The 121,896-nt window shown below is 38.4% G+C and overlaps 1 protein-coding gene across 1 annotated transcript; it reads right to left on the bottom strand.

The window, feature by feature from the left end:
- Window positions 1-4,473: 4,473 nt before the first annotated feature.
- TMEM131 (transmembrane protein 131) lies at window positions 4,474-98,166 on the bottom strand. Its single transcript, XM_054271685.1, is given in 42 exon segments — window positions 4,474-5,212; window positions 5,214-5,486; window positions 8,831-8,994; window positions 10,219-10,316; window positions 11,405-11,501; window positions 11,608-11,729; window positions 12,370-12,544; window positions 13,216-13,374; window positions 13,520-13,644; window positions 14,875-15,002; window positions 16,189-16,364; window positions 19,471-20,066; window positions 20,654-20,812; window positions 22,782-22,967; window positions 24,062-24,248; window positions 25,332-25,474; window positions 26,743-26,894; window positions 27,820-27,886; window positions 28,266-28,375; window positions 28,466-28,604; window positions 30,099-30,216; window positions 30,319-30,394; window positions 30,548-30,700; window positions 33,799-33,885; window positions 35,161-35,265; window positions 35,684-35,818; window positions 35,905-36,015; window positions 36,288-36,458; window positions 36,560-36,713; window positions 37,453-37,561; window positions 39,392-39,500; window positions 44,520-44,581; window positions 45,494-45,550; window positions 45,688-45,838; window positions 48,438-48,518; window positions 49,182-49,304; window positions 50,180-50,296; window positions 51,197-51,320; window positions 60,987-61,055; window positions 67,563-67,603; window positions 78,745-78,806; window positions 98,089-98,166. Coding segments are annotated over 41 exon segments (5,523 nt in total). The 5' UTR covers window positions 78,778-78,806; window positions 98,089-98,166; the 3' UTR covers window positions 4,474-5,131.
- Window positions 98,167-121,896: the final 23,730 nt, after the last annotated feature.

Raw genomic sequence — 121,896 nt, 5'->3', positions numbered from 1 at the left:
TTAAAAATGAATATTCCTTAAAATTACTGTTGTCCCAGAAGATTTCCAGCACATCAGGAATTCTCCTGTGAGCTGTAAGCTGAGTCATACCCACTAAATGAAGAATGTTGCCTAGTTTTAGTGACCTGCTTCATTCTTTGTTGTCAGACTCTTCAGCATTGGCAGGATTTAGCTGCTAATGAAATGACTGATAAGGACAGGCAGGTGATGGAAATCCCTCCGCCTTCCAGGAAGCCAACAAAAGCCACTGAAGGAGCATTTCAGCCTCTCCTCTGATTCCACTTTCTGCATATTTCCCTCTTGACAGGCAGTGGGCCCTCCTCACTGGCTTCTCTTGTGTCCTGCATTGCCATAGAGCAGGTTAATGTCCTCTCTCTGGTGAGCAGTCTCTTCCCTGGCAGTAACTCCAGAGTGGCCAGGAATTGATGCTGGATGAGGCAGAAGCTGCTCCAGGTGCTGCTTTCCTGGTACACTTGTTTCCCAGCAAGATTCTTATAACTAAGCTGAAACACAAGTGATTTCATCCTGCCATGGACTCATACTTAAAAACACTTAGGAAACTTTCCAGAATAGCTAATTTGTTTTGGGGTTGTCTTTGCGGGGTTTTTTTCTTTTCTTTTCTTTTGGGAATATTTTATTAGTCCTTTAACTATAAAATGATCAGCCTGTATCTATTTAATTCTGTCTTCACCCACCCCCACCCCCTTGGTGCCCTCCCCAGCCAATTCCTTTTTTCTCTCTTTAGGATGCTACACTCCAGATGCTCTGGCTTGTTCAGGGCAAGTAATTGAGCTGTGATTTTTCACAGCTTGCAAGAGAGTCCCATGTGAAGCTTGTTACTGCAGTGTGAGAACATCCCACTCACTTCCTGCTGCCACTCAAGGACTACTTGAGTGTTATCTGGTAAAAACTTCAGCAGAGTGAGTGCACCTCCTGGAGATCCCACTTCATCCAGTGCTAATGACATTCTGACTCATTTGCTTCACAATAGGCAAATAGAGAGTGAATTTTCATATTTTAAATTTTCATATACAGGGTCCTTCCTGGAGGACTACTGTTTGAGATCCCAGCTTGACAGAAACACCTCAAAGGCATTTTCTTAGAAAGTGGACATAAAATCTGTATTGGCACTTCCTTCTTTCTGCATTCCTCTTGGTACAATGTAATCTGCTGCTTAAGATCAACTGATCCAACTGATATCCTTGGATCTGAGCAGCTGCCTTTACACAGTTCTGCTCAAAATTAAAAAAAAAAAGAGGTTTGTTCAGGACTGTCCTCATGTTCCATATATATATATAAAAATATATATAAAAGGTAATGCCCTGCTTGCTGCTGGATTACACAGCATGGAGCAGCACACCAGGAGCAGCAAGCATGGTTAGAAGTTGTGTTCAGAGGGCTGCTGAAGAGCCTGCTGATCCAGTCATCTTGAAGGCTGCTTTAGTTTATATGTGACAAGCACCAGCTGAACATGAAGTCCATCAGTGAGAGGCATTAGACAAAAACAGGTATTGGGCAAAAGACTCAGTTTTGAAGCAGAACCCGTTTAACACAAGGTGACTGAATGTTGCACAGCCAAACAGTAGAAGCTGGATTATTTTCAATCCCTCTTCTAACAAACTGACTCACTGAGAGCTGCAGTTGTCCATTGTTTCATAAGGCCAAAACACTGGAGCTCAGAAAACTTGCTCATAACTAAAGGCTGGGAAAACAGACAAAGCCCAGTTAAAGCTGTACTTAGTGCTAAAATACCTGGGTGAAATAGTGTCAGTGGAAGAGCTCCATACTTTGTGTATTCATTTTACTCTCATTCAGTCAGGCACTGCTCATTATCATCAGCTGAAGTGCAGAGCACAACTTCTGCACGATTTCACACTGTGCTCCAGTGTTGGGAACCTGCTGTTCACTCACATCCCTCATCCCTCCTTGCCTGGAGGTAGGAACCCCCCAGTTCTGTGTTTCCCTCCCAGGCCAGGGCTGGCTCAGTGTCTCCACCTGTGAAATAACCACTCGCTGTCCCTGGAACAGCACATCCTGTCCTGGTACAGCCTTACACTTTAATAAAGTATCTAATGCCTTTCAAGGGTTTTTGGAAATAGAGCTCATGATAATTAAACTGATTTCACATGTTAGGGCCATACTTCCTACCTCAGACTTTCTGATTTCGGTAACAGATCAGGAACCTTTTAGGCTTTTAGTCTATTTCTTAGCATTGGCAGAACAGAGCTGCCCTTTAGGAGCACCAAACTAATTGCCAAAATTAACAGTAATTGTTCCTCTTGTTTCTTTTCCTTGCTGGGAACTTTGCACTCCTGGTAGTTTCCAGATCTGGAAGGGCAGAGCTGACTCAGGGCAGCTTGGCCCTGATTCTACTCCAAAGAAATCTTTTAAATTATCCAAAGGGCTGTGAGCTCCATGGTTTCCAGGACAGCCTGTCTTCTGAGCACTTTAAGATGTTTTTTCCTCTGGTCTTTTTCCTCCAGACAGAACTTCCCTTGTGTCTGAGCTTCAGTCTTTTCCATGCTGCCTTTGCAAACAGTCACCCTTGCTGCCCAGCTTTTGCCCTTACATTTCCCCACACTCAGTTTGTCCTCCCAGCATGCTGCAATGTTTTCAACCCCATCCAGACTTTTATGCAAGACTGCCCGTGCTTTGTCAGAATCTCATTCCTTCTTATTTTTACCTCATCATAAGATCATAAGAGGTCTGTCCTCTCCACAATTCTGTGATGGTGGATGCTTCTGTCTCATTACCACCTCGCCCTCTGCTTAAGAGATTTTTCAGGGCATGCCAAGAGTGGCTGTACCACAGAAGCTGCAGAGTAGGTACCTCAAGAAGAGGCAGCAAAACCCATCTTGTGCATGTACTTACCATACACAGAGGTTTCTTTAGTTATACCAAACTTTTGCCTAGATTTTATTTCACCCAAATTCCTGTCAATTGCAATTATGGCTTCTCTTTAAGGCAGCTCTTTTGCTTTAAGAAGGCAAAACAAAGTGAAGGTGCTCTCCAAAATACCCTGGAGCAGAAAGATAGGACACTCAGGGAGTGTTTAGGCTTTGGATATTTCCCTTGGGAGAAAGACATGATTTTTCCCCTCTTAGCAAACCGAAAACTGTGCCAAAGATCTTCATAGTTCAGGTGGTTTCACTGGAACTGGTGCTCAAGGGGAAGCTCTTCCAAAACAAGAACTAAGAATATTTTAATAGTGGCCAAGGTTATTTGCATTATCACAAGGGAATGGCTCACACATTTGGGGGGAAGCGGGGCTGGGTCAGGGAATGGCATCTAAATTACTTGTGTTTTGCCTTGTCTTGTTCAAAAGGAAATGTTCTTAAACCAGAATTTTTTATTCCTACCCTCACTGATTAAACCACTGCAGACTATTATCATCTCAGAATTAATTTCTCCTTCTTTCTTCCATGGAATCAATTCCAATGTAAACAGTTGCTGGGTAAAAGAGGTGGCATATGACCTTAAGCAGCTCCCTTCACCTTGAAGTTACTGCTGGTTATCTTCCCAAGCTCCATTTGCAGAGAAGCATGCCCTGGCATGTCAGGAGCTTAACTGCTTATTCTTTATTTTCATGCAGTAAGAGACTTGTTTGCTCAGTTACTCAGAGGGAAATTGCACACAAATCCAAGTTGAACATTTCATGGCCTGGCGTGGCTCTAGAAGTACTCAAAATTTTAAGAACAAAGGAGTTACAGCAGGTTCCAATTCAGGAGATCTGTATCTCTGAGCTTCTGCTGCTGGCACCAGGAAGGCAGCAGCCTGACACCTGGAGGGTTTGTTCACTTAAAGCAAGCTGGAAAAGGCCTCCCTTGGTTAAATAAATGGGAGATATATTATGTTGCATACATAACCTTTATGCTAGAAGGAATTTTAAGTAAAATATACAGTTCTTACTCTTTTTCTGGATGGATTCTGATAAACACCTGCTGCTGTAAATTGGTAGCAGTGCCACTGAGATTTACCGTGCTAATGTCTGTTAATGGTTTCTGGCAATGGAAGGGTTCATTTTTACTTGGCTTCAGCTCAGATGAATATTTGTAGTCACTGGGGCTTGCCTTACTGCTAATGAATGGAAACAGGCACCTTACAGGGACAGATAAATCATATCTAAGAATAGTAACATTCTTGTTGAGACCCATGCAAGAACAGTGTTACAAAGGGATGGGTGGAGCATAAACAGCAGCTGCTCTGATACCTGGAAACTCAAGAATGTAGACATTTTTCCAACTTTTTGCTATCCAGTGAATTTTCAAGTGGGTGGCACTACACAACCCTGAAAACAGTTTCTATTCTCTGCTGCAATACAAACCCTGCTGAGAAGCCAGGTTTCATCTGCAGTGAAGTTTCTGGTAACACAGGCTCTGTGTGCAGTAGATTTTGGCACAAAGACTGTGCCAAGTGGAGTCATGAACACAGAAGTGCAGAAAATACAAGGGGAACAGAACTACAGCAGACACATCTTGAAAAAAGCGTATTTATTTTAAAGTACAACCCAAAGTTGTATCTGTAAGAAATGCACATGGTATCTTGTTTCTTGCACAAGTCTTGGCTGTGTGCATTTCACTTCAACTTAAAAATGCATTCAGGTTTACAAATGTACAAACAGCATAAAGTGTATTACAGTCTCAACAGAATGCTCTTACATTCAGCCACTTTGCTCTTAAGGTTTTGTGTTGGTTTTGTTGGTATTTTTGTTGATTTTTTTTCCTTTTTTACATTCTTACAACCTGTGTTAACAAAGACAGCCTTATTTTAAAAAAATACTCTGCATTTTAGCACAAAGTGCCTTTTGATTTTAAATTAGAACTTGGAGGATAACACTGGAAAAAATTTAAAAACCCAAACTTTTCATGAAAGTATTGCATGCCAGGATCATTTTAGAGTTCAAATTGTCTCCTAAATAAAGATGGCAGATGGTAAAATATGAAACCAGTGAAACTGTTCATATTTACAGGCTATAGCTGTAGTTGGGATTTGTGACCACACCCAGACATTTCCAAGCTTATCTGCAATCTCACACTACCATACTGCAGGACAGACTTCGAAAAGGAGCAAGTGATGAAAGCATGACTGATGGGGAGTGGGGCTGGGGAAGCAACGGCCTGAAAACGACGTTTCAAAAATTTGCATTCAGAATTGAGTCATGACCTGGGTAAGAGTTCTTTCTTTTTGCTTTAGTTTTCATGAGGATAGTGTGAATTTGACCAAGGATCTGAACTTCTTCTTCCAATCGTTGGGCTCCAAATTCTCCAAGGGTTGTAGGTCTGTCCCATGTCTTCAGCAGGATTGGCAACGGCGGCAGCAGCGGGCGGCGGCGGAGCAGCGGCGGCGTTCTCACTGCCCATGAGATCAATGCCTGACAAGGCGTTTGTTGGAGTGGTGAAGGGAAGGCCACTGTTGAGATTACTTGACCAAATGGAACTGCTGAATGGAGTGGTGGACCACAGGCCACTGGGGTTGCCCAGGATTGACTGCAGTAAAGACAGAGCAAGGAAAGTGGTGGTTTGGTAAGCCTCAGTTTCCACCTTCCAGCCCCCCAAAAGAAAAGTATCTGAGCAGCAGCACCAAGAAGCCTGCTCTGGAACCCCTTCTATCCTCACTGCAACACAGAGCTCTGAGCTGCCTTTACTAGAGCTTGCCCAGAGGAGCCACACTGCTGCTGCAGCTGAGTGCTCTGGGAGCTGCACAGGCTGCAGGGCGCAGTCACAGTGCAGCTGTCGAGCTGTTCTCATTGCAGTGAGACATCCCCATACCAGGGCTAATTTAAGCACTAGGAGTGTTCAACACACAAGGGCCAGAACACTTATGCTTAAACAAACTAGTTAAAATGAGGTAGATAAACATGGTTCAAGACCCAAAAAATTTTAAAAAAATCAAGTTGCAATGAAAGATAACAGCAAAGTCCTTTTTTCATCTTTTCTGCTGTTTGCAGATTTATCCCCTTTAGTCAGACCTTGTCTGTTTTGGATGAATCTACTCGTGTTCAGTCCCACTGTACCTACTCCATATTCTCAGTATGTGCTTTTTCCCCACCCAGAATTTCTCCAGATGAAGGGAGAGGGGACAGGAGAAGTGGCCAATTATCACTGAATTCCATAAACTCTGTCCTGGCTCCAAGACACTTGGAAGTCTCTGACAAATGGTCATGGTGCAGATGCAAAGTTCCAGCACATCACAAATGCATCTGAGATATACAGGACAGGTACAGCAAGCCTAGAGAATATATGCAGGAACACAGGCCCAGGTTCTCTCAACTGTATTTTACTAAAGCCCAAACAGTAGCAAACAGCAAGCAGAGGAACCTGACCTGTGGTGGTGTGGTGGAAAGTGATACCAGGAAGCAGCCAAAGATGGAGATGAGAAAGGTTAGCATAACTTACTGCTAATATTAGCACAGAACCTGCTACATGTAGGCTTCTGGCACTACATAACCCAGTGTCAACAGATTTAATGTACATAAGCTGTAAATTCAATTTGCAAATACACTGGAAACTTGATACACCCAAAAGGCAGCAGACTTGTGGAGTAAGTGCTGTTAGGTACAAGCATCCTTATGTTTGGATTTAGTGGCTGGAGATAGGGTATCCCTTCCCAAGATCTCTGCCCTTGGATAACACACACTAAAGGTTAATCAGTATCAGTGTACCCTGAATCTGAAGATTTAAACAAAAATCCCTTTAGGAAGGAAAACAAGGTAGAATCTGAAAATTTCTCCCTTTTAGGTTTTTATTCTCTGCTCTGGAATGAAGAAGACAGGCTCAGTCTAATCATACCTGAAGCTGGCTGGATGCTAACACACCACAAAATGTGCTACCAAGAGCTAGACAGGAGTTCTGAGCATTTCTTGGAGGCTAACCAGGCCAATGACACCAGAACTCTACGATGCCACTGAGAAACTGAGCCAAACCAGGGTCACAGTGTATTACTGTCACATAAATAAATGGTTATATTTAAGCTATGCCAGCATTTAGACTACTAAGCCTACAGCATGATGCACTTGCTCTGCTGCTCAGAATCTCCCTTAGCACACTAAAAGTCCACCCTATTTCCTGCTGCAGGCAAGAGGCAGGAACTATTTGCTCCTACTTGTCCCAAAAGTGTTTGGGAGATCATGATAGAAAGGTTTACTCATAAATCAGAAGCAACCAGGAAAGGAGCAGCAGAGAAAAGCACCTGCTATGCCCTTTCAAGGCTGGTGGAAGGAGGTACAAAGTGGCTGGCAGGCAGAACTACACACAGAGAAACACAGGAATGGGGAGTAGGAGAATGTGGTTGGAAAGAAACCTGGGGAGGAGTACCAGCAAGGCAGCCAGCCTGAGGGGAAAAGCACAGAAGCAGAGTTGTGCATACAAGGAGAAAGCAAGAGGAATAAGGAAGGAGAATAACCAAAATCAACTCTCCAGAAACCTTCCTAGAAAAAGGGTAACACAGGAGCCACTGCCTAAGTGCTGTTTGCAACAATGGCTTTGGCTCTTGTCCCAGAACAGAGGAAGGGGCAGGGCCCTGGCCTGGTACCTGCTCTCTTATCAGGCACCTAGAGCAAGGAGGCTCAGTAACAGGAAAAGCCAAGCTTTCCTGTTCTGGCTTGCCATATCTACTTGAAAATACTCCTGTAATTTATAACAGCCTTGAGTATTTCAGCCAGTTTGCTGCTTGATTATTGTTTATTATGTGATCATCTTCTTGAGTAAACTCCTAAAATATCTCCTCCCAAATCAAAGTACTTAAATGGAGTACCTGACACTTCTTCTATATCATTTGTCAGGCTTCCTTCTTGATGCTTCTTGAAGCACACTTCTAAATATTTTTCAGAAGCAGCTGGGAAATACGAGTTGAGAGCTAGAGAGCTTGTTCTGGTTGTCCTCAAGCTCTCCCTCTACCAAATGCTGAGAAACCTGCCCTCCATGTGACCAAAATCCAAACATCTTTCCTTACATAGTTTCAGTGAGGTTCCAGCTCTGCCTGTAACCACGTGACAAGGATGGGATCTGCAAGCCTGTGTCCATAAGAAGCTGTGTGACCTTCTTTGGCTTCCCCTGTCCCTGCCTTCCCCCACTCCATCTGAACTGCTCCCAGGTGAAGTAAACATTGCCTCTTACTCACTACAAAAACATTTTCAGAAGTCAACATGAAGAAGGATTTCAGCTGGCAGTGAAGACAGCTGTTGCAGCATAAGTTCTAGTCTGACACAAGGATGACAGTGCAGCACTACAATCAGTAAAGTTGGGGTTTTTCTCCTTTTGCTATACTCAAAATCTTCATCAAAATAAGTAGTCAGTTTAAAGACTTCACTTTGTCTTCAGTCCTTTAGTGTTTTTTCCTAAACTGAAAAGAATATATTTAAGGTCTTTTAGATAGTTTTTTCTAGGACCTTTTGTTAATTGACAAACAGGTGCAATACTGCATTCAGAAAGCAGAATCAAAGAGTGGAAGTTATCATATTGCCTATTTTGCAACTGTCCATCAAACCTGAAGTAACATATGCAGTGTCCAGCCATGGCACAGGAGCAAACCTGAAGGATGTGGGAGCAGAATACACTTTTGAAAGTGCTGCAAGGTGCTCTTGTGACAGATATTTTTATGGGAAGCAGTGTCCATGGATTCATCATTTGCAAGTGAGAAGACTAATAACTCTTATGTCCAACAGCCATATCAACTTAAATACACCAAGATGAATATATGTAAATTCCTTCTTCTTTTATTCTTCAATTAATTTCTTTTAATCCCCAATTCCTCCAAATTAAATTATATGTCACATACAGAACAGGCTGGTAACAGTAATAAACCATTGTATTTGGATGGACTGAGTACTTACTGCAGTTGTTTGAGTTGGGGAACTTGAGCTTGTTGGCCAGGAGGGTACAGAATCTGTAGCTGAAGGATCCCAGATGGATGATGGAACATTATTGAATTCATTCCAGTTTCTCTGAACATCCTGCCCATAAGCAGATCGAGCTAAACCAAGCTTGCTAAAAACCTCTAAAAATAAAATGAAGTTAAAATGAGTACATTACTCTCCCTCTTCTTCAAAGAACAATACTTTTCACCATTATTTCCCATATTTTTCTAGCAGGTCCTGCTGCAGTGATATTAGAATGCAATACAAATATCATCTCATGTGACCAGCATCAGACAGGGACACAAAATTTGTCATTGCTATAGTGGGAAAAGAGCTGAACCCTTGCTGTGAGTAATTCAGTGCAGCCTAAGCTCAGCAGCAGCACTCAGAGTCCTGACAGTTCTCTGTGACTGCAGTGCTGCTTTGCCTGGCAGCACTCCCTCCCCAGGTGACTCCTGGGAAGAGGCAGCACTGCGAGTGCCCCAGCCCTGACTCCATCTCCGCTATGAGAAGGAAAAGGGAGCACCAGCAGTCATGGCTTGCCTGCTTCTCACACACAGAACTGATCCCAGGCCTTTTACTGGTGCCCTCAGAGCCACAGGTGCCAAGTGTTGCTGATGAAGAAGAAAGAGCCCCACAGCAGCAGCAGCTGCCACTGTTTGCATTCCCAGCAGACAACGAACTGCGGCAGTAAACAGCATTTTATCAGTAGACACCGATGCCACATCCAAAGTTTACTTTGCTTATCATCTTTTCAGTCACCTCAAAACACAGCACACATGCCCAAGTACACAGAGCAACCACACCCTGCAATCTCAATGCCTGGCCACCTCCATTACACTTATGGAAATGTACCCAAATACTTAAGTACATTAATTAATTAATTGCTGGGTTTAGTTCATTGTGCAGCTATACAAAAATACTGCAGGAAAATGCAAGAGAAAAGCAATATGAGGGCTGGGCCACTGCCTCACTTAACAGAGCCATGGTTTTAAGCATATGTTTATGCTCAGGAAACCACAGGCCTATTGGCACATTTGTGGGACCTACAGTAAAGTTTTGGCGGAGGGATGGAGAGGAAGAAGACTAAGGAAATAACCCCCAAAACCCAGAAATTTCACTGCAGCAGAGAAACTCCAAACAAACCCAAGCATTCTCAGTCCATCAAACACTCTGTGAGATTTCACAAACTTTCTCTGAAGTGAAACTCAGAACATAACACCAAATTTTTAAGAAATGTTCCTACATAGTCTTCCCTTTTAGGAGTGAGGATGGAAACACTGTATTTAGACCGGTGGAATGAAGGCACAACATTTCTCTACCTGTATTTGAATATAGAAAAATATTTGAACAGGAAAACTCACCTCCAGTTAAGTTAAAAGAGTGTCCAAATGCAGAGAAGGAGTTGAGAGGTGTGAAATCAGGACTGCTGGGATTGCTGATAGGACTCCACAAACCCGAACTACATTTTATGGAGGAACAGGAAGGCAATACACAGCTTATTAACACAGTACTATTGACAATATGAACTTACTGATCTATATACAAAAGTATGTGTGTACATATATTTAACTATTATATTTATATATATCTATATAAAAATATATAGTTAAACATACTAAATAAATATTTAATGGTGATCAAGAGTTAGGAAATCGGTTTAGTTTTGTTTTAACAATAGATTTTGGTGATATACATTTTCCTGTGTATACACCCATCTTGGAGTAACACAATAATACAGACAGTGCTCTTTAATCTGTAGAATGAGTATCAAACAAACATGAGAGTAGCTCTTTTGATCAGTTGTTCAGAAAACTCATGGAGCCCAAGGTTTTTTTCTCAAGCAGATAAAATTTACAGTGACTTGGAAGGGATAGAAATACACCCATGAACAAGCTTCTTAAAAGCAACAGCTGAGTTAACTGGAACCAGTGCTAAACATCCACCAAAACAAACAAAACTCCAATGCACAAACCACACTCAAAGTAATTCCTTTACATATGGAAACTTGAATTCAAATCTCTTTCCTACTCCAGAAAGGTTAAAGGTTACTGCTTTTCACAACTAACTGCCAAAATGTCAGAAGAGACATGTGCCTCAGAGAATGTGACTGAGTGCAGCTCTGCCCTGCTCCTCCTGAAAGCACAAAGCTCACTGACAGTTCTGGTCTCTGTGTTAAAGCAGAAGTGAAAGGCTTTGCTGTACAGCAAGGTACTCTGCCTGTCACCCTTCAAATGACCTTGGTACACACTCCTCAGCACTGAGAGAGTCAAGCTGATTTCTCATTGTGTGGATGCCCAGGAACAGAATGTTGAGTTATTTGGAATGAGGAGGAAAAAGCTCCCATCACATCCAGAACATCTTTCTACTTTTAAGTCACTTGCAACTCCTAAACTTTTCTGCAAGGTGAGAGATGATGTGTCTAGACTTTAAAAATAGTTTAAAAAAAGCCTAACCAGAATGAATTATGTCAGTCCCTTCAAAATACCATTAATACTCAATCTTCTTTTCTAGTGGTCCAGGTATTTGCCTAGAGAATACAAAAATTACCTGTCAGAGCCATCACTGTCAACAACTGTGTGGGAAATGCTGATATTGCTGGAAACATCTGTCTTGCTTGGAGAAACCTTTGGTAAACCACTGCCACCTGTGAGAATATATATGTAAAAAATGAGTAAAATAAACCTCAGCAAAACAACAGATTATTCAGGAAATATTTGGAATGATTAAGAACTTCAAACTGGTTCTAGTACCTGGACTTTTGTCGTAACCTGCAGCTACCGCAGCAAAAGTGGGGTTTCCATTCCTGCCTGGAAGAGAAGCTGCCTTTGCCAGCTTATGTTTGGTACCATTAGGCTGCTTGGTTTTTGTTTCACTAAAATGAGAAAGAAACAAACAAAAAAGAGGGTATAAAAGAGTAAGGTTTTGGACTTCAGCAGTTTGATTTAAAAAGCAGCAATTTAAGCTAGCATTCAAGAAAATGTTTATAACAGCTGAAAAGTTTCATGTAATTCAGGGGAATTGCAGTGGAATCATATTGTTAATCCTGAGGTGGTTAGGAGAGCAGCAGCTGCTCCTAGGATGGGTCAGGGGCCAGGGTCTACTATGTGGTAAGAATGTGCTTGGTGTGCCATTGAGAGTTAGATGTTTTCTTGTAGGTAGAGGCGCAGCAGGAGCACAAAGACATAGGTTTGGATTATCGCTACTGCTACCTCTAGGATGGTTAGTAAGAAGAGAACTAGTAGAGTTAGGAGTGAAACTGCTGGTATTGTGGAAAATAGGGCTGTTGTGGCTGTAGAGATGAGTTGGATCATAAACTAGAGAACAAATTTTTCCAATTTACAATGTTTCTTACAATGTTTCACAGCAAGGCAAGATATGCACAGTGGTGTATCTGCAGAAAAGCAGTTTCCATGGGAAGAGGAAATGGGGAATAGGGAGATGCCCTCTGTGAAGCACAGCTCCACAAGCGCTCAGTGCCTGGGAAATCAGTAGAAGGCAGGATCTGGACTCACTTGCTGCAGCTGCTGTTGACAATGCTGCTGTAAGTGCCTCCCCGTGGCCCGAAAGCAAAGGGTGTGGCAGGAGGAGGAGGGGATGGAGAGGCGGGCGTTGGAGAGGGCTGCCGCTGCTTCAGGAAGGCGTCTGCGTTCAGGGTTTGCAGAGACAGCTTGTACAGGTTGTCTGTGGCTATAAAGAGAAACACAAAACATCTTCCTGTAGGATTTACACTACAGCAAAGGCTTCTCAAACTTCTGCTACCCCTTCTGGTCAAATGGAGGAATCATGAGAAAGGCTGTTTGCTCCCAGTGATGGAAGCAGCAGCTCCTTCTCTGTGTTCACCTATGGTTATTTAAGTCTGCTGTTTATTTTCAGAGAGACTGATTTGTAACACAAACAGCCAGGAGGAGGTGAGTTGGTTCCTACACAAGGGATTTACAATGCAACCACAAAAATTGTAAGTGTCCCAATAACCATTGCATTAAGGTGTTTTGAGTGTTCCCTCTCAAGGAAAAATAATCTAATTAGTTCCAAATTTGGCTGGAGCAGATCTGACCAAGCAAAACCCCATCTACTGTAGAAAATACTTTTTTTGAGCAGTAATTATAATTTTCTCAATTTCTCCAGCAGCTTCTGAATCCTGTTCATCACTGGAGAGCTGTAGAATGACCTACGTTCTGCCCACGCCATTTTCAAACCTCCCAAATCATAACAGATGCTACCAATATGGGGCCTACAGCAGAAAAATGGAGCTCAGCTACGCAGTGAAAAGGAGACAGGAAGATCTATAAACAGATCAAGGCTATCTACAGTTATTAATTGCAGAACACTCATTCTGCCATTGTCTGGTGATTACTTACAGCTGCCAGCTTTGTGGAGAGGCACAGAGTCCCACTCTGGTGGTGGAGAATCCTTTTCCCCTTCTGAGCTGCTGGTGTTTCCTAGCTCCTGTGCAGAACCACTGGGGAGAAATTTTGCTAATACTGATGGCCTGTTCTCCATTAACTTACTGCTTGGACCTATTAAAACAAAAGAAAACAAGTGTGTGGATAATAAACTGGGTAGCTTTCTTCTCACACCAGATTTAGCATTAAGCACTCAAGAGGGGTTACAGATAATGATATAAAACTCTTGAGGTATTTACAAAAATCAGCTTCACATTACCTCTTGTTTTGGGGAGGTTTCTTGATTTAGAGCTACTTGACAAAAGGTGTGGTGTGGAGATCTTGGATGGAAAGGTTTTGCGCTGCTTGTTTTCCAGTGGGGGAGTATAAGACAATTCCAAGGGACTAAAAGAAAACAGAAATTATTTTATTTCAAAGCTCTGAAGTACTGAAAAGCACTTTTATATACACACACACACACATATATATGACCCACACTGCTCCACACACTGTATTAGGCTCACTCACGCTCCAGAAGCAGCTTTCACCCTGGAGCTCCAGGATCACAAAACCCATTTGATTGTACAGAGGCAAGAAGAAATGGCAGTTGCCCAGTTTCTACTCTATCCCTACACACCCCTGTCAGATCCCATGCTCCTAATACACTATTAACCTAAATACACAGGATTGGTTTTTTAATCAATAATATAAATCTACTTAAATGTACCACCAAATTCAATTGGCTGTATATTGCTCCTTTTCTCCATGTATTTGATTCTGTCTCTCAAACCTTCTAGGGAGGAACTATTTTCCCTGTTTCTTGCAGAAGAATTCCAAGCCAGCTGTCATTGTGGCCTTTGAAAACTGTCACACATAATGAACTTGTGAGTTATAAAATAAAGCAAAGTACATAATAGTAAGAATAAATAAGGAGTAGACTTTGCCAGGTAATGTTTTCAGAAATATTTTGAAGAACATTAATTTCTTCTAACTGTAAACTCAGTCTACTATTAATTACAGCAGGAAAAACACAGTTGATATACCATACCCTCATTTGGTAAAGTTTACTCTGGTGGCACTTGGATACCAATCTGATTTCACAACACTAGTTTGGAATGAACTAGCTATAGTAAGACTAAGATTCTTCATGTTTCCCCCTATCTGTGCTCTGCAATCAACCACATGCCAGTAAGGGACTGGCAGTGGCAGCAGCCTCCTTTAAGAAAGCATCCAAGACTGACCTTACTCTATGACATGAAAAAGGAAACTGAGGTGCAGTTTCCCAAGGGTAGCTAAAGGCACTCATCTTAATGCTGGCTCAGTGTGCTGCCCCTAGAATCATTAATCTCACTTTTTGTATGCAATACCTGTTATAAAAACCTTAACATTGCTTTGCCTGCCTTTCATTGCTGGATTTAGCTCTCACTTATGTGCTGTGTTTCCATTAAGTAATTTATTATTTACAAGCTTCAGATGCTCCCTGACATCAGGAAGGAAGAGGAAGCTGTTTAAAGGTACCTGTTGTTGGCATTTGCCAAACTGGCAGCTACAACAGTCAAATACAGATATTTTTATCAACCCATCTTCCCTTTATACACGATACTTTCCCTACTAGACAGCCTTCATTATGCTTACCTGGTTTTCACATCTACAGGGATTTCTTTCTTGATACTTGTAAGCACTTTTTTGGTTTTCTGTTTTACTGGGACTATTTCATTTTCAGGTTTTTCTGCTGTAACTTTTCCCTTTTGTTTCTCAGGTTCCTACAAAAGATAAAATGATACATTAATAATCACGAAAAGCAAAGTCCCTCTTGCATCATAACAAAGAGGGCAGAGGAAAGAATGCTGCTGGAAAACATGAGAATTTTTGGAGTATTAAAAGTATTTTTTCATAACTTAATGAGTTTGCCTATAAAATATAGTTTCTATTTTTTCTATTTAGAGAAGCAGAAATAGAAATAACAAATTAATGAGCTTCAAGGAGATCTGATGTTTGCAAATACACAGCTCCCCTGGCCTCGGCCTACGGGTCTGTTTAATAGGATGCTAGCTCTGTACTGAGACCTTTACTGCATCTCCTGCATGCAGTCCAGGCCACCTAAAACACACTCTTCAACAAAGCAAATAATATGAGAAACTTCACCATTACATTTATTATTTTCTTTAATCACACTTCTAAGACTGCCTAAATACAAGTATAGTCTCAAATAGCCATCCTGAAAATATCAACAGTAACTTTCAAGTGACAACTTACTAAACTGTAACCTTTAAAATATATCCCATGGATTTCTTTCTTCCCCACAGCTATAATCCTTGTCTTTGACAAAGTTCAAATTTAAGATATTAAAATTTAGGATTGGTTTTCTTCCCTTTGGCATTGCCTCTTCTTTGTCAGAGTTTCCTTTAGGACAAAATATCTATGACAATCCAACCACTACACAAACTGTAGACATTAGTTTATTACCTTGGAGCATGTGAGCTGCATAAGTTAAGCAAAGCTAGGGGTATTGTATAAGGTAATTAAGTTAACTATGTGCTGACAAGTTACCACCATTGATCTGAGCCTTTCTAACTGGCAAAAGGCATGATTTAGCATGCACCTTAATTGCTGAATAAAATTAGCATCCACACTTTGGCATTTTATTCTGCAAATAGAAGAGGCCAGGAGATAATCACCACAATGCTGCTGACAGCTGCTGGCTAATTCATGCCACAGTCACCTGGGCGTTTTTAGTCCTGAGACTACAGGACTCAAGCATGTTCTCTGCACTCAGAGGGGCAGATTTGATACAGTGAAGGCAAGAATAGGGAAATGTTCTTTTTAATTAGCATTCTTCCTTTATTAGGTATTATATGAGGATGGTGTGAGGGAGAGAGACCGTGTTCCTACTCCAATGGGTGACACACAGGGCCATACAAGGGCCTCCTTTTCTCAGCAGTGCCATACCTCTTTGAGAAGTGGCTCTGTATCTGGGTTGGAGGTTTCTGTTGTGGTTGAAGAACTGTCATCATCTGCCAAGGAATCCTTCAGCTCATCCTCCTGTTGCTTTCCTTTCCCTCTTCTGTCCTTTTCTTCCCGCTTCTTCTGTGGCTTAGCCTTGCGCTGAATCGTTTTCCCTTTTCCTAGAAAGATAAGGATGCTTCAGATGCTCAGCAGCAGCGCTCAGAGACAGGAGAGTTCCCTTCATCTCAGAGGCTGCCCCACATGATTAAGCCTCTGAAGTTTGTTGCCTGTTATGACACACCAACCACTTTTGCTCCTGTGCACCAAATGTGAGCAAGAGAAGAAGCCTAATGACCACCACATTTATGCTCCTGAGCTGTGTCCCCATTGTCTCTCCATGGATGTGGGCAGGTGGTTGCCTGTAATTCCTTTCTGCTCTGTTCCTGGCATTCCTTTTAAACACCATAGAATCCAATTTGACAGTTTAACCACATAACATTAGATTTAAGCATAAATTTCTGAGGATGGCAAAAGCTCTATCATCCAAACAAATGAAGAACAGAAATGATCAGCATGCTTGTCAGTTGGAAAAAAACAAACCAACAAAACACAAAGCAACTTGAAATAAGACTAGTGTGGAGAAAAATCACTAACAGTATTTGTCTAGCAAAGAGGTAAAAAACCCAAATGACCAAAACCTGAAAATCTCACACCCAAGTATAGTTTCTCCTCCTAACATATTTTATTCCTTCAGAGTGGACTATTTTCAATACAAAGCAACTGTGCATGTGTGTGCAGTCTTCATGAGCTTACCACTGCCTGCTGCTGTACTCTCACAGGATTTGAGCTTTCACAACAGTCTTACCAGCTGTAGTATGTGCCTTTACTCATAGGATCTTCTTGAGATACTGCTCTTCAAAATAAGCACTCTCATTTATGAGCCACACAGTGCCTGCATACAGCCTCCTGGATGGATTTAACTGTTCACTTGGATAAAGACTCAAGGAACCTGTGATCAATAGCTGGATTCTGCCCCTTCTGGAATTTATAGTAGCTCAAGCTAGAACTGAGACTGGAAGCACCCTGACAGCTGTTATATTTCATTTGGCAAAATGGTTAAATTTGTACCAAACCAGAAATTTGCCTTCAATATTTTGGCAAATACCAGATACATATCCTTCAAACTTTGTTAAGACATAAATATCAGTGTTTCCAGTATCTAGGACAACAAAAATATTAGAGATAAAAATATTCTTTTTAGCTTGAATGCAAATAGATATGTAAATACAAGGAGATCTTCCTAGGAACATTTTTTCAAGGTTGGCTTCCAGCATATCGGGGGCATTTTGGCTGGGCCTCAGAAGGCCTCATTCCAAAATTTGCTTGAAATGTAGCCTACATTTAGCATTGCTAAACAGTTTAATGTTCATAATTAGAAAATCTATGTAAAATGCTATCGTGACATTAAAATGTAACATAAAGCAGCTGTATCACAAAAATATAACACAGCCTCCACTGCAGTCTGCTAGGATCCAAGTTTTAGGAAGCTGAAACAGAAGACTGTGTAAGACAGCAATTCTGCACAGGGTCTTATGACAGACAGTTTTAGTCCAGAAGCTGCTGCTTCTGCAAAAGTTTGTGATTAGCTCTAAATATTTATCTAAAGACAAATACCCATGTGTGTATGTAGGTGCAGATACATTACGGAACTCCCCCTATGGTTTTATGTTTTTACATTTTAAAGAGGACAAATGGGAATAGACACACTACATTGTCTGGAGTGGGAATATGCTTATGAATTCAAACTTGGTGATCTCCACATACTGCATGCAGCTGCATCACAAAAAGCTCTCAAGAGCAAGAGCTGCTTCCTTCTTAGGGGGAGCTAGAAATGGAAGATGCACTCCAAAGTGCTTTCAGGCATTCAGTACATGGACTGGACCAGTCCACTGCACACCCATGTTGTATCTTCATATGTAACCCTTGAGAATGTTGCATCCTCACTACCAGACACTTTGCTTTCCAGAGCTCCTACATTACACTGTTTGCCATTATGGACACCATCCATGAAACCTCCCTAACATCACATCACCTCCTGGAGTCCTATTTAGTCTTTATGGAATGAATATCTGACAAACTGATGGCAGTTCTCTTAATTCTCCCAACCATCTATCACTGAAAACTAAAAACATAACAGCCCAGAAACAGAGTAGTATAGAGTGTGACACCAAAACCTCTCACCATTTCAGTCTCCACTTTGAAAGTCCAAATACATCCTAACATCCACTCTGAACTAATTAAGAACTTTTACTCATTACCAGCCAACAGAGTGAAGCCTTTGTCTTTGGTGAGGCACAATCTTACAGATGTTGCAGTATTTATATGCTTTCTCATGACTAATTTTCTTAACTTTATCTCTAATAAGCAACACAGTGCCATTTCTGTACAAGTGTTGGTAGCAAAAAATGAAAAATTGTTTAGAAATAAACACATTAACACTAAATGATCACAACTCTGGGATGCAATTGAAATTGCTAATGCAAAAATCATAATTAGAAATCCTATTTCAAGAAGTGTTCATAAGAAGGCAATAACTGACATAATCTCAAAAGTCTAAACATTTCTAATGTATGAAATTCAATTCATTATTTTAAGTACTACACAACTGGAAACATGGATAAACAAGTCCAACTCAACTCTAGCCTCATCCAAAAATGAATGTAATGTATAGACACAGGTGCCTTATATTAATTTGCTGACCACCTGACATCAAGGATTTTCTACAACTACAAGTCTGGGCATGAAGAATTCCATTCCCAAACAATATCACAGGGGCTATTTACCCATCTCTCCCTCTCTTCCCCTCCTCCCTTTCTCCCTGCCTCACTTTTCATAATACACTAGGACAACTTCCTTTTCCCTTCCTCAACCCTGAGCTCCAAGCCTACATGATGGAGGTAGGAGGGACAGATGCCAACCCAAAGGTAAAAGAGTAGCACCAAAAAGCATTTTTCTTTTTCAGAGAATCAGGTGTCTAGATATTCACACCTGCTTTCATCAAAACATGCCACCATTTTCACAGGAAGAATGACAAGCCAGCACTGCACAGTGAACTTCATTGCCATAAGGTAACAGAAGTGTTCAAGACACAGGCACACAGCACAGGCAGGGAACCACAGAGAAGCACTCCCTTCCCACACCAGGAAAACATGACCTTTACAATTGTTTAAATCTTGTCCTGTAGTTTACACAGGGAGTCATCCCATTAAAACAGAATTGTATTACCTTTGTTTTTTGCTAGTGGAGATGGGGGCTGTTCTGTAAACACATCAGGGGAAGGGGATTCTGGGTGGTCAAAGTCTTTTTCCATAGTTTCTATGAGCCCAGTGAGATCTGAATCCTCCGAGCTGTGCCTCCTGCTGCTGGCACACTCGCCCTGAGGCGCGCTGAGGAGCGGGAGCTGTGGCAAAGCACTTTCAGTCTGCTGCTCTTGCTGCTGGGGCCCGGCTGCTGGGGGCTGCTGGAGGGGCTGCTCTGCCAAGGCTGGTGCCTGCTGCTGCATCAGCTGCTGGTTCTGCCTCGTCCCCTTGGCTCTTTTGCCCGCGGCATGAGTCTGAGCTGTGGCACCTGAATCCAAGGTAAAGGGGCCCGTTCTGTTTACTGACTGCATGGAAGATGCTTGTGCTGAAGTCCTGTTAGGTATACTTGAATTGGTTTTGGATTTGATGTTTTCAACATCAGGTGCATTTCTATTGCTGTGAAGGTGTGCTGTTGCATTGCATTGCTTATGATTCCCTGCACCGGATCGCGAAGACGAACTGCCTGCTCCATAAATTCCTCTGGACGAACTGTGATTAGAATCCGATCCAAGTGTATTCAAGCTGGAAGAGTAACACATGTTTAAACATACTTTGCGGTGTTTCCATTCTTCACCAAGAAAAGAGAATCACTATATCCAAAAGAAGCCTTGAACTAGTACTATTCTTGGCATATAACCAGCAAAAATGCCTAAAACTGGTTTGGCCCAGTCAGTTGGCTTTACCATTTTCCATCCCCTCGCCTGCTGTACACAGTAAAATGAATGTTGATATATATGATGGAGGGAACACTGAAAGGAGATGATCTTTACATAACTTACGACACCTAAGATAGAAACTTTTGGCCTGCAATTCTTTTTTTTGCAGTCTATACATTTCATTTTTGAGAGTATTAACAGGAAACTTGGCAGGGTTTGGTTTTTGTTGGATTTATTTTTTTCTTCCCTTTTTTTCGCCCCAAAAGAAGAATATTCCTCACAATCACAAAGTTCATCTTTTCATCCAAGCCATCTTTTTACAAGCGACTGTGGGGATATCTTTATTCATTCACCTGTTCTACAGAGCAGTATTACTTTCTAACTGACCTGGTAATGAAAGAAGCAAAGAAATAAATGGTAAAAGCACCATAAGAAGCCCAAACATTTACTTACTTTCCATCAGATGAAATTCCAACTATTCTCCTGAGATCAAGTGGCCTTCCCATATCAAAGGGAGGATTTGAGGCCTCAAAGGACAAGCGTCTTCTAAATGGCTCCCAAATTCCTTGAGCTTCTAGATAGGCTGTTCCAATTACCAAGAGAAAGAGTACACTGCAGAGAAGAAAGGTATTTAAGGATTTGTTTCTTCGTTTTGAGCATTTCAAAACTAATGACTAATCACACAGGACAAAAAGTTTGTATCCTGTACTGAAAATACTCAAAAATTTATCCAAACCACAATTTTTTCTGATAGAAACATAATATACACAAGACTGGCATGATAAGCAAATCACCAGCACTGAGAATGGGAGCTAGATGCAAGCCTGACATGCAGTTGCCATGTGTATTAATCCAAAAGAAAAAAAGTTAGACTTCAAAACCTGGAGCCACAAGCATGTAACAATTCAAAGTAACAGTGATTTAGGGAAGGCAAAAATAAACATCACCTTATTAAATTAAAAAACATGGACTGTATAAACTCCTAGTGTTCACTGCTAGAAATTAAGGACAGCTTTGCAGTGACATGGAAGAGTTATTTTAGTGGCAACTAGCAAACACATACACGATGGCATCCTAAAAGTTAAAGGCAGTTTATGCACAGGAATCTTAGAATATTATAAAATATATTAGGACTCTTGTCTAGTTTGCTGCTAAGAAGGATTTTTGTATTTTTAGGAAAAAGACATAGCAAGGAAGGGATTAGTATTCTCTCTTCTTTGTAAAGTCTAATTAACAAATACAGCACATTTAATATTATCCAAGCAAACTACACTTATTAGCTGACAACATTACTCTGTCAAAGTATTAAAACCAAACTAAAATTAAATTAAAACCAAATTCAGCCTATACAATTCCAGCACATATACAGAAGAAAACCACATAAGTACTCACTCAGCACTTCTAAGTAATGCAGTGTTAGTGATGACACAAAATTTCCTAAGTAACAGAAATTTTCCTCTTACTTTGGAAAACGCAGTTTCCTCACTAAACACTGCATTACTTAGGAAAGTGCTGAAGAGTCAAAAAAGAAAATGAAGTGGGTTGTAACTTTATCTTCTCTATTTTTTTTGTCAATCCCTATAATGAAAGACAGCCTAAGTGAACATTCACAAAATGGAAGAGCCAGTGACTTACTGTGGGGAAAAAAAAGGAATATGACATGTATGTGATAATGCTTTGGATTTGCAGCGTACAGAAAGACCACTTTTTCTTCACAGGCATCTACACCACCAATACATTTCACACTAAGATATAAGCTTAACACTAAGAAAATAGCATTTGTTGCTTTTGATAAGTAAAAACTCCTACTGATAAGTTTCCATGCTAGGGTTTTCTCTGCACAAAAGCAGTGGGGTAAAGTGTTTCACATCCAAGAGCTGAGCAGGGAGACAAGGTTTATAACTCTTGATTTCAAATAACGATAGGTACAGGTTAGACTGTGAAAATGATGGCATTTTCAACTCATATTTCAACAAAGTATAATTAGCACATGTCTGTTTGCTGAGGAAAAACGTGCATTAATATCCTACTATGTAACCTGTGAGTGTGCAGTGTTGCAAACAATGTCCTTCAGGTTCTCAGAAATCCCATTATTAGTATCACCAGTTGTCTGTCACATTACAAGTGGCAGCAACGTTAAATTCATCCAAGGCATCTGCTAAGCTTATTACAGTCACTGCCTTATATCTCTCTAAAGCACAATATCCCAGAGAAGGATGCTTACATTTCTACAGGAATTCACTGCTATCAGTGCTTTAATACCTAAATATGGCTCAAGTTTGGGTTATTTATCAAAACCCCTACAGATTATCAGGGCTAAGAGGAGTACGTATCTCACCCAAGGAAACAGGTTCAAGCAAGAAGTGTATTATTTTGTCCTTGGTTTGAAAGTCAGTACTCCTTTGCCTTAAACAGTTCTCAGTCAATCTATAGGAGTGTTTATCAATTTGATCTCCTTTTACCCTATTTTAGTGTACCACAATGAGAGCACGTGCTGAATACCCATGTGTTTCTGTGTAACCCATACTGGAGCAGTGGCAGCTCGTGCCCATACAGCAGTAAGAACAAACACACACACAACCTCATTATTCCTGAGATGATTATGTACAGTGCCAGTTCCCAGTTGGGCCTGGGCAGTGCTTCAGCACATGTTGCCAACATGTGATATGGAAGCGATGCATTCAAGATAAATACAAATTCAGAGCCTCCCGCAGTGATGAATTTTAATTCACGTATAACTCTGGAAGCAGTGAAATCTGGTGTAAACCTGGAAACAACATAAAGCACATCAGAACTTGTCATAGGAACAGCAAAAAAGTTTGAGGCAATTTTTATAAGTCATAAATTATAAACTAAAAAACCTGTAATTCAACTCCATTGATTAGCCTAAAAATACTTGTGTACCTTTCAAATACCTCAAGATGTGTTTGATTATGTTCATTAACACCTATGCTTAACACATCTGATTCTAGATTACTCCTGAGGTGCCATATGAAGTTATAATACCTGACAATAAGGTTTTACCACACTTGTTAATAAAAGCTATGAATGCAGTAAAAATGTAATAGCAGGTCTTAGTAAGTAATGGAGCCAACTACTGTGTGAGCTATAAATTTTTTAAATTTTAGCTATACATTTTTCAAATTTGTGACTTCACCTTTGAGTCACAAATCTGACTTTTCAAAAAGACTATATCACCACTATATCACAGTCTCATCACAAACTAAGATTGTGCAGAAATACTAGTGAAATACTATTCCACTGCAGCAATATTTCATACATCTGCTTGCAGACCAGAAGAAACTTCTCAACTTTTTAGATATCATTTTATGAATAATTAACTTTACAACAAAGCATTGTTAAAAGATCAGTGTTTGGTGCAGACTTTTTACAATTGAAAATGACAGAACTACCCAATCATTGTCATTAAGGCAAGAGAAGAAATATTCAAGACTAAAATGCTGTGCATTACAATTAAAATCCTTGGACTGAAGGCTCCCTTCTACATACTGCAATGCACCAAATCCATATGTAGGTCTAGGTCCCATGTGGATTCACAAGTTAAATGAGGGAAATTTATATAACCTCAAATAGTAACATTATTCCAACACAGCAAGTTATACTTACTGGACAGTAAAAGAAGTAATACTAGTCAGTCACAAAACCATGGTGAAATGAAAAATCAAATAGTGTTTGCAAGAAGAGAAAAAAAAGTCGTAGTTGTATAACACTGCACAAAACTCACATACACTCAAAACTTCAGAAAAAAGCCCTCAGAATTTAACCAAGAGAGTTTTCCTCTGAAACAAAATTAAAATTCCAAATGTAACGCTCCATTTAGATGTAAGAAAAACCACTTACAATATGACAATGTCTTTAGAGGCATTGGCACTTAGTGCAAATTCCTGACAGTTAACTACTTTAAATCCATATCCTTCACATGTGTAGCCACTGATTTCCATCGTTTTCACATTAATCTGCAGCTGCCCTGTATTTTCCACTTTAAACGTTCTTCTGAGTGTGAAATTCGGTTCTTTATATTTCATTTCTAGAAACAAAAAGCAGCGGTTAGTGTTATGCTAAGCAGATATCCTTCAGTATATTCCTGTTTTACAGCAGAAGAGAGACTAGCAAGGTCCATGGAAATTAACTTGTAGGAACATATCTCTGCAGCCAGATTCCCATCACTGTCAAGGTAGGGCACTTATACAATTCCAGAGCCCTCTAACTCATCACAGAAAAAACACAAACCCCCTAACCTCTGACAGCACTGCTGCCCCACAAAGAAATCACCCCAGCTGCAAAGCTCTTTGATGTTCTGCCTAATGTTGTGGTATTCTGTGAACAGTGCCAGCAAGAGAAGAATTAAAATGGGTTTTTTTGTTTCTTTTTGGTGTGTCTTAAAAAAAAATACATGGCTTAACTACATATATCTTATTAGCAAAAAAAAATCCCTAACCACAACAGGCAAAGAGCAATGACTAAGCTTTACTTCAGGTTTTCATACTCATGCCTCACAAAAAGCAGAATAATCTCAGATAATAAACATGGCACTTAGAAATGTCTGGAAAACTGCAAAGTAGCAAAGCAGATTTTAATACCAGATATAACTGAAACTCTTTTACCAGTTTCTTAAGTAATATAGGTACTCTTAGCTCTCCTCTCAGAAGCAAGCCTGAGGCTACAGAGCAGAAACCTCTCTCTGATCTCAGAGTAGAATCTGGCTGTGATTTAATTTTCATCAAGGAACATGCCCAACCATTTTTTCCCAATGGTTATATGTTAAAGATTATGAAGGTATGAAGAAAAGAAGTACACAAGAAGTAACTCCCATGATCCAATTTGTATTGAATTTAGAGATTTTGCTAGTAAATACTCAAAGATCTTTACCTCCTCTGTCTTGAATTTAAGTGGACAAACAGCTTCTGTTTTATTTCCTAGTTCTCATGTTAAAACAAAAACCATAATATATTTTGTATTCTGCTTAAATGAAGTAGTAATTTTAATGTATTTAAATGAGTTAAATTTCTAGGTCACTAGAAGAGGGAAAAAATATTTCTACACATGTCAAGTTTTACAAATAAAATACGACTTCTTTTCTGTTCAGCATATTAGCTCAAGAAGTACTCACTTTCTGAACAGTCTTTTAATAATGCTTCTGTGATTTTAAAGCGTAAAGAACTTCCTGGACCAGGAGGTTTGCCTGCAACCTTCAAGCTCTCAGTTGTTCCTTGTCCTTGTACCATTATGGCATCTACTACAGTCAAATTATTTCTGTGGAAAAAGAAAATGGGTGAGGGGAAACATTCATAAAAGCTTCTCCATAGACTATGAGTCTATATCCCAAATCTAGAGAACAAATATCCTATTCAAATAGCTGCTCCACAGCTAATTCCCCACATTATGGAAGTAAACAGCAGGGGTCTCAAATGTAGTGTTTGCAAGAAAAAACCCTATGAAATTACAACATATCATACAAATACAAACCCCAGTGAAATACTAGTTAAAATCTGTATCTCTTAGAAAGGCATTATATCTGACACAAAAGTGAAGTCAATGCTCTTTACTAGAAAGACTGAACTTGCACTGTAGCTTTATCTTGCAAAGGGCATCTCTAACTAGAGACCCTTCTTTGAAGACAGTGTAGAATGTATTTCAGAAATGAAGTATCCATGTGTTGGTGTGTGAGAGGCTGAACATGACCCAGCAATGAGCATTCACAGCCCAGGAAGCCAATCACACCCTGGGCTGCATCCAAAGCAGCATGGGCAGCAGGATAAGAAAGGGGATTCTGCTCCTCTGCTCTGCTCTGGTGAGACCCCACCAGGGGTGCTGTGTCCAGCTCTGGGGTCCCAGCACAGGAAGGACATGGACCTGTTGGAACAAGTCAAGACAAGAGGCACCAGGATGATCAGAGGGATGGAGCACTTCTGCTATGAGGAGAGGCTGAGAGAACTGGGATTATTCAGCCTGGAGAAGAGAAAGTTTTCTGGTGACCACACAGGAACTCCTGTACTTAAAGGGAGCCTGTGAGAAAGATGGGGACAACCTTTTTAATAGGCCATGTAGTGACAAGAAAAGGAGTGATGGTTTTAAAACTAAAACAGGGTAGATTCAGATTAGATATAGGGGGAAAAACTTTTTACAGTGAGGGTACTGAAACACTGGAACAGATTGCGCAGAGAGGTTGTAGATGTCCCATCTCTGGAAACATTCAAGATCAGACAGACCTTTGAGAGACCTGAAGATGTCCCTGGTATTGCAGGGGGGATTGGGATAATGACTTTTAAAGGTCCCTTCCAAACCAAGCCCTTATATGATTCTGTGGTAAGTATAACAGTGGCTTATATATTTACATCACTGAATATATATGAATACAGGTAAAATACTCTAAGACATGTCACAACTACATTCAACCTCTCTGCAGATACATAGGATTCTACAATTATTCTTCTAAAAGCAATAGTTTCTTGTCAGCTGATTGCAAGTATGATACATAGAAAAACAGAGAAAAACACACTTATTTCTGAACTATCTCTTACCTGATAACAATCAATGATGAAACAGTTTTATTAAGAGCTGGAGTGAACTTTACTTTGACAGACTTTCTCTCACCAGGTTTTAATATTAGACTTAAAATGGAATGACGAGCCAAGCCCTTTGTAAGTCCCACAGTGGTCTGTAGTGGTTGGACCTTAAGGGGGGGGGGCAAACAAAGCAAGGCTTTAAAAAATAGGACATTTTTACATGTATTTGATAGAAATGGTATTATTTTAGCTAGAAAATTGATCTTGTTCTAAAAAAGGATACTACTCAATGACATAGTCTGTTTTTTTTAACCAGAAACTCTGATAGCACAAGAATTTCTCTACTTATCAGTAAACTGCTTGCATTAATGGAGAAGCAAAACAATACAACAAAACAGAACTGAGCTAAACTTCACCCATGTAGGTTCATAAAGTTCTAGTGGAAGAAAAAGATCAGAAGTTCTTACAATATATATTTTGAACACTAAATTAGTATCAAACCATTATGGAATATTTTTTCTCCTCAGAATTTTCAATTGTTAAGCAAACAAAATAGAAGAACTACCCAAAGAAGTCTATTTTGGAGAAGTCTGCCATTTGTCTTGAGACACTGAATAAGCATCAAATAGTAATCTAAAACAAACTGCAAATGGAGGGGAAAAGTCAGATAAAAAAGGTAGTGCTTAGGATGTGGGTGGCATGCTCTATATGAAAATGCACACACTTAAAAGTAGACCACAATACTCAAATCACTTAAAAGAATCAACAAAGCAATGGAATAATCAATTCTTTGCTCATTGCTCATTTTAGAGCTAGTAATCACTATGCTGAAGAAAATAATCCTGCCAGAAAGAAAATGCAGTTTTCCTGTAACTTCCACAGTTGTATTATAATGTAAGCATATAGAAAAAGTGACACTTTATTATTTACATTTGAAGGAATATTTCTTTTCCAGATTTCCTGATATCCAACAGATATTATATTTATATTAGATTTTCCACACTAATACCAGAAGACATGTCTGACTGAACTCTTATTAAAACAATAACAAACCTGAATTTAAAATTACCAAGAATATATTGAAATACTTACACAATTTCTGAAGACCTGGAACTCTAGAGTCCTCTGATTGAAATTAGCTGGCTTACTCAAATTAAACCTGAAATGAAATTGCAATTTTTTCTTTCTCACAGATCAGGGAAGGTAATGACATACTTGCATTTATGGATTTTAGCACAAATCAAGTATCTATGGTAGCCCAACATGCATCTGAAAGCATCACTTGATTTTATTTTTTCTTATTTCCCCCCTGTTGTACATCAAGTTAAGGAAGAAATGTAAACACATTTCAGCTCAGTAAAAAATACAGATGTGTGTTCAATGGCAATAGATTCAGCTCTCAACTGGTGTAATGATTCAAATTCTAGAGTGGCCAATATGAATTACCAACACAACTGCCATATCATGCATTCATTCCTTGTAAAATGCATTTTCTCTGCCCAGTGAGTACACCCCAAGGGTTGCACAACAACACTTACCTTTCCAACAGCTTATCAACAAAAGTGGATGGGTTAGAATACAGAGCTACTGGAAGAAACTGAACATACACAGGAGCATCAGCTGGATTTTCTAGAAAAATTTCTTCTTCCTATTCAGAAAGAATTTTAAATAAGTTTACATTACCATTAATGCAATTAGAAATAGCTGTTTAAATGATACTATCACTAAAATAACTTACTGATGAGCTGTTTGTGTTGGTAAGAGGGAAGTTTAGATGGCGTGGTGAAGTAAGGATGGAGGGCCAGGACATTTCTGCTGTAATTTTCAACCTAACATTCTTCTGAAGATCTGTGTCCACTTCAAATACAGCATTCAGTCTGGAGAAACAGTTATAAAACTCACTTTTATGTTTTGCAGAAACAAATATCACTGAGATTCACATCAGTAAGATAAATAGCCCAAAAAATCTATTTGATGATTTGCAAAGGTACAAACAGTAGAAAGGAAAAGCTCCAATATAGCATCTACAATCCAGAAAATTAATTTTGCCTGCATAGGTACAGTAAATCAGTACCATCTACTCTAAATGCAATGGATGCACAGACTGTGTGCCTGCACCTCTGTCTAATAAAAATAAAGCAAATCTGAACAAGTCATATTTGGTGCTAGCTGTTACTTCCATCAGTGAATGAAGTTCTTTGCTATTAAACAACCTCCACAATAGACTTGGGTCCCCTTCTCCCACAAGTTCTCCAGCATGAATTGAAACTAAACTAAAAGTACTGAGCTCTCCAGTCAGCAAAAGAAACAAAATACTAGGCTTCAAACCCAGAGAAATATTTTGGAGAAATTCCAAATGTCCAAGTCACAATACCTCTCTTTTCAGTTATCTTTCCTTTCCCTGAATGTTCCTTTGCACAGCTGGGTAACTTTAAATCTCTTTAAAAGTATTAAATACTTTAAAATATAATAAATAATATTAAATCATTGTATATTCAAGTTAGAACTACTCCTTGTTCAGAACTAATCTTTAGCATTCTCCTTTACTGTTCTCTTCCTGTAGGGAATAGAACATTCTTGGAAGTTATTGGTGCAGCTAAATAGAGGATTCTGTTTAGATCAGATTTTCTCAGGAGTTAATAATATATCACCATTATAACACAGAAGTGATAAGGGAGGAATGCTTTTGTTATACTATTTAGTTGCATACAGACATTTTGGTTCTTCACATGCCTTTTTTGAAAGGGTAATCTGGATGCTATCAACACAAAACACATACACACTCTTGCTGTTTATGTTAACTCCTGTCCCTTTGACATTAAATCAACTTTATGTATGAGAAGGCAGATATTTAAAAGATATGTAGCAATCTACAGAGTTAAACTTTTCTAAATATTAAGTAGCAACCATTAATCTTTCTCAAGGTAAAATAGCAGAAAATTTTGTAATTCACTGAAATGCAAAACTCCTGGTATGGTAATGACAGAAAACCTTATGAAATCTTAAAAGGGATATTGAGGATATTATTTTAAAACTGTTTAAGCAGGGATACTGAACAACCAGCACAATCTGGTTTTGGAAATTTTTGCAGAGTAGAAACTGCCTTGCTGTTACAATCTTGTAAAGAACTCCAGCAACTCAGTGAATAGTAACTGTCAATGTCTTCTTGAATTTGGGGAAAATTATTACTGTTTTCTCACTTTTAAAATTCTCTCTTTAAAGATTTTCCAGAGAAGGCCAAGCAATTCCTTTTTGGCCCCTTCTCAAAGAGCACAGCAATATTAAGAAGCCTTTTATTCTATAAGAGCACACATATCACAGAATTAGTACTGACTTAAGGCCTGAGCAAGCAACAGGAATATAACACTTACCTATGGCTTGAGTTCTCTTTTATTTCTGTCCATTCTTTGAATAAATTCTCATGCAAATCCCAGTCAGAATCCCATGCATCTTCTTGCATTGCTATGCTGTGCTGAACTTTAGATTCCGCTGTAGGAAATAACATGGTTTTATAAATCTTCAAGTAAAATCATTACTTAAGGAGAAAACTTATTTGAAATTATTTTCATTATAAAGTTGAACTTTACTTACATTTAGATAAAAAAGGCAATCCTACATAACAATGATCTCCACACTGTAAACCAGGATCAAAATAAATATTTGCAATCTGCAAAACATGTAAGAGCTGATCAATTAAACAGAACAGTAAATCTAACGACCAAAGAAAAAAGAGGGAAGATTTCTGTTGAACACAGAAACTTAACATATGCTATATAGAAAAGAGAGCTTATAAATGTTTAGAAATAAGACATAAACAAACCTTTGATTTTTTTCCTGGCTCTAAATCTTCTTTATTACTTCTTAGTCTCTTATAATAAAACCTTACATCTTCTGAGAGGGACCGTATGTGTTGTATTTTCACTTTCTGAGAAAAGGAGTTCATAATGTTCAGGCTCTGGTGAACTACTTTCCCCTAAGGAAAATAAAAGGAAAAAAGTCTGTAGGATATGCATTTTTCCCTAGCATATGTATCTATTTATGCAGGCTGGCAAAGACCACAGCACTGCTGAAATGTTAAACTACAATTTTAACTACACTACCTTAAAGAAATGCCATTTGCAACACTTCAAGATAGTAAGTTTCTATGAAGTTGTATTTTTTACTCCATCTGCTTCCAAGCACAGTTCACCCTTCTTTGAAAATTAAGAACACCTGAAGTATCTTGGAAGGGCACAGACAACAGCTCTCTTTAATCAAATCACGATAAAAAATATCAGAAGAGGAAAGGCAAGAGAAAACTTCAGTTTGCTGAGCCTCCTATTACTAAAGGGAAACAGGCTTTTTGTAAAAGATCACTGCTGGCAATTAGAAATAGTAATTAGTCATTAAGAATTAAAAATAATCTGAAAGGAAGAGTAAAGGGAAGCTACAATTACAAAAACTACAGGTGACAGAGAGCTTTTAAAACCCTCTTCCTGCTCCCAAATGCAATTAAGACACAACACACCAAAACTACATTTAAGAAAAAAACCAGGAAGTTTTTTCCCCACACCTTTACAGCCTGCCTGCTTTTCCGAGTCAAACATTATTTCACCTTTTAAGCACAGAAAATTTAGTTTAATTGTTATTATCAAAATCCTTACAATGCTCAAGCTCTACCCTGCCTCAGTTGTAAATCAATGATTCCATGGTCATATTTTACACCTTAACTCAACACTCAACCCTGGTATGTAGAGCGGAAACAAATACTAGAAACAAAAGCAGATAGAAGTGCAACTCAGGACTACTGGGGAGACTCCAGATTTATGTTAAAAAAAAATCAGTTTGAGCAAATAGAAATACTCAAGGCTATCTTTTAATGAACATGTTTTTCTTGTTCCCCTTAAATCAATACTTCAAACTTTAAAAAAAAATAAATCTAAGTTTAAGTAGAGACATGGGAGAGGTCTTTTGAAGGTTCAAAATTTGCCTGTGGCCTCAGGAAACAGTCACATATTGCAACAGTCTCAACAGAAGTAATTGCAGAGGGAAAGAAAGTACAAGAATAAATCCTTAACAGTACAGTCCTGTTAAACTGAATTAGGAGGTATATCTGAGCTTCATCTGTGAATTCCTATGAGTAACAAACTGTCATCAATGGGACAAGATACAGGTTTGTTAAAGTGTCTAGAACAAATAAATAGTATTTTACTAAGACTTTTACACAGCATTTAGACATGAAACAACAGACAAGGGAAAACAATTGTTCAGCAGTAATAAGAAAAACAGAACAATGCCATTTAGCATAGAGGTCCTCAAAGATGAGCTTTGATCAGGGGAGAGTTGAGAGGTGGCACTGTGAGGCAAAGATGACTCTATGAAGCAGAAGTCAACAGAGCTAAGATTGGTTTAAATCAAGACACTGACCTTTACAAGACCTGTACACACTGTCAGTGTATTGCTGACAACCTTCAACAGAATACCAGAAATCACACTTAGGTACAAATACACTAAAACTATAAACAGACAGACAGCTCTGGGAACCAGGCAGCTGCAGGGGAATTACATCCTAAGTATGAACTGAAAAGCATGTGTTACTAAAATAGTAGCACCTAGTTATTCCTGGCTGGTGTAGCTGTCAAGTTTCTCCACCAAACACTGAAACAAAAAGACCTGATGCTATTTTAGGCTTATTTTCATAAGTAATAGAGGCATTACAGAAGAACTAAATGTTAGAGTAGCATGAAGTAAGCGAGCATAAGTTTAATTTGAATTATTCCAAGAAAAGTAAAAGTAAAACTAAGCATTTTATGTTCTCAAATATAAAGAGCTAAGTGATCAACTAATGGAAGTAGAATGTGAAGCTGACTGCTGTGAAAAGCTTAGGGCTTGAACACATTCAACAGTATATAATCTTGTCAAAAGTGATAATTATATCCAAATCTATACTCCCAAACAAAATGCAGGAGGCCAAAGATCCCCTGAAAGAATAATTGTCTGAAAACGTTACTAGAAAAGAAGTATAAAGACAATAAAAATCACAGTAATCTAGGGAAGAGAAAGAATAATGACAGCAACAAAGCTATGTCTGAGAAACACAGGTGCTATAAGAAGTATTATCTGCCAAAAGAAAATAAAGCAAAAGGAAATAAACAAAACAAACAAAATTCCCCCAAATAAAAACAAAGAACCCTCCCCCCAAAAAAATTGCAAGGCCAAAGCAAAAAAGCTCACAAACAATAATCAAACAAAAAAAAGGGGCCCCTCCCAAAAATCAAGCTGACAAGACTGTGGGCATATTACTATGAAATACTGAGAAGCTCTTCAGCCATTTCAGCTAGAACAAACTCAAAGGAGACTAAAAAAGTATTACTTCTTTATGGTCCAACATAGAACAAAGTATTTTTATGTGGCACTCAAAAGGGATTTTGTTCACATGAATTCTTCTTCATAATCATAACAATCATTTCAAGTAATTCTAGAAGATTCATATAGAGAATATAGAAACAGCTTTATGTCCAATGAATGACAGGGAACTGAATCTTTAAGCAATTTTAACTTATCAAAAGCTTATGAAGTAGGTAAAAATGAAGTTTTAGATGTGGCACTCAGTGTAATAAGTACCCATATAATGGTGAGTCTATATAGTAAAAAAACCAAAATAGATCTTAAAGATAAAAAACAACTAGTGATCTTTGCAACTGTAGGCATGACTGTTTGACCTCAAGAGTAGCAAAAGACTTCAGAAGAATTTGTGACACAGGAGATCAGAAGAAGATGGAATATGTGGCAATTGCAGCAAATATTCAGTCCTGAAGTCCTGCTGACTGACCTATCTTCCTCTGATGAGATCTATCCCATTACATGAGTATTCCAAGATCCCATTCAAGTGGGCTGTTGAGGAGAACTCACGCTTGGAACACATAGCAGAAAAACCCCAAACAACCCCCAAAATAATGACAAACTGATCCTAACAGTTCAGTAGCACAATCTCCCCAGCAATTTGACATAGAATTCAGGACAGTGGTCTCCCTTGAAAAGGGCATATAAAGACAAACACAGAAGGTAAAAATTTAATCCTAACTCTCTTACCGGAAAAGAAGGTGGAAGAAAAACATGTTTTGGGGAGCAGGTCAATGAGCCTACAGCAATCACAGCCTTCACTGGTATAGTTAAAATCTGGACAAAAAAAAACCCAAGAAAAATTTAGAAAAAAACTCTTTACATTTCCAGCCTTTAAATGCCTCTTCCACTTTTAAATTGCATAGAATAACAAAACCCTGAAATTCTACAATTAATGTAGTCTAGGATTATACAGACATTTAAAACATGAAGACATGAATTAAGATTTCAACCCATCATCATATTCTGAACAGTCACTGCATAGTGTCAGGAAGCACTCCTCACTTCCCTTCTACATGGAACAGAAAAGCATACTGAAAACATAAGCTCCCCAATGGGATATTATACAGGCCTCATTTGAATGAGGCTTACTTTGCTGGAAAACAGGAGAGTAACATCTTCAAAGCAACTGAGGGAAGAAAATACACCCAGCTTCTCAAAACATGGTGTTATTGTAATACCTTGAGACCACATTGAAAAAGTAGCTGGAAGGGATGGCAATGAGATTCAAGTACCAATACAAGTAGAATAACTTGTAACAAGCAAGAAAATAAAATGCTTCAGAATCTGTAGCTGAAAGGTCACATACATGCGTGGATATAATACAAGAAAGCTTAAAATCTCCAATAACTGGCAGAATTTGGGAATTTCTCATTTTCTGTAGCACCATCAGAACTACACAATCAGTGATATAATTTCCTGACCTCATAAGCACAGAGTCACATTTGGGGTTCTTTTCCATATATCACAAAAATATATTAAATACAGATTGCATTATTCATTAGACTCTGTCTCCTGCAAAAACAAGGCACATGAAGTTGAGGCAACCAGTTGTTCTCTTCCATAATAATCAGTGCAAGGATTCTGTTTTATCAACTGCCAGCAAACTGTGGCAAGCTGCAGTACGGTCTAGTGGGCATGGGGGTATCCAGTCTTTTTAAACCTTAATGATTCTATGACTCTCCAAAACAGTTTTCACATTGCATTTTGACAAAAATGGTTGATATTACAGCTTTGTTTCAGTAACTGATAATGTGGAGAAGCACATTGTCAGTGCATGACATGTCCCAAGATCCATGCACTGATGCTTTGAGGATGTGTCATGTCACTGAAGAACCCAAACCGCAAAGCATTAGGTCAGATTTAAATGGATATTTCTGAAAGCCAGACAAAAATCATAATAAAAGCATAAGTAACCCTTCTGTTGTATGATGCAGGGTTAACTTGCAAAGATAACCTGACATTTGGAGTTCCCTTCCAACCTCAACTCATGCTACTTAAAGACTAAACAGATCTTTTGGGCAATACCCATTTATTATACAGTAAATATACCTCATAATCTGTTGAGATTTGTACAGCTCCATCATGAATTCCTTCCAGTTCCTTCGCTATTAGATTTACTCTGAACACTGCATAATAGCCTGATGCGAGTATCACCTGTAAATGGTAGAAAAAGTCACCAATGTATTCCATTAAACAAAAAGAAATTTCACTAAAACCAGACTCAAAATCCATTTAAAACTACTGTCAGTGATAAACAATGAGTTCATATACATAAGTTACTAACACAAAAATTATCTATTCCCTTCTGGTGATAAATTTCCACTTATCCCAGATTAACAACAAGCATCATGAGGGTATTGAGATTGATTAGGTTTGGAAAGGGTAAATATAATGCTGCTCCTTAAAATAAATTTAGGAAGCCTACATGCTTTATCATACTCAAGTTCAGACAAAAATTAAGAATTCTTATCTCTCCTCTGCTAAAATGAAACTGAAGGAACTTGCAGAAGTTTGTCTCTTTTCTCCCCTCCTATATCTAGCTTTAAAGCAATGGATTCAAAGGTTTACTTACTGAAGACTGATCAGATGCAGTAGCATTTTGTAGTTCGTGGTGGTTTGCAATTATTGTTGTTCTGTTTCCCTTTTCAGTTGTTAGAAGTTCTACGGCCAAACCATCCCCTATAATATGCCAACTTTTTATAGCCAGCTTAAAAAGAACAAAAGGTATTGTTTTCAGTAGCAACACTGATGTAAATTTTTTAAAAGATAAACTAAAAATAAATGCATCCTCACCTCTATTGGATTGCTGTTGATGACTGCAAATAAGATGCTGGTAGCTTCTGTTGCACTCAATATGCCAAAATCTATAAATCGCTCCTCACTTTTTGGTGACAGTACAAAGTACTAGAAAGATTGATAAAAGTATTTTAGCATAAGTGAAATATAAAGTGTGCTCAAACTGCAAGCTCATTAAAAATCACATTAATAATTTTAATACAACACTATCATGACAATCTCAAAATTCTAAATGAATAAACTCCCTATGTAAAACTAAAGACTTTAAGGGAACAAAAACGAATTTTTCAGCAGACACTGAAGTAGAATAAAGAATTAAAGAGTCTATGAAGTCTGCCTCTAATTACACAGAAGTTGCCAAAAAAAGGGAAAATACTTACATCAAGAAATCCTGTGTATGCTCGGACAGGTAGGTGAAATTTAGAAGCATTGGTGATAAGTAGGATATTATTATCAACGTGAACAGATGATGTGGAAGGCATAAAATGAAGTGTAAAAATATATCTTGATTCATTGGGTGGAATTAAGACTGGTTTACTGAAGTTCTGGACCTAGATCAGTGAACAATGAAGACCAAGGTTACAACTGAACAAAGTGTATCACATTTAAGCATTTACTAATAGGTAAAAGCATTCACTGAAATGGGACTTACTTTAAACATTGGTTTTGCTTCTTCTGGTAACACAACATCATGTATAAGGACTGCAAAACTGAATGTGTTTGTTAAATAGATCAGTCTTTCCACAGAATCAGCAGGACTGTCACGGATGTGAAAGAGTGTGGCAGCATGATCAAATCCTAAATAACTACCAAAAGAAAACAGAGTAAAGAAAATAAAGATTTTCCTCAAAGCGTTTTCCTTACACAAAGAAAAGAATTCATTATTTCAAACAGCTAAAAAGATACATACCCCACTGCATGGTGAAACTATATTATCACTAGCACTATATTAGCACTACAGGGACATCAATAACTAAGTAATTCAAATAAGATAAGAAAACATGTAACTGAGAATAATAGAGGGACTAAAAGGAAGTGTTGAAGTATTAAGAAAATTTGCAGATCATGTGTATTTTTTATTAGCCAAATCATGTGTCTGCAGCACAAAGTTGTGACAAGGTAAGGTTTAGTTTGTTGGCCGTTAAAATAGTCTGCCAGTTCTGTTGATAAAATAGCACCTCACTTAAAATGTTTTTAAAGTCAACTTAGTCATACTGAGTAAATAAGTAACAAAACCCAAGGAAACACAGCATTCTTCCAAAATTTTGCTTAAAATCAAAAGCACCTTCTCAACCTTTACTTCATATGGCAATAGAACAGTGAATGTAAAAGCAGAAATGTTTTCAATACTGCATTTTTAAAATGTCTCATCTGCAGTCTTCAGCTGCTCTGAAAAACAAGTCACTAAGATCAATTCTAACTCAAGCCTTGAAACCAACTTACTAATGGCTAAGACTACTTCATCCATTTGTTTACAAACAGGAATAATCCCCTCTAATTTAGAGCATTTAGTTTTTGAACTATGTTCAGTTACTGGAAGCTTACCCATCCAACACTTCTGCTTGATACGGTATTTCAAGTTTGGAATAGCTCTTCTCTTTTGCTTTAACAGTTATTTTCCCAGAAGACTGTGATGCTCTTTTTGCTTTTGATGCTGCACACACAAGAACGTAAGTTTTTTAAAGCTGACAAAAATTGATCCATTAAGTTATACTAGAATGAGTGGAAGAATAAAACCACAGAGCTAGCCCAGAAATTAATTATCGTGGAAGGAAAAAAGTGGAGCTTAAGGGAATTTCAATAACCAAACTGACATGGTGTAAAGTATGAAACAAGAGATCCCAATTCTGAAATCTTCCTATTTAACACCAGTTAGATGACCTGCCCAATTTACTAAGCTTTTATACAATAGGGAAGCCTGATTGTTGCTGTCATATAAATAACCTGAACATGTCCAGAGGATCATTTGTATCCAGATGAATTGAAGTCTCCACTAAGAATATGGAATAAAACTATCCCTGTCCTAACAGGACAGAAGCTTGAGACTGCTGGGCCCCTCAATTAGAATTAGCAGTAGAGAGGATCTTAATAATGAAGAAATGAAAGACAAACTAAATGTTGCAAAAAGATAAGTAATGTAAAAACTTAAACTACACAAGCACCAAGAGTGACGCTCACAGATCTGCTCCAAGATCACAGAACAAGCAATGGCAGCCTGGTAGAGGTAGTGCAAAAAAAAAAAAAATAAATCAAGGTATTCAAATACTAATTAAGAGAAGCCACCAAGCCCCTAAAGCCCCTGCATGTAATTAGGACAGTTGAAATTGCATACATTTAGGGGTGGCTGCTTCACTGATAAGAATTCATCAAGTCAATTCCTTAAACACATTAAGCAGCTTAACTGGGTATTTTTCCCAGGAACCACCATTCCTTCTAAGACGTACCATATGTTAGCCAGTAGGTCCTCATATAACAATTCCCACCAGTCTCAAAATCTGCATGTATTATCACCTTAGGTTGACAGAATTCATCTCTTTCAGAAGTTATAAGCTAAAATGTACTTCACTTATTTTAGAAACCATGAGCTATTAAATTTCTAAAGTGCTAATCCATAAATGGTAATAAAAATCAATTCTTTCCTCTTTTTTTTATGCAACTTCTAAAATTATGTCTACCACAACTATTTCATGTGTAAGATTCCATTTTTAAGCAATCCAGGCAGAAAGACTTACAGCACCAACTAGTATCTTAAAGCAGTAACATCTGAGTAGTCACCACCATTTTAACAGTTGATTAAAATCTCTATAAAAACAGAGGTGCCTTTCTACAAAGTGTCAGCATAGTATTTAAAGTCACACTATGTAGGAGAAAAATCATAGAATACCAGGTTGAAGGAGACCTCAAGGACCCCTTGGTCCAACCTTTCCTGGCAGAAGTACAGTTTAAACAGGATGTCTCAGCACCCTGGCCAGATTGATTATAAGTGCCCAACACTGCAGAATCCACCCCATCTTGGGGAGATTATTTCATTGTGAAATAATGATTGTTTTCAATCATTGAAACTGATTGTTTCCATTGTGAAAAATTTTCTTCTTGTGTCTAATTGAAATTTCCCCAGGAGTAACTTGTACTTGTTACCTTGTTTGTTAGGATTTCTCAAAAACAAATGTCTGCTTAAAACAAAAATACATTTAAATAACCAGGGCCTTAACATAAGAATACAGTTATGTTTATTAGAAAAATTAAGAATATCTTCTCATCTGTATTTACCAGTCTAAGACACTTGTTCATCATAAACAAAGACAATCCTTTCAGAAATAACTGAAGTTCAGAAGAATTGTAAGCCTTTTCCAGGTAGGAAAATTCCATTTTCTTCTCAAAATTATGAATGGTTTTTTGTTTAGATAGTGAAAATAATCGATGAAACTTCAGTAAGTTTTCAGAAGCACTTGACAAGTTCTAAGAAGAGAGGAGCAGTACTTACCATCAAAGCTAATGCTTGCAACTTTGGTATATTTACTTTCAGAGGCTTTTAACGTAACGGGCTTGAAATATACTGTTATTGCTTCGTTCTGTGGTGTAGGTCTAACACTCTGCAAACAAAATATGAAGCATCTGTAAATGTATCATTGCTAACATGCTGTGAAACCTTTCACAGTGATAAAACTGCAACTACTTTTGGTCAAGCTCTTGCAGGTCTGTCTTTCCTGTAAGAAAGCAGCATTACAAGTGGTTTTAGAATTTTTTTCAGGTCCTACAAATTACTCAGTCAATATACAGGAAAGTAGGAAACAGTGAGGGCTCCTTGGGGATGTTGAATTAAGTGGCAGTATGGCCAGAAACATATTAATAAAACAGAAACCAAACCTTATTTAAATTAGGATTTAATTTTTGTTCTTAATGCTGCAGGGCTACAATAGCTACAATACTTGTTTCTGGTGCACTCACTAACAAAGCTGTTAAATGACTTGTGCAACTACCAGAGAGGATACAGACATCTCCCTTGTCTCTAATGCCATGCTAAGTCTGCAGAGAAAAAAAATAACTAACTGTATAGAGAAACATTTTGTAGATCTGTGATGACACTTGTTCTACACTAACACCTTACAAGGTCACCCTTTATATCTGAGGATTTACTGTTTTAAACTAAAGGGAAAAGGTAAATGGCCATCACTGGAAGAGCTATTGTGTCAGTCAACAGCCAGAGCTGATTTGTAGAGGTACTCATTGCTGTGCAGCAGGATAAGGGATTCCATGTCATCTGAAGACTCTACAGAGATTGCCAGCAAACCATCTAGATTCCATGGAGAAGGGGGGCATGAAGCATTTAAATGCTCTTATTCTTGTTTTGCTTAAAATTAGGATGGCTGCCATGATTCTTCCTCCCCAGCTGTCTCCTCCTGCTTTAAGAACAGATCAGCTGCTCACATAGCAGCTGTTAAGCCACAGCAAATCACAGGATGCTGCATTAAGAAAACTGAAATGAGTGCTGCCTTACCTTCTGCTGCAGAGGTTTAGCACCTGTCTAATAAGCAGCTGAGCCTTTCTTGGTCAGGGAGGAAGGCAGACAGCTAGTGGCACAAACCAATTACAGTTCTTCCAAGCCAAGCTGTCCTTGATTGTAAATTAAAGCCATAAAAGTGTGCATAAATAACTTAGTTCTGCAGACCACATGATCTTTAGTGGGAGCAAGCAGCACTACTCCTGCAGCTAATGAATAATCTCTGTTAACTCAAGCAGAGGTTTTGTATTTTAGATTTATAGCACTGACCTTTGTCCACCACCATATCTGCATACATGGGGTGCAGACATTTGGTATTTCTTTTCATAAGTCAATTAATAATTATCTCAATTTTTTTCTAATGAGATCCACACTACAAAACTAAAATCTTGGCAGATCTTTAAAAAAAAAACCCTCCTAAGGTAGATGAAATCAAAGCTGTGATAAAGTTCACAACTTCTGGATGACAGAGACAATAAATAGTTTCAGAAGCTCTTTTCATGCAAAATGCTTTCTTTAATAACTGGTTTGAAATAATGCTGATTTTCATCTAGTAAATCAAACTGGAAGTATTCAAAAGGACAGCCTGTTACAAAAAAAAAAGGCAGGTTTCAGAGGTGCATCTCTCAAACTACAAGTGAAACAAACCTACATGTATTTACTCAGAATGTCTACAGCTGGTGAATTTAGTTAAGGAAGGAATTTACACTGTTTTGTTGAAAATTTCTGAACTACATAATGCACATTTCCCATTTGTTGCTTGATTAAATGTTATAAAAAGAAATACAAAATTAAGACAACTAGGGAAAAACAAACATCCTTTAGGCCTTTAGGTATCCTTTCAAATTTCCTCAAATTTCAACCTATTTCAAATAAAGCTCAAGTAGAGTCTGTCCTGAAATATGCATTAAAAACCATCATCAAAACAAGTTCCATCAAGAATGTAATACCACCAATTTTCTCAGAAAAATTCCTAACAGCAACTTTTGTAGGGAAGAATAATTTTAAATAGACATACTTCAGTAACACATGGCTCTCCCACAGAATGACCCACTCAAGACTCCTGACCCTGCTCTGTGAAGACACATTCAATATTTAGCATAACTGCAGAAAATTAAGATCTTAAATGTGCTAAAGGACACAAAGAGGGGCTAAAACTTTCTGCTTTTGCAGGAGTTCTTGAGAAAGACTTTGAAGGTTTAAGGACACTTGGGCTACATGTATTCTAATAAACTGAAGAGTATGGGCTGGAAGACTGGCTCATGTTCATCTATAATGTTTACCAGTCAGAAGGCTCCTAAGCCTAGTTTTGTCTTGCCCACCTAGCATGGACAAAAAAGCCCTGTGGCTACAGGTAGCAGATTAAGGCTGGTTCCATTAGTGTCAGAACCATGTCTGAACTGTTTTATTCTCTTTTACAGACACAACTGTCAGAAATTTCTTGGCCTTGAGAAACACCTAACTAATTAAAGTTCACCTACTCCATAAAGAATCAACCAGTACATGGAATAAGCTACTGTATTCCTTGATAATTTTGAGATGCATACACCTAAATGTGAAAACACAACACAGAAGCAAACTACTTCTTGCAGATTGCTAAGAGAAATTAACCCCTATTCTTAAGTTGGGACAGAACATAATACTTTCTTACACAAACACTTTTGTTTTCAAACTGATACAATTCAGCTTCTCTAAGGCTGTCCTGAAGTTCCTGGATCTCAGGCATCAAATATGATCAGGACCTCAAATTTTGAAGTATCCCTTTGCTTTCAGCAGTCAAACAGGCTTAAAGCGCCATAAGGAAACACCAAATTTACATTATAGAGAAGGGATAAAACAAGTGTTCAACAACATTTACCAGATTTTTGACAGAATGGCTTAATTGTTGCAGCATGACTAGTTTATCCAGTCATGAAATAAGCATTATTATCCTTAATAATGGAACAAACCCTACAAAATGAGGGAGATATTATAAGTAGTTTTAAAACTTGAAAATTATTTGCTTGCTCTTATCATCCTCAACCAGTTTGCTGGACCACAGCATGATTAAGTGCTTGAAGGCAGAACAACCCCAAGTCTGGCAACAGTACTAGCAGTCTCTCACACACTGATGACCTGAAGATATTTAGCTCCTCCAGCACCCAGCTTAAACATATGCTAAATATAGCCCTGGCCTTTTCTTCTGACATTAAGATGAAATTTGTCACACAGTCTGTCTCACTACTTTTAAACTAGCTCTAAAGGGTCAGAAGTCTATTTGTCAAGCTTTCCTAGAAGTAAGTTATTCACCAAGCCCCTTCTTGGTGAAATTCTTTATTCTTGCTTTCCACTTTGAAATTCATTGATTGGCACAGCAGTAGAAATTCACCAAGTGTTTCAAAAGCTAGAAAGTTTACAAACTTCCCAACAAAGCTGTCCCTTAATGAAAAGAACAACTGACTTGTGATTGTCAGTTGATGTGTTTTTCAGTGTGCCATGTGATACACTGAAAAACACATCATGTCTGGACCTGTGTGGTAGCTTTCTCCTTGCAAAAGCGAGTCCCAAAGGCTTTAAAAATACCAAATCAACTGCTTTGACACACAGTAAAAAAATTATTTCTCTGGAAAAGTTTTGTCATTATATGTATAAAGGTTATCAAGTAATAGCCTTCCATTAGATTGGTATTTATGGTTTACAGCCCATAGTCCAAAGACACTAGCTTAAAAAAAAATGGATGGGCTTGGGTCTTTTTTTAAATGAAGGAGTATGAATTGGGCACTACACAACCAGGTAGGTATTAGAAGTGATATTGATGGTCTGAAAATGTGGTTATTTGCATTGTACACCGCAAGCATATTACACGCTTTAAAAAAAATAATAAAAAACCCCAACCAACAAGTAAACTGTCAAATCTAAAACAAACTTGCAAATACAGCTGGAAAAATAATTTATTGACCAACCCTCTCAATGCAAAAATCATATACCTACACAGGTCTTTTTGGTGTTTAAGAGTCTCTATGGAAGTTGTGCCATAGCATACAAAGCCATGATTCTTATAAGATCACCTGACCTCATTGTTGTAATAAGCATCAGGACCTCAACAAAAAAGGATCTTTTTGCAGTATACTGTAAGAGTCTCTTGTCTTGAAAATTATTAGTGAATAACAGCTTAGCAAGCACTGCAATGGTCTATTGTCACTGTGAAAACTTATCTTCCAGTATCCTAAGATTTTGCTAGAACTCTACTATTAAAACACTCTTCCTCATAGTTGCAGCTTCAAGCTTTATAAACACAGAGATGCTCTCCAAAATCTCAGTAAGGAACCTTTGCCAATCCTTCAGTCATTCTTTTGGCTTCTCTGGTTCCTTTTCAACACTTCAACACTTTTTGAAGTGCACTGGGACAAGGTATAGCTAGCTACACAACTAAATCTGGAAAGGAAGGAAGACAGGAAGGGAAGAAGGAGGAAGTGAGAAAAATAGTGGGCAAATGAGAAAAATCACACAGGAAGAAGGTATGAATGAACAAAGGCGGACTACCAGACTAGTGCTGAATTTCTGAAGTAAAAACAGAAAGTAGAAAATCCACATTTCTACAATTCTGAAGCTGGCTGCACTTCACTTTCAGCTCCAGTGGTCTTACTGTACAGGGCCCTAGAGTCTCTGCGTTCTTTTGTTATTTCAAGCAACAAAGCAGATAAGCTCAAGAAAAAAAGGGTAATTTTACAGGCAGCTCCTGAAAGCTACTCTTGGCTTATCTTAAAAAATTATGTTGGGGAACCACTTTATATACTGATGTGTAAATGTGATGAGGACAAAGAATCTTACAGAGACTGTATTAATCTCACGCACTGAACATGAATTATTGTTCTAAAGCATAAGTTGCCAAAGGTTCAGATATTGCAGGTACAGTCTAAAACTGCTGTTCAGAGCATTCAAAGGAGACTATGATGCAAATTAATTTTAACATGTATAAAAATTATCTGCTCTGCTATTAAGTTACATTTTCAGTCACACATCACCTAGCTTCTAATTCTGACCACTATATGGTAAACCTGTGAATCATCAATTTTTATGAGAAAAAGTAAATCCACGTAGAAAGTTTCAAATTGAAAGAAATCAAACTTACTGTAATTGGCACATCTTTTGTTCCTGAATTTAATAAATGCAGATTTAAAATTTTTGGCAGATCTGTTAAAGAACAAAAAACACACCTGTCTATTAGGCTATTTTAACATGTGAATCTTATATAAAGTCATTTACACTAGCTGGTTTCTTATTTACCTCCATTGTTCAGTGTTAAAAAGTTATACTAACATGACAGAATAGCCAGTCAAAATCGCTAGTCCCAACAAAACTGCCTTTTTGTGCATTAGCAGGCATTACATACTTCAGCTTACCACTCATATTTCTAACACATTAAGAAATGAGCAGGCTAAAAATACTATAATCAATGGCTTTTTCAGATGCACCATGTTCAGAAGAAATTACTCTTACTGGAAAATCTTTACACGTTTAGGAAGTAGCATGGAAAAGTTCTTCAGAAGCTTTTTTTAATTGAACAGAAGATAAATACTGCTTTTTGTCAGCAATAAATCCCTCTTACAGTTTCAAAAAATATCTCTAGTTTTACTACTTTCTGATCACTAGAACTTTTACTACTTTTTTAACACTAAACAACATTAATGTTAAATGTTAAGCCCAAATGCGTTACAGACAATTAAAAACAAGATCCTATCGTAAAACATTTGATCAAGTTTGCCCACCCTCACTTCTCCCCTGTCTGAAAATTATTAAGACTTAGAAGTGAAGCAATTTTCACAAGTTCACAAACTAATTGAACTGAAATGCTTTTCAGACTAACCCATGTGCAACTGTGTAACATTAACCTTACTACTGGACTTACAACCTGGTGTGCAAACTACTGCTTGCTTGTACACACCCCAAATACTCTTGCATCTGTGCACTATTGTGACCCACTGTTGTAATCTGTCTTTTTAAAAGCATCATTCCACAAGCAACCCTGAACAGTACAAAGGTACTGCGCTTTCCCCTCCCCACCCTATTCCTGATCAATACTTTGAGAACTGAAGACTGGTTTACCTTGTGTTCGTAGTGTACCAAAATCTAGCATTTCTGTTGATGAATAGATTCCTGGTGCTTAAAAGAAAAGAATAAAATTACAATTTTTTTATTATACTAAGAGTTAATTAATTTGAATAATTGAAAAAAAACCCCAACCAAAACGCAAAACAAACCCAAAAAATCAACCAAACCCCAACCACTCTTTCACAAACCTGTTGTAACTTCTACTTCAACAGGCAGAATAATAACTTCTGTGTTGTCTGAGGCATTTGTTTTTATTCTAATGAAGGCTGTATGATTATCTGCTTCTCGTGAAGAAAAGCTGGCTCTCATCACTCCTTTTGTTTCATAGGGAGGTATTTCCTGATAAATAACCAAAGCACATCTATGAGAGTGCAGTAATTACAAAAAAAGCTGTCACACCAAATAATTACAATAGAAGCATTGAATATAATTGTGTTAAGAGAAAAAGCTACAATAGCAGGAAGAGATAGGCTTCATATAACTAAAATTCCCATTAAATTTATAAAGGATAGTTGTAATCATCTAATAGGACACTGATTAAAACTAGGTATATGCAAGAGAACTTTCATGTCCCATTTGATTAAGTTAACAATTCTAGGATTCTAAGTTTTATGTATTCAAATTGTGGTTAAAAAGACAGTAGACTACATTAGCAGAATCTGACAATAAACAAAAGATAGTCAGAAAAAATGTTGACAGTTATATCAAATATTGAATTTGCATACTGTTTTTTCTCCAAAGCAGACACAGGCCATACAGTTTCAGTGCTAAACACAAACTAAACCAGTGCACAACTCCATTCAGCTAGAAGCTTGTGGAGCTCCACGTTTATTAGTCACCATGTAATTTACAAGAGAAAGTAAAAAAGTAATTTCAGTTGCTGTACCATGCCTATTCTGTCGGTTCTAATCTGCATTCATGGTTTGAAAGACATCTCTTTCTGTATTTTCTGAACACATCTGCAGCACAAGACTAACTTCAGCACTACAGCTGAAATACTAACATCAGATTGTCTTCCTCATCACATTACAGAAGGTCTGAGGATTGGATTTTTCGTCGGTTGCTTGGTGTTTGTTTTTAAATAGAAGATGAAAACCTTGACTGGAAATTTTCTAAGGCACAATGACTGCAGATGTATATTTTGAAAGCTGTTGAATATCAAAGTAAGAAGATTACAAGTTCTGTTTTCACAGACCCAACATAATGCAGCCATTCATTAATGTATGAAAGGATGTGATCTGACTCTTCCATATGTGTAACTAGGGATCCAAAGCTGGCCAGATCAAAAAATACTCCTGCATGTGCAGACTGCTCCATCCAATCATTCAAACATTTGGCATCAAAACAATTTTATACAATTATGTATATCCATATGTCAAAGTATCATCACCATATCTCAAGTAAATTCTGCTGCTTTGAAGCTTTTCTAACAGCAGTACTGCTCTTCATATAACCAATACAATGATGTATCTGTGTATTTCCTCCTACTGGTTTGATTTCTTAAAGCTGCCTTACTGTTTTGAAATACCAATGGTTATATGAAAATGCATACCAATGGGTATGAAAATGGATGGATAGAGGAAACAAGAGGATCAGTCCTTGCCAGACACTGGAAGCTTTCACATGCGAGTCATTATTGCTTTAACTGGCAACCTGGCCAAGGGAAGCCAAAAAGCTTCATGCCCTGAAAAACATCCCCCCTGAGTTCTCCTGACAACCAGGAAGGGGCTATCTTTAGAAGCAATGCAATTTGACCAAAGCAGTGTAAAAACATTAGGACAATAATGTTTTAAAATCCATTTACATGTGAACATCTAACCCTCGGTATCTGTTTCCACTGCCTTTTTTAAAATGTTGTGATCTGTGTTAATACTTATTTCCTTGCAATTTTTGTACCTAAAATACTGCTATTCTAATGGACTTTCTCCAGAAAATATAAGAATTAAGAATTGTGATTGTCCTTTGTAACTGACTTGGAAATACTCTCCTAAAACAAATATAACTGTCACATTACGGTTTGAACAAAATACAAACTTAGGAGCCCAATGGCTCTGAAGTCTCTTCTAGACCAGAAACCAGTCATCAAAAAATCAAGTAATTCTAACTGAAAAGGAAAATAGGTTTTGTATCTAGCTGGACATTACCAATGTTGTGACATACAGCATTCAGCCAAGAACTATACCTTCAGGATGCTTCTAAATTTTATTTCACTTAAAGATATCATTATGTGTTACTTCAAACCAGATTTAATGAGCCAGACCACAAGTCCATCCAATCCACCATCTTCTCTCTAGCAGCAGACATGATGAGTAGGGAGTAGCTGCAGGGTATGCATGTAGGAGTATTTCCCAGAACAGTTTCCAGCCACTCTCAACACATGATCTAGGGATTTACTTCATCTACATACACTGCTGTTTTATTTAGTAGTCCATAATAGATTTTTCTTCCCTAAGTTTGTTTAGCTTCATTTTCGACCCATGTGTGCATTCATAGTAATTTGCAGGAAGGACTTTCTAAATTGAAAAATCCCAGCACCACCAAAAAAGCCAAGACAAACTTAAAAAAAAAACCTAACCAACAAACCAAACAGAAAAAGCTGTATATTATTTTTCTGTGGGTTAGATCCAGCTCACAGGTCTCCAGGACTGAAAGCACAGGTAGGTGTAATTCATTCTAATGGGAATAATTTTATTCTTCACATTTCAAAACAGTACATCTCAATGCATATGGCTTACCTTAATTAAACCTTTCATTCAACTCCTACTACCATAATATTAACAGACCCTGTTACTGTTTCCATTTTTATGGGGTATTTTAAATGATTATATGACAAGACACAACATTAGTAAAAAAAAAACCAAAACCCAAAGTCTAAGCTCATATCAAAATAAAACCTCCTTAACAAATACAATGAGTGCTGCAAGACATGACTACTCACCCACAGCTTTCTTGTACCTCCCTGCTGACCTGTTGGAAGCTCTAAATGGAGATCACCTCCACTGGAATACATTTCTACCACCTGAGGTAGACAACAGGAAAATGTCAGCACTCAACCTTAAAGGGATCCTGTTTACTTATCAGGTATTATCATGGGCGATGGCATAGGTTAGTGACTACTTGATCACTGGAATACCTTACAAATTCACTTTAATGCTGATATAGCCACTTGCTAGTGATACACTTTATGTGATTTCTAGAGCATTTTACTGTTTGTGAATCACTTAACAGAATCAGAATTTGGTTAGCTAAAGATATCAATCCTGCTCATATATCAGAATAGTTTCCAAGATTACATACTGGGGTATACTGAAACAACACTGTATGCTGTGCAACCCAGACAGAATAAAGCTAAGAGGTGTCACTGGATTAAAAGATCTGTTGCTTCAGTATTTCTCCTAATTACTAGTGAAGTTTAAATCTTTATTTTTCAGTAATAACAAGCCTTTTAAAAACTGAAATTTCTCTGGAAAATCTTAATTTAGGAAATTAAGAGATCAGCAACTATAATCTAAAATGTCTAGAACTGATTTGCATTTGAGCAGAAAAAAAAAATCTTGTAATATGAAATATATGACCTCAAATAGCTCTAAAGTTCAAACAGAATTTTAAGTACTACGAAAATAAACAAAATTTCAATTTAATACCATAAACAAGCATTTAATGATTTTTCTCTTATGCTCACCTGCAAAGGTTCACTGTGAGGGTTATGGATATTTATTATAGGAGAGAAACTGCTATTTACAGGAACTCGTGCCCCAATAAATGGGCGCAATCGATAGGGGTTCGGAACTCCAATGCCAAACACCTGGTTCAGAAAAAGAAACACAAACTTAAGTAGCTGTATGTAATTGTTACAGAGCCTAACATGCCCACCCATTTCAGCAATCCACCACAAAGTCTTTTTGATTATAGAATACTTATCATTAATTCTTTAAAACCAGTATCATACTAAAGCTCTGAAATAAAGAAACTGGTTTAGTTTGCAGCTAAAGGCTATTTCTCATTTCTACTAATTACTACTATATACACATTCACTGAAAAACAATCAAAAAGCTATCTTTTTTTCTGACCCTCTAGAATAGAGTGCCATAGATAGATACCAGATAAAGGCTAAAGAAATAGGAAATGTGCCTTTTATCATATCATTATGAAACTATCTATACTGGGAAGCATTTTTGTTGGTTTTGCTTGCAAAACATTGTCATGGTAAGAGCTATATTCTTTCAACAAAAGGATTTCTCTCATTTTTCACTTATTGGTCTCTCTCTCCTGTCTGAATTATCTTTCTGAATCTCCAGTGAGTAATTTTTTACCAGCTTAATGAATAACATTGTCTTGCCACCGGATCAGATAAGTAAAGGGCTAAAAGATGAGCTAGATCCCTACAATGAGCCACTAAAACAACACATGTAATAAAGGTATTGGGAGGATTTTAAATCCTATGTAATTTCATTGATCTGGCTTACAGTACTGCCCTACTGATCCTTACCATGGTGTATCTGCATTACAACAAACAACAGGGATGGAAACTTCTTCAACTGGGTTGATGGAAAAAAAAATCTCAAAACCAACAACCCACTGCTACTATGCAAGTATCCTTGGATGGCTATGCATCTCATAATAGACACGGCTTTGCCTGATTCACACTTCACTTTTCTGAAAAGTGTGCAATTCTCTTACCTGATAAGTAAATACCCCATGATTAGAAGTGTTAATAAATAAAGTGTTCTCTACATTTCCCACTACTCTTGCGAGGAAAACTACATCGAAGGACGTATTTCCTCCTGGAAGAATTTTCTGGAAAATATAAAAGCAAGCAAGCAGAGGGATAAGCAAAACTGTTTACTGAATAAACTACATCATGCAGATGAACAATAGTTTTTGTGATGCAGAAATCCTCATGTTATCCTTTGAGGAATACTGACGTTAGCAAGTCAACAGCAGATATGGAAAGAAAAAAGTAGAACTTCCAAATAAATGAAACGCATAATAAACTAATAAAAATAGCAATAATTTCAAACTATTATCTATTGCAGGATCATATTTAATTGAATTTTTGCACTGAATTCTGAATTTAGAGTTCGGCTTATCGAAAAAATATTTCAGACTGACAGTTCAAAGGTTACTGGAGAAATGCAACTGCTACAAGACTTCCATAAATGCAACCGGTTGCTTATCACAGACAGGTTCTCTGAATTCTTTCACATTTACATGGCTTTTGCTAAGCCACAGGTCCTGCAAACAAAACTGAAACTAGAGGACTCTATCTGACAGCAGTGTGGTTAGCAGTTAACCCTGCTGACAACATGCTTTTGAACGTGCAAGTTCCTGTATCACAATTACTTACAGCTCTAAGTACACTGGAGTAACTACTGCACACTAACACTACTTCACATGACTCAGAATATCCAGAAAATTTATAGGAACAGTCTGTTTCTGTAAGTGATCTGAGGAAATGTACTCACTTCAGCAACAAAGGAGACCTGCTGTTAAACCATCAATTATATATTTCCAACATAGTCAGGACTCCTTGCGTTTCTGTGCTCAGTTCAAATTTGCTCTAATATGAGATGAAGAACTGCAGTATTTAATACTTCTAGATATGTAATTATTGCAGTAAGTCACTCTTTTAGAGAAGTTTCCATTCAGATTTGAGAGAAAGAAGAAAAGCTAATTTTGAGAAAGTAAAAAACTTACCCTATTTTGGAAAAATGATGCATGAAAATGTGATGTTGTAGCAGATATTGATACTAATGTAATTGTTTCTTCTGAGCTAGGGTTATGTAGGTAAACTTTTTCCATTTTTGGCATTCCAACTGGCCTGTCAAAAAAAGAGAGAGAAAATATTTACAACGTGTCAGAAATCCAGACAATAAAGCATTGGACTTTTTTTGCATTACACCAGATAGGAGAATAAAAGTGATGAGCACTGACAACAGAGCTTTGCATTTAATGCTTTTCTCAAGTAACATACGTATATTGGACTTGTAAGAATTACTTAGTTAACGTACTTTCCATTATTTTCTTGCTTACTTTTCCTGAAGGTTAACCTAATATTGTATCATGCTCATGAAATTCTATTGTCAGATTTTTACTTCAGAATGAAAAGAAGCAGAGTTTTCTATTCCTATGCTAGAACTTCTAAATAACTATCTTAAGACAGGGTGCACACAGCAACTGAAAATAAACAGAACACACATTAGCCAAAAGTCTAAATGCAAATTTTTTTTTGATGATAGATTATAAGTTGTCTTACCCAGAACTTTTCTGGTATTATATTTTATAATACATTCTACAGAATTAAGTATGCAGACATGTACAGCAACCGGTATTTTATTTCTATATTTATTTGAATTAATACCTTAAGTAAAAAAAAAAAAAAAAAGGCTTAAGAAAAATTCTAGAATTTAGGAACCCTGAAAGATCAAAGTCCACAGTCAACCACCCAAGTTTTCAGTAACAAGACATGCTAACAAATTCATTTGACACAAGCTTTTGGCTAGTTTCGTTTTGCTTACAACAGCTGAGGTGACAATAGATGTTCCTGTTTCAGCAATTATTTTTCAGACTTTACTGTCTCTTCAGATTTTTTTTCATGCCTTTTAACCCATACATCCAAAGTATCAGCACCAAAGCACTAATAAAGCATGCAGTTTACAGATTAAAACTGCTGCATTTTGAATTCTGGAATTCAAAATAGCTAACTCTTAACTTTCAGGCTACATGTAGTCCCTGTAGCACTCTCTCCCCTGTCACTTGCTCCAAACACTGCAAGGACACCCAAACTACTGATAAGAATTACTACCTGTAGTAGCTGCAGTGATGATGACCAGAAACAGGCAGCTGTTCAGCCATCCTCAATTAACCTTAACAGACCAAATTAATATGTGCTACTGCAGTTTTTCAGCTTAGTGTGGGGTGTAGAATATATCTCAACAGATAAAGCAATGTAACTTTATTGTAAATTAAAGACTCTATTGAATGGAGAATTTAGTGACAATAAACACACTATGCCACAATTTATGAAGTGATTGTGGTTACAGAATCTCCTACGCATGAAGCAGATGCTAAAGACCATGTTATTAATTCAAAGACACAATTATTAACCATCAATAAATGACATCATCACTAACAAAAATATATCTACAGTCTGCCACTCTAAAACTCTTTGCTTGCTGAGTTCACCTAATTTCATATCTCTGTCAGCAAACCCTTCTTTCACTCAAAACATCACATTTTGACTTTTCTAACTTTACTAGTGACAGAGACCACAATTCCTCTCACCTTTCAAAACCTGTACAAAACCAAATGCCCAGGTTAAGCCCTAACAGAAAATACTTTCATCTCTTGCTAGCATACATGGGGACATCAGAAAAGGAAATAGTTTATCAGCTCTGACCTTTTGCATTAACTACTGTAACTGCTATACTGTTGATCAATGGAATTAAACAGTAAACCTATGCACCTGTTTTTTTGCTAGGAAAAAGCTTCCCAGATCAGAGGAATGCAAATGAGAGCCAGCCCTCCAAATTCCCTCATCTCTACCCTCACTTCCACCAAAAATCCCACCATAAAAACAAACATGCAAATCCACAACCAAGGAAAGTGTCTGCTGATAGGGAGTTACCCAGCACTCCCTGAATTACAAACACACTGCTTCAAACACTCTTTCAGTGACATCACTACAGATAGCCTTGAGTATTTTATCTGTTGGGTAACTAAGAAAAGCAGAAGCTTCTATACCAGTCAACATTTTTGCAGCAAATTCCTTGTTTAGACAAAGTGGTCAAGCCTTAAAGCACTACCCAGATTCTACCAACACCAACATTTTTTAAAAATACAGAAGAAATAAAACAGTCAATCTCCTCCAACACTGAAGAAAGCTCTTGTAGCCTGAAGATTAGCTGTCTGTTCTGTAGTTCTCACTACAATTTTTCACTCTCCTTAGTGGAAGACATGCTCCCAGTGCCTTAGTGCAACTCCTTTGCTTGCCACCGTGCAGTTGTTGGGTACTTCTCCCCACAACACGATTAGCAGCTCGTCAAGAAGGGGAAATAATCTTCCTACTCTGTAACAAAGCACTCACTCTTCATATGAGGACTTGACACCAAAAACGAGACTTAAACTGAACAGTTCCTTCCAATCACAACAGGAAGAAGAAAGAGATGAGTAGATTTTAATCAGTATATTACATATGAGTAAATGATGCGACTATTGTATCATCTGTGGTCTCTAAAGAGAAACAGCTATGTACTGAAAACTGAACATCAGAGTTGCTTCAGTGACACTTATGATGCACACTTAAGTGTGTGAAACATCACAAAGCCAAGAAAATGATCTTGAATGAAGTCACAACAGCAAACCACCAGTCTGCTTACATCAGAAAGGCAGTTTGCAAATAAAACTCGTTAGCCAGGAAATTGTTCCAATATTAACAATCTTTAAGTCCTTCATGTTTTTCCAGTTGTGAAAAGAAGGGACTATACATCTGTTTGAGAGGCTCAAATCTATAAAAACAAACTGGTTGGGCAACAGCCATGACCACCACCATAGCTCACTAATTTCATATTCCAAACTCAACTACCACAGTATAATTATAGGTAATAAAGGCAGAAGGCACTAAAAAGGAATTCTGATGTTAGGACTTTGTTTTACTTTACTCTTTTGCTGATAACTCCGATTTTGAAACAGTGAGTCCGGTATTACATTTGGTTGAGATACAGCTTTCCTTATATTCTTTAAGTGTGATGTTACACAAATATAAAGAAATAGGACCTCATAAACCTCACCTGTTTTTTCTGCAATTAGACATGGTAAAATCCAGGTAGGGCAATGCGCACCAGACACCTCTAATGAGCCTGCATACCAAGCAATAATCTCATAAGGGATGCTCTCCAAGCTGCAGATTATCAAACCACAATGATCAGCACAAGTGTGGTTGTAGCTGATGCCAAATTTTAGAGCAGAATTTCCCAGAGCAGTCACAGCTAGCATTTTTCATTGTGAGAAGCCGGTATAGACACCAACCTTCAGGCAAACATGAACTATCAAAGCATGTAAGATTTTGCTCCTGATTCTTTGTCCCTGCATAAAAAGGTTAATCTACACTGATAAAAAAAAAATCTGATACCGTAACCTAGACAAGAAGATGCTAATTAACAAGGGTGAGGCACCTGGTCAGATGGGTAAAGAAGCCTGTGTTAATGTTTTTACTGCTGCAACTCAACTCTTTTCAACGTCTGAGTTAGCACCTGCAGTGTACTGTAAGCATGTCCTTGTAATGGAATTCACTGCTCTTCCAGTGATCAAAGGTTATTTTAACAACGGAAGTAAGCTCCTGCAAATTTGGGGGAGATGAGTCCTTGAGTTACTGGCCCAAAACTGACTGGCAAAAATATGTAGCTACTCATTGTGAAGCAAATACAAATTTTATAAATGGCCTTTTAAAAGAGCAAATAATTTTTTTTCTTACTGCACATAGCTTAAGCTCACTTGATTTATGAAAACGGATACAGATCTATTACTGAAAAGAAAAATATATGAATACAGCAGATATATTCTTCCTCTTTCATCCCTTACTCTTTCTAATGAGACTGGAGAGAGAGATGAAGTCAATCAAAAGCTTCCTAGATACATTTTTAAATGCTGGGAATATAGGTAAATATACTCAATAGTCAATTCTGGTTAATTCCTCATACACTTGAGAATTTGACATGTTTTCCTCCATGTATGTTTTTCATTTAGCATCTTTGGCAAGTGCAGAGACAATTGTAAAACTTGTTGTCACACAACATATCAGAAGTGTCACAAGGGTTCAATCAGTATCCTGTCACACAGTATCCTATCAGACAGGGGTGAATAACAGATGCGTAGAAGGCAGAAGAGTAATGTGGAAAGCACAAAGTCATGTGCCCTGGACACTCTCCTAGGCTCTGGAACTTCCTGAACCAATGAAGGTGGTTCTCCAGCCAAAAGATCAGACTGAGCAAGCTCCAACAATAAGAACTTGGGTGTTGACTTTGTAACGTATCCAACTACTTTTAATTAAAAGAAACAAACGAGCTGGTCTTACAAGGTTACCTCCAGAGACTGAAAGAGAATGCCTTTTGTCCCTCATGCTGAAGAAAATGCTAGTTTCCTTACAGAAAGGAAGCCTGCATCACGTACAAAACCAGAGAAATAGTGAGTACAGCATTCTTCCTGCTACACACAAAACCGGTTGAGTGACACAGGCAAGTGGCTTCTTTACCTGAAGTTAAGAGCAGCTGAAGCACATACATTTGCATTCTCAAGCATGTCTCCAACTCAGAAAAGCAGAAAAAAACAGAAGGGTTTTGGTTTTGTATACCTACTAACCTATACATTGTTTGTTTCTTAGTTTCCAGATTTCACTGACTTTTAACAGAGAAAGTTCTTTGACATTAAGACTTGACAAGAAGTTGGTGTCAATGTAACATACTAAATAGAGCAAGCGCTCCATTTTAAGTTAGGAATCTAATGTAGATTCCATGCAACAAAATCACGCCTTTTCCAAACAGTTATCAAAACCACATATACAAGTAGTACAGTTTATCCAACCATATCACCAAATGTGATTGGAATGAATCTAGGAGTGTAATGAACTTTCAGCAGCATTGTGCAGTCTAGCATGATATGTGAACAAAACCTGAGGCAGATCTGGATGAAATGTCAATTTACTGTCAACAATTTCTCACATTCAGCAAATTCCAAGGGAAATGAAGTTTCCTTTAGCAACATTTCTTTAAAATTTCAACAATCTCAAACTCAGAAATTATAAGTGTATCAAATGTACTGTGTAAACATTTGGATGTACATTGTAGGCAACTTACTTAAAATGTAGGAAAAATAGTCATCTGAGTAAATTCTCTACTTGCTAAAATTCTTCACTATTTTTTATACAAGGGATTAGAGTTCATGAAGAAAACAGACCATTTTGCTAAACTTATATCAATCCTATGATACCTCAAGTAACTCCCGTGGCTTTAAGGATGTAAATATCTACTGTATATCTAGCAGATGCAAACATTTCATCTATAGCCCAGGAAAATTTCCAATAGCTAAATTGTTAACAATATAATTTCTCCATTCCCATGCTAGTCCTCCCCTAATTTTTACACCAATCAAGCCTTACAAGGATATAAATCCATTTACACTGCAGTACAGCATTCATGTTCACTTCACTTTCTAAATGCCCCCTTTTAATTTGTCTTCTTGTTCTTAGTTCATGTAATTAGAAGAATAACTGTAGGCAGTGCAATCTAGATTTAAAGGGAGGTATATTAAGATAGGTTTAAGACAGGCTATATTGCCCAGATTTTTACCCATTCTGACACTACCCTGTCCTTAAAGGAAAGCATGTCCCTTATGTTTCTTAGAGAAACATAAGGTCTCCACACCTGCAAGGTCTCAGTATTTGAACATTGCCAAGCAATTGCTTTCAAGCCCAGCTTAAGCCTTCACAGAATATCCTGCCAAATACTAGAGTTCACAAACAAGAAATATGAAAACATTACAAAAATCCCCTAACCAAAATACTTCAAAGGAAATTCAAAATGAGATAATCCTATAAAACTGAAATAAAGAACTTCAGAATAATGCCCTACCAATGAGAAAATTTTGTCTGAGAATGGGACCTCGCTCAAATTGAGTGAAGCAAGAACCTCCATTCACCACAGAAGAATATGTTAATCAAGGATTAAAATATTACTGTAACCAGAAGTATAATCTCATACATTACCTATCATTTCTATGAAACAGGGGCAGGATATCAACTTCTTCTAAAATATCTCCAGATTTAAAAAAAAATTTGATAAGTTTTACCTTGTATTGTGGTAGAATTCTAAAATACTCAATACACAAGTGCTCCAGTATAATAAGGTACCTCTATAAAAAAAATTAGTTAAAGAACTTAAACTTCACTTATGATACTGTCAGAGCTGAATTAACAAAGATGAAGGCAATGTATTGAGATCTGTGAAGATCCACATACTCCCACAAATGTGTGCAAGAACTGAATGGAAACTGCCCTGTAAAAGTATTCTTGAGCCTTCACCCCAGGTGGCAATCTATAAGATCTCTAATATGAAGGCCTGTTTTAAACAGAGAATGTCATATAGATAATTACTGTTCTGTCAAAATAACTTCTGAGCAAGCAACTCCCAAAGCTACAGAGAACAACATGATGATTCCTGTTTGTAGAACACCTCAGTTATTCCCGTTTAACAACAGGGGAGAGTAACAGTTTAAAAGAGAATACAAGGAACAGAATGCTGGTAAAAAAAGCCAGCTAGTTGTGGAGCTGCCTTTAGGTGTAAGGTTTTTTTCCTGTTTTCTTTAAAGCTCTAAATCTCCGATACTGAAAATGTTGCAGAATTTGTTTCAGAAAAATATTGGTGTTGCTTCAGAAACACAAGAAAGAGACTTACACATTAAATACCCAAATGAGTATTCCACACTTAGATCAAGTAGTCCCCTGGCACAGTGATATGGGAGAACCTGCCTCAGTTCTATCCCATTCCCAGAGGCTTAATTAAGAGAACATTTGGGATCTCTTCAAGTGAGCTAAAGATTTGCATATCCTAACATACAGCATGCATTTATTTTGATAAATGTGAGATTACCTGGACTACCTTCAAAGTGATAGAATATTGTCTGCTTTATATTAAAACAGCATTAAAAAAACTCCAACTGTTATAAACCAGAAGTAGAAGGCCATTATTGTAATCTCATCTCCAGGTGGAATACAGGAAGTGTGTCTACAACACATATTTATCAACTTAATGCTGGTTTTGATTTTCTGAGATCATTAGATAAAGTAACTTTTATTAACTATTCTTCCTGCTTAAGTTGACATGTTTTTGAAACAACTGATTAAACCCACATACTTGTAGCACACCAAAAATGCCACAGGAAGAATGGTTTGACTTACAACTGAAAATAAATATTAGATCTTTCTTTAGCCTGGGTATGATACATGTTGACAGCTCAGCATAAACATGAACTTGGAACAAGTTTGCTCTACTATATGCTACATGCTACTTATTAACAAAACACCTCTTGGGTATAGTACTTATTCAGAAACTAAACACACATTTTATGCCTTTTCTAAAATGCATTAATAACAAAGACAGAAAAAACAGAATTTGAATGTGAAAACCCTGTCTGATTTAAAAGGCAAAAACTCAAAAGCTTAAATCTGCATTATTTGACTTCGAGGTGCTTGGCACCTGCAGCTTGTTCCCACCATAAGGCTGGGTTACTCAGCATTTCTCAGAGTTGGTTCACAGATTTTAAACTTAACTTTGGGGCTCCATATCTAAACGTTTTTGAAAATTGCTTTTGGCAACTCACTTAAGTTTTAAAAAATCACAAGAGGATTGCTGCCTGAGACTAGAACCTAAATGACAAAAGATTAATTAATGATATACAGCTACCAAAAAAACTCACCCAAACCAATGAAGGAACACGCAATGAATCAAGATCTAACACACAGGTTCCTTATTTTAACTGACAGAATGCAGCAATCCCTCAGTGCAGTTTGCATGTATCATACAGAGCCATTCCCAAGTAAGAGATCTGTGCTGCTTTTAACACTGTATTAGATTTATACCATTTCTTTAGTACCTTTAGCTTTGACCAGAACAGCTTATGTAAAAGGCCAAAATATGATATAGAAGGACTTAAAGTATTTATGGTACTGTCTTGGATCTACTTGTAGTAAGGGAGAAAAAAATCATCTTTGGAAGTCCACAAAACAAAAAAGCACATGTAGCTTTCTTCAAAGCATAAGCATGCAAATGCTAGATAACCTTTAAATAACCTTTAGATAACCTCAGAGAACATCAAATTTATTCATAGAAAAAGGTGTATAAAATACATTCCCAAAACCAAAGTCTAGAATTACTATGAACTGAAAATTTCTACAGTTTTTAAAATAAACTAACCTAAACTCAAATCAATTGGTGAGTTTACAATAGCTCTAACAAAAAGCACACTGCTCTGTAAGTTTGAATCCATACTGCACTCACAAAAATAATTTATTAACTATAGCCTACTTTTCTTGTAGCAGAGAAGAAGCAGAGTAGGGCTTACCATGAGATATTTTGCTATTCAGTTCAGAAACTGAATATTCTCCTACCTAGGACTGGTTACTGACATCAGGAAGAAAAACAACAGAATCACACATCAAAAGCTAAAAGAAATTTTGAAGGAAAATGAGGGGGCAGAGCGACTTGCTCTGTCTTTAATCGGAAGTAAAGCCACAATTTTGTTAGACTGAGTACAAGTAAGTTCTGTAAAATGAGGCATTTTCATACAGCTTTGTTATTTAGTGACATTTACACTGGGGTTTTTTTGTATAGAGGTGATTTCTGGAAAGCTACTCTGCGCAACCAGAACACAGTTATGGCTTCTCCTCTTTCAGATAGACACAAGTATGCACCATGTCAGTACACAGGAGCTTCCTTGCACAACTCCACAGTCACACTGCACAGCAGTCTTTCCAAAAGAAAGAGGTACTACATTTTTATTAATAATCTGTGGCTTATCTGTAAATGAAACAGCCTTTCATCCAGCAGCAGCACACTGGCTGAGGATGGAGGAGGGAATGCTGTGCTAAGGCACACCTGGGCTGTTTTCATTCTTCCAGGCTGAACTGGTAACAAATGTTTGAAATGCCTTCACTACAGTTTGCATTGCTCTAAGTATCAATTATGCACAGAAGCCCCATGAACATCTACTCCAGAACCACTTTTGACTGTTGGGAAGAAAAGGGATTGGAGCTACTATAACCAGTAACCAGTTCATGGTAAGAAAAGTTAAGACTGAAGTAGTTCTCAGAACTAACAGGTACATCAGCAAAACATTTGGTTTCCTTCCTTCTTTTGTTTAATGGAAACAGCAATCAGTTGCAAGGTAGAGAACACAGAGCTAAGTTCCTGGAGGCTATTTGCTCTGCTTGAGGCTGTGTTTTCACAACTCAACATTACTGTTCTAATAATTGCAGATCCACAGCCAGTTTTTTTGCCACCAAGCCATAGTAAAACTGATGTGCTAGAGCACATGCTCCCTGACACAGGTTATATTCAAGCAGAGGGGTAATCACACCTCAGAACATTACATTCAAGACTTAAAACTGTCCACTCTGCAGAGCAGCTGTACAAGTACCTAAATCATCAAAACCACAGCAGCTGACAGGTCACTTAATACTACAAGGCAATGAGTAAAGCAGCCCTGTGTAGGTCAATTACCCCTACAATCTAATAATGCAATCTACATATACAACCTTTTCTACCAGCTTTAGATGCTGTTCCTATTCATTTTCTGGGTTTTTGTTTGTTATTTGTTGTTTGCTTTTTGCAGTGGATGGAGGGGTTTTTGGGTTTGTTTTGGGGTTTTTTTGTTTGGTTGGTTTTTTATTTTGTTTTGATTTGCATAACCAAATAGATCAAAAGACTTTTCAACTTACTGTTCATGGAAGTCCAGCATTGGTGGCTCAAACCGGAGAGGTCGGCAATTTCCCCGATACAGGGATACACTGCAAGAAAAATTGAAATGCTGTAAAAGATATTATTAAATGACATTTTTGCTCCCTTCCCATCTCAAATAGCCCTCTCTTTGCAAAATTCTAATAAAGCAATTAATTCAAAAGAAGAAACAAACAAAAACTTGTCCAGTCAAAATATCGCAATTTTACAACATGATTATGCAGTGTCTCCAAGAAAGATTATGTAAGAGTACATATCTTGAAAATGGACATAATTGAAATGTAAACCTCTCCTTTATATAATGATGGCTGAGTGAAACAACACACTAAAAAGGTTTACATCATCTTTCATAGCAATGTCCAAACATTGCAATGAAAGATGTTTTGGATATTGTCCAATGTGTAACAGTAATTTACATACACATCCTGAGTTTCTCCAGCTACTTCTACCCTAGTACATAAACAATCTTGAATGTACTTGAAGTTACTGAGGCCATATGTGAGAAAACACCCAATACAGTTCAAAACTTGCAATATCCAGAAGACAATGACTCTGCTCTGGAAATATTCCTTAGCTTTGCTTCCACTGACCTCGCCCTGGATATTCTTTAGGAGAATTCTAGTAGATGAAGGCCAAAACTTAAACAGCACTCAAACAATCCAGAAGTGAAGTCAACAGCATACCTGGAAGCATTCTCTACTACTGCTTATTTTATCAGTATAGTTATATAGAGCACAATAGTTAACCCACAACAAAAAATAGAAGTAAAATATACAAAGTGGTTTCATTGACCTAACCAATTTTTTATTATTCAGAACAATGTGACTGTGACCACAGTTAGGCATCTCTGTAACTGTAATTGAGCTGAGTAAAACCCTATTCATACAAAAACCAAAACAAGGAGACAACAAAATTAAAAAAAAAAAGGGGGAAGACTAAAGAATAATATGAAGATCAATGGCTCCTGAATGGCAAGACCAACAGCTCCTTTTTTTTTTAAAAGCATTTTTCTGTTATTAAAATAGCCTTATTGGTTTAGATCCTTGTTTTCTGACTTTGTATCAATCCTAGATATCCAAAGACAGAGCTGCAGCCACTTGTCCTGGGTAAGGAAAGCTACTTCACAAACCCAGTTCTACCCAGAACTATGCAGCTCTGCCCCAGCATGGAGGAGCAGCCAGGAAATGGGGCACACACATGTGGCTTGTCTTATGAAAGCTGGGGCCTTGAGCAAAGATCAATCCAATTCCATCCAGTGCAATTCCAGGAAAGCTAATTATTGATCAAATTCCAATGCCTTACCATACTTCAGAACCACTTCAACAAGGAAGCTATTTACACGAGTAAAAGTTTAAGAATAGGCTAGGAAATCTTAATTGTATCTTTTAATCAAAATCAAATCAAAAGCATTTAAATTAAAATTACATTGTCTCAATGACTCACTTAAACTCAGACTGAATCTTCACACTCCAAGTATAATACACAGCATGCCAATCAATTTCCAGTGCTCTATGTTTGGATGTCAAAGCATGTCCAATGCTACAGAGCCTAGTCACTAAAAACAGCTTTGTCCACATAAAAATAATAAAACACTACCAGGACAGGAGTGGGCTTAGTACATCCAATCAGCCTTAGTATATACTTAAATATGCATGTGTGCACATATGCCATGTGTTTGCAGATGACAGTACAACAGAAGTGAAAATACAAGAAGACACAAATAGGAAAAACTGTATTCAGGTCTACAAAAAAAACAAATAAAATTCTTGCTACTATTAAGTGTGGCTGTGAGACATTATAGTTGTCAAATAAGAGAGCATTTGGGTACACCTTATCAGGCTAAAGTCAAATCTCAAACTGAAGAACAAATACTCAACAGAATGAGGTTTACAGAGACATTGGATGTAGGAGAATACAACTGGAAAACTAGACTAGCAGTTAGGTTTCATAAGGATAAAACAAGTGACTAGTATGTCTTCAGAGTTTACAGTCTAATTTTAAAAACAATTTAGAGGACATTTCTAAATGAAAAAGGTCAAAAGGCTCCTGTACCTCCATTGTCAAGGTAATGCTAAACAGAAACCACTCATCTTAGAGTGATCTTAAAAATAATTCTGTCCATTTCTTCCAAAACTAAAACTTTGAACAGTTAGACAGCACCTCTTTGTGTTGGTAATAATTGGCAGAATAACATATCAATTCCTTTTATGGAAAAGTATTAAAAATATTTACAATGGTGATAATTAATATCGTTATTTCAAATGCATTGAAAACGTTGTCAAGTGTTGTAACTTGGCCTAACTTGAACAATAATTAATTCTTGTCCAGAATTAATTATTTAATTATTACATACTTAATTCTCCACATACACGTAAGAGTTCAGGCAACATTTTCTCAGGACACAGCTATATTATCCTGGAAAGCCAGTTGGCCAACACAGATTTTTAAAATTTGTTACATTTGGTTAAAGTTTGGTAAAGGCAGCAACATCATAATGAATGCCAACTATTATAATAAAAGTAAGAACTGTAATAAGATTCAAACAGGACCCAGCAATATAGGGATCCACAAACTTTGCCTTCTGAAGGGCCCAACATGAGTCAACTTGCAGCAGACAACGAAATGATGATAATGTCTCTGCTCTGCTGGGCACTTGCTCACCGAAGGCTGGATACACCCATGGGTAGGGCAACTTTACAGCATAATGACATGAAGTTAATTACTGCTGTATGCATGCAGAAATATGGCTCCCGGTCCTATACCACAATTTAAACATTTTTCCTTCCCTACGCCTCCAAGCTTTCTAACTTTTAAAGACAAGAAGAACAACATGAAAAAGAAAAGATGCATCTGGAAGAGAGGACTGCAGATAACTGCCAGCAGATGAAGAACTGGCCAGGAATCATATGGACCCATAATTTAAATGTTCTCAACATCTTTTTCCTTCGGCAAGAATTTTGATTTTAAAACTGAGACTTGAGAGTGAGCTACACATAGTCCCCAGCAGGATCATTATCCTCCCTGTTCCATCCACGCTGTATCTGAGTGGATATTTACCTCAACTACTAAGATGCTGCTGCTACCCACATGCAACTCACTGAAGTGCATCTTCATGTCTCAATAGTATTTGTCACACATGCTGTCACAAACATGGTCAAAATAGCAATGCCTGCAAACACTGAAGCTGATATGGGCGTCCATCTGTGCTGAGCCACAATATTCTTCTAGCTTAAGGACATTCTTCAGCAATTCCATAATGCTTTGCTGTTTATCAGAGTATTAGGCACTCAATTGGTAGATAATCAATGCACATCTTTGCATTTGGAGATGAAGAAAAAGCTTGTCACATATAGTATTTAAAGATTTCTGCAAAATTGGGCAGCAACTGTGTCTCTGTATCCTCACTTTACCTTTCTAGCTGTTCTGGGATTTCTGTAGGAGTTCTGTGCTCTGTGGAATCTTATCTGTAGCATCTTTAATTGCTTCTGCAGAAAATTCAAATCTAAGCATACTCCACATGTAATTTTTCCCACATTACTTCAGCAGTTGTTTAAAGGGTTTTAGTTCCTCTCTTGTGCCATAAATTGTAAAGAAATAAAGACAGCAGAATTAAGCTGTGAAACAATTTATTTTCATTATTTTATTTAGCAACAAGAACTCTTAGAAAGCTGCTACTTTATTTCCATTACCACAAAATCAAATAAAAACATCTCTAAAAATAACTCTGTGGACCTTAAAATGACAAATTGGCAAATGCTTCACAGTGGGTACTTTTTGTGCCAGAATCCTCGAAAGAGCCATTGCAGACTTCTTGAGCTAATAATGTTCTGTAAGTAACCTGAGTGCATCCACAACTTGTTAATATTTAAAAATAAGGCTGAGCTGCATATATCAGAAAAGATATTTCAATTTTTAAAACTAGATTTTTTTTAGAAATATGGGTATTAATCACAGGTTCAGTGAGAAAGTGAGCTCCCACAAAACAATTGACCACTTCAGTATCTGGCAGAAGCTGCTGTTAAAAATGCAGATGAATAAAGAGACTTGCAAAAATTTTTTTTATAAACTACCCAGATAGTAGCTGGCTTAGATATGACAATATTAACCTTATATAAGGAAAACACACTCGTAACAGGCAAAGTTCAAAGCCAGCAATTCCCAAGGGGGAGTGTCTGGCGAAAGAACAGGGAGAAGCTTGAATAGATGCACTGTAACCTGACCATGGGCATGACCAAACAAATTGAATTGCTAGCTCATTTCCCTCTTTCCATTTAGTGCTAAAAAGTAGATCAGAGAACTGAATAAACTGCCTAAATAGGGAAAAAATATTGGCAAGCTATACCAAGAAGAAGAAATAATCTCTAATAAGGACAAGGGAAGACAAGTCATCTAGAGAAGTTATGTATTGTTTCTAGCAACGCCATTGAAAAAATCACCAAGAAAAAGACAAAGGAAAGATTCATGCAAAACAAGTAACAGCAGTGAGAGAGAAAAACAGAAAACAAATTTGGTATTTGCTATGTAACATGGTATCAGAGACCTTGCAATGCAAACCTTCATCATTGTGACTGAACTTCAAATAGGCTAGCACACTTAAGTGGAACAGACTATTTATTTTCAGGTATCTAAACCAGTGTTTTAACAGAATACAGTCTGGAACACTGAAATTTTCCAATACAGAAAGCAATCTTCTTAACTGAGAAATTAAAATTTAAAAAATCCTGTAAGCAATCTAGTCCATGGCCTCAATCACAAGAACCACCAAATTCAGTTGTTTTCTGGGAAACAATACTGCACCAAATCTACGGATGCCAATACAGGCACTTTCTTTCTGCCACTGAGATTTCATGATTTAAACAAGATACTATTCCATTTAAAGAATCCCCATAAGGTCTGGCTATATCCAAAACACAGAAATACACTAATCATTGTTCTCTTTTGTTCAAATTCATGTTCTCATACTTACAATCAGACTGACATACTGCAGCACATAACTACAGCTGTTTGCATTCCTGTCCACAGCTGGAGATTTCACAGGTTTTTCAAAACTTGCAAAAAGAAGGCTCTTAAGCCCACAATTAAGCAACTATACACAGTGTAACATAGGAACTCATTCAAAATGCAAAATTCTTTTACTAGATTTCCTGAAAAGGAACAGAAAACAGGTTGTGGAAAAAACATAACTCTATTTACTAAAAATGCACTATGACAGCTTGCTGAATGCTACTGTCCAAGAAACAAGCTTGATTATTACTGTTCAATGCACTCATTCAAAAAAAAAAAATAATATCTGATGATTCTTCAGAGAAAAATTAGACACCAGAGGAAAAAGAGGCCACTTATTTTCCTTGTCAGGTATCATACATGGCAAACTCTTCAGTAATAAATTATGTCTTCAAGACAGGAGAGGACAGCACAGGGCCATGAGTTGTCTAGTCTGGAGAAAAGGAGGCTCAGAGGTGACCTCACTGCTCTCTACAACCACCTGACAGGAGATTGTAGCCATGTAGGGGTCAGACTCCTCCCACGCAATCAGAGACAGAACAGGAGGAAATGGCCTCAAGCAGTGCCGGGGCGACTCAGGTTGGATATTCAGAAAAAAATCATCATGTGGTTAAGTACTGTAACAGCCTCCCTAGGGAAGTGGTGACATCACCATCACAAATTGAGTAGATGAACAACTCTGTGATATGGCTTAGTGGGCATGGTGGCACATGGCTGAAGGTAGGAGTTGGTGATCTTGGAGGTCTCTTCCAACCTTAATGACTTTATGATGGCACAAAGGAATGCAGGGAAGAATCTATCAAATAACATCAAGTTTTTCTCCAAAGAGTACATCAAGAATTTTTGAAGTAGGCAAACTTTCTCCTCAATAAAAGAAAGTACAGAAAAATTACTTTTATAAAAAAATCTACAAGCAGACTTTCAGTTTAATTACACAGAATTACTCTGTGTAATTGTAATCCATTACAAAGTGAATCAAAGAATTCTTCAGTTTTTAATTCCACACGTGAAGCTACCTCCTCAAGAAGGGCCATCAAGACGATCAGAAGGACAAAGCACCTCTCCTACAAAGACAGCTGGGAGAGTTGGGGCTGCTCAGCCTGAAGAAGAGAAGGCTCTGAGGTGACCTTAGAGCACCTTCCAGTACCCAAAACAGGCTATAAGAGAGGTGGAGTGGGACTTTTCACAAGGTCATTTAGTACTAGGATGAGAAAGAAAGGGCTTTAAACTGAAACAGGGAATGTTTAGATGAGAAATTAGGAAGGAATTCTTTATTGATAGGATAGTGAGGGACAGGAACCCAGCTCATGGCAGAGGGATGGAACCACCTTATCTTCAATGTCCCTGCCAATCCAAACTATTCTATGATTGATCTGTTCAATATTAAAAACTATCTCATTTTAGTTTCATTTCCTCTGTATGAGAAAAATAATTGGAAAAAAATAACATGGTTTGTATTTGATCTTTTTTACATTAAAACGTTATTATTCTTATGAAAAGTACCACAAATCTTATTATTAAAGTCCGTATTAAACTTTTAGAAAGATGCTTACCTTTTCTGTTGATATGAACTGAGGCCTAAAGTTGTCTCAGTCTGTAAAAGAAAAAAAAAAATTAAGTTTAAGAAGCCAACAGCATTATACCACCAGCAAGGAAAACACCTCAACTTAACAATCTGGCAACAGCGACAAGTGTGTAAATCAGGGCTTGAAAACAAAAAGGAGAAGCTCTGAACTGGAGCAGAAAATGTAAATCGGCTTTTTCCAATTAGAGAAATTAAGTTTGGCCTTGGACAAGAATTGTAGTAGTAATGCCCACAAACTACAAAACAAGCAGCAACTTAACAACCTAAAAACTGAGAGGAGAAAAAAGTCCAGGAAATTATAACACTGCATGGAGCAAAAGAAAAACCTAGCATAGATAGATGTATGAAACAATCTACAAGGAAAAGCATATAAAACAAGAAATAGCCCGCCAATTACCTCACTGATGTAATTTACCACCTAGAAAACAAAGAAGGCTATAATCTCCATTTAACTAGGAAACACCATCTCCTCCTTCTCTGCTAATGATCTTCTAGCCTCTATTATTCATACCCTTCCTTCCACTCTGCTGGACATTTCAGCTAATTACCTGCAAACAAGGAGGTTAGGTTGTCTAGGGACTCCCAATTAGTTTACTCTTGCCTAAGAAGCACCAACTGGATTAGAAGTCTGTGTATGCAGTGTCCTTCTGATACAGCTAATGTTAAAGCATACCAGACTTGGAAAACTTCTGTCTTCCCACAGGATTTGGAGATCAAACTGAGGATTTTACTTGCCCTCTTAAAGACATTTCATGGCCAACCAGAATACTTATCTCCTGAGAGTGGGGGAAAAAAGCTCACAGGTCTGATGAAGTCCATAGTGCACCTTGACCAGTTCACCTCTAGTACAACAATGTCACTTGTTTGCAAGGGGAATGAAAACTTGTATCTCATTTCAGAACTAAAAATCAACTCCCTTTTGCTGGACACTTCATTGATTTCTATTTCATCTAAAAATTACACTTTGTATCTTTCTTTTTTTCTAAGCTAAAAAGTATTTTTAAAAATAGTTCCTTCAAAATTGTCTTTACTTAAAATATAGGTTCTTTTATTAGAGGAATTTGATTTTGCTATTTGGAGACATTTTTTGGAAATTTTATAATTACTCCTATTAAATCACTGAGTCTACAAACATTAATGTTTTATTTGTGTCAAGGATCAATTCTGGATTGTAAATCTAAGTAGTGTTCCAGATTTAAAATGAAGTTATTTGGTTTACTCACCCTCCAGTTGACATCAAACTAAAGAAAGCTGGAAGTGAATTATTTACCATTGTAAAACAAAGCTAATCTGTTTGTAACTTGAGGATTTATTTACAATTTTGAAAGGCAATACAGAGCATTCTTTAGATTTTTTTTTTTTGTTCACAACCTCTGATATAGGGAGCCAGACTGCCTTGCTGAAGGAAAGGGTTCACATGAAATTACATTTTATAGTACACAATAATCAGTGCAGTTTTTCCTCAGTGAAGAAAAGACTAAAAAACAAGCAAAGTTGCTTTATGCTATGTTAGTGTAATTTGAAAGTCAGCAAGCTTTCCTTTAAATATACCTTCTATGTTAGTACTGTAATTAGGAAACCAGTCCATTTCTTAATCTTCATTTAAACCATTAATTTACTGAATAGAAAAAAAAGCTTACACATCTTTCCATGTTCTCCCAGCTAAGGTATACTACTCATATACTGATAAGCTTTTAGTTCAGCTTCTTAAGTTCTGATGCCACACTCCTTTTTCTATTTCCTGTAAGATACAGGTAAATACTTACTACTCCAAAACAATTTACAACAGGCTATAAGAGAAATTAAATTAAAATGAAGAAGGAAGAAATTTAAAATCAGTTTTAGTTAAGTCATGAATGCTTAAGGCACAAAATGTTTTCTATCTAACACTTTCTAGGAAGTACTGCTAATTAACAAGTTAATTAGCTATGAAATCTAAAGAAATTCAATACAAAAAGGCAGATCTTTTCCTTCCATACCTTATATTTTCCTCAGACTGGAAAGACAAAGGCAAACCTTCCAGTTTCAAACTGACACACATTATTTTCTCAATTCAACCATGAGAACACTCATGGCTTGAGATAAGGATGTATGTGACTTCTGTGACAGCATGTGTCTGGGAAGATTTAGGTTCAATATTAGGAAAAGGTTCTTCACCCAGAGAGTGGTTTAGCACAGAAACAGGCATTTAAGAAGTGTTTGGAAAATGCTCTCAAGCACATGGTGTGAATCTTGGGGATGTCTGTGCAGGGCCAAGAGTTTGACTTGTTGATCCTTGTGGTCCCTTCCAACTCAGAGTATTCTGAAATTATAATTCTGTGATTTCTTTATTTTGGTTTACCTACTAAAGTGTCTTTATCTTATTCCACAAGTTTTCTCACTTTTACACCTCAGATTCCCTTCCCCCATCCCCTCCCATGGGGGAAACAGAGCAAGCAGCTGTGTGAGGCTGAGCTTCCAGCTGTAGTTAAACCACAACAACTGGACTTACTCTGTGAAATTAACAGATATACAAAACTGTATATAAAACCTTGTAACCCTTACCAATGTCCTTTAAAGCACATTAATCACAAAAATTAAATAAAACATTTCTTTCAACAATGAAGGGTTTTTTCTTTCAAAACATAACTAAAGCACATAATTAAGTTACCCGCTGCTACCTGACAGTCAGATGATGGAACTAACAGATTCAGATCCTATGACAAGGCAACTAAAATAGATATTACCAGCACTGTCCCATCCTTGACAACTAGCTTTGGCTCTAATAAGACAGCACGTTCTATTAAGTATTTAATAATTTCATACAGAAAGTTGTTAGTTATATGTACTCTTAAGCATCATAATTGGCTGTCAATACTACTAATATCAGACTCAGTCTAAGATTCCACCCAGGCCAACTTTTAGACAGAGGGCAGTGGAGATCAAATTTAATTCCAGAAAGCAATGGAAATACTCATAACTGAAAAAAGTGCAAGTACTACATTGCCATGGCTGTAGTTAACTGCTGGGAGTTGAATTATCTGACTGCACATCCAAGGTTTTCCCCTAGGTTCTGCATTTACTGATTTGCTATGAAAATATTAAGTCAAATATCTGTAGATCAGGTTTAAAATCATAAATCACTCTGCTAAGATTGGTATTTCTGATATATATTTAAGAGCAAAAATACATCAAAGACTCATGCTTACAAGAAAAAGGCTGGTATTTGCTCTCAGATGTCCATTAAACACAAACAATATTATAAATTCATTTTAATTACACTTCTGTTTTTTTGAGCAGGAGCTGCTTGCTTTTTACTCTGTTTAATTGTTTTTGTGTGTATTTTGTTGTGTGGACTTTGCTGGGGTTTTTAAAGTTCATTTTTTGGATCAGTGTCAATCAAGAGCAAAGAAATAGCATACCAACTTCAGCAACTATAGCATCATGGAACTAAACCAAAAATAAATCTCATGTGGCAGTTTCTATAATTACCTCTCTTTTTATTACACGTCAATCTTTCAAGTCATGCAGTAAACAAAAACATACAACTATGTTCAGTTACAAGTCCTAAAAACTTTTTTTAAAAAAAATTTGATCTCTAGGTGTAATTGTGGACCTATTGTACTGCAGTCTGGCCTGCTATTTTTCCTCTGTGACTGCACAAAACTGTCAGGAACTAAAGCCATGTACCTGATCAATCCACTATTTATTGTATAGGCTTTGCTTGGTTTATCAGGTAAAGAGAAATATAACTATGCTTTTTAAAAAATACAGCTTCATCTTTTCTTCTGAAAGGTACATTCTGAAAGAGCAGAATGAGCAAAATATGATTTATATGAAACATTTATTAAATCTTATCTGTACTGAAGAAGCATTAGAAATAAAAAAAAATATTGACATGTACAGATCAGGAAGTACAATGCATATGTACACTATTAATATTTCAAGACAGATAATAAGATAACTTACAGGAAAAAAACCCTTTCAATTGGATTAATTTCCCAATCCAAATCCCTAACAACAAAACCTAACTTCAGCACAAAAGGAACAGCAGAAATATACAACTGAGCAGGGGAAAAGAGAGAAAGGGAAAAATCACCCCTTTTACCAGTACTGGGCATTTATGATCCTTTCACCCAAAAGGCTGTGTTCAAGACTTGAAGATAGATGATTCTTTTTTAATTTTTTTTTTTAATTTAAAGACAGCAGATAACATTTAGGCTGTTGCTCCTAACAGTATCATGCCTTAATTTAATCTCTTATATAACCCTAGTAGGATTAAACTATAAAACAAGGGATTTCAGTATAAAGATCTTGAGAAAACTTGCACACAGTGTGCTAGAAAATTTGAAGGCAGTCAGCCAACACCATGGTTTCAAGACTTAGGAATAGTTTCCTCACAGGGTTATATTCTCAAGACAGATTTCATGGAGAATCTGTACCTCAAAGTACACTTTAAAGACTCAGTATAATTGTGGAAGACACCAGACAATAATCTTGCATACATGGAGAATCAAAATCCATATCTCACAGCCTGAAGGCCGTCTCGAATTAAATACTCATGGCTGTTAGCCTCAGCCAGAACATAAAACCAAAAAATCCCACTAAACAAACAAACAGTCACAACCACCAAGTTAATTTTAATGTCTCACTATTTGTTATAATAGCTATTCTTCACTTCTTGATAAGAGGTCATATTACCTAGCACTACATTCAGTCATCTAAACATAGGCATCTGCTGCCACTTTAGATAAATGTCCTAGGGCAGCCTGCCTGCTCCCAGACTGACAGCCAGAAGGACACAGTTTCTCCTACACCCTGTGCCACATCTGCCAGGTCCATGTAGATGCCCAGGACATCTCAAATAGCACTGGTTATCTATGTTTAAGCAACTAAACTAGAGCTCAGAAGTCTTCAACAAGGACATTTGGGGCAATGCAAGGAGGCAGATCCTCTTGGGGTTCAAGACCAGGGATTTCCAACACCAAATATATTTCCTTAATATTAACAAAATTCTCAACAATCAAAGTTTTCTATATTCCTACACAAGAGATTAGCCACACCAATTTAAAGACTGTTGCAGTCCTAAAGACTCAGAACATTTTACATCTCACTGTTTCATAGTAAGGCTGATTCCTTCTTGTAGAAGAGGTATGTGCTGCTTGCAACTATATGTTGAGAGACAGCTACAAAAGTGATAAATGGCAGCTTAAATCTTCATTGTTCTTAAATCTTCTTGAGCCCTATATTAATAATTATTATAATTAAAATAAACTTAATTAATGAGTTATATCTCACTTAAGGTAATGAAAAAATGAATGCTGTAATCTGAAAGGTAGCTGAAAGTGGACTGAAGCCATTCTTGCCCTGGTGTTTCATGACACAAACTCACATAAGGAAATAAAACCTCATCACCTGACTGTAGCTGATGCAACACATGCTGTTGACACTGGCTTTAACAACAGTCACTCCTGGGCACCAATTATTTTTAATCTAAAGCCTGGGGATGGCAATTCTTCCAGCACAAGAAGCAGAAGAACTTCAGCTGCTCACAAGCCACAGCAATGAACTAGGATGGCTCTTCCTCCGTTATAAAGTCACACACATGGGAAAGAAAGCTCCAGAGGCCATCTAGTCTGCTGTTGCTGAGTGGAGGTCTCCTAAGTGCAGGTGAGCTTTGGGGTACCATGTTTTGGGGATCTCAAAAGACAGAAATTCGACTTCTTTTAATAAATTGGTCCAGTGTTTGAACATCTTCAAGTTTAAAGGTTTTTTTTTCTTGCATGGGAATCTGTGTCCAAAGCTTCTCATCCTTCCATAGCATACAGGAAAAATCTGGTTCGTGTTAATTCAAAAATCAGTTTTCCTCTTGGTCTTTTCTCCTAATAGCTGAAAAAAATACATCCTAACATGAGAAGCCTGCCTTCCAGGCCCTGACCATCCTGCATTACTCTGCTGGGCCTGCTCCAGTATGTCAGTGCCTTCCTCACACTGGGTAGCCCAGACTGGACACAATACTCAGCTGCAGTCTCACAGGAGGGGGCAAATTCACACCCTTTATCTTCTGGGTCCATGTTTGTTCACAATTCAGAAGGCTGGCAGTTGTCTTTCCTACAACAGCACATGGACAACTTATGTTCAATCTGTTCTCTTCCAGAACCTCCCCATGTCTTTTCTGCAGTGCTGCTGCCACGGCCCAGCTCATCCTGTTGTTCCCTCTCAGGTGCAGGCCTTGCATTTGTCTGAGCTGAAGGTCACGAGGTTCCTGTCAGCCTGCTGAAAGCCCTCTGAACAGCAGCCTTGCCTTCCAGTGTAACAGCTCCCTTGGCCAATTTGGTATCATCTCTAAACTCCCTGAGATACTCTCCATGCCACCAACCAGGCTGCTAAAGACAACACTGAGCAATGCTGTCCTCAGTTCCAAGCTCCATCACAGGTAACAAACTGCCAGCTGAACTCTGTCCTGTAGAATACGCCCATCAAGGTCAATGGTCCAGCCACTTTACTGCACACCTATGAGCTTGTATTCTTAACACTTTGGCTACAGAAATATCAATGGAGATTCCATCAAATCCCTTCAAAAAATGATTTTTATACAATATCAAAATAAATGAATGAATTAATGAATATAAAATATGAAAAAACGGATTTACATACAATATGAAAATGTGAGGTAATTAAAAATACGCTTAGACTTTACTCCCTGAAAACACTATTGCTGATACATCAGAACTGAAAGCTTGCCACTTGTGTTAAGAGAATTCTTTGCTGCACCAGTGAGAATGAAGTACAGATCATGCAGAAAATACTAAACTTCCACCAGTAAGAGAACAACACAGCTGAGCCCTACAAAGGTAATTTGGTTCCATGTCTTCAGAAGCCACTGCAAGTCATATTAAGATCCTGTCTCTTTGTCATATAAGACCATTGTAATTCTCACTATCAGTCTCTGTAACAAGCAGTTTACAGCAATTTATGAACAAATATGTATTAAGTATATATAAGCATGCAGGCTTTCTTTATTCCCAGTATTTCAGCTATTCTGCAAACCAGCAATTATCAGTAAAATAATTTTTAGGAATTTACCTGTAAAAAATGGTTGCAAACACTTATGATTATTGCGGCAGATTCACGGTAAGATAATTTGAAAAGTCTTACCACTTTCCTTTCTCATTTTAGCAATACACTACTTTAAAAATACTACTACATAAACAGAAGTACTTTCCAAACAGTCTGAATTAAAAAAAAAATAATTTTAATCACTCTAAAAAACAGTGGTCTCAACTACACTGTCCGGAAGAATATTAGATACACAAGGCAAAAGCTCTAATGACAAATAGAAGGACCAGGGAAAGTCATTTATTATCTTAAAAAAAAAAAAAAGAAAGCTTTGCTCCAAAAAATAAATTTTCCTTTACCATTCATTTTTCAAAGTAAAGTCCTCAAAAAGTGAGCTAGTATGTTGGCTTAACATGAAAGGACAAATTATTAAAAGCAACAGTTGTAGTTTATTTCAGCTCTCCTAATAGTTGCAGATGACATCACTGTCAGAGACGTGAAGCATCTGTCAGGTCTGGACAAGGGTTCAAATAATCAGGACAACACAGGGAGGGGACAGCCTGACACTGACGTAGTAAAGTTCAGCTGAAGGAGAGCTTAAATGTAAAACTGGGAAGGGAATAACTGATAGCACACTAAAGAAAACAATGTGCTAGGAAAGCACAGTGAAATACAAACTATATGAGCAAACAAAATGCTCTCAAAAACTTACTACTCATTTTGGCATTACTAAAAGAAGCGTTACTAGATAGGGAAAGAACTACTCTGTCCTCTCTCTCAGCACAATGTCTAAATAAATGCTACACTTCCAGTAGTGACAAATAAAAATCCAGTAAATTGAGTGTTGTAAAAAACTTGCATGAAGAAGCTACAGGTAGATTTCAGCACAAAATTATCATGATGAAGAGGTAAAACAACCTAACAAAAAACCCAAGTGCACACATGGCCTTGAGAAAAAAAGCATCAGTAAAACCAGCTTAAGAATGAAACTTACATACTTCTCTACATCTTTTAAGAGTAGAAGAGTCAAGCACCTGCCAGGCATAGCCAATCTACACACAACACCACCTGAAAAATGAATACATGATCTCCCAAGGTCCTTCACAATCAACCAAGTCTATCACTCTGAAGCGACAAACAACTATACAGACATCTGGAAACCACCTGCTATTGAAAAAAACCCCAAAACCTACATTGCATTTACATTAATACTATTCTTACCCTATATTCAGGATCTAAATGAATTATTTTAAGAGTTCAAAAACCTGAGCTCTTAAAGGGACCAATTCATGTGAATAGACAGAAATAATAAATTCCCTTGTTATTTCAATTTAATCCAAAAGCAGAACTAGCATTTTATTTAGATATAAACCTTTAATCTGAACACATATGCTCAAGAATAGAATTATCACTTTTCTCAGAAGGTTGAACTACACAGTATAGCACTTTCTAAACTACAAACTGTAAGTCCACACCCAGAGAGTACAGTCTCTACTTTTGCTAGTTATCCAGTAGCATGAGCTCATGAAATTTCCATTGTCAGTTTATTTTTACCAATGAAATGCTTTCTACTTAAATATTTAAAGATTTATTCTCTTTCAATAAATAGGGGTTTTCAGTCAGACTGGTTAAACCAAACTTTTCAACACATTCATTTTTTACAATGGAATTCCTAAAGTGTGATTGAAAGACATAAGGAGTATTTACCAACAGTACGTATTCCAAATTAGTACCAAAAACCAGTATCAAGAGGGTTCACACTAACTGGAAGGAAGTGGCAGGAATCCCTAAAAATATAATTATTCAAGGCTTGGTATTTGATTTACTTAACTTGTAAAGCAACTTTCTAACAAGAAAAAGCTTGTTTCTGCTCTAAAGATACCAGATTCTTGGGGGAAGTGGAGATAAACCAAGAGTGGAGATGGCTTTGATACCACAATGATTATTAATCACTGTACTGAATTGATTATTTTTATATTAAAAAAGCCCCAAATCATTTGTTTGAAGGTGACATAACATTAGACAATACTGATTTACCACTACATCATAGTATTTGTAATGAACAACAGCCATTTGTGAAAGCTTATGGAAAGGTCAAAAGAGAAACAGTCAGAGACATTGCAGTAGGTTTAAAACTTTAGTAGACTGCTGTTCACAAGACATAAGGCTAGTTTCACAACAGTGTAATTGCCTTTTTTTTTTAATTCCAGGAAGCAGTCACAAGATGTCACCATATTAATATCTACATGAAAATACCCAAATAATTTGTAAGCTAGAGAAAACAATATATGCTATCCTTTGCATTAAAAGGAAGTGGTTTCAGTTATGTAGGTATGTTTGGCTTAAGAGCCACAATCATAACATAAAACATACAAACCACTTATCAGAAGTTTTGTCTCACTTGTTTTCTTTTAAATAAAACATTCAGCAGCATATTAAGTGGCAGCCCAATGCAGAATTGCTTGAATTTGTCCCACCATAATATTTCTACATCTTGCAATGGTTAGTATAATTAACAATTCTTTTACTTTCCCATCTTGATATGACTTATTGAGTGGCTCACAGCAGTACCATTACTTTCTAGTCTAAGAACTAGTGGTTAATATAGTGCTAAAATAAGTAAGATAATTACAGATTTTAATGATTAATTTGAAATAGCTTTAAAAAATAATCCTGGTGATAAAGGAACACTTAAACTACAGATGAGTGAATGCAACTACCCATCATCTATCATCTTTACCTTAAACACTGGGCCAATGATATACGTTGATTTCATTAAACAAAATGTGTTCTAGTAGAGTATGTAAAAGAAAATAAACGGAGTCTTGTGGGTTTTTTCCTTCTATTTGTGGTGATATGTGGTATCTTCAAGCAAGTTAAAGAAATATTCACAGTTGAAAGCTTTAATAATTGAAACTGTAACTACTATATGGAAAACTTCTACCACTCTACTCTACACATCCAAACATAAACCTATACACAGATATCTACTATGAGAATATGTTTAGCACATGACAGCTGAACAACTGGCTAATAAAGAACCTGAGGCTTTTTTGTTTGCTTGTTTGATAGGGTGTTTGGGTTTGGGAGGGTTTTTTGAGGGGTTTGTAGTGGGGGTTTCTTATTTAACGACAACGTTTCCTGTAACCAGCTTACATAATTTTGGAGTATCTTACTCTTGGATATTACAGTCTTAACATCTACAGTAAGATATTCCTGAGTTACATTAAGGACCAAGGACTGAAGAAAGAAAAAAACGAACCTAAACAACTTGGTAGGCAGGGAAAAAACAAAAAAGGCATCATAAATCTGAAACATGTAATATGTTGATGCATATATTGACTTTTCTCAACTACACAGGAGATAGGAATTATAAATCAAGAACTGCTCTGGTAACTCCTCTGCTCCCTTTCAAGTAGTAGACTATTACCATCAAGGAATTTTAAGAAAAATATTCTCATCATACATGCAATCCACAAAATAAATGCATATGAAATCCTAGTCAATAGAACTTCACAGCTGTGCAGCTCTAGTATCAAGTAATGCTGCTATGTATGTCATCCTAGCTACTAGCACCATCTCAAAATTTCAGCATATATTCTTTAAAATTAACTTTTTTCCTGTTTTGACTCAGACAAAAAGAGAACTGACATCATACATGAAAAACAACTATTTTCAACAGTAATTACTTCACTGCAGTAATTAGAATTTCTTTAAACCCGGTGGTAACTTGGTCCCAAGAACTGCCTTTAGGTTTGGGAATCTTGAAACACTTGCAGTGCCAGCAGATGAGTTAGCCAATTGCATCTCAACTCTAGATCAAGATGAGCCTTAAACACAAAGTATTCCCCAATTTTTCTGAGAAAGAAAGAACTACCTGTGAGAGAGCCTGCGGTAAAACCCACGAGTTTTCCCAACACAAAACATCAAGGAACCAGAACCTCTGGCCACACTGAACCATATTGCTGAAAGCAACTAGAAAGTTCAAAGATTCTGTGGACTTGAGCTTAATGCTTGCTTGTTTTCAGAACTCCACAAACCCATGAGTTCAAAAAGCAGTTATTAAAAAGATGCAACATTGCTGGATCAGATGATTTACTGTGACTACGTACCTGCAATAGGTCTCCTTCATCAAAACGTAGCATTTCTATTATGCCATCCGACTGGATGAAAGCTGCAAATAAAAACAAAAAACTAAGTAATGTAACAAAAACCCATTTTGTTACTGAATCAGAAACAAAAAATTAAACATCTTATTTTTGTAGACAGAGCTATGACAAACCAAAATAATAATGCATAATCTACCAAAATAACAAACACAAGTCTGTGACACTAACTTTGCTTGAGAAGCACCACACTTAGCAAATTAGTCTTTTACCTTAAAAATGCTAAACTCCAAAGGGAACAACTTCTTCTAGGGTCTCAAAAAAGAGTGACTGTACCAAGACAACCCCATACTTGAATAAATATGACAGGCTGGGTACCTGAACAAATGAGTTTAATACATCTAAGCCCACAAAGAGTTCAGACATAAAACAGAATTTCTGTTTTATTTACACACCAATAATCTTTACTGTACATCTGGAAAGCCTCCTTCACACTGCAGCCTAATCCTTGGCATGGCAACTATTCTCTCCAGCTTGACAGGAACATATTAAAATTTGAAACAGTTTATAAGTGTTTGTACCATAAGACTAAACTCCATGAAAAGTTCATGCCTCAGTCAAATATAGGGTCCTCAAATACTCCACTCATTTCCTCTACATGTTTGGTCAGGCAACTGTTTTTCAATTCCTCCTAAAATGTAGGGAATGCAACTTTCTTCTAAAGACAAAGAATAACAGCATTGGCCTTCCTGTAGAATATAATAATCTGTACAAGAATGAGTATGTTTTAAAGAGGAAAGAAAGGTTCAAAGAGTTCTACATTTTTCCCAAAAAATCTACTCACCTACACACACACACACAAAGGAGGTCTTTAGAATGAAATGCAGCAGCAATCTCAAAGGAGAAAATTGTATTAAAAAAAAAAAGTTCCGCAAATAACTCCTATGTCCTTTATGCATGACTGTCTTTACCATGTACCATTCGTACTAGATGAAGTAAAGAGTGATAACATTTCTCTCTCCACAAAGAGGAGCAACTTCTACAGGAAGAAATTAAAGATTTCCCAGAACATAGAAGTACACTATTTGCTTCTGGAAGATGGATTTTGAATCCCAGTTTGAAAAAGGAGACTTAGACCTTTATCTCCCACTTTAAAGCTTTGTTTATTATGACATCACCAACAATGCCATTCTATGATGCTTTAAATAAAAAAAAAGTCAGTACTTTTAGAAAACAAAAAACACTCTTGGTAAAGGCACCTACCACATGGAGAAACATTAGCTTTGACATTTATTTGTCCCAAACATTTCCTCACTGGCTGCTTTGGTGACACCTGACTCAGCATCCAAAACTCACTATGCTACTTAACACATCACTGTTTGCAAACCCCATTCTGCATCCCTGACTTCCCCACACATTTCAATACCTTCACCTTAAAGGCACAAACTCCACAACCTTGCTTTCATATGACCTAAAGTAAAAGTTAATATAAGACAAAGATTGCTGCTGTCATCTCCAAAAGTCTTTTAGCATGCAAAAACCCTGAAACAAATTTAAAAGATCCCCAAACAACAAAGTTTTCTACAATTACTTTTCAAGCAACCATACCACACAACTTTAATGTGCACAGGCTGAGAAAGCCCAGCTCAGGTGGAGTGTGAGAATCACCACAGAGAAAGGGGGAGCTCATAAACAACACGTCCTGCAATATTTACACTGACACTGCAATATGTACAGTGACATGAGAAGTCCTAGTCAGGAGTGTCAGCAATAAGTTACTACTTTTTTGTGTGTGCTTATTGCTATTACCTTAATGTTACTCAAAACAAACAAAAATCGATCCTTGATCCAAGAATCAGGAGTTTGGTCAATCATTTATACTGAAGAGCTATACAGAACATAGGGCAAGAGACTTAAAAAAAAAAAAACCCAAACAAACCAAAAGAGCATTTGCAGAGCTGTTAGAAAATCAAGTCCTACAGTTTATGAAATTTTGGGCTTTTAAAAATTAAATTACTGGAATAGGTCTGCCAGTTTGAAGTTTAATGCCAGACCAAAGAACAAGTGAATTCTTCTTAATTTAACTGGCAATACATATGATGCAAGATATTCATTTAATGGTTGAATTTTGGTTTTAAATCACTGAAAAAAAGGCTAAGTGTATTGCAGTGCAAGACGTAAGAAAATGAAGCTTTGACACGTTAAGTTAAAATGCAGAGTATGACAGTTAATCGTGATTTCACAGAACTGTCATGCTTATCCTCTGCACAAGAACACCAAATTACAGATTAACTAGCACAGAGGGAAAATTCTCAATTTTTAACTTGGGGACAAATATAGAATGAAATTATGTTTTCTCATGTATTTGATAAATTGGAAGTTCAGCAATCACAATTTTAAAAATTATAGATACAAGCAAACCTTCCCATTAATCAAAAGGAACTGCACCTCTGAAGTTAGAGTTTTTAGAATTCCATTGCTATCTAAATCTCTAGTTTGGAAACAGAGAATACACAGCATTTGATTGTAGCATTAGGCACAAACAAAAAAAAGTCATTAGAAAACAACTTTTTATATAAATGATCTATTAACAACCAGCAAAGCATAAAAGGCTATTTCATCTAATCACAAATTCTTAGTATTTCTGAGGCTTTTCCCCCCTGATTTAAATGCAATGCACCATCAGTACAAAGAGCAGAAAGCAGCAACAATTCTTTCACAAGGATAATATGCACTGAAGCCCCTAGAAAATAGCCCAAGCTTTCTACCCAAGCATCTTGAATTCAGGCAGACCTTCTGTAAACTACAAACACTTTTTCAGCCATTCTTTAATTATTCCATCTTTATAACAAGTTATGAACAAAGCAACAGATGTTACAGAACATTTTGAGTGGAAAACACTGTTAAATAGAAGTGTTATTCATCACTATATAATTTAAGAAATGTTTTCAGAGAGCAGATGACAGTGCCAGGTGAAGTCAGATGCACTGCAAAGTCTGGCTGCTGTCCATTTCACAGCAGACACATCTCAACTGAGGTGGTGATGAAGTCGCTGTGGTTATACCTTTCATTTTGGTTTAGACTAACTTTCAAGCCTTTCAAGCGTTTCTCTTTATTGGTTATTTCATCAAAGCAAGGAAATGGCAAGTAAATACATGTACCTTCATGAGATGAAAGCTTGTTTTTGCAACTGGCTTCTCAGACTCTCAATTCGGGATGAAACAACAAGCCACCTCATTCAAATGAGGCAAAACTAATTACATTTTAAAAAACCTCCACTGACGAGTCATAAGGAGTCACCCGAATCCCTCTAAGAGCAGCTCTCAAACCATCTAACATGGACCACAGAGAGGACAAAGTTTTCTTCAAAGTGAAATGCTGACAGTGCCCTTGTGGGTCCTTTTTCACCCGTTCCAGAATTAGAAGCAGTTGCTCATCTTTTGCATTTGTGCTACCTGACCTAAGCAAGTTCACAAACTTTGCAATGCAAGCCCAAAACCAGCTTTTAGTGTCCTTTTACACAAAATACCTATGTCGCCAACAGACAATAGGTTATTACCAATGTGCAAAGTCACTGTAAGTAATTAAGCATGAGATCACTTGGGCATGCTTCATTAGGTGAACCATTCCCCATGCTACAGAGGAAGATGACTGTGTTCTGCTAAGTCCCTAACAATTTCCCTTGGGAAAACTTCTTCCCAAAGCTTAAGCTGATACCATCATGGTCCATTACCAGTCTAACACTGTAGCCAATACTTTAACACTCTGGAATAGTAAAATGCAGCAAATTAACAACTCTTGCCTGTGCTGTTTCAGTCATCCCTGCGACATGACTGGCAACTGCTACAAGAGGGGCACAACATAACATTTGGGGTAGGAAGCATTTCAGCTGTCACAGCGTGATCTGCCACTGCACAAATCAGCAGCCAAGAAGCCACATTACACATATGGAAAATAATTTCTTCCTGAGCCTATAGGCAACTGAAGCCCTGAGGGCTTATTATAATAGCTATTAGTCAAACTTTAAATGCTCATGGACCAAAGAAGGAAAAGGATACATATTCATATCCGCAGATTTCAAGGCCAGAAGAATCTTAGTCTCATTTCCTCTTCACCTATGCTGAACAGAATACTTTCTTCTGAGAGGTATACACAAATTCCTCTCAAGAGAAGACCTCTATCCTTTCAAACTTCTGCAAAAAGCAAATGTAACAGATTGATGAGAATCAGTAAAAAATTCAGTCACTGTAGCTACTAGGATATTATATGATTTCAGGGTCAAATTTTTTCAGCTTCTGGCTTGTGTATTCTTGGTTTCCTCTTTTCAGACAGTAGGTCACTACTAACAGAATACACAGAAGCTTACACTAAGAATATTCTAAGTTTCATTTTCTGTTTTCAATCTCTAACCTTTAAAATGCAACTTCTTTGATTAAGTCAGCTTTACTGTGAAAAGCCCATAAAAGATATCAGAAAAAGACCATGAACCTAGGCTTTCCACTTGCTCCAGGACAGCTTGTTCCACTGTCAGCACTTTCCAAGCACCCCAAACTCTTTAAAAAATGGCAAAAGAAAACCCACCACCACAACCATGGCCCCCAGTCCCCAAACCATGGCTTTCTGAAACAGTGAAAGCACTATCTAGTCATTATTACCAGAAGATTCCTAAATGCTTTCCCCTGCCCTTTCCAACAACATCACAGTGCTTGATAAAAAATTAAACCAATAGTAGCTGAATTAACTTAAGTAGCATATTTTCTAAAGTTTATACACCTAATATAGAGAAATCTTGCTCAAACACATCCCTATTTTGATTGTCTCCTGTCCAAGCCTTTGATATTTGGGGCTAAAACAAGAAAAATACAGACCTATAAACCATCAAATAACAAGAAAATTTTAAAATCCCAGACATCTCCAAAGCAAACAGGAACTTAATATCAAAACCATTTTAGCCAACACCAGTCTTTAGCTGTGACTGAATTACACAAAACAGAATAAATTTGCATGTAATGCGAGCAGTGAATATGTCAAGGCTCTTGGTGCATAACAAAAAAAAAAAATCTCTGTGGCTCACAGTTTATGAGGCCAACTCTGAGATCCAATTTTTAAGGTGGCTTTGCACACTTATCTTTCCTTTAGCCACTGTTAATTTCTTCATTTTAATAGGGAAGTATATATATTCTGACATATATACATTTATAAAAACACTATTCTGAAATATAACTTAGCTCTGGAACAGCTACTCAATAGCCCTGCATTGATTTATTTTTATGCTAATGATCTTTATATATTCTCTTACATGCTTGCAAGAACTGTTTTCTTTCCTAAGTCTTGTCTAAACCAGTTTTCTTTCTTATAAACTGGATTTATACAAACCTCTATCATCTAGTCCACAAACTTTCTCCCAATTCTAAAAATAGTGTCCTATCTTACCAAAATAGGGAAAGGTCATTTATTTAAATAATTTCTAATTTACATTAAGGTTTTTTTGAAAGTTCAGTTTCTAACCCTTTGTCTTAATGACTAAGCTCACTTCAAGGTAACTATAACCACATGAGCCAATTACAATGTGCTAAATGCCATTCACTTCTGTCTATGTAATTGTAATTGCTACATTTGTATCACTATTGGCTAAAGTGCAGAACTAAACTTGGACAAGTTATTTTTAAAGCTCTGACTATGAATTAACTGCTTATGCACAGTCACACAATTTCAATCATCCTGAACAGTGGAAAACTGAGCAGCATGGGGAATACAGGTAGGTGGATAAAGAATGAAAAAATAAAATTATTATGGATGGAAAATTCCATTGTAAAAAATAAAATCCCATACACAAAAGGGAAAACACTATTACACTGTAATGCGACTGACCATTTTAACCAGCTTCAGGACTACAGAAGTCTGGTGAGCCTCAAGAAATACGCCCCAGTTCAGTGTCCAACACACCAAATCTCTTTTAAAAAGGCCTGTTCTCCAAGACAGACAAGTCAGTGTGGCTATCAGCCTGGATTTCTGCCTATGTCCCAACAGGTGACTGTTCACTGGAAATGTAAAAGGTCATTCTCTCATGAGACAGTGAATGCCAGGCAAGGGAGAATCACCAGCCAGCAAGCTTGCTTTCCAGCTAAATCCCCTTGCACTCACCTAGGCAATTTACTTATTTATTTTCTAGTACTCCATAACATAAGGAAATCAATAATTTTTCCAGCAGACCTCAGGAAGAGCCATCAACAAAGAAAATACACACAATGCAGTAAAGATCACATGTACAAACAGCACACTTCGAAGTCTTTTTACACAGAAACGTATTTATTCTTTCTTCAGTATTAAAATCTCTAATGACCTTCCCTCAAAAAGTCAACTGGCCAAATCTTTATTTTCTGTTTATATATATATATTAGATTTTAAATAGAACCATCCCTTGATAATGCACTTTAATCATCATGTGAAATGAGAAAGCAATATATTAAGCTAAATAACAAAAAGACAATCTTCATCAAAATCCTCATTTTATACTCCTCACTAAAAGAAAAAAATTCTGACTTGACACAGTACATACTCAAGTAGGAGTTCATATACACCAACCTATGCCCAAATTAATACAAGCTAAACAGATACAGCGGATCACTTGCAATACCTGAGCATGCTACTCACTATTTCACAGTGAGGGGGAAAAAGTCAAATGATTTCTACTTTACTGCACACAACAGCACAAACTGAGCATATCACTGAGAGCCAAGTAAGTCTGCATGTAATCTTTCACTAACTCACTTTTGTGTCATTTCTGCCTTCAGATAAAAGACAAGTTTCTTTGCCCAGCAAGGCCCTTCCCTAGTAAGAAGAGTTGTCACATTGTGCTCATTCACTCATCTGTTTTCCCCTCAGTTAAGACTGATGCAGATTTTTAGCAATTCAGTCACCAATTCAGGTTTTAAAGCTAGCCATGAAACAGAAAGTGGCAGCATGATTCTGATTCAGAACATAGGCTCCAGACAGACAATGAAGCCACTGCTTAGACCGAGAAAGGAAGAAAGTGAGTCTCCACCCTGAAGCCACTGCTCACGCATCTGGCTCACACCATGTGTTTCACTCTTCAGAAGACAGTGCAACTGCATCAAGGTTTCTTTTACAGCTAACACTAATTAGAAGTGTTCTGTGATAGATATATTCTTGCAAAAAACTATGCAAGCATACATAGAAACAGAAAAGCTCACAGAAAGTAACATGTACTCTACCTAAAAAACTGCTTTTATTTATATTCCTAAGAAAATTACATTGGATGATTTCAGATTGACACACAAAAAGATTACATTTTATTCATACACCTTTATTCTCAGATGCTTATTCTGTATTCAGCCTGTATTTCTGCCTTACAGAAATGTGCATTTCCATCCACTTTGACTAAAGCAATTTTTTTTTTCATCTAGTTTTTTTTTAATGAGTGTAAAAAACTATCTGCTATTGGCCAAAATGGCAGATTTCAGGTGGTAGCAATGAAGGCCATAAAACTTTACTGGAAAAAAACCACCAAAATACTACTTTGAAAGCTGCCAGATGCTCAGAGTTGATGCTTTACTTTTAAACTTCTCAAAAATGTCATTAGCTCTGCCAAAGATATTTATTTCCTGGCTCCAAAATGCTTCTCAAGAAACAATACTCAATTCCATTCATAGGGGGTATGAACAAGAAAATTTATTTTAAAATAATTTCTTTTTAAATTAAATGAAAAGGAGAAATAATTCTCTAAGCAGGAGAAAAACTTTCATGCATGCTATTTTTAAGCCAAAGAGAACAATACTCCTGACACTCATGGAAACTTCTCAGAAATCATTCAAAAAGAGTAAAAAAATTAAAAGGGAGCTAGAGAGAAAACAAACATCTGCAAATAGCATCCATTTTTTTTTTTTTTGCTTTGAGCCATACCAAATGTGGCTTTCTATTCTTTCTAATGATGGCCATTTTAAAATGCCAATATGTAAATTAAATTATACTCCTATACATGTATTGTTATTGAATCTGTACAGACATAAAATTACTTGGAACTACCCTCAAAAACAAGGTAAGTCGTGCTGCAGTGAGATGGGGGAAAACAACAGTCCCTCCAAACTACTTAAGGATTTATCTCAATTTTCTCAAGTTTTAGATTAGAAACTTTTCATTGTGGCAGTTTTACTGCTCATGTAGCACTGAAACCTGTTGTGCAAAAAGATAACATGCACTTAATGGCATTCTAATCTTTTTAGCATATAGAAACAATTATAGCCTATAGCAACATCCAAAATGTAGCTTGCCAGAAACAGCAGTCAGTTCATGGCTCCTGGAGCCTCAGGAGAACAATGCATTAAATGACAATTTCAGCTGTTGCCATTAACATCAGTCTTCCAAACTTACACTCCTATGAAATGAACCAGCGAACAGACTCCCACTTACTCAAAAAAAGGGTTGTATCGACACAATGGAAAGACCCACCTAAAAGGTACATCCAGATGATTAATGACCTGAATAAAAACCAACCAAGATCAAGCATTGTTCTCCACATCACAGAAAATAGGAAGGAAGATGCAATTTTTAGAGTTTCTAAAAAACCCTCCACAGAACAGGAAGGTGACAGAGCCAGGCAGACACCTCCTGACATCTCCATGTCTTGCTGGCAAGGTGAATGCAGTCAGGTAAGAGCTAAGGCTTATGCTCTGTGGACGCTGCTCAGTTCTCCATCCTTACTCCTATCTTGTTAGTCACTACAGAGAACGCTTTCTGTCGCTCATCTTATGGCACAGAAACAGCAATCTGCTAAGTGAGAGTTCTGCTCTTGCCTCCCTTTTTTCCTTGGTCAGTTACCAATGTAGAACTGCATGAATTTTTAGAAGAAGGGTACACCAACAACACAATTGTCTGGATTTTGCTGTGTAACAGTTGCGAATTGGATAATACCAAGTTACTGAGAGAAGTATCATTGGCAGGGAGGAGCACAGATCTCCGCCCCTCCCATGCTCACTTGGCAACACTCGAGTGTCCACTGGAAACAGCTATCAAGGCTGACGACAAGTGAAAAAGAGTGGCAAGATAATGCTGGTTCAGCTACCATATAAAGTTTATAAATACAACAATCAAAGGCCAGGAAAAGGCAGCAAAGGCCTGACGTTAAAGCCGTAGTGTTAATGATGTGGCAGTAACACTGTTTATTGATTGCTGAGCACAGCACTCTGTTGACTTGCCATGAGGGAGCACAGACCACCAGCAGGAAAAAGCTGGCTGCAAGGTCTGATAAAACCAGAGGAGAAAAGGGTGGAGAAGAACAGCTGAAAATTTTGAAAGAAGATAAAATGCAGAGCAAAAACAATTAAACAAAACAGGTGAATTTCAGTTTGGGGGAACACTCCAAAAACATTAATAAGAAATTAAAGGTGCAAGTAGGCATAGAGAAATTAAATGCTTGCAGAAATGCAATTTAGCTACCTACAATAGCCTGGAAGCAGTCACCCCTCAGAAGTAAATAAACAATCTCTTCTGGTCAGACTCTTTTACAAACAGCTGTAATGATCTAAGTTGACACCCGGTGCAACACAGATCATGATTTCACCCAATAATTCCAAACCCTTAGGCTTAGTGACAGAATATGTTATGGAGAGACATCTTATTCACTCATCACTAAGCTGCCCTCTAAGACAAGCCTTCACTCAAAAATAGCTCTCATTTCTACTTTGATATGCCTAGCACTCATTCTCAACCTAAATAGGCACACCTTTGCTAAATTCAACATTAGAGGGTTTATTTTTCACAAAACAGGTATTTTTAAAGGATAATTAATTAAATAAAGCTAAATAAATAAATGTTTTATTCAATCTCTGAAGTCCTTAGTCTAGTCTTTTTCCCTAGAGAAATCTCATTTAATCAAAGGAAGAATTCACAGCACTCATCAAGTACTAAAACTCTGATCAAATTTCCCCTGATGAACTGGAAGTTCATTTCAATCTTTTCTCCATCAGATAATGATATTCAGTAGTACTGATTGGCAGAGTGACTTCACCTGTGAAGATTCAGACTCTGTCAATGACAACCATCTCTCCTTCAACATCAAATGTTTGGGACGTTTCTCCCAAAACAAGGAATTTATTAATCTTTTGAATATTTTGGATGATACAGGTCAGCCAAAGGTATATGGGCACATTATGACCTAGCTAAGCTACACAAAAGACAACTGACAAGGTATATGATAATATAAAAGTAGCTGTATTACAATATAAAAGTTACACACACACACATCACTTCCTTGTCTTCTTATACTTAGGGGAGAATTCAGAGGGCAAGAGTGGCCTCAGTGCTTCCTAGTACACACTAAATAATGGTAATTTCTGGTACCTCTAAACTGCCTGTTGCTGGCTCCACAGACTGAAGTTACACGCAGTTCAGAATACCAAAGCAAACAAGAAGGGAATGGTTTCTATTAAGGACCAAGTACTCCATGTCTTCCACTGCAAGAAAGGAATAGTCAAAAACTTCACAACATTAACTGTCCAAATCTCTCAGTATTTCCTCAGACATATTAGCTGCACAGATTGTTAACTTTAATACATCTCGTATATTAACATGTAAACCACAATTGAATGTATTGCTATATTGCCAGCAGCTGGCAAAAGCAAAAACTAATAGCTGTGTTATGCATCACATGAAAGATAGGACACAAATACTCCTTTTGAAACAAATTTTAAAGAGAAAGAACAAAAACATGGGGGCAAAAAAGTGTGTGATTCACAATTACAGAAATAAGGAATGGTTGGCAAGGTCTTGTTTTTACCTTGATCACGCTTTTTTAGTGATGCAGCAACCCATGAAGCTTCCTGGCACAATTACAACTCTGCTTCTACCAAAATTGAATCTGTATTATTATTACCATAACACCGGCTTCACCACGGAGTTACGTGAAAAGTCAGACTTCTGTCTTACAGATATTCCCATCAGCTACAAAAAAGTATTGCAAGCTCCAACTAAGTTTTAAGATCACTGGGGAGACACAAAATATTGAGACAGGAAAACAGAGGGTGAAATGGACATTAAGACTGTCATCCAGCTCAACCTTCTGCAGAAGTACAGTGAATGCTGAATTTGGATGGTGTTGCTTTAGGCTGGCATTTAGCTGGGACTTGCAAACCTCCAAAGGCAGAGATCCCATAACCTCCCCAGAGAACCTGTTTCAATGCCTGACCAGCCTCATGGCGAAATACAGACTCGTCATGTCAAGGCAGAAGGTGCCAGCCATGCTGACCGGAATGCCGTGACAGATGGGAGTCAGGGATCCAAGCAGGAGCCAAGCCCAGCAGACCCACCCTGCACCGGGCTGCGTGTCTGGGCTGGCCGGCTGCACGTACTCCGTGGCTGCAGGGGGAGCCCAGAGAAGCTGCAATCAACACCACCAGCAATTATGCCACCTGGGTGGCCTTGCTTTATCTGAAAGTGCAGATGGAAGTTCCCATGTGAACATCCTTTCTACCTGACAGCAAAAATGATGAATAGAGTTGTCTTCTTACAAGGAAGGAAATCCAGCAAAAGAGCAAAATAGGGTCATCTTTCTATGGATGGTGTCTGCACAGTGTGTTGCACATGGGGGTCCATTCAAAGGTCTGTTTGGTGCTGCACAATTCAGGGCTCTCAGGATCAAAAGAGATCCAAGATTATCTGTACTACTCTCTTTATATGGTTAGCTTTAATAAATAGAATTTTCAATGCTATTTTACAGTGCCCAAGTGCATCTCTCACTCAGATCATCAGAGAGCATCATCACCCAGCACAAAACAAGCTTTCCTGTTTAACTTTGTGGCCTCTGTCTCAGGCTCCAGCCATGAACCTCTGTGAGGAGCCGGGCTCCATTTTGCTCCATAAACTACTTTGATTTTGGCATACTGTCACAAGATCCCTCAGCCTCCATTCATAGGCCATGCACATATTGACCATCCTTGCAGACATCCAGTGGGATGGCAGAGAACAGAACTAGACACAGTGGTTTAGGTGTGTTCTATTAAGTGCTGACTAAACAGGAATAATTACATTGTTCAGCCCAGTGGCTACACTCCTATATGTTGCCAGGGTACATTGCTGACTCATGAATAGCATTTCCAGGTTGTATTCCCTGCAGGTGGTTATTCTGTCCCATATAAAGGGCTTTCCATTTGTCCTTTTTGGATTTCACGAAGGTCCTGTCAGCTTATTGTTCTGTCCTGTTTAGGTCTCTCACAAATGCAACTCGCTCTTGAGTATTGGTACATTCCAACTCCAGATCAGTGACGAAGATCTAAAGCAGGAGAGGTTCCAGAATAGAGCCAGGAAGAGCTCCTTGTAGCCAGCCTCTGAGGCAGAACATGAACCACTGCTGGAAATAAACCAAAACCATACACCTTGCAGTTTATCTAGCTGCCCAGATAGTTTTTATCATTATCTACATTATCTACAAAGTCCACCTGTAAATATTTGTACAGTATTTTGGTGCAAATCACTAATTCACTTAGACGACTTCTGTGTTTCTAGATGATTTTCTATTTACTTACAAGCTTCAGATAACAGGTCTTTAAATTCATTCAACATATTTATTAGGAAATATTGCAAACCAGTTAAATTGGTACCATGCTTGTTTACAACTTTGACTCCTATCATCACTCCTTCAAGTGGTGATTTAATCTGTTTAACACCATACTAGCTGTGCTTCCTCACTGAAACAACTTTAAAAAAACCTAACCCTTGAACCAAGAGATTTTTCTAGTTTAAGTAACTTTAGAATGTCCATGTACATCCTATTACACCAAATCCATACAGCCCAACACAGATCTAAGTGTTCAACTGAAAAAACCCCTCAGATAACACTTAAGACATTGTGAAGACAAACTGCTTCATGAAGAACGGGTAATGGATCCATTTATAAAATTACTTAAAAAAAACTAAGTGCATTGCATTAGTCAGCCAAACAGTTCTATTACATAACATTTTGTAGCTTCACAGAGTACACACACAGAAGGAGTTGTAGTTTCATTTCCTGTACAGTTCCTTCCACTAAATTTCACTCAGATACCTCTAAAACCAGTTTGATCAGGACAGGAGAACTCCTGTTCTGAGATGGTTCTCTGTTGCAAGCTATGCCAGGCAGTAGAAGAGGTACTAAAAACACATCTATGATGGTCTTAGCGAGAAGATTAATCTGGTAACTGTAGCAGGAAAATCTCAAACTACTGAAACGTCTCAATTTTTCCCTCCTTTTCAGGGACTGGAACTGCATGGCAATCCTTCAGCTCTCTGCTATTTCCCCATTACATCCAAGGTTTTCTAAGAGACAGACAGACATGATCCTGGTTTAATTCCTTTCATATTCCAAAGCAAAAGTTATCCAAGACCGCTTATGAGAAAATGTTAAAATTGTATTTCAAAAATGTTAAATGCAAATGCTGCACCATATCTTTGCTGCAGTCAGTAAATCACTAACTATTCTATAAGGATAGTTGAGAAAACAGAAATACACAACAATCTTGCATCCCATTAAAATTTTAACAGCTGCCTCTAACAAATCCATATCTGACACAAATTTATTCTTTGATTGTATTTATGACTAGAAAGATAAACTGGAAGTATTTAGATCTAATGGTCACTGGTTCCTTTGGTTTCCCCCAAAGCAAGAAGAAATTCTGCATCCTCTGTCTTGGTATAAATAATTAAAATGCTGAAATTTTTTGAAAAAGAGGAATTATTTTAAAAATAACTTTAGTTCAAACTCAACTTTGCTAACACCTACAGTGTGAATGGACCAAATCAGCTGCTTCCATTGTAAGGACCCACTGTGCTCAACTTTTGGAACTACAGCATAATGCAGGCCGGATGTGACCCCAGAGGCTCCACCCAGTCACCTGATCAGAGAACATCTAGTTAGAGGAGGCTGCTCAAGGTATTACTCAGTCCTGTTCCAAGTACCCCCACTTATTACTATGAAGAGTAGAAGTTTAATTCAACTGCTGACTTCCAGAGAAAAAAACAAAACACTTCTTGAATGCCTGTTGTACCCAGGTAACTTCATGCTGTAGACTGACAAAGTCAGGGGTGCTACACTGGACAGAAGGTACAAGCATGAGAAATAAAAGAGATTATTATAGACTTCTATTCTTGCTGAACCCACAAACACAAGAACAAACCAAACTGGTTCTACCCTGTGCTTCAGTCACATAACTTTTACTGCTCATTATGCATGAACCACAGCATCCACCATTCACTGTCAGACTCCCAGGTAATTTACCAAGTTTACTGTTTGAAAAGATTATTTGAACTTACAGGCTCAGTAAATCACACTGTGGAGGCATAACACATATCACTTTAAGCAGTGTAAAACTGGGTAGGCTTTGAAACAAAGTGACTCACAGCAAATGTCCAAGCAAACAGCTGAAATTTTTAAAATTCACAAATACATTCAGATGACTCAGAGCAATCCATATTGCAATCATTCACAAAAAAATCACAACTGAAAGCTTTGAATAATGCAAAACCTATTGACTTCCGCACACTCTGGTGGAATTTCATCATATTAGACACTACACAAATCCACAGCAAGTTCCTTCAAGAGATGACAATCCAATGGCCTGTACTGAGCACACCATCCTCCACTGGACCTCTGCAGGTGAGGGGACCCCAGTCTGCTTCACATGTGCAATATAACTGAACTCCAGCGAGGGAGAAAGAGGTGCAGGCAGAGAATAGCACCCACTTTGAGATGACATTGAAGGTCACAGAGAATATGGGCTCTCAACTTCCTGTCCACTGCAGTCAAATCTTTCCTTTATTTTAGTCCAAAGATTTCACAAGCAAGTAAGCACATTCAATCCAAGCACATGGTCAATATTTTTCATTCACAAGCGCACAGACACAGCGCAGACCTAATCAGCTGTCCCACACTTAAGTTTCAAAACCACAGTGAGATAGCATGGTCAATTTTTATCCACTTTGTTTTCCTCACACTCTTCATGATTCTGATGTGCTACTTCAACTGCTGGAGTGTTTTCAGTTTGATTGAGGTCATTCTTTCTGAATGAAATTTTGATTTAGCCAGGGTCAAAACGCCAGCATAAAAGTTAAAGCTGGCATGCTGTAGATTAGTTCTGACAGCAGGATATGACAAACAGGCAGTATATGTGAAGAGACTTTTTATAATATTAAACATATAAGCTTTCTCTCAATCATCTTCCAATATTAATCTCATTTTGATACTCCTGTGAAGTATCCTGGTTTGCTATTTTAGGTATCAGCAAAAAACTAAAAGCAAAAGTTATTTGTTTGAGATTAGAAAGAATGCCAAAAATAGAACCAGAATTCCAACATATCAGCATACTGCTCTGATGACAATATCCCACTTACACTCAGTAACCAACTTGGTTCCTAGGAAGCTAGAAGAGAATACATCACGCATTAAGAAAAAAAAAAAAGAGCTATTTTCATTGATCTGTCTGGTTTCATAATGTAGATGTTTAAATAGAATTTTTTCCCAGATCCAGCACCAAGATGTAACTTCAAAAATTACAGTCAGTGATTGAACATAGCCTAAATATCAACCTTGCTCTACCTGTATCTATGTTGTGAGCAGATGGGTAGGTAAGACAACTATCAAAGTAGTCTCAACAGGCTTTCAGTCAGCTGGCCAAATAAAATGGGATTAAAAAAAAATTAGTTGTATAAAGCGAAGACTTTCTAAAAGTATATAAATGTATATAAATAAGGGAACCCACACAAAACAGTTTGGGTAAAAAAGCATCCTCATGTCAGACCTTTATCTTCAAAACACTTCACTTACTATGGGGTTGGGGCATTACTATGGCTTCCAGCTAGCTAAAACCCAGAAAGCTATTCTGTGTATGTTGTGTGTCCTCCCTGACCAAAAAAACACAAAACAAAACAAATCTCAAAACAAAACAAACAAAACACCATCAAAAAGCACAGCAATATAAACTGATAGCGGTCCTCAATCTATGTGGCAATATAGAATGTGATAGTTACAGTAGGAAAGGATAAGCCTTACAAAAATCCTGAAAATCATACATATTTGCCAAAGAAACTATAAAGTTATTTTTTGCCCCTCCTAAATAGCAAGAGGCTCTTTGAGATTGAAATTTTTTCCTGCCATGTCATTCTTTTGCAACGGTTCACAGATTTCCTAACTGAAAAAAAAAACAAACATAAAATTTTACAACCTTCTCAGTCTTACTCATTCCTCAGCAATACATGGGCACCCATGAGGACCCAGCTAGGCCCAAAAAAAGAAAAGCCACACATCAGTGTTTTGTCTGAAATTGATGTTTAAGGTTCTCTGGCTGGTTCAATCACAGTTTACTCTGCTATCTGCTCAGATACGAGATAAATTCCAGAAGTTCTATTTTTCTAGCACAGAGAGAGTGTACAGCAATGTCACAGCTCCTCAAGACTTTGATTTAAAACTAGAACACACAATTTCAGTTTTGCTTCTCGCTTTTAGGCAAAGATGTTTACATTTGCCCCCTCAAACTCCTTAACTAAGACAGGGCACAAGAAATAGTCATGTCTATCTAGCATACTCCAGCATCAATCTTGTTTCTACGTGTGACAGCTCCATCCATAAAGAATTGCTTGCTGGTTCTACTCCACATGAAGCCAGCATAATTTTCTCTCCATCAGCTCCATCATTCCCCCAGTTTCTCCTCATGTACATGCGAGGTAAGAGGAAAAGAATGTCCTCCACATTTTCTTTTGTCATATTCTGATCTATTCTTCTCACACTGTTCACTTGGTACTTGCTTCTATCAAGTGCTTTCTGTACCAACTCCTCTGGAGCACATACTGCCCTGTGTCTTACTACAGCCACCTTCAGCTCAGCAGTGCTCAGGAACAACAATGCACAACCTCAGCCCTAATCCCCCTCCACAGCTTCCTTCCTGCAGCTGTAGTGAAAAATCTATGCCCACATTTGGGAGACGGAAAGGATATTCCTAGCTACTTCCCTGCTTCCTGACTATTATTTTTAAACTGTCTTACTACGTTTAAGTTGACACAACCTGGTAAAAGTAAGGTACTTAAGGACAGAGCCTGAACACCATCCCCTCCTTTCCTCTCAACTACTGTTTCATCTCGAGGTCCCACCTTGAGCTGTCTCAAGGCCCAGTGTCCAAAGTGGTCCTTCCTCTCCTGAGGAAGTCACTACCTCTTGCAGACTGGCACTTACATTGTAGCTTAAGATCAGTGGGACTAGATCTCACAAGTTCCCTTAATCTTTGTTTTGCTTTAAAACTATTGTTTGGTTTATGTTTTGTTTTACTTTTTTTTTTTTTAAATCCAGGCTTTAAACAGTCATTGCACTGAGTAAATAGAAGCAAGACAACACTTCCTAACATGTGATCCACAAATGCAGATTGCCAGTGAATTCTGCTCAGGAGTTTATAAAAGATGAACAACAGAAAAAAACAAACAAACACCAAAGAAACACTTATTTTATGACCTTAGATGTACCACTCATAGACTACCCTAAGCTACAGAACACTTGGCAGGAAATGTCAGAAATCTGAAGACTAAAAGAAATCCATGTTCTAGTTGAGAAACAAATTCACCTTTTGAAAATGACAGATGTGTTGCTGGGATAAGTTTTAAGTAATAGACTGTATAAACAGAAGTAAACGTTATCAGTACAACTATTGAATTGTCTTGAGGGGCTTCAATCATATCTGTTCAAACTGTGAATCTAAAACTGCCCTTGTTTACTTAGGAATGCCAAGAAAACCCATAGATAAAAAAAAACAGTATCTTCTTCAAAATTGAACCAACCAGATCATGACCCTAGCTGTCACAACTTTTAGGGTATGAATCAATTCCGTCATACCAGTATATGACATCACTGACAAAGCTTAGAAACACATATACCTTATTACCTGTGAAGGAATGCAATCACAATAAGAGTTAAAAACAGAAATTTCTCAAGCATTTGAACTCTTAGTACCTCAAGACACTACAGGCCACACTGACAAACTTACACATTCTAATCTCTCTAAGGATATGGGATAATACGCCGTTTTCTGAATGTTTACATTTCCGGCAGACAAAGTCAAGTGAACAAGAGTGGCTGTGCAACAACTGATTTGGGTTTTCAATCACCTTAATATCAACATCCCCATATTTGTAAAAAGAAGCTACTAGGAAATTACTGGAATTAAGCCCTTCTTTAGAAAGGTATATCTACTATTTTTTTAGCAATACATGCCTTATTAGGATGCATTTCTTCCCTCAAGTCTGGTCTAGGCATACGACTAGACCCTCCTTGCTAAGCTCCTATTCCATACCCTTCTTATTCTTACTCTTTTTTATTCTTACTCCCTTTCTTCCTGTCAGACCTCAATCTCCTCCCTCCTCTGGTGCAGCAACTTGCCTGAAAACCAAATTCTCCTTTCCAGCCAAAGTAAATCTGTTTCACCTACTTTAGTAATACATTACATTTACCTGCTGCTTTTTCACGCTGCCACACAGCCATGCTTTCAAGCAGACTACGAGTCTGCACCTTGGAAATGCTTGAAAGCTGTCCTCAGCAATGCTACAGATTATGCTTAGGTGTTTCGCTCGGGGCTTTTCTTCCTTGCTAAACCACAATGAAAAGACTCCACGCCAAAATCACAGACACTACGAGTTAGGGAAAGTCAGACAGGGACTTTAAAAAGTTTGGAGAAAACGCCATCGACTCCACAAAGGCTCCGGAAACCTGCCAAAAGTTTGGGGAGGAAGAGGGGTGTCCCACCGCCACTTGGTGAGGGATAAAAATCCAATCCATGCAAAAGCGTGCATTTCTGCCCTTTCTCATGCTGCTTCGCCAGTCTGTTTGGCTTGGCTTCGTCTCCTACTGGAAGCCTGCCGCAGGGAAACCAGCTCAACGCGAGCAAGCCTCCTATTTTATTTATTTATTTATTTCCCTTTCCCCTATTTAAAGGACAGCTCCAGCTCCATCCCTGTCCCCGCCGCTGTCAGGGAGGAGAAACCCCCGCGAAACGTCAGCGACACAGGGACACAGCCACACAGGGACACAGCCACACAGCCGCACTCCGGCAGCCGTGGCGGCGGGGCGGGGGAGGCAGCGCCGCGACTCCCGCACAACCGGGGCAGCGGAGCGGCGGGATGCGGAGCCGGCGGGAGAGCAGAGCCGGCGGGATGCGGGACAAGGGACGGCGACCGACCCCGGGCTCCTCCCCAGCCGCCCCCCCCACCCCGCCGCCGGGGAGCGGGCGCGGGCCGCGGCCGCCAACGGCCCCACCGCCACCGGAGGAAGAAGAGGAGGAGCGGGGGGAAGGAGGACAAGAAAGAGAAGGGAAATCTGGGTCTCACCTTCCTTCTCGGCCCGGGCCGTGTGGAGGAGCAGCGCCAGCGCGAAGCGCAGCGCCGCGCCCCGCCAGGCGGCTGCCCAGCCGCCGGCGCGGGGGAAGGGGCAGCTGCCGGGGGAGCAGCGGGGGCAGCGGGGGGAGCAGCGGGGGCAGCCGGGCGCCGCCGTCATCGCGCTGCTGCTGCCGCCGCCGCCGCGGGTCCGCCGAGTGTCCGCGTCTGTCTCCGGCCGGGCCGCGGCGCGCGCGCGGAGGAGCTCGGGGAGGGGCGGGGCGGACACCCCCGCGAGCGCGCGCTGCGGCTCCTGACGCGCGTGTCACGGGCAGCCACGCCCCCTAGCCAGGCCACGCCCCTACCGGGCTGGGGCGGAGAGGAGGTGCCATTTTAACTGCGGGCAGCGCGCCCCTGCGTTGGCCCCGCCTGCTCTGGTCACAGGGTTGCCGACTAGGTCGCTTTGGTTTAATTGTTTTGGGTTTTTTCTTCTTTATTATTTATTTCTTTTTTTTTTTTAGCTTTTTCAAATGCGATTTTAGATCTACTGTAAGTGCCGCCTGTTCGCGGTGCGGTCACTCCGCCTCCGTAGCGCTCTCCTTTGCCGGTCTGTGGGCGGGCCGGGGGCGCTGTTGTTTCCCTGCCGAGGCCGCCGGGCCTTCTCCCAGCCGCCTCCAAGATGGCGGTGGGCGGGCAGCTACTTCTGTGCGCGGCCTCGCTGGAGAGACGGGGGCGTTTCTCTCCGGTGCTGCTGTCCTTTTCCCGTGTCTTATATTCCCAGCTGGAGGTCCGGAGCGATGTGCAGCAGGGGTTTCCATAGCTTCACCCTGAGGGAATTCTCCCTGCCTCAGCTGCCGGGCTGGGCCGGTCCCACGGCACAGCAGCCGGGGCCGCAGCGGAAGCGGAGGGCTGCGAGGTTTTGCATGCCTCAGAGGCGCTGTGAGAGCCTGTGCTGGAGCTAGGGCGTGACACCACCCGTCTGCTACTCTGGAGGGAAGACGTGTACCTATCGCTGTCTGTTTGGGTGACACGCGGGGCCGTAAGGCCTTTGGGAAGGCATGGAGTGAATTTGCAGTGGGGGAATAGGCGCATTTTTATACACATGAGGTTGGGGACTGTCGAGTAGAGGTTACACTGGGAAATGGGTCCGTGGAACCAGTGCTGACAGAAGCTGTGGTACCAGGTGTGCCATGTGGCAATGCTCCCAGTAAGAGACGTGGTCTGGGTGTCATCTGTACAGGACTGATAGTCTCAAAGTCATCTTGGATCAAGTGTCAGGAGCAAAAGTCTGTAGTATAGTTTGTTCAGAAGAACTGCCTTACCTTTTTAGAATAAAAACCTGTATGAACCCACGTGCCGTCTCAACTGCTCATTTCACCACCTGATCAACACGTCACCCTGGATTTGAAGTGGTTGAACACATCACTGAGTTTCATCTGTCACAACAGTATAACCGATCTTGGTGGTGTAATAGAGCCAGAGTCTCTAAGGGACTGACTAACAGCCTAACTAAAAATAGAAACGTTTGTTATGGCTCTTACACAGTCATAACATACACTGTTCTTTATTGTTAAAACTCCCTAAAGACACCTTGAAAGTCTGGAGGTGGTTGTTTTGCTGAACTATGGCTGCAGCATCAACTAGGTTTATTTTCAAGGGAGAAATGGAATTTTAGAAGTACTGGGTTGAAACCTTTCCCAGCAACAGTGATTGTTTCCAGAAGACATGTAAGGAGGAACCTAAGGCTTCTGTGTAATTACTAATCTTTCAAACTTGCATAGACTTTTGACTAGTACATTGAAAATGGATTTATACAAATCAGTGATTTATGAGCATGAGTCTCTGTTCATATTTCTCAGAACCACCCAAACCACAGTAAATATAAAGCTTGATCCCTGCTGTGAGCAAAAGCCCACATGTTGACTTCTGTGGGGGTTAGGTATGTACATCAAAGAGCACAATCAAACCTAAGAACTCAGAAAGATAAACAGCAGTTAGTGATGCTTTCTTATTACAGTGGACCCTGTAGGATTTTGATTTTACCTTCCTTACTGGGCTTCTGCTGTACATGCATTACTCTTCTGGGAAAAAAAGTCAGCTAATTTCTATTTCTCGTATTTCAAATTCCCTATTGCACAACCAAGCAGAAAGACTTTCTCATAATTCATGCTCTAGAGCGTCCTACCCACTAAAATGAATGGGAACTCTAAAAAAGCTAAGATGTAAGCATAGAAAAATCTGCCAGGATATAAATGAGAAAAGAACTATGAGTCCTACTGTTATGGTATCTATGAGTCTTCAACCTTTCAACATTAAAATATAGGCAGTTTTTATTTATACAGAATGTCTTTTGAAAAAGATATTATGAGTAGAAAACAAACAGCTTACAGTACACATTCTCCCTTTCATCTTTGTCCAGAACTCCCACTGTTTTGTGTGCAGGAAAAACCAATACAATATGGTCCAGTGTCTGTAAATGATAAAGCAAAAAAGCATTCCATTAATTTTTTTCTGCTTTAATCTGGGTTATATTATTTCATACTCATTTGACGTTTTTCAAGTTGTTTCATTTATACATGCAGTGCATATAAATACCAACATTTGGATACTGTAGTGTTGCTTGAGCATGCTGAACAGTTTAGAAAACAATTTCTATACTAGAAAAAAGCTTCTCATAATAAACTATGACAAGACCTAGAATATAGTTCTTATGGAAGTGTATTTGTGTTAATAAACAGAAATGACAGAAATACTTAGGCGCTAAAGTTCAACAGCTGACTCATCAGATGAAGGATTGCCCTGTTCTACAGGAGAACACATCAGAAAGACTTTGAGACAGAGAGCTGTACTCTGATTCCTGCAGCCACTGTCAGCTTTGCTAGCACAAAGAGCAGGGTAAAGTTAACATCAGAAGAGTGTGGTGGTCCATTCACCGGGAGTGAAAAATTGTGTACCTAAAAACTGCTGCATTTACTGAGCTGTGGTAGTTTGAAATATTCCTCTAAGCACACCAAAATGCTCTGATTCAATTGTCATGTAAGATACCTTTGTTGATAGTTTATAGTAATTTTGTTTTGCTTCCTGTGCAAGGAACCTGAAATGCTAAAATACGGATCTGTGGTTTCTGCCACCCTGATATGGAAGCAGAAATTTCTGGGAGGGTGTCAGTCTGGTTAGTTAGAAGCTGTAACCTTTTCAACTGCTGGTACTCACTAGAGATTATCTGCTTGACAGACAACAAAGGCAATAATCCAATGTTTGGACCACCTTGTCTCTCCTGCAGGGAATTACTTCTTTTGTGGGACATGGATCAAATCCAAGTGATATTGCACTCAAGTAAATGAGAAATTTTTGTGGGGTCAATTTCTCAGGATCCAGGAGCACATAAACTCTTAAATCTGCATTGAGATTTCTGTCATGAATGTGCTTCAAGTTGCTTCTTTTTGCTTGTACCAAATGTTGTACATAGTTAATTGGTATACGATAAACCAAGCAAAGGAAGAAATGGGGATAGAGGAGGCTGTTGTGTAATCCAATCAACTCTTCTGTTAGTAGAGACTTAATTCTAGTAGCTTGTTTATTCATATTTTTCAAATTAAAAAATCCCCCTGAAAATTTTGCACAGCCTTTGCTCTTCACTGCCAGCAAAGTTTTCTGATATTCAGTATATCCCCACCTCTTTTCATTTATTCCTACTTGTTCCCATATGTATAAGCCCAAGTATTTCCTTTCCATCTTTAAGGTTTGCATTATGTAAGCATTTGCTGGCTGGAGACATGCCTCCATCCACCTCTGCTTTAACAAAACTGGGTGTATTAAGCTCTTTTAACCTTTCCCTATAAAACCACTCTTCCAGATAATGCTTGTTGCCATTCCTCAAATTGCTTCATTTGCCTTGATGTTATGATGGATGACAGAGAAACAATGCTCATATCACTATTGAGTCTGCTAGGGGAAAGTTGTCCTTTTGGAAATGTTTCAATAAGCTTGAGCTGCCAAAATGACTTTGCATCAATTTGATGCTCCCCATCACTTGGCCATGTTTTTGAGCACCCTAAAGCAGGGTTTACTAGCCAGTGGATATGTGCTGTGTCTTTCACTTGCCAATACTGGACCTGTGTGCTGAAGGCAGCCCTGCATTCATTTTCCATGCCAGCTTCAAGTCATTGGAGGGCTTTGTTTCCAACACTTTGTTTCCAACATTGGTGGCATTGTGAAACTTGTGCATGATGAAAACAGAGGAGATATGGTATATTGGGATTTTAATATCCAGGATTGTCTACAAGATTTATTTTCAGTGAACCCTTGTTACTTTTTACTTAATGATTTTATTTTCTAGAATGGTAAATTGGGGGGGGGGGTATTATTTGTTCTACTTTGACTTTCTCTTTGCTTAATCACTCATACGATCATGTACCTAAATTAAAATCCAAGATATGTCATATGATTTTTATTAACCCCCATGAGAAAAAAAAAATCCCTAATTTCCTTAAGAATTTTGCATTTTAGGAATTAAATATTATGATCCAGAAGTTTCTTTTTTGGAGAAAGGGATGATGACCTTTTGATTGGGCTCATAATCTGATACACACTTGCCTGATGAGAGCCCACTTTCAGTTTTGCTTTGATAAAAGCCATGACTCTAACTTTGGTTTCCACATCTTTCTAATAAAAGAACAGTAAATAAAAGATGCCGTATTTTTGTGGTAATATCCCTGTTGTGAACTGGGATATGAACTGTTGCTGTGGATACACACCTGGAAAGATGCATGAAATAATCATTAGCCTCATTTATTTGACCACCAATTCAGGTTTTCCCACTGGTACATCAGTGTCTTTCAAATGCTCTGTTCTTGTCCCTCTTTCCTGTAGTGATCCTAGCACCAGACAGAGTGGGCTGGGCTGATCTGGGATGACCTAAGGAGTTGTGTCCAGCATGTAGATTTGATATAGAAAAAGGTGAAGGCATGGAGGAGGCTGGCTGGAAAGGGATGTTGTGTGGCTGTAGTACAGTGGCTGTTACTTGACCTCATGCATTTGCAGTGTCCTCACAGCCTATCCCATGCTCTGCTGTGCACTGGGTCATAGTGAGTCTGGGAGATAGAACACAAAAGACCATCCCACCTCAAAACCTGGCATGGCAGAAGACTTCAGCACCAGGTTAGCTTTGTGCATATGAGTACTGTCAGTGAAGGGAACTGCTCCTGTTTGGCTGTGTGTTTGTTAGATGCCTTGCTAGTATGAGCCAGACTTTCCAGATTCACTCCCCAAGGGTGCAGCAATACAGCCCTATTTGCTGTCAGCACAGTATTACTGCCTCTCCCAATGTTTGGCAGCCTGGTACAATTTCAGGTGTGGTGGATAGGTATTTTGGTGTGACAGCAAGGTGTGTGATATTTATTCCACCCATACTCCACACTGATTCTGCAAAGCTGGAACTTTCTATCACAGTCCTGGTCTCTATCATAGTCTGGTAGAAATCCAAGACTGCTGACATGGCACCATAGTGTGGTACCAACAAAATCATGCTAGACAGATGCTAATTGTATGGTGAATCCTGTGCATTGAATTTTCTGCCATAAGAGCAGGCATCTTGTGCTAAAACATCCATGACTGCAGAAGTAATCCACTGATGCAATAGAAAAACAGAGAAAGGAGAAAGGAAAAGAAAATATAAATGGGCCTGAACAGAATGCTGATAAACAAATATCTTGTTCAGCCCAAAGGTACACAGAAATGCATCCTTAAGTTCCTAAAGTTTTTCTGGGTGTTGAAACTTCACTGGAAACCTGTCCTTTCAGTAAAATTGGATTCTACCATAACAGTGACACACTCAACTGTGTGCTATATTTTCTGGTGAGCATGTCCAACAGCACTGCAATGATGTGCTAGTGCCAAAGGGTTTCTGTGCTTGGGTGAAAAGATGTTAGTTCATACTCAGACTGAAGTGCAACTCATTTTCATGGAGAGTTTAAAATCACCAACACACTTGATCATTTATCCGGTTGTCTCCATGCAGATTCAGAAGCTCAGCCACAGATACCTCCATCTGAAATTCATGGCCAGAGTTTATCAGTCCCAGATTACCTGCCAATGCTCGTGGAACCTGTATCATAGGAGGGCATTTTTTATGAGGACTGTTGATTTCAATTTAAAAGCTGAACAGAACAATAGATGAAGCGTGCAAAGAGGACACACATCAAATGCTGTGGATTCCCGTTGCTGCCTGGGCCCCTCATCCTCAAAGAGACCAAAGTCAGAGACATCTGTTCACAAAGATTACCTTGCAGGATGAGGTAGGATGAAATTCTGATGGTAGAATTTGATTAAATGCCTTAAAAATTGAAAATGGTTCAATCTGTTTTTTACGGCTTTCTGTGTATGCGTTGTGTTTTTTGCTCTGTGTTTTTAAAGTCTCACTTGTGAAGGAGCTTGAGGAGTTTGATGATTGCCTCATTCTCATTGCCCTCTAGACAACACTAAATATTTTCTCCATCCTAACTGAGTCATATGCTCTATGATATGAAGTATAAGTAAGGGGATGTCTGGACTTTCCTGTCCTTTCAGGTAGCCTAAGTTGTCATTAGAACTGGCATTCTGTCTACAGCCTCTCAGATATGCACTTCTCTTTTGCTCTGCTGTTGTCTCATTTGTGTTTCTGGGTTGGATTGTGTAAATGATGGCTTTTTGCTCGTCTGACTTCCCCTCTGCTGTTGTGGGTAAGCATCTCTTTCACTTCTGCATGTTACAATAGAAAAGACCAAAAAAGACCAAGTGCTAGGGTAGACTCTCATGGTACAACCTTGTATGTTTGGAAAGATCGTCCCTGATATTCTGCTGCTGTGAACTGATTGACATCACTTTAACATGTCTCCAAGTGCTTATTATCTCATCTCTCACTGGCAAATAAAGGCTCCCAAAAGAACTACAGAGATATTTATGGGTGAAGGTTAGCCCCAATACAGACTGTACCAGTATGAACATTCAAGGCTCTGTTCCCTCAGCCTCCATGTTTGTTTGTGATCTCTTCACCTCCTTTTAAAGTATGCTGTGCTGTTCTTTTAGTGCTATAAGGCTCAGGGAAGGAGTGAGGTCTGAGGAGATGAGATGTAGAGCTCATGGGTGTTGTCTCCTCCCTTTCACCCTTCAGAGGAGACACCAGGCAGGGCGGAAAAAAAAAAAGGGCAGAAAAGGAGAGAAGTGGCACCAGCTGAGCAGGACAGGACCAACACAGCTCCTGCATGACACTTAAGTAACAGCATGGGGCCGAGCAAATGGGATATAGCTAGGAATTTGCTGCAATTCCCAGTCCCACCTCATCCTAACAGGGCTAGCATATTTTAGTCTCCTGCAAAATTTTATCTAGTGTCTATCAAACCCCAGTCTGCATAAGATGAAAGTATGAGACATCCCAGTCTTTTGTTGTACCACAGAGTACAAAAAGGTTCAAAAGACAAAGTGCTGCCTTGAATGAGGAGCTGTGGTTGGTTGGAGTGCCAAGGAAGCCTAAGTTGAGGCTCCCACATAACAAGTTAATTTTTTTAAAATAAATTTATTTTTAATAAGAACCTGCTGCTCTTCTTCCAGGTGCTGCTTTCCCATCAAGCACCACAAGAGCTGTCAGCCTTGCCTGTCCAAACTGAGGCACAGACGTCTGGGCACGCATCAGGGTGGAGGTGGAATTTCATCTAACAGAGAGAACTGAGAACCCAGAGAAAACAGAGCATTTTGGAACTGACATTCTCTGTGGAATATTAAAAGACCTCATGCATACCTCAGGGATTATATCTGTATGGATGGGTGTGAGAGCTGCTTGCCTGCTCTTATACTTTGAGCTACCAGGCTGCAGGCCAGCTCTGATATGAAAACTGAAACCGTGACAGTGTGACACTGTGTGTGCATTTACCATAACTGTTCTCTCTGCAGGACTTATCAACACAGCTGTGAGCTCTTGGTTAGTGCAGCTACCTGATACCCAGACCAGCCTGGATAACCTCCAGCTGGCTCAGACCATAAGCAACTGCATGCACCACCCTGCACTTCTGCTTAGTTGCAGAAGTCAGTTCCCACAATGGCTGCTGCAGCACTTGTACACAGACACAGAGAGAATTGCTAGGCACTGCAGTGGAAACAAAATTTCTGTGACAACGACACTCTTAGTATATAATTTCATATTTCATAGTACATAATCCTTTTGGATTGTTCAAGTAAAATGTAAACATGGCATTATATTGAAACCAAAGGAAAAAAAAATTAAAACCAGAGCAGCTGTAAACTGACATATTTTAAATTACTTTGAAATAAAATTAAGCTTTTCAAAGACAGATGTGTTTCTCGTGGCTCCAAGTGAAACAGTAAGCAATAAAATCCAGACTTACTTGTGTGTAAATGATTTAGGTGGCGAATGGAGAGGAGACGGTCATGGAGGGCTGAGCTGAAGAAAGTACATTTGCAAGTTCATGAAAAGCCCACGTAGGAGAGAGTTCTGCAAAAAATCTGAATAGTATGACTCAACTTGATCCAGATAAGGCTTTCCTAGGGGAATAAAAGACAAAACCTTTGATCTTGGTTGCTGTGATAGAAAATTGAGTAATAAATAATGGTTCTGTTAATGTCTTAATCATAGCTTATACAGGATGTTCTCTTGCCAACATTCCTTTGCTTCTCATTGTACTTTGACACAGCGTGATTACATGAGTGTATCAAGTAAATTCAGGAGCTCTTCCAGAGGAGGCCTGTCTCCCTATAGCCCACCAAAACTGGATGTGTCAGAAGAAAGAGACTAGATGAAAAGCAGCCAAGGGGACTTCCTGGCTGGGGATTGTGGAGCCAGCCATCAGCCTGCTTTCCTGGAAATACGAGTAAGAGAAGCATCCCCAGGGAACCTGACGGATCTGGGGAGTCAAACTTCTTGCTTAAGCAACATCTGCTGGTGTTGGAACTATCCAGAAAGCCACACCACACTTGAAAAGGAGACAAATTAATCTGCAAGAAGAAGAAGAGCAAATCAAGATGAATTAGCTGCAATAACCTACATTTTAACCACAGCCCTACATGAAAAAGTTGCACAGCAGAAGTTGTGCCACGTAGAAAGCAAAGATCATTCAGTGTCATTATCAAGCCTAAGCCCAATAAGGGCTGGTCATATCCTGAACTTCCAGGCATTAAACTCTCAATCCTGCACAAAACATGGTTATTTCTAATGCCTTCTAGTTTATCTACACATTGCTCCTAAAGTATGGGGAAAGTAAAACACTTAAGAATTTTGGTAGGTGAAGCTTTGTTAGATTCTTGTGTGATTTGTGAGTCTTGTGATCTTTTTAAAGCCAGACAACTGAGATACAGAATGGTTACCCTGATTGAAAAGCAGGAAGAGAGAACACCAAGGGTTTGAATGGAAAACATATAAATTCATAAGAAAAGATATGAGGAAGTATATTTTTTAAACTATTATCCCTAATAAAAAAACAACAAAACCTAGTGCTCCAGTGATGTTCTTTGAAATTCTCACACCTTTTACTACATTTCACTTAGTGTGTTGATCTAATGACTGAGCAGGCTGTAGATTTTGCTCAAAGATAATAGAGACACAGTACCCTGCTCCAAGATGAAAAAGTTCTATGTCTGCATGTAACAGATTAAGGCTGGTTCCATTAGTGTCAGAACCACCTCTGTACTGTTTTATTCGCTTTTACAGACACAACTGTCAATAATTATTTGGCCTTCTCTTTAAACAGGGAAACATCTGAGCATTGATAAATGAGTTGGTATCTTAGTGGTGATATGTATAGGAAGCTGTGTAAGTTTCTGGAGGACAAGTGAAAACCAAGTTATTTATAGTTTAACCTTTCATTTCTTTTACTGCTTCATATCTTTGAAACCAGTGTCATTTTTAGCTCATCAAAATACAGAGGTACCAGTTTCATTTTTGCAAACCTACGTATTTAAAGAAGGATGTTTAAACAGTGCTGGCAACTTTGTATTTCTAAATGTTAGTGTTCTGGTTTTCATCTAAATAAAGGAAGCAGGATTTGGAGTTGAAGTATAAATTTGTAAGCACAAATTTTACAGTTGGGAAAATATGTGGAGGAAAAAAGATGCCAATTAAAAATATCTGTGTTAAAATTGGACTGTAATGACTGCTGCAATATTGCTGTTACCAATGCAGTCACCGTAAAAAGCAGAGTACCAGGGCCAAGTACAGAAGCAAGAGGAATTAACTTTTAGCTACTCCAGCAGGGCAGAGCCCTGTGAATCACACTAGGAAGCCTAGATCAAATCCTCTTATGTAAACATCATACGGAGCTGGCTCAAATCCTCCGCACACCCTAGGAGGAGTGCTGATGTGGCATTCTCCAAACACACATTTGCTTTGCGTAATTGTGGGCAGTTGCTCTTGGGTGCAGGAGGCCTAAGTGTGAGCCTTTATATCATCTGCTCAGGGAGAGCAAAAATAAGTGGAGGAAGGCAAACGCTGAACAGGGCTGTGGGCTTCCAGGGCCACCTCATACACTTCTTGTTGTCACTGACCTCCCAGAGACAGGATATCCTTCCCCCAGCACACCAATATCTCATGCCTGGGTCCAAGCCCTTGTAGAGCCAGGTGGCCTGTCTCAGTCCCAGGTCCTCCTGGACCTCCAGGCATGTCACTGGTGTCCCCCTGCTTTTCCCAGCAGTTGTCCGCTTCAGTGAGGAATGCTGAGGACCCATCTCCTGTTTCACACCAGTGTTTAACTTGCTGAATCAGGACTCCATGTAATGATTCAGACCTTGTTTCTGGTGACTAATGCTGGGCACTCCCTTCCTCCTAGGCAGCAGTAGGTCCTTAGTGCTCCCAAACTGTTCAGCCAGGCAGCTACAGAACTGGAGGCCAGATGTTCTGCTTACTCCCGCTGAACAAGTGGTAGCTGCTTTTTATTTATACAGCACTGTCAGTTTTCAGTCTCAACTTAATTTTTTCTTTTCAGTCTGTGCAGTTATATCATCAAAAATTATAATCCCTGCAGACACAGGTCCTGTAGTTTACAGAACTGATTTTCTTGAAGGAAGTCTGGGTGAGGAACTGTGCAATTTCTGTTGGTGTTCTTCTCACTCATCTGGGATCAAATAAAATAAAGCAAATACCTTAGGATGAACACCTTGTTATAGGCATTTTTTTATCTATGTGAAGCTTTCTTCTTCCAGGTTATTTTATCATTCACACATAGAAGTTTAAGACTTAGAGAAGCACTCTGAGTATAAGCTCTGGCACAACTTTAATTTTCCTCTCCTCACCCACCAAATGCAAAAAGTGTGATATAATATAAACACAGCAATTTCCCACAGGGACAAACATACACAGCCAGGTGCTCTTTGCAACTTTTCCCTATTTTGTTCAGCAAGAATTTGAAAGCATTACCAGTTTGATCACTGCTGGGATTTCTCTGCTGGAAGGAAGCTCACCAGTCCTCCCAGGCCCCAGTGTGAGAATGCCTGCTTAAGTTGGGGGGATACCCTGAACTCCTGATTCTATATTATTGGTGAGACAAAAATGTTTGTTCTATCATCCAGGCCCATCCATCCTGTGCAATTTGTCTCTTCAAAGTTTTAGTGCAGAATCCAGTGGCATCCCCCAAGAGGTAAACCTTCTTAACTAATCTTCTAAAACAGCTTCAGAGACATTTTGGCTTGGTCTGAATCTTCCTCCTATGGGTTTTCCTGAATGTGTTCAGTTTTCATCTCTTATATTAGATAATTTCTCATCCTCTGGAATATCTCTGGTGTATGCATGAATATGAAAGGTACTCTGCAGACCTTGCGGTGGTTTGTACTCTGTCTTAATTTGTCAATGTCAGTGTAATTTGATGATGTAGACTCCCAGTCAAAACCAATAACACATTCAGCTCTTGACTGCAGGAAAGCTTGCTGCTATTTTGAATTACCTTTCTTATAGTTATTGCAAAGCTTTGACTCAGTTGTTGGTGAAGTGGCTGAGTAGGGTTTTTTTTAATAGTTCCAATATAGGAAGTTCAAGATGATGTGGATGTGGTCAGGTCATTTTCCACCACCCAATACCTCACAGATATCCACTATGAAAAAAAAAAAAAAAAAAAAAAAAAAAAAAAAAAAAGAAAAAGCAAAGACACATTGTGGTATATCACCTGATACTACACCCAGTTACATGCTCAAATCCTTGCAAATTTAAGATAAATAGGTTGTATTAGAGCAATGGCTTCTATTCTTTGTCCTCTGTGAATATTTACCTAATACTTAGACAAAGTGGGATGTTTCACAATTCTTTGCCATGACATGCTGTGAAATGTTTGGCTGTTGTCCTTAGAATCTGGTAATGTCAATCGCATTTTTGTTCTTACTTAGAGCTCAATTTTTGATGCCACATGAGGCAGCATCCTGACAAGGAGAAAACCTGATGGCACAGCTGTAGTTTCAAATACTCCAACAGGTTCACTTAGGCATACTATTACACAATGACCTAGTTTAGAGCTGTCATGGGGTGGCAATTAATCTTTGTCACTCCATACTCATTCTAGAAACACCTGAAGCCTAAAGAACTCCCTGGAGCCACATCTCTCCCTGACAGCTTTCTGTGGAGGGGTTCAGTTCTGCTCCAGAGCACATTCACTTGCTTCAGTAGCCCAGAACACCTTCAGGGTCCCTAGATGGAGGCAAGTCTCAGTACAAGAGTGATAGAAATACTGATCACAAAACATAATCCACTGAGTTTACACACCCCCAAAGCTGATGGGAGATTAATTTCTTTTGAAATCTGCATCAGCCAGTCATTAGTAGCTCCCAGTGTTATTCAGGCAGTACATTTCCTTCCCCTTCGAGCTCATAAGTATTTTCCATGGGTCATATTTTCACCAAATCACAATTCTTTTCAGCTGTTGATTTCTGCTTGGAGCAGCAGGTGCCTGGACAGCTCTTCACATATGTTGTTCTGGTTGTTGGGTGCTGACATCTCTGCAGCTTCTACTTTTTTGGATGATTTGGCCTCTCTATGGCCAACTCCACCTCCTTTGGCTTTGTCTCTGCATCATCTACAAATACCATCTAGCCCAGGAGGCCCCTGAAACAGCTTCTTTCACCTGACCCATGGGATGCCTATGAATGCATTGCAGTTGGGCCTCCTCCAACTCTTTAGTCACTTCACTAGAAATGTTTCCTTGAAATGCTGCATCTGGTTTAAATGACTCACCCCGAGGCTGGGAATTCACAGCTGATACCTTTAAAAAAACACCCTAAATTTCTGTCTCAGTGTTTATAGCTCTGTTGCTAACCTGTCCATGGAGTTACCTTCTGCAGCTAACAAACGATGAGTTGCCTTTGTGCAAACTCTTTTCAAAGTAAATGTTAACACAAAAGTCTCTATTAGTCTCCCACTGGGCACACAGTCTCTCTGTATTACTCACTCTAAATTCAATACACAAAGTTCTGCCTCGTTAGAAATATCTTCTGACCAGGAGAGGGGAACCCCCAGCAAAGCTTCCTCAATGCAGGTAACCACCCTGTGGAGGCTGCCCTTTTGCTGCCCTTTTTGCTGTTTAGTCTGAATTTCCGAGACACATTTCTGCATTTTTCCTTCCTGAACATCAAGAAAAGATATATAAGACTTTGCTTTGCAAGATGCACAGCCTACACGTGAAAAATTTTGACAAACACTTTTGGCCTTGACACACTGTCAAGATGCAGTCCTGCTTTCCCTTTCTCTTCAGCTCAGTGACTGGAAGACCCTCCTACTCAAGGCCAACAAATTTCTCTTTAGAAGTGCTTTTCCTATTTTGAGCCCACTGCACAAGTCCAAAGTACACAACAGCTACCAGGGGAAGGCCCAGCACAGAGAGCAGCAGTGCCCTCCTTTACTGCCCCTGGCTCAGAGGCAGCAATTACAGTATAAAGCTGCATAGCATGTTATTAATAAAATACTGTACCATCTTTTGGAGGAAGTGCTGTCTGGCCTAATATTTTTTAAACTACTTATTCCCTCACCTGTCTAGCAGCGAGCAGACAGTGGGTGTTGCAACCTGGAGGCAAATGAGTTGCTAGAAAGGTAATGGCTGAGTTAAAGACCTGCTCAGGTTTTTGCAGAAGAATGCTTAAGTCAAGTCAGGGCAACGATGGGAGACTTACAAGAGTCTTCTAAACCTGAATCTGGCCCTTGAGCTGTGAGTATCCTGCAGAGTCCTGTTTTAGGTGACCAGGCTTGCTGCTAATGTGCTTTTCTAGGTAGACAAACAGTAACCAAGGCAGTTTGCCAAACTGCCTTGTCCTCTTTATTAGAATGAAAGAATATTGACTCATGCATCTGCCAGTTTGTTTGCTGTGTGGTCAAAGATCCGTAGGGTGATCTAAGGCACTGATCCAGGTGGGTTGCCAATACCTTTGGTATTGGCAATAAAATATTTGTTTAAGTCTTTTTCTCAAGTAAAATAGATGTTCTTATGAAGATTAAGATTAGAATTGTGCTTAATGCTGTTTTTGCTATCTTTTTCTTATTTCTTCACAAGAAAGAAAGGCCTAGAATAATTTCTTATTGTGGTAGTAAAATTTCATTTAACTTTTTCAGCTCTTTATTGTGGAATGACTTCCATATAGCACTACAGCTGACGTGTAAAGGTAAACAGCATTATTTTATTTTTTCAGTGACTCACTGAACATAAGTCCACATTTATTCAGACTTTGTGGAGCACAATGATGTGTAGGAAAATTACAGTTACCAGGCAAATGGATATTATAGTTCATTTAATTTATATTGTGTATCTACCTTTAAAATAAAATGCAGACATTTGGGGCAAAAGTCTTGTCTGAGGCCCATGGCTTGTGATCTAAGATTTGCAGGCAGCAGACAGACTTTTTATTCCTTTGTGTCTATGGGAGAACTAGAGTTGTTAAAGCTGGTAAAATAACAGCTGCTGAATGTTATTTCCATATGACCTAGCAATTATAGCACATGCCATCCCCTGATAACTTAGTTGTTCTCTTTTACAGTCCTCACTGTGGTTTCAGATATTCAAATTCTTTATCCTTCTCCCAGTGTATCAGATGACTCTAAACAGTCAGTGTGGTCCAATAGGCCCTTTGCAGAAGGCTCTGCTTTTTTTATTTTCCTAATGGGGAAATTGCTTAGTAAGCAGGACCTTCTGGGCTCATAAATAGAAATACTGGATGCATGTCCTGTCTCTGTGCCTGTTTCCTTGCTGAAGGAAGGCCATTTAAATTTTTTTTTCCATAATTCTGACAGTGAGAGTTTCTGAATCCCCATTGCCAAAGATATCTGAGATCTGCCCAGCCATCTGCTGTACCTCTGAGACTAGGATGCTGCACCTCCTATCCCTGTGGTGTGGCTTCAGTGCTTTCCTTTTTCAGAGGAGGGAGAAGGGCCTTTGGAAGCCTCTGGTCACATCACACCTGGTAATCCTTCTACTTACCAAGCATACTGTAAATTTTTATTAACAGTAAAGGTGCTGACAAAAGAGGAACACAGGAGGCTATACAACAAAAAAATGACCCATCTATAAAACCATTTATTTTCTAAGTTGATCAAGAGATCAGTCGTAGACTGTTCCTCCTACTCCTTCAACCAGCTACTAGACACTCCTGCAAATACTATATAAAACCAATAAGTAATTAAATGCTGTATGTTGCTAAATAATTGATATATCATGCATGTTTCAGTTTGGCAATCTGTTACTTTCCTATGAATCCAGGCATGGTGAACAAAATCATATTTATTAAAAATTTTGCTATATTTTAAAAATTTGAAAATAAATCACTTAAATACAACTATTTGAAGTGGAGCAAAGGATACCAGTTACAACAGGGAGACTGACTTTTTCTGGGTGCTCATGAAGTTATGCTTTCTGCTGGTCTTACTTTGTTAATTTTCCTTAACTCAATTGTCCCACTAATTTTTGTGCTTGACTGCTGAACAGCTTTTGGTCATGAGCTTCTTTTGACTAAACAGATACAGCTGAAGTTTTCCCACTGCCTGAATTCTTTAATTGGAAAAGACTCAAGACAAATATGAGAGGCCACCAGATGCCTTCCTGTCATCTGTAAGTAATTTTCAAAGACTACAGAGAATATTGTAGACATGTCAAGTTCTCAGTAATTTCAGGAGGAGAGGGAATATCCTAAAGTAAATACCAGGTAGTATATGTTACCTGTCCTGGGAGGCCAGCATGCCACTTGAACCAAAAATATGCTCTTCACTGGTAAACTACCTGCAGCTTTAATAAGCTTTAGCTGATTTTTTTTTTCCCAGAGTACCATATTTGCCAAGGTGTAGGGCAACCCTGCATGGAAGGTGGCCTCTCACTGTCTGTTTTAGCAGGCAAAAAAATCAAATATCATTGTGTGTTGAAAATTCCCTTAATTATCATTGCAATGCCTAATGATCCCACCTCTGACAAGCCATCTCTAATGCCTGATGGAGACAGAAGAATTAATGTGGAGCAGGAAGAAGAATGCTGGTTGTAAGGGCTGGGCTTGTTCTCAGATGAGACGGTGGTTCCATGTGAAAACAAGAAAAAGTTATCAAATAAAAGTAACTCTTTAAATTTTGGAGGGTATGTACAGGAGAATTTCTGGAGAGAAGTTTACAGAAATGACAGTAAAGAGCACGTGGTTTTGTGCCTATGATACATGGATGATGACATGGATAATGACCTGTAAGGCAATAATGTAGTTTATGGGTTTCTACAACATAACCCATGCATTGGTGGATATAATTATATCAGCAATTAAAGTATACCTTACAAGTAGTTCCCAGGATCAACAACTGTGGGAAACCACAGCAGATTCCATATTTAGTTTGGTAACCAAATTGGAAAAGAAGGAGCAATGAGCTGCAGATACTTCTTGTTAGCAGCATTGCCTTCAGCTGGCATTTCAGGATGCTGTTATAAATATTGCTACCCTTAGAGACCTTTTGAAATGTTCTATAAAATCACAAAAGTAATTAATTTTTGTCCAACCTTATCCAGGAAATAAGGACACAGTCATGCCTTTTCTATACACAGCCAGACAGGTCCCATCCAGAAGAGCTGCCTTCTGTCTTGGAGCGCTACGTTAATATCTGGGCAACTTGTGATTGCAACATGAATTCCAGAGGTTGGCTAAAAGTCCTAAACATGACACATTCCTATCAAACTCTACACATAGTGAATATTTCAGAACTGGAATGTGTTATGCAAATGACTTATTTCATTTAGCTGATTTATGATGTAGGCTACAGTTTCTTTGGGAGTCAGATGAAAAAAAAAATCCAAATGTCCAAGTTTCCAAGGCAAAATTCTCTCTCTTCCTCTTTCCCTCATGCCTGGTTCCAAAATCTGGAAGAAAAGCCCCCAAGTCATTAAAGGTATAGAGAATCATAGAATCATTACAGTTAGGAAAGACCTCTAAGATCATTGACTCCAACCATGTTTAGCTAGCAACAGTATTACTCTATGTAATAACAGGTCTGAACAGAAAGACTACTCAATTTTTAAAAATTTTGCAATTCTGACAGAGCCTAACTTCCTGGAAAATTCTGAAGACATCCTGCAGATGTAAGGTCCTGATTGCACACATAACCATGTGATTGCCTGAATTTAGCTGTAGCATTTAGACTTCCAGCTTACAAGAAGTTTGTTGGGGGCCATTCCCAATATTTCTGTTCACTCAGCCAAGCAGAACATAAGCTGTCCTCTATAAATAGGGAAGCTGATGTAAAATAGTTTTGTTTGGACGTGTATCCCAATATTGCACATAGTTAAAGTGTTCAGAGCCACATGAAAACACAGCTTAGAACCACGGGAGAAAACTCATGGCTCAAGGATGTATTACATATGTGAGGACTACGTGGATGACTTGACAGCTTACAGATGCTTGGGAGGAATACATTTCAGGAAGGCCAGGGCTGTAGATCATTGCCTGGCTTCTCTTCAGCTCTGTGAACTGTTCAGGATCAGGTTTCAGAAAGGAATGCCGTCACGGGAGATTTTACCCGATGACTAAAACCGCTGACTTTCAGTGCTTTAACTTCCATTCCACACTCCACGCTTGCTTTATTTACTAATCCAGCCTGGAGCTGTGATATGGCGGAAGAATGGGGATAAACTATGCCTTGAGAGCATATGTATGAGTGGAGAAAGTACCACCATCTCCTCAGACACTGTACTTGTAGATGCCCAGAGAACTTTACTTTCTGTCAAATTCTGATTGTGGTGTGGGTTGTCACAGTACCCTCTCTTCTGAAACAGCAGGAAAAGCCTCATCTGCAGTCAGGGAGAGAGCATGAACAGGAACTGGACCTCACTCTCAGCTGAAAAAATAGCTATGGAATAGAGCGTCCCAAGTTGCAATAGATCTTCTGTTTACATTCTCCATGAGGGAGGGAGGATCTGGACAGGGTCCACTGCAAAGGCAACAGCTGCAGGGAAGTTTTATAGCCACATGGTTCAACTAGACATGGCTTTCTGGTGTCAGGAGATTGATTTAAGACAATTCCTACAAAATATATTTTTTGGTATATTTCAACAAACCACCAGCCAAGGGTAAAACCTCTAACTGCTCAGAAAAATCAATAATACTTAAAGGATAACAGTTTCTTAATGTCACAGAAATACCAAATTTCTTAGTACCTGCTTTTTTGTAGCAGCAAAACTATACCTCAAGACAGAAAAGTTCAAAATGGGAAACCATGTAAGTATTGCTAACTTGTGCTGTAGACTTGGTTCAGTTGCTGTCCATGTTCACATGCTCTTTATAAGTGACAAGGTTTTATCCTGAATTCCAGCTAAGTCATGCGTATTCCAGCTAAGTCACGTGATTTTATGAGATTCTTCTTTCTTGTGCTTCCCCTCCTATCAGAGGTTGATGTTGGCAGCCATCATGGGAGAATTTGAAACTGTATGTTTCTTGAAGCCTGAAAAAAGAGAAAGCACAGGTCTATGTGTAGATGGTGTGTGTGGGTGTGCCCTTGTGTATCTGTCTACCTGTGTGGAGGGAGGGTAGGAGAGACACATTTCACCATCTTTGTGAAGGCAAGGATCATTCACATCACGTTTGGCAACATGAACCCTCTAAAAAACCCCATTAATGAAGGATTGCAGATACACAGCCAGTTTGGACAAGACTCAGCCTGTTGCCAGACCAGGCCCTTTAGAAGTCAGAAGACTTATGGCTGGATCTTGAAAGGATTTGATCCACTCAAGCTGTTTTTCACATGGCTAGAGGTGGTAGTCAGTAGAGAGCAGGAGCTACCCAGGACGGAGCACAAAAGCTCCTTCTCTTCCAGCAAGAGATTCCAGCACCCTGATACTGCACGTAGTTTTCTCACTCGTGGTGGTGGTTTGCATCATACTTTGTGAGGTCAGATGCTAAGGATCCAAAAATTACACTCTTCCTCATGAGTAAGCTTTAGCATGATCTGGAATGACTCATCAGGTTAAAGGGTTGTAAGGTCAAGCCATTTATGAAAATACTCTTTTAAGTGTTGGCTGAGTTTTCTGAGAATTATATTTTGTGTAAAAAGCATGAAGAATTTCATCCACTGGATATTTAATATTTAAGGGGGGGGTGGGTTTTGGTCAAGATTTGTAGTTCCCTAAGCTGTAGATTTTCTTATTTGTTTCTTATTTTCTCTACATGTAAATACGGTGTAAAGCAAAAAAGCAACACAAAACAAAACCCACAAAAAACAACCCAACATAGATGCTGGCAAACACTCAAACTATTCAGTATATTCAGACTTATTTAATTAACTTGTCAGGCTTGGTTTTTACCAAACTAATTCTGTGGCTATGACAAATTGTATCTTCCAGATCTGATTATTCATGAAACATCTACTGTGAACTTCAGGTTTCCTCATGCTTAAAATACAGTACATGTATAATGGGATTAAGAATTAAAATATGTTTCTTGATTTTATTTAATTTATGACTTTCAATTACAGAATTTAAATTCTGAGGATGCTGCAGAACACATCAGTTAACTATACTAAGCTAATTAACATTTATAATAAGGTTTTTTTGTCTGCAGCACATATATTTTCAAACCTGAAAGAAATTACTGGATTGCTTATTACTGATACTAGCTTAAAAGCTTTGGGTTTTTTCAGTGGTGGGCACATTTTAATTCACTTTTGGACTAAATAATGAATGACTGAATCATCAATGCATTTATCAGAAAGATTGAATGATAAAATTAAACATTTTTTTAGAGTATTGTTTTGCAGTGTTTCTTGAGTCACATAGTAAGGTCTTGAAATGAGCATTCCCTTGCTGTACTATAGGACAAGAACTTTGCTGTCCTATGGTTGGAGAGCAGGATTACACTTGAGGTTCTTGGTAGCTGCTGCTCAGAAACCCCAGCCTGGCCCAGCTCACACAGATAGCTACAGGGAGCTCCCCTCAGGTTCCTAGAGATTCTGGCTTCTGTGGGTAAGATCTGTGTTCCAGTTCCAACATTATTATTTTCATATGTCTGTTTCTCTGGAAAAAGTGATTTCATGCTTTCTAACATGTAAATGACATATCATTTACACAATATATTTTTTTGAAGGTGGTTTATTTTTTTGTTGTTTTCTTAAAATAATGAACTATTTTCCCTGTGTGGCTGATTTTATTTTCTCCATTCAGAGCTATAAGAGAACTGTCAGTACAATCTTAGGTAAAATTTGCATAAGAAATTATTAGCAGCAAGCAGCCAACCACCACTTCATTGTACTCACAGGAACCCCCCCTCCCCTCTCAACAAAGCAAAAGTTTAAAAATGGGACTCTGTATGCAAAGCCTGACATTATCACTGCTGACTTCAGCTGTGCTCCTGTCATTTCTGACAGTTGTGTAGTTTGCACAGGTCTTCACAGGATGAGAATATGCACAGAGAAATGCAACATTTTTGAAAATGCCATTAAAGTAATAAGCAAGAAGGAGGATGCAATGTTATAAGTTTAAAAAAAGCACTAGCTTCTCAGTGTCATTCTGACAGATCTTTTAATCTGGGAAGGAAAATAACACCTGTACAAGTTGCCAGAGGTTGATATTCCTTTGCAAGTAACTTCAAAATACAAATGGAAGACTTTTCCAAGAGATATTTTCTGCTCCAACTACTGCTACTGGGCTGGGAAATGCATTAATTCAAGCAAGTGCAACAGCTTGTGTTAAGAAGGCCTCATCAACTCTAAAATGAGCTGAAAATCAACAAATTTTTGTACCTTACCAACCTGTCAGCAGGATTAAGATTTGATGTCAATAGGTTACACTTCTCACAGTCCTTTTATATGTGATATCTATGATGATACCTTATTATCTCTTGTCCCTCCATGGCATCCCCTTGTGCATGGAGGAAGCTCCCTGAGGCCATCTTATCTACTTGTAATATGTTTTCAAGTCTCTTTTCTGCTGGGTGCCTGTAAGAAAACAGCTGCTATTTAACAGTTTGAGTGAGGTAGCTGTAAAACAGGAGCTGAAATAAAAGCAAAGAAACTGTGATACAGAGGGTTTTTTCACATTTGTCAGTCTCCCCCTCTCCTGAACAGTTATGATGCTGTTCTCCTAGAGTCTGATCTACCAAGGGCAACTTAAGTGCACCACAGAGCACTTAGAAGCTGTGGGAGGTTTTTATAAACGTTAATTAAATATTTTAAACCAATTATATGAACACCCAGACCCAGTTAACTAAGGCTGATTACATAAGCAGACGTTTTGCTGCTGCTGGTGTTTCCTCCCTGCTTGGCAAAAATAGCTGGAAAAGAGTTTTTTTCTGATTTGTAAAAGTACTTTGTGCCACTGCCAGTTTCAGAGTAATATGAATCTAGTTTCACAGACTGAGATGGAAAGCCTGGTTGAAGCCATAGTAGGCAACAAGCCCTGACTAGAAGTAAAATAATCCTTAAATGCTAGGTGTTCCTCAGTGACAGATTGAAGGGACTGCACTTAGGGCACTGGCTGGTATTCATGATGATTTTTGCCTTTCAGTTTTTGAGGAAAGAAACAATTTCTGCAGTTAGGCATGGTTCCAATAGAGAAAGATTCAAAAAAACCTTTCTGTGTTCTTTGCCTGACTCTGCTCTAGTGACTCCATGTGTGCAGCTGCCCAAGTCATTTGACTTTGGGCAGAAGATAACACCTGTCTCCTCGTGCTGCCACGAGATTAGCCTCACGTTTGTAAAGCACTTTGGCAAGATTAGACGCTAAGTATTATGTGGGAGCCCTATGCTTCTGTTTCTGACACCAGCCCAATAGCCAGGATTTGAGACATGTCTTCTGCAAGCCCATGGCAGAGGATGCAAACAGCCTCCATCATAGCCACTCTCTTGAGGAAGCCACCTTTGGGAGGCTATGCTGTGCTTTAAAATTATGGCTTAATTTGCTCAGCTTGTCTTTGTTAATATGTAGCTGTATATATTCTGTTGTCTTCCATTCTCTGGTTATATTGAGCAAGTTTTTCTTTTGAGCAGCAGCTCTGATCAGTGGGAAAAAAAAACCAACAGAAGGGGAGAATTGTTTTAGACTTAGTGTCATTTTTCAGATGTTTTACTGACCCGCCTCTGCTGCTTTGGGAAATGGGAAGTGTCCTTCCTCTCTTTTTCTAAGCATCCATACGTTTTCCTGTGCTTGTGGGAAAAAGCAGCAGGGCAATGACCTAATTCAATGCAAATGAAAGGGATTTCCTGGCAAAGGATGGTAATTGGCACAGTACTGCAGGTGTGTGAAAGCACTGAATGGTAACCTGGGACTACTGAGAGAGGAAGACCTCTGCCGTAACAGAGCTGTAATCACCTCGCACTTTCACTAATTGCCCAGAACTGGAGCTCTAAAGTGCCATGCTATTTTTTATATACAATTCATTAAATTGCTACATCTAAGCCATTTTCTCCAGCTGTTTCTATCAGCCCTCATTATCACTGTCCCTCAGTAGCCAGTTTCAGAAATGAATGCAATTCCTGCAGCCTTCCATTCATGAAACTCCAGTGTTAGAGGATACTGTAAGAAATAAAAAGGAGACAATAGCTCAGCACAATATAATGAAATGGGCTGTAGTCCTGGCTTCCCCTCTCAAAATTAAAGGAATGATCTTCCAAACACAATGCCTTGCCTCAAAGCAGGCTCTTACATACCTCTCACTGACATTCTGTGTCAGAGGGATGCTGATAGTCACTCCTGCTTATATTTTCTCATTTCTTTCAGGAGAGTCATCGACTGTGCAGGTTTTCAGGAATAGATAATATACATTGTGGTTTTGTAATAGTTCTTCATTCTCAGATGTGAACATCTTCTAAACATTTCTTTTATCTCTTACTAATTTTATCAATCTCTTCCTTTCCCAAAAAGTTCTGATGATACAGTTGTGTGTTCCAAGTATGAATTTCTTTGGAATGATAGAAATCACAGGACAAAATAAACCAAATAATTGAAACAGAAGATTTTGTTGAAGCATTGAAAAATAATTCTATTTTTCTAGCTACATGTGCAGATCCATCCAAGCACAGAAGGGATGAAATATGTTTTTATCTTGCTCACGGATCCTCATTCGACCCATCAGTTATGACCCCTCAGTTCTATATGTTAAGTCAAAGCTAAAGACTGGCTCATCCTGGATTCTGATTTCCAGGATGCTGATAATGTTTTCCAAACCAGGTATGTTTTGGCAACATTTTGGTGCTGCTTGTTCATAGTTTGTGTCCAAAGGTGGAACAGGAACTGTGTACAGCAGTGAGATTTGTTCTGTTTCTTTGAGACTGCTCTGGGAAGACCTGAAAGGGGAAGACTGATGGGGTCTCTGAGAGGACACTTGACTGAGAAGTCAAAAGAGGAAGAGCAGGACTTTCTGTAG

This window comes from Melozone crissalis, unplaced genomic scaffold (assembly GCF_028551555.1).
Source record: "Melozone crissalis strain CALT ecotype California unplaced genomic scaffold, PUWL_Pcris_2 ptg000013l_1, whole genome shotgun sequence".
Lineage (NCBI taxonomy): Eukaryota > Metazoa > Chordata > Aves > Passeriformes > Passerellidae > Melozone > Melozone crissalis.
Note: the sequence above shows the minus strand (reverse complement) of the source record. Positions and strands in the feature narration are given on the sequence as shown.